Source organism: Ciconia boyciana, chromosome 6 (genome assembly GCF_034638445.1).
Source record: "Ciconia boyciana chromosome 6, ASM3463844v1, whole genome shotgun sequence".
Classification (NCBI taxonomy): domain Eukaryota; kingdom Metazoa; phylum Chordata; class Aves; order Ciconiiformes; family Ciconiidae; genus Ciconia; species Ciconia boyciana.
The window spans coordinates 25,362,572-25,506,750 of record NC_132939.1 but is presented as its reverse complement, the minus strand read 5'-3'; the positions used below and the strand labels follow the sequence as shown (position 1 = coordinate 25,506,750).

At 42.4% G+C, this 144,179-nt stretch overlaps 2 protein-coding genes across 4 annotated transcripts; both read right to left on the bottom strand.

Moving 5' to 3' along the window:
- Positions 1-30,233: 30,233 nt before the first annotated feature.
- On the bottom strand, positions 30,234-93,109 carry TTC17 (tetratricopeptide repeat domain 17). Of its 2 annotated transcripts, XM_072863770.1 has the most exons (25): positions 92,888-93,109; positions 76,615-76,704; positions 74,909-75,078; positions 73,784-73,895; positions 72,472-72,603; positions 71,682-71,791; positions 71,251-71,395; positions 70,730-70,869; positions 70,327-70,487; positions 69,899-70,011; positions 69,027-69,167; positions 68,473-68,588; positions 67,159-67,333; positions 66,523-66,600; positions 64,046-64,270; positions 61,687-61,873; positions 44,059-44,229; positions 43,144-43,394; positions 41,961-42,126; positions 39,417-39,537; positions 38,932-39,091; positions 38,391-38,474; positions 35,761-35,880; positions 33,377-33,520; positions 30,234-31,304 (listed from the first exon to the last, which is right to left on the bottom strand). In XM_072863770.1, the coding sequence occupies exons 1-25, from the start codon at positions 93,101-93,103 to the stop codon at positions 31,173-31,175; spliced, it is 3,660 nt and encodes a 1,219-aa protein (XP_072719871.1). In that variant the 5' UTR covers positions 93,104-93,109; the 3' UTR covers positions 30,234-31,172. The 2 variants fall into 2 exon arrangements, with proteins under 2 accessions (XP_072719871.1, XP_072719870.1); XM_072863769.1 differs by lacking the exon at positions 72,472-72,603 and having other exon boundaries at positions 92,888-93,076.
- Positions 93,110-94,471: 1,362 nt separating this feature from the next.
- On the bottom strand, positions 94,472-110,924 carry API5 (apoptosis inhibitor 5). 2 transcript variants are annotated; one of them, XM_072864507.1, is made up of 14 exons: positions 110,724-110,924; positions 106,978-107,139; positions 105,936-106,029; positions 104,856-104,921; positions 104,338-104,489; positions 102,784-102,990; positions 102,140-102,244; positions 101,356-101,445; positions 100,655-100,836; positions 100,346-100,439; positions 99,775-99,831; positions 98,756-98,832; positions 98,263-98,399; positions 94,472-96,626 (listed from the first exon to the last, which is right to left on the bottom strand). In XM_072864507.1, exons 1-14 carry the CDS (start codon positions 110,790-110,792, stop codon positions 96,547-96,549), a joined length of 1,572 nt encoding a protein of 523 aa, XP_072720608.1. In that variant the 5' UTR covers positions 110,793-110,924; the 3' UTR covers positions 94,472-96,546. The 2 variants fall into 2 exon arrangements, with proteins under 2 accessions (XP_072720608.1, XP_072720607.1); XM_072864506.1 differs by lacking the exon at positions 94,472-96,626 and adding an exon at positions 97,281-97,981.
- Between the last annotated feature and the right edge of the window lie 33,255 nt (positions 110,925-144,179).

The following is a 144,179-nucleotide window of genomic DNA, read 5'->3' as shown; positions in this document are numbered from 1 at the left end:
AAGAGATCAGAAGCACAAGATATTGATCTATCGATACCCTCTGGGGCCAAGAATTAATTTTAAATGAAAGAGCTGCACCTTGATTTTGGCAGAGGGTGGGTGGGTGGGCAGATGACAGGGGTTATTTTAGGATACCATTCACATTCTATGAAGCCGCAGCTTCCACTTTCTCCCTCTAGATTCATTTTAAAAATATCCTTCCTTCCTCACCCCACCTCTCTCACGTGGACCTGTGGGCAAGCACATGTCACCCCCATTCATACAAACACAATGCAATGGAGCAGCGGTAATTTGCAGAGATGGTACATTCACAAACAGCAACCCAGTCCCTTTAATGCAGGTTGATTTCACAGAAAGGACACCGCAGCCCAGAGGAATTTGATTAGACTGGTGATTTAAATTTGCAAGCTGCTTATTGGGTTCCTTATTGTCTTCACCCTAACTTAGCAAAACTGATTTAATCTCTCTTTCTTTCTTTAAAAAGACATGGGAGAAAAATTCCATTTACACTGTAGATGGAAGACCTAAATCTTAGAACCAGTGGCAAAGGACAATAAAAAACATCGACGGCGATCGGCTTCCGAGTGCTTTGCATCAGAGCCTTAAGCAGGCACACACCCATGGCAAGATACAGCTGTATCTACCCATGACCTACGCTATGCAGAGCTGTGCGTACGTACCATACAGCAGATCTAATCCTGCAACATTCACAATTCAGGGGAGTGTTGGAGGCTTTTTTTTTTTTGCATCGGTGGAACTATTCAGGAACAGAGGCACTGTACTAGACAGTAATAATTTGCAAGATCAGGCCATAAATAGGGCTCTCACCCTGCAAACACTTATTCACGTGCCAAGTGTTAAGACTGTGACTAATCTAATTTGAAATCAAGGGGATTACTCATAGTAGTAACATTAAACTCATGCATGTTTGCAGGATCAGGGCCTAAATGATTAATCACCACTGCAGCTAGGCACTATTGGGTACACCATTTATTACTTACAATACTTCAGCACTGTATACACTCAGATCCGTCCTGGAGAGTGTGCATTGCTCTGCTGTAGTGAAGAATAAGCATCATATGCTGCTTAACGAGGAAGTATGCAACACACCTCGATATTCATATGCTCGATCTGATTTTTGCGATGCTGATGAGCCTCCCAGAGGCCCTGGCTAATACCACTTGGGGCAAATCTGGAGTCATTTGAGCTAGAAGTTCTGGATGGGCAGCCTGCCTCGGATGGGCATCTCAGGTGTCACTTTTTTTTCATGTAATGGCCACATGAGTACTGTGGCTGCAGACTGATTACTCCAAGTTTAGCATCGGTGTGCACAGAGGCTCCACCCTTAGTTCTGAGGGGAAAATCGGGGAAGAATGAAAGCATGGCCATTATATGAATCATTCATTCATGCATTCATTCATCTTGGTATTACCGTTGATATTATTATTTTGCAAAAGAAGGTTTGGTCCTGTTCAGACTGGTCCATTCATTTCTGCTGGTGCTCAGCACCCAGTGATGACACTCTGCTGCAAAAGCGACTGACTTTTGATCTCAAGTCCCCACATCAGCTTGCAGCCCGCTGTCGAGTCAAAGAAGGTGAAGTGCACATGGGTAGTAAGACATGTGCTGAGGCAAGAAGTTTCCAGGCAGCTTGCTGGTAAAATAACTGGGTGATTCCAGGTGACATGGGGCATTGACTGAACCTGAGCTGCACCCGTGCACTGTGCAGGTGACTTCTTCTCTTGACAGCTTTTGGGAATGGAGTGATGTATGCGCTTCTTGCATTTAACAAGGGCGCCTTTTGTCCAAACCCTGCTATCTCTGGTTTAAAAACAACATTTGCGAGTTTTCTAAAATAAACAGTCCAATGTTGTTTTAGAAACATAGGTAGTCAGGAAAAATCAGTAATGACTAACTGAGGGAAGATAGAAGACAGATAAAGAAACAGGATTAAGTTACCTGGAGCACGGAAAGTGAATGCAGTCAAAGAAAAACAAGCAACTTGGTCATCTGCTCCAATAAGTCACTGATACAAAATCCCTTCAGCACAAATTGTTCCAGAGTTTCTAAAATTTTTACATTTTGGGGGTGGGGGTGGTGAACAGAGGGAAGGATTTGGGGCATGTGCGCTGACTGAACAGGGGCAGGGTTGGTTGGTTGGATGCAGAGAGAGGAAGGGTCTGGAGGAGAGGCTAGGACTCTGGAGAGGTGAAAGGAATTAGAGGGAGGGGGTTAAAAGGTGGCAGGAAATAAAGGCAAGGGAGTAGAGCTAGGGGCCCTGGCCCAGCAGTGTGATGGGAGGCTTGCTGGAGAATGAAGGCCAGGTAGGCAGTGAAGAGAGTGAGTTAGAAACTCTCTCCCTTCCCACTGTTTAAGCAGAATATGTTAGTCAGGGGGGAATCTGCATCCATCTCACTGACCTTCTGCTGGGCACCAAGCCCATCTCCAGCCGGAGCCGCTCGGAGCTGTGCAGACAGTGTTTTCCTTCATGTGGCATTTTTGTTTGACCAAGAATGAATCTCTGAATTTCCAGGGCTGTCAACCCCTTCCCAACGCACCAGGAGCAGCCTGGGGCTGGACCTTGGCTTTCGTTCCCTGTTCTGCCACCCTGCACCTGGTACAATCACGCCTCGCAGTGCTGCCACGCTCCTACGTGCCCACAGGTCTCTCAAATTACCTCCGACTGTGGGGTGGGAAGGAGAAGGGTAAAGCTGAGATGGACACGTGGGAGGAAAAGAGGGAGGAGAGCTGCAAACAGTGCATGCATGGAGAGGAAGAGGAGGGTGTCAGAAGACATGGAGGTACAAAGTATGGGTGTAATGGTGGGGATTTCAGAGGAGCTGGAGCACCACAGGGGAGTAAAAAGAGCCAGAAGGAATAGAGTGGATGAAAGGAGTGAAAAGGAATGGGAGAAGCTGAGCAGCTGGGCTTCACAAACTTCACAACCAACATCCATACCTCGCAGGGCTTTGGAGTGCTTTATTTCAGGTCTCCTACTTGTTGTACACGCTCCCTTCATGTTTGTCCTCTCCACCTTTCGAAGCGTGCTCAGTGGCTCCAAGCTACTCCGCAGTTTTTCCCCAGCTTCTCTCCGGGGCTGCATGCTGGTACCTGCAAACACAGGAGGATAAAGGAGAGGGAAGCAATGTAGTGAACCAAATGCAGTGTGGGAAGCTGGGGTCTGGACATGGAAAAAGTTGCCTTTTTGGGGGGGAGAGGACATGACGACTGAAGAAGATTGAATGTTCCAAAACTTTGCTTACAGGGAGTTAAATTTCCTTAATTTCCTTTCAGGAAGTACAGAAACAGAGAGTGGCTGAAAGCAAGCATGGAAACCCTGGAGATACAGAATTGCGTTGCACATGCTGTTTGCAATGCGACTTCAACTCTGCCCTCTGGGCGCTGTGCCACAGCAGGGCCCTCACCCGCACACCAGCACCCTCCCTCACCCGCCATTGCAGTCGCACTGGAAACGAGCATGGAGGACTCCTGGACAGACTGTAACGTCTCCCTTGCTGTGGCAAAATGCATGGGAAGGTCACACACAGCAAACAGGTGCAAGCTAGGCTTGGCCTATGTTCAAGTGCTGAGCCTACACATGTCACACTAGAAGTTATCTTGACTTTTCCCTTTCTATACAGATTCCTTCTGCGAGATGGCCTTGCTCACCTCTCCCAATGACCAGAAGATCACACTGATGTACACCACCAGGCTGTGGACGATTCCTGCAGCAAGAGATTACTACAGGCACATCGGCCAAACCTCTGTCGGCAAACCAAATAACCTACATCTCTCAACATAGACCTTGCACTGTATCACGATATCAGCTTTTCCAAGCTGCTCCAATGGATAATCAATACAGCTACAGTCAACACAGTTAATACACTCAGAATAGATGCAGACAAATGCTGGATTTCCAATGTGTTGTCTGTGATTCTAATAATAGCATATCCAAAGAGAGTGTCTCAGGTCTATTTATTAGGCTCCTCACTTTTTGCCGTGCCATTCCCAGGAGCTAATGACAGCAGGACACAGTTAAGATTGTGTTGGGGAGAGATATTTCTTTTAGTGTTTCATTGCTGACTTCTCAGACATTACAGTCCTGTGAAAGTCGCAGTTTTCTAGAAAGGCAGGGAGACACCACATTAACTGTGCAGCAACAAATGTTCCGAGCACTGAATAATGGTGAAAGAAGGCAGTTCAGTGCACACAGTGCTTTATGGTCAAGTATAGGAGTGCATCCTGTTCACAAGGAGATTACAGTCTAAATGAGGAACTATACAAAGAAGAACAATTAGAAAAGGGGAGGGAGGATGGACAAGGTAAGTTACCAAATTTAACTGTAGGTGGGACAGACACATCTTGCTATTTTCAGCTTTTTAATCAAATTGGCATCCTGTGTTTAAAGACTACTAGGAATTACTGCAGAAGGTTCAGTCCCGGAAGAAGGACCAGGAGATTTTCTGTCTGGATAGGCTGCGTGGCACATGGGTTTAGGGGTATCAGAGGCCATAGGCTATGCAGGCATCAGAGCACACAAGCAAGTGGCTGTCTCTAGCCCCAGGTCAAAGGAAGATGTCCTTTTTCCCATGCGAGGGAGGGCTACCCTCGCAACTTGAAGTCCAAAAAAAAATTTCTGGTCTGCACAGAGTGCAAGGATTCCAAGGGATGGGGGATTTCTCTGGAATTTAGCAAAAGCAAAATCATGATCAGCTATGGCACTACCAAAGTGCTGGCAAACTGGTAACACAGTGAAAGGCGTCCGTCCTGCATCCTACCTAACCAAACATGTTCCAAGGGTGAATTGGACTTCCCAAAACTTTGCCCATGCCACACATAAAACGTTGAATGGCGTGGTGTTGCTGTCAGCGTCATGAAACAGTCACACAGTTTCTGACAGGAGACTCCTATGCAGCAGCCTTGGGTATGATGTTCCAATACTTCAGGCTGGGTTTGTTTCTGCTGATCTCCCCAACAATTATATCATACACGCACATCATCACTCTTGCGTCAGAGTATCATTCAGGATAGAAAGCCCTTTGCAGGTTTATTTCTACCTCTGCTGCACTGTCGCTCAAAGTCTCAGAGAGGCCATTTTGGCCAAACTCATTCAAGAGCTAAATCTATTTCATACCACGGGTAAATCCAGCCTGCTTCCCCTCTTTCTTTTTGTATAAAACCTTGCAGCACCTGTGTCCAGCTCATACCTGTGCAGGGGGAGAGGCAGAGAGAGAGGGCAAGGCTACCTTCTGACCCGCGTGACAGGGCTTTCTGCCTTTTATAAGTGAGATGAAGGGGCTTGAAGGCTGAATGGTTGAAGCTGAATAACGGTGGCTGTAGGCCTGGTCCTCCCCTGCATGATTACTGGAGGAGGTGCTCCCTGTGACCCACTGGCTTGTCACTATGGAGCAATCCAGTATCTCCCCTCTGCGCTGTGGGGACAGCACTGGTACTTTTTCTTTCTGGCTGGCTTTTTCCCTCCCCTGTCACCATCAAAGAGAGGAAAGAGAGGCAGGAAATAATTCAGGGAGCGGGGTCAGACTGACTCTCCGCAACCCTGCCCCTTATTGCAGTGCAGTCTGTAATGACTGGTGGAAGAGCCCTCAACTCCATACGCTGGCTGGTCCCAGCCCACGGTGGGTGAAGGTCTGACTGCGTTGCCCTGACACTTGGAGGGGAAGGGTTGCAGCAGATGAGCACGGGCTTGCAGGGCAGGCAGAAGTGAGGGTTGCTTACCCATACCTGCTATCGCTTAGGACCATCCTGACCAATCGGCTTTGCCAAATCTGTCCTTGGCTGAACTCCACTGCAGTCACTGGAGTTACAGGCGGTGAGCTGCACATTTTGACTATTATCCTGTGAAGTTATAAACTGACTCCCAGCACATCTGGCTCCATTTTGGATCGAGAAGCTATCTTCTTGATCTCTAAAAAGCCAATAAAACAACTATTTACTGTGAGATGCCCAGCCAGAAAAGCTTCTGCTCATCTCATTTTCTTTTATCCATTGCATTGGGAAATCTGTTTGAAAGCAAGACTTTGCAGTGGTCATTAGCAGTTCGTAGTCCTTTAATTCATCAGAGCACTCACAGGCACCTGATGAGACCATAGCAGAGCTGGGCTAAAGCATCCCCAGGGGTCCAGGCTCGTTGTTCAGTGCTCAGCCCTGCTCTCTTCCCTCTGCTCTGGTTGCCCTTTGGTGCAACCCCCCAAACCCCGACCCAGTGCTGCAGGGCAGGAAGAGACAACAGAAGCTGGGGAACTTACCACGGAGAGGACAGGTTCAGTCACACCAGGCTAGGAGGTGGAGGCGGATGTTGAGTTTGCTTAGAAGTCGATATTCTGTGTGTAAATATTCTTCTTAGCCAGTAGTCTCCCCTCCCATCTTGCCTAGCGGAGGAATTAAAAACGTTTGGCAGCTGAGCACGTTTGCTACAAAACCTTAAAGAACCAAAAAAGCATCCCCAGAGCCAGCTAAGGCTCGAGCCTGTGACTATCACGAACACCCTTCTGGCTTTGTCCTTACTGCTGTCGTTACTTTCAGCGGAGTCTGGGAGCAGAATTAGGCTCCCTGACTCTCCCCCCACCAGGGCTCCCTGCTTCAGCTGGAGCGAGCCGCAGAGAGGCCACAGGTGCATTTTAGGCCCCCACCGCTCCTCCACGTCTCTCTGTTACCCTGTGGACAAGCCCCACGGCCAAGCTCCCCAGTCACTCCCCGTGTATTCTCCAGCAGCATTAACTTATGCACACACCATTCACCAATTGTTCAGCATTTTTGTCAATGAAGGCACGGTTTGTGAATTGGAAGAGCACATGCCCCCTTGTGGCTTGACTTCGCTCCCTGCTCCGCGCCGCCAGCCCCCTCCGCGCCCCGGCGGGGGCACCCCGGCAAGGAGAGGCTTCGCTGAAACCTGCGCGGGGGTTAAAAATAGCCCACGGCACCCGGGGAGATGGCCGGAGCATGTCAATGATGAGCTGAAAGGACAGCATGCGAGAAAAAAAAGCAGTTGCTTGAGGAGTAAAGGGATATTTATTTCCACAGGGTTTTAAGAAGGGTTTAGCTAATTGAATTGAACTGAAAAGCAAGGCGGCTGACACATATGCAGAATGCAGTCCCCAGTTCATCCATGGAGCAGGTACAGCGCAGCAAATGGCTTCTGCCTGACCTATATGGCTCAGACACTCGTCAGAGAGCACAAGTGGAGCTGATTCTTCACAGCCTTTTCTCTCCTCACCCCTTCCAGTCCCTAACACGGGATTTTCTGGGGTTGGCTATGGTAGCAGTTTAATTATGAGAACCAGTTTTTACTGAGAACCGAAATGAACCCCATGACCTAATCCACAGAGGGACTCCTGAGAGGACCCGGGTACTACACTTTGGTTTGGGGAATACATGACCAAAGTGCACCCACCAGAGGAGAAGAGGCAAGACCGTCAGTGCAGAGCCCACCCATGGACCTCATTTACAATTAGGGTCACATCCTGCAGCCATTATTCACTGCAAAACCCAAGGAGACAGAAACCAGAACAAACGTCCCAAAGCCAGTGAGAGTGCTGGCGTCACAGGTTGCGAGATTGCTGTCCCCAGGATTGTGGCTGTGGTTAGGAACCGGGAATGCCGGGGCTCCGATCCCAGCTATCACATCACTCCTTTCTTAGGCAAGACTCTGTAAAATGAGTAGTTGGTTCTCCACCTCCTGGGGGCTATGTGGCTGAATTATTGATGGTGGAAGGTGAAAAGCAATAAACAAGAAATCAGCCAAATTGCTAGCATGAGGGAAGAACAGGTATTAATATAATTATGAAAAAATAAAATCTTTGTTCCTGCAAATGTGGGAAGGAGTGCAGTCTCATGGTTACCGGAGACAGGGAGAGGCAGGACTCCTGGTCTGCGACGCTGGCATGTGCATGGCAGCTTGTTAGGTTTGGACTAAACACTCAGATCGGTTTGGTCTTTACTTGTGGTTGCATGTTCTTTGGTCAGGGATTTCCTTGTTACTTTTGGGGAAGCATCTAGCACTGTGGGGCCCATGGGCAATATTATGAAGAGATAGGATGCAAGACATAGAATACACACACACACTTGTGCATGTACATATTTGCGACCCCTTCTTGCGTAACGACGTGTATACATCATTAAAAGCATTTTGGTGTGGGCACCTTACCTTTATGTCTGTACACACAAGGACCTTGATCATGATTAGAGCCTCTGAGAATGGACATAATAAGAGTTTAAAAATACATATGGTAGTGGGTGTTATGAGTGACCTTTGTTTCTTCTGCCTTAGACAGCAAGCCTTGGTTTTCAGTAAGCCTTACACAGTCTTATATAGCTTGTGGGATTTTTTTACTTCATGTGGCTGTCAGTTTAAAATACTCGGGTGGAATATGTAACTTGAATGCTTTCCACCTTCTCCTCTCGCTCTTTGCATGAACCGGCACAGGTTTCTTCTTCTGAGTGAGCAGAGTGTCTTTAATAAAAACTATGGCAGCTAAATCTGGGATTGCCATGTATTCTCTTTCACAGCTCTTGGTTCAAAATATTCAGTCTTGCAGAGAAAGCCCCTTCACACACAGGGAGATCTAGAGCAGCCAGTAAACTAGATCATCTCTCTTTCCTCCTCAGGAGTGCAGAAGAAGAAAGCAGCTTGCTAAGATGTCTTTCTTGGGACCAGCTCCCCTGGCTCCCAAAAAGAGAAGGGGAGTCAGCACTTGGAGAAAAAATGGTAACTGCCACCTGTTCACAGGAGAAAATTACCAGGACTGCAACCCAAATTTCTCCTTGATGCTTTCCAAAGGTACAACACACAAGATGCTATCCAGGAGAAGGCAAAGATGCTTTTGCCCTGCTGGATTTGGAGCTCCTCTTAGAGATGTCTGGAGGGTTATTCTAGTTAGCAAAAGCATCCTGAGGATCCAATATAGCCCAAGATATCTTTGGTGCTCCATGCTACAGAGAGATCAACTCCGTTAAGTCCCTTGTCTCATGCCCACTAAATTAATGAGGAAATTAATACAACGATGCTTCTGCTGAGATGCAATTCTTCCCTGATGTTGCTGGTACCTCTCCCTGCCTTGTTTTCCAACAGAAGTGGGGGTGTAGGAGAGAGGTTGAGGGATTTTTCCCTCTGTTGCCCAGAGTGCAATAACCTGCCCCTTTGAAGGGGGGGATGGGTTTCACCTGGATTTCCTCCTGTCCAGGCCTGAGCCCCATCAGACTGACCTGCTGCAACGTGAGCTGGGGGGGCTCAAGGCTAAACTTGAAGGGTGCTGGAAGCCCCCATTAGTGCTGGTTGTTTTCTGGGGAGAGGTCTAGCCCTGCTGCTGCTGGCCACTGCCACTCCCAAGCGCAGTTCAAAGGGTCGCTCGTTCTTGCTCACCATGTTCGCTCTGGTGTGGACATCGTGCACCAGGGACCTGGTCCCCTCTTTGTGCCATTCACCTGCGATGGCCAAGATAAGAGTCCTTGCCCGCCCATGTTGGGGCAAAGGTGCTCTTCAAGAGGAAATTTGCCCTCCCCTGCCCGTATCCCTAGCACACCTGGTAGCACCCAAGGGGTGACGCTCCCCAGGTCTTTGCATCGATGCAGCCTTAAACAGGGGGTGGGAGGAAGCTGGCTGGCGATGGGCTGCAGAGCTCTTTGTAGTGACATTATTTCTGCATGATAGAAATGATGAATCGAGATGGTTCATTCGTTTTGGACCCAGCATTAGAAGACTGGATGTTAGAAAGCGTCGCATAAACTGGGCAAAGGTACAAGTATGGAGGATAAAACTGCACTATCCATTACCCTGGTGTAAACCCCAGTGGGGTCAGAGCAGTCATATTGCCACAGCTACACCAGCCTGCTGACAGCCGAAGCTGTATTTCGGATTTTTCCTCCCCTCCTTTTCAGCTCCTTGTCACAGTGGGGATGTGACTGTCGGAGTCAGGTAGGGCAGGCAGCCTGTCGTGGCTTGGGAATGGAGACAGGCAGGGGCACCAAGCGGCGGGGCCGGCGGTGGGGAGGTGGGCTGCAGCGAGGTGGGGCTGCGGCGGGGAGCATTTCCTACCCTGCTGCCAGATAACATTTACCTTGGGGATCTCTGGGGTTTGTAATGTGGTTCTTTGGAGCTTCTTCACCCCCCAGCATGTAGGGCTTATGTGCCTGTGTTTAAACATAGACTCAGGCTTGCCAAGTCCCCAGTTTTAGGGAGGAGGGCAGAGGCTGTGGCTCGGCAGAGCACAGCTCGCTCAGCCCCAGCCTGCGTGGTGCCGCAGGGACGCGGAGGGGAGCACGCCACTGATGTAACCCTGTGTCCTGGGGAAGGGTGGGATGTGTGCTGGCACCGTGCTGGTTTTGCGTGGGGGGGTCACGTGGAACGGCTCCCACAAGGTGGTGGTGCGTGGGTGTGTGGGGGCGTCAGGAGGCAGGGGGGCTGCGGCGAGGCCTCCCCCTGGCCCCCCGGGCTCCGGCTGCTGGGAGGGAGCATGGAGCGGGGGTATGGCTAAGCTGTGCTGAATCCCCCTTAAAAATCTGCAGTTTGGTGTCTTACTGGGTTTTATTTCTCTCTCCTGTTCTTCTCTCGCCCTGGAGTTCTGTAGTAGCCCTGAATTAGCATGTCACGTGTATGGCATGTGGAAATGAATCAGGGGCATGTGAGGAGGAGGAGGATGCCTGTGTCTGTGTTTGCATCCAAGGATCTCCTCTCACTCTGTGTTTGCGTAGGTGTCTAGCTCCCTTCTCCCCCCTCCCATCTCTGCCTGCCTCTCTCTCATCCCTCCATCTGGCCAGCCCAGCTCTCCCTGCCAGCTCAAGCAATACCTCAAGCAGAAACGGCAGCTTTGTCCCTGCACCCCGTTAGGAAAATAGGGCGGCCCTAGACTCCAGACATGTACTCAGGGGACAGCATACACACGCATCCCAAATGCAGGCTCCCTTTCCCGCTCCCCCCCTTCCCCAGATTTTTGCTCCTTAGTCAGGACCTCAAGCCCTGCAGACTGCACCAAGGGCAAGCTTATTAACGCTAACAACAACAAAATGCAGTCGCCAGCCCAGCCCCAGAACCTGCCTCTGTTATCTGGTAGGTCGCCCTCACCCCCTTCTAGGGAACTGCCATAGCACACGTCTGCACATAAAGCCAGGCACGAATCAAACCCACCCACGGGCAGAAAGTGGAAACGTCCCCGGTGGGGCGCAGGAGGCAGGCAGGACCCCCAGGGAAAGGGGCCAGGCACAGCGGGGCGAGTGAAGGCTCAGTTCAGTGAGAGCTGAGGGGGCTGGGGAGGAGGCGCCGAGACCCTTTCGGGGGGTCTCACCACACGTGCTGTGGCTCTGCCCTTCGCTGGGCAGTTTTGCCAGCCAAGGTCAGAGCCTGGCACCCCAAAACAGGAATGATGCCGGGGAAGGGATGGGGAGCACACCCTGCACCCAGTCCCCTGTGGCAACTGGCCACACAAGCCCAGAGTCCCCCAGACGCAGTTATGACTCTCACTGGACCAGTTGCGCCCTCCCCACGGGACAAACTCCAGAACTGCTCTTTTTTAAACTCTCCCTCTGTACTGGGTGAGCTGGGATGTTTCTGCATCCCTCAAATCCACTTCCCAAGAGGCAGGTCTCACTCTGACCAGCTCCCAAGCACTCCCAGATCCCAGGCAAGGGTTGCCCCAAGACACTTTCATTCAAAACCCCCTTCCTAACCTGGGAATAGCCACCTCCCTCCTTGAATCGCTCCCAAAACACTTTTTGATGCTTTCAGCTTCCATCCTCTGCCAAGCACCTGAGACGGCTCCCCTTGTCCACCTGCCCTCTGCTCCTCTCCACCTTGCATGCCTTGCCCCCCGCTTTGCCTACCTCCTCTGCTCCGCTCCCTGCCCCTCCTTGCCTTCCAGGCTTTCCCCTGCCCTCCTCTCCTTGCCCGGGGGCCCTGCGCCCTGCTCTGCCCCATGGCCTGCCCTGTCCTGTCCCCCCCGGGGATGGCTGCTGCTGCTGCTGCTGCTACTGGCAAGGTGCAGCCTAGTGTGGCAAGAGGCTATAAATAGCTCTGTAAGCTCCGCTCTCATTGACACCGTTTGGACAGAGGATGGAAAAATAAACAAAGGAAACTCCGTTCGAGCTGAGCTCCAAGCGGCAGCCACATTCCTCATGCTAAATAATAACAGATTTTCCACCAAGGTGTGTGGGTAATATACAGATTGGCATAGGGGGAGAGAGAGAGCAGGAATCAAAACAAATTATACACACCCAGTGCATGTCAATATTTTGGTCCTTCTCATTCTGCCCTGTAGTAGTTAAGCACACAAAGATTGCCTATATTTAGAAAAGGGTATATTTTTAAATACTCCGAGATAGAGATTGTTTCCATTAATAATGGTGGAGCACATTGGAGGAGGCAGACCTGGTGAGGAGCTGTTGAATGTTGCTTTAGTGACATATAGAGGCCTGAGAGATAAAGGACAGGGCAGGAGCAGAACAAATATTTTGAAATCAAGCAGTGATTACCCTGAATTTTGCAGTTGTGTTGCTATTTTTACACAGGGGGCTGTTTGCACTGGGAGATTATTCACAGTTCCCTGGTGCAGAGACTCAGGCAGTGGGAGAAGAACTATATTACCAAGGGTTTATTTTATTTTGTGTTTCTCCTTTTTTTAATTAAGGACAGAATATATTCTGCAGCAGAAAGTTTCAGCTCAGAATGGCTGAAAGCAGGGATGGACACACAAAAAAGTAGCATTTATTACCCAATTATGGGATGCTAACTCAGCCTGGCTTTGGAAGGGCAGTGTCTGCATTTTAACAAAATCCTTTTTTTTCCCCTCCATCCTGTCCTTCCCAAAATAACCTCTCCCAATCTCAGTATTCCTACAGGGATTTTAGTAGTGAATTTTCATTTATATTATGGGAGGAGGTAAACAACCAAATAAGATCTGCACCATAATACGCTAGGAGCTATACATGCCTGGTATTAAGAGACTGCCCAAGAAGCTTAATATGTGAAAAGAGGAGAAAGAGAAGAAATAGAAATGAATAAAGACAAAAGAAAAAAACCAACCTTTACGCTTACTTTATAGCTGGGTAAATGAAAGTTGGGTGACTCACCCAAGGCTATAGAGGCAGTCTGTGGCATTGCTGGGACGCAAAACCAGTTTTTCAGTCTTAGCACAACACCCTTCACGTGATCAAGAAGATGCTTCAATTTTTTTTCTCCTAGATGTTTCTGCTTAGCTATTGCACAGGCAGACTGGTTTCCAGAAGCAGAACTTCCAGCAATTTTCCTATTACGCTCTCATGGAGGGACATGTACCAGTTGGAGTCGCCCTCCCCAGCCGAAGCCCAGCATGGTGCAGGGGGAAACCCCAAGCAGATTTCAGGGCCCTCTCCAAGGTAGAGTGACTCCCATGCTCAGCCTGGCCATGTGGCTCTTGCAGGCAGCCCCTGCCTTGTCCCTGGTGAGCAGGCAGGGGCACCCGGGGCTCAGGGCAGCAGATGCCTGTGATCACGATGGTACTGCCTGGTGCTGGTGGGGCTGCCCAGTCGGGTGTCCCCCCTCCTGGCCCCTGCCAAGCTGAGCCCAAATGTCTCTTGCACCTGTCATCTTCCTCTGTGGCCTCCTAGGAGGGAGTCAGCCTTCACCAGCTATGGCAGTCACTTAATTATCAGATCTGCATGTGCAAATACACCCCTACCTCCTGGCAAAACCCATTCAGGCACCAAGTTTTCCTCACATTTGCATGCACAGAGAACAGACATGGCCTCACAGATAGGAAAGTGCTGGGAGCAGATGCTCCTCAGGCTTTCTCTTGCTTCTGCCACAGTCTAACCTGGGTAAGTAGTGCTACCTTACCCAGGATAGAGCAGGAGTAGCTGGGGAAGCCATGCGATGAGATTAATCAATGTCTTGTAAATGCTTCTGAACTCTGGGTAAATGAGAGTTAGGTGATGGAAGATGCTGCAGAGTTTGGGAACGTGGAGGAGCACCCAACTAGAGGCTTTCTTAACCTGCCCTGCACCACATACGTGCCACGCCTCTGGGAAAGGACAAAGCCCTTCCCCTTCCTCAACTGGCCTTCACCAACACTGGGGTGAACCTCAATCTGTCAGTTCACTTGTGAGGATCTTGGTGGTTTTTTGGTTTTGTTATTTTTTTTATCTTGGAGTGCTCAGCCCACATATTTGAGCTTTTCCCTCACAACTTTCTTACAAACAGATATAGTGAGAGGCAACAGAACCGAGCTGCCTCCTTTCCCCGGAGGGAGAGGGGTGGATAGATCTGGGCATTTCAGGCTAAGCCTACTACACTCGCTGAAAAAACTTCCTTTAAATATACGTGTGGAGTTCAAATCTATGTTCAGCTAAACCTTTGAACAAAAAATAAGTCGACAGCCTCATCCCGCCCGTCTGATGCACGGGCGGCACACCCCACACGCGCGAGCTAGGGATTTTGGGGGAGAAGCAGCGGAGGGATTCCCATTAAGGAAACCCCACTCACTGTCTGCTTGGGTAAGATGCGGGGGAGGGCTCCTCTCCTTCCCAGCGCTACGAACATGAGATCAGTTGCCTCATGGTTGCATAATTCCCTCACTCATCTGGGAATTCATGTGTTACTCCCATTTAGGGCCACTAAGAAAAGCCCCCACCTTTTGGGGATTAGGGGCTGAGGAGTGTGGCTTGAGCGATGTAAATGGGCTTGTGCTCCCACCGTCCATCTGGCACCTCGTGCAAACTCTTCCCTCTTCCAGGCTTTCCTCCCCAAGGGAATCGGCTGCTTCACCTGGGGCTGGAGGTGGGGGTGAGTTAGCACGTGCTCTGCAAGCCCCCCAGGGACTGGAGCCACAACATGGGAACTGAATGGATTTGACCTTTTAGCACAACACGGCTGCGATGTCAGCATGCTGGTAAAGAACAGTGTAGAGGAGAAGACCAGCTATTTCTGGAAAACTAATCTTGCCCTTGCAACCTCCCTCTAGCCTGCTCCTTGGCAACAGAGGGTGGGATGAGATGGACCCTGGTCTCAATTATGTCAGGGTACCAGCTTTTGCATTTGTGATATATCTCTATCTACACAATCAGAGGTTTAGAAGTACACTGATTTACGACAAGCTCTCTTCCCAAACCAAAAAAGGCTCTTGTCTCCTTTTACATTTTGGTTGTGATGGCTCATCAAGCTAATGGCGGTGGAAACAGCTCTAAGGGGGTTGTCACAGAGCAGCAGAACTGAAGGGCACCTGTATTGCTTATCTAATCTATCCCGCTAGCTGGAGCAGAGTCAACTGTAGCCAACGTCATCCGTGACAGATGTCAGTTCAACCTTTTTAAAGGCTTCACCAATATCCACTACACCACAACCTCCATTTCATAGAGGACCTCTCTGCACTGCAGAGAGCAAGCGCAATGGTTCAGCACTGGCCACACTGATGTCCCCAAATGGAGAACCTGGATGGGCCTGGCCAAGGTCTGTGGTCACACCATGTTAAAGGGACTTCATGGCCATGCATTGGATTGTTAATCCTGGCCGGCAGCAACCAGCTTCCCCATTAGCCCAGAAACAAGAAGGCAAGTGTAGACTGAACCCACACTGCAGAGCTGTTAGTGTTGTGGCCAATGTAACTATGAGAGGAAGGGACTCAGGTACCTACTATGACTTCTTTTGAAAACTCTCTTTGGATCATGAAAATCAAATGGGGGTGTAAAGGCAATGAAGAGAAATACAGCTATGGAAGACGGCTCTGAGGAAGACTTGCAATAGGAGGCTGGGGTGTAGGATGACTCTTACCCCAGCACCAGGACTAAGATTTCTACAGGCCTTGATGACAATAAGCCTCTAGCTGACAACGCAGGCTGCTGTTATGCTCTGATATATCTACAGGGACAGTGGCACCATGCCAGCTGGGCGTTTTATTCATATTTTGCTACTCTTATAAAGATAGGCGCAAGTGACTCATATGTCACTGGCCACACACCATACATTTAAACTCATTGTCATGGATTTGATTTCTGGGGGTTAGGTTGTTGTTTTCTTTCTTTCTTTTTTTTTTTTTTTTAAATATTAATTCCTTTCCCTCAGCTCTCCTTAATTTAATTATGGCTGTGTAATCTGGAGATCTGTAAGGCTCTAGCAAGAGGTCTCTGGCTATCAAGTTTCCATGTTCACAATTAGCAAATGGAGACAACAAGAAGAGCAGCACTGGAAGAAAGGGGTTTTAACTTAAGATCCTTAAGAGGATCTGTGATGCTCTGGTCTCATCGCTAACAGGAGGGCCATAGATGAGGAAAGTTTTAGGCTTCAAGCACAAGTTTCGAGGCACTTACACCAATACGGAAACCAGTCTTTGCTGGACTTCCTAAAGCTAGATAAATGTTAAGCAATTAGGAGCACTAAAGGGATTTTAAGCCTTCCTCTGTACTGTTCAAGAAACACCGAGCCACAACAATGTCTGCTTGATCTTAGCTGAGAAGTTCTCATTTCTCATCAAATGCCACTAACCAGTGGCTTTTGAGCAACACAACCCTGAAATTAGTGTTTTTTTCACATTCTGATTGTCAGCTGTTGCTTTCCCCCTCTTTTCTCCCCCGTCTAATGCCACAATACCCTGAGACACTTCTCTCTCAAACTTTGCACTTGCTCCTAGACAGATCCTCATGGAGGGCAAGGACCTTAGGCACAGTCAAGAGGAAGACAAGAGGCTCGGAAAAGTCCAGGATGCCACCTCTGGCGCTTCCCCCAGCACTTCAACACTATACTGATATGTGGAGAGCACAAACACATTAAACACAAGGCAACCTGATTAGCAAGATCAGCCAGAAACTCGCTGGCATGATTTTGAATTCAGTATCGGTCCACTATACTTTTCATACCATGTAACACCTGGATGTCTCATACCACATTCCTGCAATGCTAACTAGGCATCTTCAACCTAGTGTTATCTTATTTTAGGATGAACTCAAAGTATAGATTCAGGATGGTACCATCCCAGAATTAAGAAAAGTAGAGGTGATGTTTTGGGAAAAGATTTCAATCAAGTGATTGGATACAGCTCGTGAACATTTTCCATTTCTAGAACAGATGTGCAGACATGAGGAATTCCCTACCATAAATGTCTTCTCCCCAAGAAGACATTTCCCCCCTTTTCTTTTGAGGGAGAAATTTAAATTTCTTTTTTTGTAATTTTCTTTAAGTGCAGTAGAGTGAAAACTAGTAAATATTTCACACTTGGCTTTCTCAAGGAAAATGCCATACCTGTTATGACCAACCTGTCTCCAAGGATCTACCCTCTGTCACGGGAGTTTCACTGCCATCTCAGATGCCATGGAGCTTCTTGCTCAGGTCCTGTGCTGTACCGCAGTAACTGGTTATCAGGGAAAGAGAGGCTATGTCTACACATGCCCCATGCAGATACCAGTCAGGCACCCCAAGACGCTAGTTGTGTCCCGTCAGACCTGAAAGTAAAAAAAAAAAGAGAACTCAAAATTTGCTGATTATGGTGAGAAGGACAAGCTCGTTAGGCTATGCTATGCCTTAATTGTCATGGCAATGGAAAAATTTTGCTACACTGTTCCCAATTTTTCTTGCTGCAGCCACTGTTGAGACGTGCTTTGGACTGTATCCCTGTGCAGGTGGCCCCATGGTGAGACTTTGAATTGCCCACAGATGCAGAAAAAAAAAAAAGGGAACAGGAGTACATGGTACATTGGGAAAAGCATCAGTCCTTCTCACTGTGCTTAAACGTGGGACAAATGCAGTGACACAGTACCCGAAGCAAGTAATTTCTGTGTAATTCCCTCCTCAGTGATGATGATCCATTATAGAAATAAAGGATAATGCAGATAGCCAAATATGTGAATCTCCTAGTCCAGCTTTCTAAACAGCAGTCTCCTAGAAAGGCAAGTGAGGGTCTGGAGGCTTGCAGGCTACATGTCCCTCCACCCTGACATGGTACCAAAGATGGCAAGAAGATGGAGGATGCTGTTGCACATTTGATACTGCAGTGGTCTGGCACTGCAGGTTTGGGAAAAGGAGGAAACCTGACTTGAAGGTTAAAGTCAAAACTGAGAATCCCACCTCCTAATTTCTGTTCCAGGTACTGCCTGTAAGGTAGCTTTATACAAGTCCCCCCTGTGGCTCACTGCCCCTCTTTGTATAAGGGGGGTTAATAACCCCAGCTATCTCCTAGATGGGGGTACCTGAGACTGAATGAAGCAGTAGCTGCAAAGGGCTTTAGGAACCTCAGTTAAGGAGCGAGGGTAGCAAAATATTAACTGGTTGGTAGTAGACATGCAATAGCCTCACTTCTGCATATTTACTACAGGAAAGCAAAGGGAAAAATGACTCCAAGAGCTTCTCCTTTTTGTTTTGCTTTAGACTTCTGCTGCCTATTTCTTGTGTCTGCTTCACAAGGGAAATTTCTTTGGATCTGTCATATAGGCAGAAAAATCCTGGACCAGGGTTGTGGGGGTTTTTTTGGATGGAGGCAATTGCAGATAGGTTCTAAGCCTGTACCTTTTAATCTCCCTATCTGGGTAGATTAAATACATTTATAGCACACAAAATGTGCTGCAAATTAGAAGCTAGAAGGCTGGCTTTGTTGGGCAGGAGAGAGTTAATCCCTATGGGGTGCTCATGTACGTCAGAGCAGGTTTCTGTCTGTGCAGTGCTCAGCTAGGATTGAGAGCTTTTGTTCCTTGTTGTTTTTCATAATTTCTTTGCATTTAATAGTGTCTGAATTTTTTTTTTTAAATACATTTTAAAGAGCATTTCAAGCTGGCAAATGGGGGGCAGACTGAGAACCCTGTAGACTGCAGTTCCCTACCTATCTTAAGATATTAAAGAACATCATAGACACGGGCAGGACAAGTCCCCACCATGGCCGTGGCTTGTGTATTTCAGCCTTTTCGTGCCTGTGCCGCACCCTGCAGGGGTGAAATCCCACTTGATCTGCCATCACCTTCTATGGGTCTGAGCAGGGACTAATAAATGGTGGTGGGACTTGAGGTGGGGATGCTTGCACCACCTCTCCATCTCTGTCCCTCTAGGTCTCCAAACGGGCAGCTGTTACGTGTCTCAGTGGGACTGGAGACCAAGAGATGAGAAGCCCCGGTGTTTCACTCCCAGGTCCTGATCCAAGCCCAGCCCTGAGCGTGACTCTTCTGTTTGATTTTTGACTGAATTTAAATCAGTTTGGAAGAAAGTGGTGTCATTGTGCTCCGAGTGTGAATCCAGCCTGAAAGGTTTGAAGCTGGCGGAGCCTGAGGTAGCTTCTGGTCTGAATTACAGACATTTCAGCACAGATACAGTGCTGGATAATGCCTCTGCCTCCTCCAAAGGCAGGAAAGGTGAGCAGGGAACTCCCTGCAAATAGGCTGTCCCCTGAGCGCTGGGGAGGTAGGCTGGTGTGAGAAGCTGGAGGGCACGCAGAGGTGAGGGACTGATCTGGAAAAGGAGCTGGAGAGGGTCAACTTGAAAGAAAAGATCGTGAAATTCATGAAATATATATAGATTAGCCCAGCTGTGACTAAGGTTTGGGCCAAAATAACAACCCACAGTCAAAGGCGAGGGAATGGCGCAACGCAGCCCGAAGGGCGATCGGCGTCAGGCTGCACAAAGGAGCATTTCGGTGGGCTGTGAGGATCGCCAGGAGAAACCCCCTGATGAGCAGACCTTTCCCTTGCAGAATCTAGCGCTGAAGTGGGTAAACCCCTCAGAAATACAATGCTGGACACCACCTGCCTGGGGGGGGATCGCCGGTAACACCGCCCCGCCTCCGCGTTTCCACCCCCGGTCCCGCACCCCCCACCTTAAAAACCCCCGGATTTCAGACGGTGCGGGCGAGGGGGAAGGTGCCCCTCAGCTCCCCGGGCCCCTGCAGCGCCCGCGGGGCAGCCACGGCCGCCCCCGGGGCCGTTCGCCGGGCGGGGAGGCGGGGGCGCGGCAGGAGGCTTCCCCCCGGCCAGAGCTGGCACCGGAGCCGGGGGTTTCCAGCCTGGCTGCCGGGACCACCGCCCGCCCCCCCCACTCCTCGTCCGTCCCGTCCCGGCGGCGGGGAGCGCCCGGCAGCCCCGTTGCGCTGCCGGAGGGGAGCGGCGCGCCCCAGCCAGTGGGGCCGCTGGGTTTTGCACCCCGAGTGGCTCACACGGGGACCCCCGGGTCTGACGGAGCAGGTCATGCTGCTCAGCCTGAACACGCAGCTACTCCTGGAGAGGGGCGAAATGAAGGCGGCGTGCAGCCCCACGCAGGGTGGGTCTCAGAAACACCACAGCAAAGCCTGGTTTTCCCGCAGCGGTGCCACGGGGCCTTCCGTCGCCAAAAGAGCCGACAACGCACCAGACCCACCCCCGACCCCGAAATGCAAGGGGGCGACCCTGGGCCGAAGTGGGCAGCCCACGGGCGGCCGCACCTCGGTCACGGAGGGCAGCGGGGGGCGGCCCTCCCCGCTGCCGCTCTCCGAGGGCAGCCCTCTCTCGGCTCCGTTTTGGGCCGAGGGGGCAGCCGGCTGGCCGCAGCGGTGAGCGCCACCGGGCCGGTGGGGCGACGTGCCGGTGGGGCCCGTACTTCCGTGCCCCACGCGTGGCGCGGACGGCAGCTGTGGTGACCTAGCCTGCCACCGACCGCGGAGGCTGCTGAGATTTCGGACCCTGTAAGGACCCCCGAGCCAGATGCCGGGGATCTCGGGGGCCGAGCACGGCAGAGGGGCAAACCGACGAGAGCCGGGGTCCAGCAGCGGCGGCGGCGCGGAGGCGGGCACCTCTCCCCGGCACCCCGGAGGGATGGGGGTCCCGCCGCCCGCGGGGGCGCGGCCGGGCCCGGCAGCGGGGGAGCGAGGGGCGCCCGGGCCGGGCCGTGCCCGGCTGCGAGGCGCTGCCCCGCCCGGCCCGGCCCGGCTTCCCCGCCGCCGCCGCAAGCTGGGCTCCGGCTGCCACCTGCAGGCCGCGCGGGGGGAAGGCGCCTCCCCGCCGCCCCCGACCCTGCCCCGGGCTCCCCCCGCCGCCGGGGCCGGGGCCGCCGAGCTGCGGCAGGAGCAGCCTTTGTCTGCCGGCGAGAGGTGCCGGTTACTCCCCCCCCGGCCGTGCCGCCGGCTCTGCCCCTCCGGACGGGGGCCAGAGCGGGGCATCTGCGCCATGACGGCCCCCACCCCCCCATCACGGAAGGCTCCCGCCCAGGGTGTGAGTTTACCCCGAAGCTGGGGGTACTGTAGTACTGGAGTCATCGTGACCGTCGCCGCGTTGCCCCGGTGGCAAACGCCCCACTGGCAAAGCCCGGCCAGGAAAGAAGTACAGGGGAAAGACAGAGAGCTGCCATGAACCAGCAGTGAGGGGCTCAACCCGGGGACCCCCTGGATGGGCAGGGAGGGGATGGTGTGGGTATCTAGGAGGCTCTGGCGCTGCAGGTGTGCAGGCACAAAACTGCAGTACCGGGGAGTCACAGGGCCAAAGCTGGCACAGGAAGACAGGCAGTGCGAAAACTGGGACCTGAGAAACAGAAGTCAGTGGAGACCAAGACTGTGGTGGCAGAGGAGAAGGAGAGGTAGCGGGACTGCAGGCTGGAAAGGCAGCTCAGGAAACCTGATGCTCCCAGACCGGCACAGAGCTGGGAGGCCCTCGCATTGCACGGATTCCCCAGGGAAGATACTGGGACAGTCTGTTGGATAGGACAGGTGTACTGGGATGGGACAATTCTTACCTGCTCCTAGTAGGGCGGACCATCAATCCAAGTCCAAATATGTCCAGAGAGGAGGCAATAATAATTTTGTCCTTGGGCACGTCTCATCTTTCCTTCAGCTGCCCATTCATTAACTTAGAGGTACAGGGAATAAAGCAATGACAGTGCTGGAGTGGTTCAGTATCAGTAATGGCTCTTTTCCTGGCATGAAGAAAGGCAGAAACACAGCAAGGGTGAGGGATTTGGGGGGGATTGCCCCACAAAGCCACTGCTCACACCACTACCTGCTTCTCAGCCCCTTCAGCTACTAGGTGGGTGACAAGGGCACACCTGGAGGGGGCTGTGAAAGGGAGCAGACAGTGAGGCTGGCTTTCAGCCCCCAGGTGCTCTTCCCTCTTCTTCCTCCCACTCCTCCCACCTTCCTCCAGCTGCTGGTGCTGCTCTTTCCTCCCACACAGCAGCTCTAAGAGACTGGAAGAGACGGTAAGGAACAGGGGAAGCACTTAGAGGCTGACAGCTGCCACTGCCTGGTTTCTTTCCAGAGTCCCATCTTCCTTTGACCTTCACTGTCTCCTCCATTTGCTCAGAGCTGGCAGCAGTGCTCGCAGAGGTGGCCGAGCTGTGCGACGTGGATGAAGTGGGGTGCAGAGAAACGTGGGTGCCTGGGTCACCACAGCCCTGAGAAGAAGCAGCTTTGCTGTAAGGGAGGATCCTAGGAGGATTTAAAAGAAAAAAAAGAATAAAACTCATTGGTAGTCCCCCCAAAACCAAGGTGTGCCAGCCAGGATCCATTTTGCTGGAGACTTTGGGAGTAGTGTACAAGCAAGGGTACGAGATGGTAATCAAGGGTTGCTGGTGGCACTTCGAAGTGAAAGAGTCACAGGGGTGACTTAATTTCCATCTTACCCATTGTGCCCTTGTTGTTCATTCTACTAAATATCAACTTTTAAACTAATATCGTGAATTCACCTACACTTCTCATTCCCCTCTCAAACTTCGTAGTGCCGCGCTGACAATATTAGAAAGTCTTATTCTTCTTTTTCACTAACCACTCACTGCTGAACAGACAAATCACAGTAACCTGATATGCTAGGACATGCTATCCAGACTGAAAGAACTGCCACAACTGCCACTCAGTCACTCAAAAAAAAAAAAAAAAAGACAAAAAAACCCTCAGGGCTAAGCCAATAAATAAAAAGTTGGAAAGAAAATAAAAGCCCTGTCCCTGGATTCATGTAGCTAATGGGCAGGCTCTACTCCTCCGCCTAGCACTAAGGAAGGTTGAAACTACAGTCAGCACAGAAGGGGTTTGTCTTGGCTTCTCTCCTGAAGAGTTTCTAAGGAAACTCCCACCCAGTTGTGTTTTTTATTTTTTTTTCTTTGCTTCCTTTTTTTTTCCCCCCCTCTTGCAGGTCCTCCAGTTGAAGAAAAAAAGCCTTGCCTACACTAAAATACGCCCAATTGTTTGTTCCTCTGGTCAAAATGTCTTTGAAACATTTTAGGCGAAAGTGGTTCATAAGAAACACTCTGGGTTTCTAAAAGCACAAAATGCCCTGTTTATGAAAGCGGACACAGGGCTCTTTGTCAGGATATCAGCATCAGTGCTGCACTGATCAGATCTGCTCCTGAGGAAATGCTACCCTTCCTGCCTCAGCTGGAGAAGCCGGAGAGGACTTCAGTCAGGTTGTAGCCACCCAGTCTTTTAAGAGATTTTAGTGATGCTCCTGCTAAGGATGGCTATTGTATACGGGTGCAAGGGGGGTGTCGCTATAGAAATTTAAAGGAAGGCCCATGTAAACCTATGGTGAACAGGATTAGAACCCTTACAGAGCTCTTGCAACCTGATGTGCTGACCAAACTGCTCCAAATAATTAAAATTGCCCTATGATGACAGTCAGGAATTAATTAATTAGGGTTTGGAAGATCATTCAAATCACCTCTCTCAGTTCACTGAAAAAGACCATAAGGCACTACTGTAATCAACAGATAACACACAGATTACAAAGCTTTTAGTCCCAATTTTCATTATGGCAGTCTAATAGTTAATAGAACCAGCTCAGTGAATGAATCGGTGATTTATTTTTTACCCCATGGTCACAATTAACCACAGGGTTGTTTCTCATAGTGGTACACCCATGCATTTGTATGCTGGTATGCAAAGACATCGGTGTGGTAGCGCAGACAATGCCATCTAGTACAGTGTCTTTCAAAAAGCATTTGTTGTGACCCTGCTGAGCTTGTACAGCCAGATGCATGATCATCAAATGATCAGCAAACAGGTGTCCTATTTCTGTAACCTGATAAGTTAGGGCACGTGTCATGTGCTTTTTGTTATGCAAATGTGCACATCCATCCGTGCTTAGGGACATACGCACATGCCATCATGCCATCCGCTTGCATAGAAAACTCTTCCTCAGATGATGCCACAGGCAGGCACGTTCCTGTGCCACACAAGACACAGACCTCACTGCACCTGCAGGGACCCCAGAAAGAGGGCAAGAGCGGGTGGGCCAGAAGATGCATCTGGTGTGTGGGCTGTAGATTGGCCACCCCGGTGTTAACACCTCAGTTACCTGAATCATGTCCTGACCTTTCTTTTCCAGCAGTATTTGCAATCCAGGTGGAGAAGTTGGAAAGAAAGCAGATTGCAGATGCTGTACAGTCTGCTTATAAAAAAAATAATTGCTTTTGAGCAAGTGTTCTACCTTCCCAAACAAGTCAGTAGGCTAAAAGCTAAACCAAGTCTAGTCAGGCCTCAGTTTAGTCAAAAAAGCATGTCTTAGATAAGCATGTAACAGAAAAGGTGAGGGAGAACAACTGTTCATGGTCTCTTCTAATACAAGAAGTAGGAAGCATTACACAAAACTAGCAGGTTCAAAACAAACAGATACTTCTTCACCGGAAACTAGACTGAACTCTGGAACTCCCAGCCATAGGTGACTATGGACGCTAAAATGTCTACAATTTAGAAAATGGACTGACAAACTTACGGGAGAAAACTCCACAGTATTCCGTGGCTGCGTTCAAAGGGAGGGATGGCAGCGCAGCAAGCGTGGGTGCAGTAGGGCCGAGCAGAGCGCTCCCAGGCACGCTGCCCCAGGCCCCAGGACCTCCCTCTGCACTGGGAGCTGGGAGGGTGCTCTGGGAGCTTTTGTCCAGGGGATGTGTCTGTGCTTATGCTCGTCCCTCGGCACCCACGCCTGTGCTGTCTGGGGAGACTGCACAGCTCTCGTCCTCTAAAGACTACGAGGACAGAGGGCACATCCGAACACAGAGAGGGCTATGTGTCAATGGCAGGTGACCCACTGTTCTGCAGCGGTTTTGCAGCATTGACTCATGGCTTCTCAGATGTCCTTCTCCTCCTTCTCTGACTTCTCCCAACAACCAGAAGAAACCATCCACTCAGGCCACCTCTTTGTCCTTGCTACCTTGTCCAGTCCTGCAGACAGAAACAGTCTCTCATGCTAGAAAAACAGGACCTTCAGCTTCCTTGCTCTTACCTGAAGCTTTCTCTCCCTCCTCTGAGAGTCTCACCACTAAAGCCTGGTTTCTTTTCCCTGTTCCTGGAGAACATGGTTTCCTACCTTAGCTCCTAGCATGGCAGTTGGATAAAACTGGCTTCCTCCATCTGTTTATTTTGTTTGGATTGCATCTGCCCACAAATTGGTGTTTCTTAATGACTTTTAAATATTACTTCTTTGCTCCTCAGCATATGGATCACAAGACAGGGTACAGCAAAAGGCACTCATAAGACATACTGGTAACTCATGCTGTCATACTGTAATCTGCAGCTCTAGGAAATAATTCCTTTTTTTAAAAAACAACAGTAGAATTAGATAAATATATAGAGAATATAAAATGGGATTTTGATCAAAAGGCAGAACAGTAAAAAATTCAGGTTGAAAGTTTTCCATTAAATTGTACTAGAATGATGACCACTTGATTTGGCAGAGTACTGTCTTCTCCTCAGAGAAACGTGGATTGCTTGGATTTTAAAACCAGCAGTGGTGTTACCGTGGAAGGACTGCAGCCAGAAGGTTTACTGAACAGCTGTCTGATCCCTGGCCATGGAATGAGCTCCACAGACAAAGTCTGTAACCACTGAATATCTACTGTGGGCCAATGTCTGGGGCTGTACACCCTTCAGAGCAGAGCCTGGCTCTTCTGTGAAACACCCAGCATGCCGCGGACACAAATAAATATAAATAGCAAAACTGTTAGACTAGTAATAACCCAATTCTGAAGGACTGAACATGGAAGGAGCAGCCTGAAACTAGATTAAAGAAAAACACTTAACAAATCAAAACACCTGCCTTAAGACAGTCCCCCTAGATTATAAATACCACAAAGCTAACTCACACTCGCCTGTATTTAAAACTGTTCCTTCTGTGGCACTGTTATTGCACCTCCTCTGGGACTACTGAACTCTGTTACTATTATGTTTGCTCTGGAACCCAGAAGCAGATCATTAGATTTAAAAGGTTAAAAAAATCAACTACTTGCAAAAGTTTGAGGGGCTGCTTTTTTAAGCAGTCAGCCTTATCAAAACACTGTTCCTAATCAATCCTGAGCTTTTCAATACTTAAAAATGAGAAAAGCTTAAAGTACGAGAACAGTCTCACCTTATTCAGACTTTCACTTTCTTAACATTATATGTATGGAATATAGGTTGTATCACTCTTGTGCAGATTCCCTAAAAATAATAATAAAAATAAATTGCCTTTAAACTCACTGCCTGTCATTTCCTGATAGTCATTTGCAGGACAACCCTCTGTTGGCTCTCACAGATGACCAACCATCAGACTTCAGCAAGAAGACCACAAATTTATAGGAAAGCTTCATCAGCCTCAGTGTTCATAGACCCATTTGCTTTGTTTGAATCAATACTGGCACACTTGAGTACATTCAGCAAATTAAGAGAAAAAAAAAATCAACAAAAGCAAACCTTACTCTCTGGGGACATTTCTTTCAAGATAGTCTCGTTGACCCAAACATGGCCAGCTGGTCCTCTAAAAAATCAAGGCAACCTGCAGCACTCCAGAAGGACACCTCTAAGTGATGCTTGAGATGGGAGGACCACCCTGAACCTGCCACACAACATCCAGTAGCTCCGGAGAAGAGAAGGAGCTTGCATTTTTCTGAACGCCAAGGGAAGTTCTTCTAAAGCATTTTCATTCTTTCAGTGCTGATACAGAGACTATTAAACTCTTCTTATTCCCTGCTTCATAGGTCTCCACACAGTTGTTTTAATTTGTGTTGCTACTATTTGTATTCTCTGGCACTACAACTGTTTCTCATACAAAGACATAAACAGCAATGATTCCAGCTCCAAAAAACCCCATATGTTCTAAAAAGACATCAGACAATGTGTGGGAGGAAGAGAGGTACAGTGAGGAGGGGAAATGCCTTGCCTAAAGTCATACAGGAGGACAGTGACAAGGATAGGAACGTTTCTATTCATGAAGCAGGTCTAAACCCAGGAGGTCCTAAATTGCTATCCAGGCAAGTTCATGGCAGCTGACGAAAATCTCAGGAAGCAAAAGCATCACAATACTGCAACAGAGCTAATATAGCATCTTTGGCTATATAATACAATTGTTAGGGAGAAGTTATGGGTTTTTTGTTTGTTTTTAATCTTTTTCCTGTAAGACAGAAGGAGGGAGGGTTAGAGAGTGGGAAAGAAGGTTGCAAGCTCTATCAGAAAACTTTTCTGATTAATATTTTCAGTCTGTTATGAAAATTTGCCATCATAGGTGATGCAAGGTGTTCACAGGTGATGGAAATAAAGATCCCAGCCTCCATTGCATTGTAAAATCTGTTGTTTGAATGTGATGCTATGGTCACATTGGGTGCCAACATGGTATTTTGTGGTTTTCTTTTTTGTATGGCATCAGTGCAGCCCTGACCAGTACAAGTATGCCATCAAAGGTGAATCAAACCCACCACTCCATAGATAGAAGTATCTCATTCTCTTCCTGTAGCTTTTGCCCTCAAAAGCCCCTTGGATGTCAGGAGCATGATGCTATCTGCAAACAAATGGAGACTTTTTCCCCCCATCTATACTTCATTCTGGGTACGCTCTGAAAACAATTGAGAAGAAAATTTTTTTTGGAGAAGAGAGGATTTTGCCACTTACCTATGGTTATGTCATCCCTAAATTAGACTGCTTTGGTGATACGTTTAGCAGAGCCAGTCAATATGAAATGAGTTACCAAGTCTCATTATTAGAAATCATATTGAAGTTCAGTTGGTCAAAGGTACCTCAACAGTCAATGGAAAGGAACAGGCAGTTTGAACAGGCAATTTGTCACGCTCTACAAGAGGGAGGGTGGATCACCCTCTAAAGATAATAATCTTTTCCATTTACTGAAGATAGATCCTAGACAACTACCTTAGCTTATTTTAAAATAGCTTAAATGGAAGGAGATGAATGTCATCCTTAAATAGCTAGCTCATCCTGCAGAGTTGCACCTTTGCTCCGTAAAATTCACTGGCTTCCCTTTCAACATGCTGCCCAACTTGTCTTCTGTTTATAAGATCAGCATAATTAGTTTTTCTTTGACTAATATTTGAACATAGCCAAACCACTCAAAAGCACCCTTCTTTGCATTTATACAGGAGGGTCAAAGACAGGGAGATGAGAAAGGAGTCTTCCATTCGCCTTCTCCAGGGTGGGAGCCAGTGTACCCCAGTAGATTCATCAATGGGTGAAATCTTGAAGACACACACTCTATTGCTGGCATTAGGTCAAGTTTATGCTCTTCAGTAGATCTTTGTGCTTCCCTGCTTCAGTTTTATGTACGGCTTATGCAGTACACTTAGAGGAATTACCTAACATTTCTGAAAATACAGTTAAGAGGGAAGCATGGGCTATTTTAAAATTAGTTGTATGGCAGATACAGCATACAGTAGCCAAGTAGGAAATGAACAGCTGTACATATAAATTTTATGAGAGTAAGGCAGTATGCATTCCCTTAAAGTACTTAACTAAGATTCAGAAAAAAATTACATGAAGTTGGACTACTGCAGTTTTCAAGAACCATTTATAAGGTACAAGTTCTCTGGAAATGCAAACAGAGCAAGAAGAGCAAAAGCCTGCTACCTCCTTGGTGGTAATACCGATTTACAGTATGGTCATACACACAGAACTTAGTGTTCCTGCCTTTTGTATGATGTCGGTATACAGTGCACCTTGCTGCATTTCTTAATAAAAAATAAATAAATACTGCAGTAAGCAAGATGTAAACTGACATGAGTATTAATGGCTAATTTTAAGTGCCCATCAGTGCTGTCTATGAGCATAATCCTTGGTGATCAAGAAAAGGTCTATTTTAATTCCATCTTTTGTCAAAGCCAAGGATGACCATCTGTGCTCCACATATTGTTGCTTTAGGTTCTTATGGACCAGCCTTCCTCTTCACTTAAATCCCAGCATCTCTCATCATTAGACAGACAGATGCAGCAGAAAAGAGTTCAGCATGTGGCAATCACTTGATTTGACCATATGACACATTAGGAAACCAAGTAGTAAGGTGGGTCCTCTGTACCAAGAGAAGTTTTTGCATATTACATTTCAAAACTAGCACATGAAATGGAAGATTTACTACATACATTTAAGTGACTCCCAAGTATTTATCAACCACTATAAAAGTAAAGCAAATCAGTTAATGAAACTGAATAAAAGCAGCCTCTCTGCGCATTGCTTTAGTTCAAGGAAAAGCCTTTGCTCTAACTTTTTTCTAGCTCAAATGGAACTTCTTTCCATTTACTTGTACCTGCCTTACTGGTTTCCCCTCCCACACCTCTGTGTGAGAAATCTCTGTAATTCATTATCCCAGTCCATGATCCTAGTGGTGGTGTATCAGATCTTCCAGAAGGTGATCTTCCTCTTGTATTTTATACAGATATAGCTATGCCCATCTCCAGTCAACAACATCCAGCCTTCAAGTAGCCTTGGGAAGGGAAGGCTTTGACATGCTGTTGTCTCTGTTGACAAAAATTTAACACATTCACCCATTTTTAATAAAACTCTACCCAACAGTAGCACTTGCTCATACCACTGTCAGACCTTCCAGATGAACAAAAATTACTTGCAGTAAAACAGAGGTAAAATTTGCATTAGAACTGCTCATCTTCAATTATATATAAAAATATTCAGGGATTCTTTTATGAAGTAAAAAGTTACAGTATTAAAAAAATTACGTCGATGTCAGTTTCCACCACTGCCATACTTGCTCTTAATTTGCATCACTGAAAGACGAAAAAGATTGGAAAAAAAAAAAGAGTAAGTTCATAAACTTTGTTAGTTCTTTAAAAAGAATCACTAAGCAGTATGTTTAATACTAAAAGCTGGAAAGTAGCTTACATGGCACACAGCTGATTCACTTAACTTTCCCTTATTCCCTTCTGCCACGGTAAAGGCACAGAAGTGCAGGGAATTTTCCATGGATACGCACAAAATCATTGTCTAATCAGGAGTGTTAAGAGGTTTTCCTGCCTCCCAGCTCTCTCTGCTCCTGAGGCAAGGCTGTAGGCTCCCCAAGCCTAGACTCCTGCAAATGGCGCATGACACAAAGATTAGAGGAGAAGCTGTGTTTTGTTCATAAACAATTTATTTTATTTCAAATATGTGCCCTTGTTGATTCAACAATGATGTCTGGAGAATCATGTCCTCCACCAACCAAAGAGAGAACTGATTTGGAAATCTTCCACCTGACTTAGTTGCTGATGATACCTTGACACTGCCTCCCCCCTCCTCCTTGGCAGCTGAAAGTATGGCTCAGAGCAAGCATAAACTTGCACCTTATTCTGAAATGGCTAAAAATACAGTGAACAAAGAATTAGTAAATCAACCATTCAGGGAGGCAGAGGCCTATGAATATACAGACAAATATAAAACACCTTATTGGGATTTTTAGCAATATTTTTTTCTGCAAGTAAGATTAAAAACCACTTTAACTTTAGTGTCCTGCTGTTCCCTCCTCCTCATTTCCTCCTCATCCCCCAACAGAAATAAACAATTCCAAAGTGCTTGCTGTTCCTAATGTTTTTTATAAACATTTAAAATCCTGTCCCTCTCCTTCCAAAAAAGCAGGTAATGTGGTATGGAGTGAACAAGACTGGACAAAGCATGAGTTTCACATGGGTGAATTGCTGATTATCTCTTCTTACTATTTGGTATGGGTGTGTGCTTTGCATTTCCATTGACTTAGATCGTAAGACATGAAGCAAGTTATTTTGGATGCTGATGCCAATCTGAGCATTAAGGAAAAACTAACAGTGCCTGGGTCCTGGTACAGGTGGACTCATGGAAGTTTCTTGGTTTAATATTTACATGGATGTTTTAAAATTATGGTCTGTGAAATATATTTTTCCAAAGATGCTCCTATATTTGAGAAAAAAAATAAAAGAACCCTTGATCCAAATCCCATCTCTTTTTAAAAGTCTTGTTAAAAATTTTGATTCATCACTTTATCTTAGCACACTTAAAAGCAGAATAGAGAATAATGACATTTTTAAAAAAAGAGAAAGATGCTGATCTCTAAGGAGACCGTCGCTCTTTTTTCATAAGTAAATGACACTGAATGGTGCGGATTCGATTCTTTGCTGGGGCAAACTCCGGCTGAAGTTTTAGTGTTGACTCATACCATTTCATCGCCTTTTCAAACTCTTCCTGCAAAGAAAGAAAGAAAATTGCAAAGAGTCAGATTCTAAAAACCAGTAAACACATTTTCTATGTCTTTCCTGTCCTAAGTAGTTGAGTGGTATGGTATGCACAAAAGAAACTGAACCAATCCTTGTGGTTTAGGATTTTTTTTCCCCCCTCCCCCAAATAACTGATATTTTCTTGGGCTAATGATCCAATTCTGCATGCTTCATGGAAGGGAGTCAAATCACTGCTGAGCATTATTGACCAATGTTCTCGTCTTTTCCTTTTAATAGTGGATCTTGGCATTCTTGCTGTAGAAGTAACTTTTAAAAACAGGTTTCAGTCAGAATTGACATAGGTCAAAGCTTTAAAATCTTGGACAATGCAAAAACATCAACTCTGCTGAAAAGCCAACACCTTTAGAAACAACTTGAAATCACTTTTAAAAGATTACTCAAAGTGAAAAAAAAAACAACCACGAAACAAAACTTTAAGAGCACACAGTAGCTAGACAATTTCAATTGATAAGCTGGACTTCAGAATGGTAGTAAGAAGCATTCATGCTGAAATAACACCTGTTTTTATACAGCTGAAATCTAATTACCTGTGCCACTCTGCTTTTTCATTAACTAGGAAAGCACGCCAACATCCAGTAGTGTATTAGAAGAAAAACAAGAGGGGAAAAGACCCAAAACATTCTGGGTTTTTCAGTCACTTAACACTGCCAAAGTTCTTACTCCTTAACATGGCCAACTGTTTCCCTTTTGTAAGGCAACTTACTGAAAAGTTTTGCAAATAAAGGAACCTTGGCCTCTATAATGCTACACTATTAATTAGCATGACATCTTCTACAACCCATTGGTCAGAGTCAGCTCTCAAATACAGCAGGTTAAATATGATGTAAATAAACTAATTTGTCTTTATGTTAGTATAATTTAATCCAGAAGATGCATTTTGTCCTGTTGCTACGGTCGTTTCATATAATGAATATAGGGTTTCATTGAGATATCTCTCAGATCCAGGGAGAATGAAGTTATCTTTAGGCACTGTGCTTACTTTAAAAAGACATTGGCAACTCAAGCATCAAAATTCTACTTCATTTCTTTCAAACAACTGTCAGAAGTACTACCTTAATAGAACAAAGTCATGCCTTTCTTCAGTTTGTTTCCATTGTGTGTTTGACAGTACTGTGCATTTCAACTCTTCTCAACCCTGATAGCCATAATACATGATTACCTGCTCAACTTGCCCTGTTATCTCAGTGATCCCCTCAACCGCAGGAGCAAAACATTAAGGACAAATCTATGACAAGTGCTGAAAACTGGCAGGGATACATAAGAACATGTGTAACTGAAAATACTTTTGACACAGACATATATATCAACTACGTCTCAGTTTAATGGTGCCTCTTTTACCCTTCAAATATACTGGCCCTGTTAAAGATAAGGATGAAACACACAGGAACCAATACAGCATTAGTAAGATAAAAGGAATGAACATTTTGTGTTCAGAGTAAGCAGTGAAAGCTGAATTGCAGATTAGAATATATAGATTAGAACAGATTGCAGTTTAGAATATATAGTAAGAAGAAATTTGAGTTCAATCTGTGAATTATTTTGGGTGTTGATAATCCAGATATTGAAATTCAACTTCCCTTGTGTTTGTTCATCACAACTGTGAACTGGGTTTTACTAAGCTCAGCTCTTCAGGATAGAGACCCAATTTATCATTCATTTTGCAGTATTATAAAAATATTCTGTGTTTAGATGGGCAGCCAACCAAAATTGTCAATTGTTTGCTACTGTCTTAACAAAGCTTTGCAGACAGCATTCTGAAGCCAGCTTATAAAAATGTTGGCCTTCACGTACTAAATGAGTAATGAGAGTAAAATGAGTAATAAGAGTTTTGGCATTCAAAAAGTATTCTTTCTTGTTGATCCTACCCCAAATTTCTTGAATGCTGCTCCTCCAAAATTATTTGTAGGAATAAGATTTTATATATATATATACATATATATATATATATATATATATATGTATACACACACACACACTCTGTACCAAAGACAACACATAACTGGGTGCCAGCACACTCACCATTGCTACGTAGACATTTGCCAGCGTGAAATGATTAACCACAAAGTGCGGCGCTATTTCCACTGCCATGGTAGCCACAATGATGGCATCATTCCAGAGTTTTGCGTTGTGGAAGATGTTTGCTAGGCTTATTAGTGGTACATCCTGGAAGAGAAGAGCAAGCGATAAACAGTGAGGTTCTTCCCACTGAAACTGTCTCAGGATCAGCAAGACAAACAGAAGACTCCACCACCTGGCCACTCTCACTTGGTTACGGCCCACTCCACTATCCGGTGACTTTCAAAGTGATGAGTCAGACCTATTTTACTATAAAAGGACATTTGGACCTGAGTTATAAACAAAAAACCGTCACATACACACATCTGCTCACAGTAGTAACAAACACTACTGTTGCATAGAGAAACAACTAAAAAATTAACTCACTTAAGTGTCCTAGTATGTACCTTTATTTTTCTGATGCTCTTACACTAGTTTTCTCCCCAAAGATGAGATGCGTTCTCAGAGACAAGAAAAGCTGTTTGTTTGACCACCCTCCTTCAGCTCTTGCATAAAAGGGGAAGGAATATGAATAAAAAGGGACAGCAGGAAAGGTGAAAAAAGGGTCTCACCATTAGTGCAACTGATGCACTGTTTTTTATCCTGTCTCTGCCACAGAATTCCTGTATGATGCTGGATAACAGCTATAAATAAAATTTTCTCAGCTAGTCACTGATGGTATGTTTTATATTTCCTGGATTTCCAGACTGTGACCTTGTCTGACTGACAAAACTGTTGAGCCCTGACAGCCATAACAGACTCTCTGGGAGCTGGGCTTCACACCTTCAAAGGACAAAATACTGCTTAGTAGCAAGTCTTAGGTGCCCTCGACAGGACAATAAAAAATTTTGGATGTATTTGATCCCTGCCTCCTTGACCTCTACAAAGCAAGGAGTATCTTTGGTGGATAAGTCATTCATGTTTGCGAAGCAGATATTATGGAAGTCAGAATCACAGAAGAAGCCCACAGGAAAATGAATTACCTTTTATTTACATGAGAAAAAGCAAGAGAAAGTAGTGAGAGTGCATAAAACCAAAGAGAAGGATAAAAAAAAATATTAAATAGCTGTTCATTCAGTGCTAACTGTCACTGAGTTCAAGCATCAGCTGTATCTTTACAAACAAGACCCACAGTTTTCTCTGAAGGCTGCTTCAGTATGGAGGATAAAAACAAGGCACAAATTCGGAGAGTCAGCCAGTCCCAAGCAACATTATATCACGTTTCTAGAAAACAGCTCTACTACACCATAATCTTGCCAAATTATAGTTTCCAATCTATACTCTGACCCTTACAAGTCACACAGTTAAGGACACCATTTCTGAGGAACCATTCTCAGTTACATAGAAAGACAGGAAAATCAGCAAGAACTTGTTGCGTTAGATCTTGGTTCCAACCTTGTTTTAAAAGGACAAGTGCAAAGAGACAGAATTATAGGGGACAGATACACAGGATGTGCATTTCTGAGTTGAGGCATTTCTACTGTTAATGGCTAAATCCTGCTAATAATATCCTGAGAGTGTAAACTACTTTGTCTCTCGATTTTCAGAGAAGGATTTTAAGACCAAGATTCAAATAGGAGTATACATTTTGCAGTGCTGGACAGTTTGTTGCTCAGAGTGTTGCCCAAAGTGAAATCTGCAATGTTGAGTGAGGAGACTATATTGCTTTTATCAGTTTGCAAGGCGGATCTTGGTGTATAAGAAAAGACATTATAATGCTCAGCATACCATGTGGCAAGGTGAAGGGTACAAAGCACTTTAGTAAACTGAAACACTAAACAGAAGATTATGTCCAAAGTACTGCCTTTTCTGGAGTAAAGCACAGAACTGCTGCACAAAGTCAGGCACTAGTGTCCAGCTGAGATTCATAGCCCAAACACTTAAAATGTAAGCATTTAAGTTCTTCATTTAGATATCCACCTCCTTCCCTCTTTAAAAGCACAACCAGAAGATCCACTCCCCTTTTTAAAAATACAACCAGAAAATATACGCCCCACATCTTAGGTTAGAAGACTTGTCCAGACAAAGGCTGATGAAGATTTAAAGTTCTACATAACAGGGGGAAGTTCAAGCCTGCATTGCCCAGAGAGGTGTCAAACCCACTGCAGGAAAATTCCACTGAACCTCTTTCGCAGTTGTCATTTTTTTATTATTATTTTTTAAAAAGAGACAGTCCATGCTAAACAGGTGGTGAAAATCTTGAGGTTTCAGCACAACTAGCTAATATCTAAGACATTACAGACACTTGATACACAGTGTTGGCCTTAACAATAAATAGTCTGTGTTAAAGCTCTATTGTGACAAGCTAAACTTTATTTCATCTGATTAGTGGGCACATATGTACACACCTTCATGTGATGGGGTGCGTAGTGCAATGCATGTCGTAAGCAATCAATTGCCTTCTTTCCTTGGCCTTTCACCCTCCAGTAAAGAGCTGCCATGCTAGAGAGGACCCATGAAGTCTGATTCTGGCAAAAGAACAACACAAAAACCAGTCATGTAAACACTTGTAGTGAACAGTCTTACTGTCTTTCAGTCTTCCAATTTATTTGATATATTGAGTTAGAGGGTGTCACAGTTAAAAATAGCATTAAACTATTTCAAAGCAGCAAAAAGTTTCTTATCTAACAACATATATGCAATAGCCAGGTAAATGAGATTGCCAAATGAAACACAAATTCCAAATGCAACATCATTTTCTTAAGAAAGCAATAGCAGCTAAATAGCTTTAAAACAGCAACAACAGTTTCAGCAGCCACAACAGCTTCTAACCAGCTGTCTGATGCTGAGCATCTAGATGTGTATAAACATTACCCAACTGTTATGGTTTAATCCCAGCCGGCAACTAAGCCCCACACAGCCCCTCGCTCACTGCCCCCCTCAGTGGGATGGGGGAGAGAATCAGAAGAGTAAGAAGTGAGAAAACTCATGGGTTGAGATAAAGACAGTTTAATAGGGAAAGCAAAAGCCACGCACGCGAGGAAAGCAAAGCAAGGAATTCATTCACTACTTCCCATCAGCAGGCAGGTGTTCAGCCACCTCCAGGAAAGCAGGGCTCCATCATGCATAACAGTTACTTGGGAAGACAAATGCCATCGCTCCAAACATCCCCCCTTCCTTCTTCTTCCCCCACTTTATATACTAAGCATGATGTCACATGGTATGGGATATCCCTTTGGTCAGTTGGGGTCAGCTGTCCCAGCTGTGTCCCCTCCCAGCTTCTTGTGCACTCCCAGCCTCCTCGCTGGTGGGGTGGTGTGAGAGGCAGAAAAGGCCTTGACTCTGTGTAAGCACTGCTCAGCAGTAACTAAAACATCCCTGTGTTATCAACACTGTTTCCAGCACAAATCCAAAACATAGCCCCACACTAGCTACGAAAATTAGCTCTAGCTAAGAAAATTAACTCTACCCCAGCCAAAACCAGCACACCAACATAAAGCAAAAAATTTAGCTAAGGTAGCTGATTGGACTTGCAGGCTGTCTGTAGTCACTGGGAAGAGAAGGGATGCTCTGGGATGCAGCTCAGAGCAGAAGCCTGACAGGTCTAGCTGATCAAGTTTGGTGCCTCTAGCTGGCTGACTCCCATGTCACATGTTAGAAAGGAAAATAATGTGAGCTTGAATTCTGTGGACTCAGATACAGCAAATGAATGTTTATGCTCATATGCAATTAGATAAGTAGCCATCTTGATTTGTTTGATTAGCTCTTGTGAATACTGAATGAGACTGGTAGACAGAAGAACTGCATTTTATTTCCAACACAGCTAGCCTTACTGAGAATTCTGTTTCTGGTCTCAGCACTACATTTTCAGCTCATTTGGATAAAGCTTGCTGACTGCAGGGGGAACCGTAGCATGTAAGAGAAAAAGTTAGTATACATCTAAAGTGAAAAGAAACTAAGTCTGAGCATAAGAGTGACATCTTTACTTTCTGGGAATGACAAAGCTATATTGGCTTTTATTTCAAAGCATAGTTAAGTTCCTCAGATGGCTTTCAGTAGAATAGGCTAGGGGCATCAAACTGTTTTGGCTGAGCCCTCTTTTCTATAGCTGTTTGGGATATCCTCCCCACTAGCTGCAAACATGTAACAACAATCCCTGCATCCTTATCTACCTCGTAGATCCTGGGAAAATTACGTCTCTAATCATCTCCTCCTAAGGACCTCAGCTGAGGTCCTCAGCTTAGGTCCTTTGGGAAGAAAAATGCCATCACTCCGAACATCCCCCGCTTCCTTCTTCTTCCCCCAGTTTATATACTGAGCTTGACGTCATATGGTATGGAATATCCCTTTGGTCAGCTGGGGTCAGCTGTCTTGGCTGTGTCCCCTCCCAACTTCTTGTGCACCCTCAGCCTCCTCGCTGGTGGGGTGTTTATGCTCACTGGAGGTCCTCAGCAGCCTTAATCTAGCTAGGAAGCTTGGCTTTCTCTGGGGAGAACAGGAGGTGCAGCCTTGCACATGGTGCTATACCTCTGCCTAAATGCATCTGATACTTCAGCCCAGCACTGCATAAGGTACAAGGAAGTAGGCAGAGAAGAGAGGAAGCCCCTGCCTGTCAGCTGTCTGACTGTTGCATGCCAGGAACATGACTGGAGAGTTGAGCCATGGCTTAACTCAACTTTCCATAAGCTCCAAGTCAATGTAGCACAAAAAAAAAGAGGAGGGCTGAGAACTGTTGAAATAGTTTAATATATATATCAACAACCAGCAACACTGCTCACTACCAGGCTGGAAACAGTGTAAAATTTGACAAGCTTAGGTTTTAGTAAAGAGATATGAAAGACACTTGACAGTGTAAGCACAGGATACAGCTCAACAAAATACCTGTGAGGGCATCACAGATGCTGAATAGACACAAATCCGTAGTCCAAGTATTAATACTTTCCTTGACTGGGATGTCAAACGGTTCGAGACTGAATTGACCACTACGTCAGTCATGAGCAGGAAGCCCAGACTTCTCATTTTTCTCATTTACACATACCTTTTCCAAAGCTTTGGCTATTCGAGTACCAACTTGTTCTAATGCCTGTGGTGAGTACTGGTCTTTGCCAAGATTCTGTAGCACCTGTGGAAGAGGAAGAACAAGTGCTTAGATGCTGGAACCTGGCAAAAGACATCCCTCACTTGTTGGCTGCTTTTGTCCCCAGCCTTTTACAAATGCTGTAACCTGTTCCAACCTAAACATCACTGTCTATCTGGAGTTAAAACTATCTGTATCATCACACAGTGTTGTAACTCCATGGCACTGAATACTAAGAATGGTAGAAGTTTATGTATGCTCAGTTGGACTTTTCTTTCACTGATTCATCCATCAAGAGCTATAAATACGAAGACACTAATGGTGTTTTAGGATTTCCCTCAGGCCAGATCGTAGATGGCTGGGAAAACATTCTGGTAAAATACCACTTTCAGCTTGCATTGTTCTTACAGTTTTATCCAGGCATTCACTCACTAAGCTAAATGTGCCTTGAATCTGGCATGGTATGGCCATTTTTGTGTGACAGCCTTCAACTCTGGCATACCTCTTTCAGTTGACTTTCTCCAGTGTAATGCAAGCTGGCCCGACTAGAGACACCTTGCAGGTGGTCCAAAGTATGCATACTGGCTGGTAGATTTGGGTTACAAAGGGGCTCCATGGCTGGTTCTTGCAGCTGTGTGGCAAAATCAATGTGTTCTGTAATGCTACAAAGGTCATAAAACAAGTTGAATCAGTTAGGAGAAGAAAACAGAATAGTCATTACAAAGTTCTCTAGTGAGTGTAAACTGCCCAGAACCTGGCAGAATCTCATTTGAGTAACTCAAGAAGCAAGAGAAACTGGATTTTCTGTCTGCACTTGCACTTTTCTTTGCAAGTCTATTGATGAAATACCACATAATGTTTTCAAACTTCTTTGAAATCCTGGCAGTTCTTTCTTAAAGAATACTAAAATCTTCAGTTTATGCACACTGAAGGTCATGTAACTGTCTTGCTTTGTGTGAGTAACTTATTTAAGGTTCATATACTTACTCAATGTTTTTAGCAGAAACAGCAAGCCATGTGCTGGCTACAGTTGTAAGCTCTACCCTACGGAGTTTCAGGCATTCATCAGGACTTGGCCAGCCAAGGCTGCGATAGTCACGCCTTTTTCCTTGAGAAAGAAAAAAAAACCAAAAAACAAAAAACTGTCTGGAAGCAGAAAGACTTTCTACTTCAGTACAATGATTTACAAAACACTTTATACCAGTGGATACATTCCCTATGTTATAAAAGTCATGGTCCTGCAGCCAGATTTGTTTAAGAACATTCCTGAACCTAAATGGAATGAATGGAACTTGTGGGATCCAAAGACAGAACTGGATCCTACACAAGACAGATTAGGAGGTGGAGTTTTAAAACCTGTTTCATTACACTTTTTCAATAGCTACACATTAAGAACAATTGCCACTCTTGTTTACAGGTAATGTCTCTACTTAAATGTCCTTAAAGAAAGTTCATAAGTGAGTCATCATTTATGTTCTACAGCTACAGTAAAAACTAATAAAAGTTGATTGCTCCATCTTCTGACAATCCTAGGTGAAAAATACTGCCGTTTCTTTTAAATGAATATTAAGACAGACAGTGGCTTTTACTGCATTCTTACACTCAAGATAGCAACATTTCTGAAACTATTAAGCAATTACATTTCAGCCCTCCCATTTTGCAGAGAAGTTAACCGAGGAAGGGAAGGGTTAAATAACTTGCTTTATGTTAACAAACAGATCACTGGGAGAAACAAGAACCTGATCTTCACATTTGAACCAAAGCCTACTGAAATCTTTCCCTTACATTTGGTGGATACTGTACCAAGTCCTAGGAATCCAGCTCGTGTTAACTGTTAGGAAACATTTTCCTCTCATATCAGAAACATCCAAACTGTTTGGAACATAACAAGAATTCATTGTAGCCATAAATTTGCACAGTGGAAATCCAAGTTTAACAATGTGCCAGTCTATCGCACCAGCTACGTAGGCAGTATTTCAGTATTTATTTCTAGTTACCTGAAATTTTGCCCATTTGGATGCAAATCCTATTTCCCATCGAAGATATAGTAAAATACTTCACCACAATTTTGCAAAATAATGAAGTCTGTAATACCATGTCTTTTGTAAAGTATTCTGATTAAAGGAAAATTAACTTCAAGAAACACTGAGAAACTTCAGAGGGGAGTGATCAGTTCTCATCACCACCACTGTGAACTATCTGACTAAGTTCTTACTTGCATGAATGGTAAAAGATAGCAAGGTCAGTAGTCTGAGAGGCAGTCAAACACAGGACAGCTAGCATCATTTCCCTCCCCAGGTGACCTCCAATATGTTACTTAAACTTTTGATGATTTAGTTCTTGTAAAGAGGATGTCAGCGGACCCTGCCTCACAGGAGTGTTAGAAAGGTAACTACTTTACAACTGAGGGATGCTATGTAATAAAACCACAAAAGTAGCTCGGGGGAGAGAAAATACATGAAGGAAAGGACAGGTGTGTGCTCATAAATGATAGCCTGTTTTCATGTAATCCCTCCCCCCATTTAAATATTTAATTCAGTAACTTACATTTGTCAGTTGCTAAAAAAGGAGCTTGTTAAAGATTTAATGTAAAAGCCTTGAAAGTGTGAAATCACTTTCTAGGTCATCAAATTGTCAAGGACTAAAATGTATTGGAGAACCCATCTTTGCTTACACATCAGCCCTGTGACGTAAAGATTTTACCTCCACTGAAATCAAGGTAAGACAAAAAGTATGGGGGCCAATTACTTTGGTTCTCTTCTTTGACATCATTAGGTGCCAGCAGCTCTAAACTTCATCCCAAGCAATCATGTGCTGATGGTTTCTGTCCATCTGAACGCACCGGTGGAACTAGCTTGCACCATAATAATAGACCACTCTCCAATTCCTGTTACTCAACTAGCAAAAACTCCACCTCCCTCTCCAACTGCCTCATCTATGTTGGTGCAAAACTTTACTCTTCTGTAACTCCAGTCTTCTGGAAGACAGTCTCTTTTTCTCTTATAATATCACCAAACCAATTACAGCAGAATACTTTTTAAAAATTATTTTTTTTTTATTAGACCAAGTTTTCTGCCTTTTGTTTTTGAGTTGTGTGTCTTATGCTTAGTCAGTAACCAGTTCAAGCTCTCATCCTGCATTTGTCCCCGAAAAGGGTATCTCTCATCTGATTAAAACTGAATGGGCAGAGAAGTTAGTTTAAGAAAAAGATCATTAAACTCCCCTCTCTCTTTTACTACTTCTACTCACAATATCTACCTCTTTCATTCTCCACTCTTACCACCTCATCCCCAGAAGTTCTGGGAATTAACTAGAAAGTTTTCATTCAGCAGTTAAAGTTATGCTGCACTTCATGATGAAGGTGCAGATGGCAGAGATTTCGTACTCATCTAGAAGGCATATGTCATTATGTAGTCTTTGTGACACATATTTATGATAATAAACCAGTGTAATATAAAAGCTGCAAAGAAATAAACCAGAGCAATACAAAAGCTGCAGATGACTTGCTTTCTCTGAGAAGCAGCAGGTTACCTATTGGTCCAGGAGAAGGTATCTTTGGTCCACTGATCTCTAGGGCAGTTTGGTAAAAGTTTGCATTTTCTCCATTAGTCCCTTCTTCCCTGTTTCTCCCAACTGGCTCCTGGAGATCCAAGCTTTCAGCTTTTGGTTTTTTTAAACGTTTGACCTGAAAAGTGATCTACGAAAAGAACAGTATTGGCAAGGTTAACAGTAAGAAACACCACGAACGTTATCAGCTCCAATACACTACTTCTTTTAGCCCAAAGGCTCAATTTCAAAGATGATACAGATGAGAACTTTCTCTCTCTCTCCCTCCCTTCCCATCTCAACCCATTCTCTAAGCCTGCTCACTTTCACTGCATCACACTATGCAAACAAAGTACACAACTTCAATCTCCAACATAAGAGAAAACCAATTTAACTGCTAGAGAACTAAAAGGCATTTTTCATTATATATTTTGTTTGTAACATGATGACAACAGATATTTCATTGTTTTCATGCCAACTGGAACTTTTGGTTAGAAACTTTTCTCCTTTGTAACTGTGAGCAAGAAGTTTGAAGGCACCCAGCATCATTCAACACTTCATTCAACACTATTCAGCTCTTGCTGCTGATAATCAAGACTTATGATCATAGAATCATTTAGCTTGGAAAAGACCTTTAAGATCATTGAATCCAACCGTAAACCTAACACTGCCAACTCCACCACTAAACCATGTCCTTAAGTGCCACATCTACCTCCAGGGATGGTGACTCAATCGCTTCCCTGGACAGCCTGTTCCAATGCTTGATAACCCTTTCAGTGAAGAAATTTTTCCTAATATCCAATCTAAACCTCCCCTGGTGCAACTTGAGGCCATTTCCTCTCATCTGATCACTTGTTACTTGGGAGAAGAGACCGACACCCACCTTGCTACAACCTCCTTTCAGGTAGTTCTAGAGAGCAATAAGGTCTTCCCTCAGCTTCCTTTTCTCCAGACTAAATGATGTCAGTTTTAGTGATGTGGAAGCCTTTCCTTTAGAAGATGGATTGAAACTACTTGTCCATTACACATAAGCCATGAACCAGCTCTTTTAGACCCAAAGGGGAAGTTCCTATACATATTCCAGTTCAGACCCCTGAACTGTCCTCATCTTTCCCTCCTCCACAATAGTAAGTTGGTACAAGACTTAAACAAACTCGTCCAAACTTACCCATTCAGCTTCATCATCATCACCACAGTCCCCAAAACAGGAGCTAGCCAGTCCATCCTGAGATCCCTTCTTTAGGACCCGGATTCCCTGCAAGTCCATCCGATGACCTTTTACCTCGAGTGCCCCTTCAAAAGCTTCCTGAGGCCAAGAGTTTTCAAACTCATCCACCAAAGCCAGCATTTCTTCAGACATCTGATCATCTTCTAACCCCTCCATTCCTTCTGAACCGTTGCTTTCTGCAGTGACTGTGTCTAAGAGGGAATACCATAAAAACTTCAAAAATTATCTTCCTGCTGCTTCCACAAATTGTACAAAAAGGATCTTTTTTCTGTAACCTGACTTTTCCACTTGCACAAACCAATATCACTGACTACTCACTGCATGCTGCAAATGGAGTGGGGGACTGGAGAATGCAGACTTCCCCACTGCAAAGAAGCATCAACTGTTGCTTCAAAAGTCAACACCTCTAGACCACTTTCATCAGTCTCCTTTCCAAACCGGAATTCTGCCTGTTTGAGGGAGTAAACAGGTGGTGTCTTTTCTCTACATATGTGCATTAAACACTGAATAAAGTGCTCTGCACCTTAACCATAGACACTGTTTTTCTTCCCTTCTGTCTGGCACAGCTGATACAGAATTCACTGAGGTACAACCAACGTGTTTGTAGAGTCTTGCAAGAAACCACATCCTTTAGCTTGAAAAGCATCTAAACCTTGATCTCATTTTTTGATTTAATGCATTTTGACATTAGACTTGGAGAAGAAGAACAGCAAACAGAATGAAACTGGTTTTAAGGGTTACTTGTCACTTCACAGACAGAGGGGCGAAAGTGTAGCTTCTTGGAGGAAGACAGCTCTTCTGAAAAATCTAGAAACCGATTCATTTGCCAACACTGATTTTGTAAGGCTGACTTACTTTCCAGTCTCAAGAAGGAGGGATCCCTTGCTGAACTCTGAGTAAGGACTTCTGGATTTTCTGTACCTCCCTCAGAGTGTCCTTCTGCCACTGCTGTAACTGACTCATCGTGGTCATCAAAGTATTTCTCCTTGTCATGCCTGCCATCTGGATTTTTCTCATGACAGTGGCCTGAAAGAGAGAAGTTTACCGATACACCATGTAAGACTGCTGCTCCTGGATACAAGCACAGAAGCTGTACTTCAGAAGCTACAGCCTTCTCATTTTCTACATACAATTTAACAGAATAATTCTACAAGGTTTCAAAGACTTCATTCAGTAATTAAAAAGCTGATCTGCCTCTTGACAATCACCTAAAAGAGTTACAGGAAACAATGTTATTAGGTATACACTGTGAACTACTAATGAAAGAAAAATCAGGTCTCTTTCGAGGGAACGTTGCACAGCACGTAGAAAATTAGTGCGCAGGTAGCCACTCCAATGAGCATTCCCAAGACATATTTTTAGTGACACTGCACCCTACGTGGGAGCTGCCTGCCATATGAACTTCACTTAGACACCATAACGCTCACTGTGCTTACATGCAAGAGAAAAAGGGTCAAGGCAGACTGATATGGGATTGCCAGGCTCTGACCTTCTGTGCCAGAAATAGACAGTATGTAGGTAAAACTAGCTCACTAAATACAGACAAAAGCTACGAGTATTAATCTGTGCCAAAAAATCAAGTTTATTCAGTTGAAAATTTAACATCTATAATTCTGTGGTCAGGTTATAGGCTCAGATTCCACCAAATACAAAGATCTAGGAATAATATGGGAAAAATCCAACTGTAGAACCAGTAATGAGCAGATAAAAGAAGAGTGCAAACTTGGAACACCAGCCTTGGAGCATCCTTCAGCGAGACACTGTTAAGCTTTCGGAGAATTTAAAGGGTAGCCACCTGCAACTCTGTAGCAATGTTTTTGCTCTCAAATACATTTTAACTAAAGAGTTCAGATTTTCTCATAATAATTACTTGCCAGTCTTCCAGGGCAAGAAGTGTTTAGAGCCCTGCTCCCCCAGCCGACCCCCAGAGCCGCACAGGTAGGGACAGGATTCTTTACGCATGTGAGAGGCTGGGAGCTGCCCCGAACCCCATGGCACAGCTATGGGGCTGGGACACAGACCGGGGCACCCACCTATCGTCACACAGGAAGCCTGTCACCACAGAGAAAAACATATTCTGTGTACAAACCTGCTGCTCTCAAATCCCTCCTTCCTTTATTTCAATCACTTGTGAGTGAAAATAGCATACATATACAAATGAACTAAGAAGCACATAGTGAATCAAAGAAGGCTTAAATTAAATGCAAGACTCTCAAGTATGTTCCCCATTCTACCCTCATGAATGCAAATTGTATTGCTCCATGCATATGGAAAGCATTGTTTTTTTCAACCGGCAGCATAAAATACGAAGAATGTGAATAAAGTACATCAGTGACTCCTTTCTTCTCCACACAATGATCCCATGTTACAAAAGAATATTTTTAGGTCTCTCTCTTCCATCAGGGCAGCAGGATGAGAGGATGGTTGTAACTCTCGTATAAGGGTAACCTGTTCCACCACTTCTCAGCAAAGTGAAACTATAGCTTTTTGCTGTATGCTCTCTACTTCTGCATCTGTGAACACTCAGGTGGCATCTTTGGAGGAGAAACAGATCTGGGTGGGGTGTGGGTCCCCAAAATCAAACAAATAAAACTATATTCATAAATCCTCTGTGAAAACTATTTCTTGCCCTACCTTTTCTGCTGTATATAAAAGTCAAACAATATTCTTTTATGAGTAGATATATAAAACAGAAGCAGTTAGAAGAGTTTATGAGGTCAACATCTGCCATACAGTTATACTCTGCTTTTCCTACTCTATCAGTCATTGACTCATTCTTTAATCCCCTCCCCACCTCCCCCATGCTGTCAATAAAAAAATGGCTTAATTAAAAAAAGAAAAACAAGCACTTCAATATATGGAGATCCTCACAATTAATTCATGAGAAATGCTGTGCACAGAACCCTAAAGCTGAAACTAGCCCTCCTGCCCAACATGAAACCGGCCTGATTTTGATGCAAGTGAGGTGTTTCTCAGTAATGTGATGACCACAATTCCCTTTGCTGAAGGTCAACTCATCATTAGTAGAAAGAAAAAAGCAAAGGGGCTGAAAAACAGAGAACGATTTTTAATTGAAATAAAAATGCCAAAAAGAGAAAAAAAGCTGGAAATAGCAAGCAGAAGGAAAAAAACATGATGGCACTTAAAATTCTACTTAAGACCAACTCTGTTAATATGAATTTACAAACACTGACAGCTAAAACCAGACTAGATGAGAGTACTGCCTTTCTTGGGATTTGAGAGCTGCTATATATAGAAACCTGAGTGGCCTAATTTTTTCAAATTGCTGCTTTCAGTTGTCTGACGTCGCAGGAGAAAAAAAAAAGTGCTGGTTGAAAAACCAATGGAAGTGCAGGATCTCTGACGGGTGTACCATGAAGCTGGTGGTACTGAAACACTGCAAGACAGAATTTTAGTTTTTATCAGCTGGATGTCTGAAGACCTATGGGGCAGACCACCAGGTAAGAGTGTGAGACCACGAAGGGAACAACGTAGCCCCAAACTCCAGGTACATTCACTGGCTGTAGAACATTAGTTGTATCACTGCAATACTTACAGCACCTTAGCTGTGTGAAGGACAAAAGTGACTGCCACCCTACAAATGCTCAGTTATGTATTATTTAACATTTCACATATATTCTGGTTGTCTATGTATGCACATGTGAATTTTAGGTCTAAAGCCCTGACACAGTGATATTGCAGCAACAAAATGTGGAAGTCTAAAACTACTTCATAGTACTTGATCAATTCAGCTTACTCCATCCTGAAAACTTACTAGAGAATGATCACTTTCCTGCTCATTTATTTTCTGAGAGCAGCTGTTGCCACTTTTCCTATTGATTCTGCAGAGCTAAGAAAGCTCAGAGGAAAGTGGATCAGAGTCTGTCCTACCTTGTGTATTATGAGATCTGGTTACTAATGTTCCAGGTAGTGAAACAAAGATGCTATACAGACGACATAAAGTCAGTGTCTGGGCCTTTATTTAAGTGATGGAAGTAACACAAATAAGTAGTCTGACTGTGCCAGGTTAATGTAGAAACTGGGAGGAAAAAAAAAAGAGAATAGTTCCCAAATTATAAAGCAAATCCTATTGGATAGAAAAAGCAAATACAAAGACTAAAAGCAGAACACGGTATTATATATTAAAGGCCTCTATTTCTCATATTGTTCTAGTTTGTAATCTTTTGGGGCCACTGTGAATGCACTTGTACACCATTAGCACGACACACATTTTAAATACAGAAAAGATCTGCTAGATCATAGATCCCATCTAATATTAACCACCTGCTTGATTTTCAGGACCCCTCTCAAATGTCCACCAAAGCTGAGGTACCTACTGCAGTTGGTAGGGCTAAAAAACCACAAAACAAAAAGTCAGACTTAAGTTCTTGTTTAGGAATTGGATGATTCCAAACTCTTAGAAAGCCACTTTTAGTGTAAGGAAAGAAACACTCGGAGTGTTGACATCTGTAGCAAGAAAGGAGAAATAGTAGGAAGGAGAAGTGATGCAGTAAGTGACATTGAAAACTTGTTCCATCTATAAAAGGATAATTATTCTGAACCATACTTCATATTGCCACAGTTCTCAGAAAAGTCACACTTGGAAACAATTATGAACTTCCCTTATTATGTATATACTTTTTTGGTACTGTGTGGGGTTTTTTTGTTTGTTTGTTTAAGAGCAAACTTCTGTCAATTTAGGTGACTCCAGTCCCTCAGACTGAAAGCCACTTACCTAAAGCAAGGAAAGAAACATGCCAAGTATGGAAAAGAGGAAAGATGAACAAACAACACCCCCAGTGTATCACAGGGAAGTACTGCACCTTGAGGAAGGTCCTGAAAGTAAACAAACTTCACCATTAAAGAGGGCATTGATTGTTTTAAAAATCTAAATTATCTGCCACTGTAGGTGTTTGTGTCTTGTGGTACATCTGGCAGAGAGAACGAGGCCTCACTAAGTATTTTCATTGTTTGATTCCTATATATCAACTTAAGATAGATGATTTGGTGTCATCAACAGCACTGGAAATAAAAAGCAAAATTATCTCCAAGTGTCTTTGGGCAGCACGGAGTTTTTACTGACTTTTTATTCTTTGTTTGTCAGTGCACAGCTTGCAAAATAGGTGTTCCTAACTCCACCATCTATGTTCCAACATACTAGGTTTAAGAAAATTACTGGCTCCTAACTTCTTACGATTAGACAAACTAATTCCCTTAAATTTTTTGGTACATGTTTAGAAATTATGATGGCAGAATAATGCTTCAAAACTAAAAGTGAATTCATTTAAAATTTACGTACTGATTTTTTTCCTACCACTTGGAATAAGCAGAGCTGGATTACCTCTTGAATGATTATGAGAGTCAAGTGACTACTGTTGGGGTCAGTGACTTGCGTTAGGTTAGGCAAAATGCAAGTTATCTGGAGGTAAGAGTCACTTAAATCATGTGCCCCTTTACGGTTAAACAATGCAAAGAGAGAACTCTACTTAGATGTAGAGTTAGTCAGATATGTCAGCCTAATACCCAAATTGTCAGAGTACAGAACAAACTGAAATCAAGCTGCTAACAGGAGTTAACAACTTGATACTTGTTTTTTGATGCACGCTCAAAACTAGTATTCCCCACAGTGAAATTCAGTAAAGGTAGTTCTCTTTTTTTATAGCAGGAATGACATATCACTGAGCTTAATGGAAATAAGTTTTAATCCCTGCACGCAGATGAATAGTCTCATCTACAGACATTTCAGGAGCAGTGCCTCAATAGCAGTCTTTTTTTTACTTTTGCTAGTCACTGCTTACACAGATGCAGACAGACACCAGTCAAAGGGCATGGTATATCACCACTTTACACATCAAAATGCGTTAACAATTAATGCTGCTCTCAGGTCCTGTGAAAACTTTAGGGGTGCTTACTGCTTGGGTGACACTGCAGATTTAGAATTAGGCTAAAATATAACCATTATAGAAATTAAACTGAAAACCAGTATATTGTCACCCATCACTTTTATAGAACAAGTCTTGTTCAGTGCTTCATGTCACAGGCAATATAATTTACCAGGGTTTACAAAAATAATCTGGAATGAATGAACTCACTTACCAGAACCCTTCTGTGCATCTAAAACTACTGGGATCTCAGTCATCAAAATTTGGGCCAAACTAGCATCTGAAGAACTGTCTTACTTTCTGCACCATGGTGACTTTACTGCAATATGACATTAACAAGCCAGGGTAGTGTTATGGGGAAGTGCTGTTTGAGAGACCATCCTCCAGACAAATATAAAACATGAGCTTTGACTTTCACGGTAATGTTAACACTCATGATTAACACACTGCATTCCAAGGTGAACTTGATAATTTCCTAAAGATCTTGTGAGCCATTAACAGCAACCATGTTATTCCAATCACATATGAACAGATATTTGATTGCAAAACATTTGTTAAGGGAAAGAAATCCATGCCAGTTATTTTGAGATGAGTTTTAAAAACAATAGGATGAGCAGTAACTAGAGAAGAGACCTATCTTTAGCAGCTATTGTTGCTCTGCTCACCTTAATTATAAATTAACATGGTTCTATTAAGATTTTAATCTAACATTCATGCATTCCTTTTCTTACTGTTTTCCTGAAAAAATAATCATGTTTAGACTTCAAAATTAATCCCATGGCTGAGCTTTGAAAGCAGAAACTGCAAACCACTGATGACTGAACAGCACTGTCATCAAAAACATTACAGAAAGGTCACAAGCCATAACTGCTGAACTGTAAGACAGCACTGTGCACCAGAGTCAATACCAAACAAAATTTGGCGTTTTCCACACACACAAGCGTAAAAAAAAAAAACCAACCACAACCCAAAAAATCCACAGTTTATTTTTAGTGAAAAATTATCAACGAAGTGAGAAACAGAGCAGGGAAGCAAAGGAAGGAGAAAAGTAGAAGTTCTTAATTACATTACCTGGCTATGCAATACTGACCTGTGAACATTTGATGGGTCTATATTTAACTAAACAGAAATACACAAGTCCTACTACACATTCACTGTGCACTACAGGACCCAGGAAAGATACAAAGCAGACGGGCAACCTACAGCTGCAGAAGCATAAAATTGTTTGAAGCCTTGTTGCAGACTCAGACTCTAAAAGCCGAACAGCCCACCCAGGGGTCAGTCGTCTTCTCTCCGAACCCAACAGTATCACTGCTAGTTTCAACAAGGCCTGACTAGGCTCCGTAACAGTAACACAAATGTACCTCCAGTACCTTTTACAGTTATAACATACTGGATAAATCACTAAAAAAAAAAAAAGTATCTACTACCTACATATCATCATAGCTACTATTCTGGATTAACAAAGGGCGTTTGTAGTAAGTTCCCTCTCTGGTCAAGAATTTCAAGTTAGGTATCAATATGGGTACTGGCAGAGAATGACGAGTGTAGCGCCCAAAATTTAGACTAAGCTTTTGGTGTTTTATCCCCACACAGAACCACTGTTCATTTTCAGCTTTTTCCTTTAATATAAACCCTCTTTTGCAAAACTAGAAGTTACAGGACAAAAATAAACATTTTCAAAGGACAGGACATACTGCTAACTGAAAAATAAAAGCTAAGTATAGAGAACAAACAATGAAAAGCAATACGAAGTATTTTAAAAGTTGATTTTCATAAATTCCTACCTCTTCTCTAAATTCCTCCCCTAGATGAGCGGTCAGTGGCCCTTCTTCAAAGATGATGAGAGGCACGCTCAAAATCGAGTAGTCAGAAGAGTGCGCTACGTAGCAAGCTTTGGTTTGATGCATAGCAAACAACAGGAGGATGATTTATGTGGTCAAAACTTAGACTCAAGCACACAAAATGAAGCATACAAAAGTTCTTTCTTTTTTATTATTTATTCCAACAACAGTTTTTCATTTAGAAGGATTATATAGTAAAACAACTGTTCTCACTCGTAGGGAAATAGTTTTTAAATCTGATTTGTAGCCAAAAGATGCCTCTGAATTGGCTTAGCTATAGATTTAAAGATTATCTGTCTCATTACAGCAGTTCTGATTAAACCTTTCAAAACATACAAATGGCAACAATACATAACTAGATTTCTTGTTCATATTGAGAGAAATACCTCACCATCGTGTAACAGACCAGTCCCTGATGAACAGACACACAAATTCTCCTTATGAAATATAAAGAAGTGATAAACCATGGAAAAAAATTTAAAGAGGAAGTCAAATATATTTAAATTAGAACATAGTGCAGTTTAATAAGGGACATGCATGCAAAACATCTTGAGGAATTCAGTAGGCTACTTTATAACAGAGTAGAAGACGTCAACCCTCCCCCCCAACACCTCTTCCATAGTCAAAAACAGGGAGAGGAAAATCAAAGAGGTTGACTACCTAAAGCCTTCACTCCCTTCCTCACCACCCACTAAAACAGGAGCTTGCTTTTTTTATGACGCACATCTAGAAGCAGTAACTTGCTCTATGATGCCTGGGAATAGGGCCCAAAACATAGAAACATCTAAACATCTAAATTTAAACTCTCCAATCCTGTTAGTGGATAAGAGACTAGAAAACGTCTCTTTCAGGGGACCCTGGTCCTACATATAGAGCAGGAAAGTAAGTAGCACTGCAGTCTGAATTTCAGCCTGTGCCTCAATAATAGCTTAATTTTTTTTTCTGTTTGTTTTGGAGAAAGAGGGAAAGAAAGCAAGAGAAAGAAACACATGTAAGTTCTGAAGACAAAGGCTTGTCCTTGGTGACTTCTCCTATGTGCCAGATTTTTTTTTTTTTAACTGTCAGATAAGAAAATAGTTACTTATTAATTCCTTAACAATAAACACTCACCCACAGTAGGTCACAGTATAATGTAGGCTATGAATATCGAATGACTAATATTTAGTTCCCTGCACACAACACACTCCTGAAATCTGTTTCTGATTAAGCCATGGAAATTCCTAGTTTAAGGATCACTAGCATTACCAAAGGCAACAGTGGCCTGCATTTGTTTTCCTCTCTTTCTAATCTTTCCTCCATCATAAGCCACATACCTCTTCTTATGCTAAACGTTAAATATTTTGTTAGATCCTCTTAGATCCTACAGTACCTCTGAACTCAAGTTTAAAAGGGACTTTAAGTACAAGAGTAACCCACTCATAAGAAATGGCATCATGTAGTTGAACTCTACAACAGTTAACTAACCCCATTATGAGTTAGTTAGCTGGTAGCTTTCCACTTCTCTCAACATACGGGGTTGACACTATAAAGCCAAGTAATGGCCTTACGTGCGTGTCTTTTGACTACCACTCTGTCTGTTAGGTTTGCACCATATATTGGAATTTAAACAGTATTCCACAGGGACCTGATTTCATATTTTTTATTTTAAGAAAATATTTTTGATAGGCTGTATCTGTGTATCTCTTCACTAGGTTATACTGCTCAACAAGAGCAGACTAATAGTCAGACTTGCTCCGTGACAATTTATAGATCTGTTTGGGACAGATATCCATGCAGTCTTCCTCCTAACTGGAGACCAAAGCTAGAGACACTGACACACTCAAATAGCAAAACAATGTGTTAACTGGTCAGGTAGGTATGCCCTTATTAATTTAGGATAGCTTTTAAGTGCTTAGCAGTTTGTCTGACAGGCCACATTTTACACAATTCCATGAAGAAGCAGAGTTGTTGCTGTAAGTAAGGTAAACAAAAAAATCAATCCTGGTTTTGAGGGAGTGACGAACAAGAATCGGATTAGCCTTTTCTTGAGTCCGGGTAAGGAATACCTGCGGAAGGTTAAGTTTGACAAGAATATTGCCAACCACCCTAGTTTAGGATTCAACAAGAAAATACTCTCCTCACACTGCCAAAATAGTACAAAGCTATAGAACAGTGCCTGCAGAAAGACTAGGAATTTTTGGAAGAATGTGCCTTCTCCCCAAAACTGCTGCATTCAAGAAGCATCAATCTCTTCCTCTAGGGAAACTTTGAATTGTCCTAGTTTCAGTCACTAGTAGCCAGAAGAGATGGTAGATTTAAAGCTTTGAGGACAGTCAGACCACAACACAAACTCACATGAACCAGGCAACCAACCTCAACAGGAAAAAACAAATCAATAAAGTAGACAGATCAGGGGTAGTTAAGTGCCTGGCACTCCATGGCTCAGCATGCAGTGCTCATTTTAATCTGAGCACATGGCATCGCATGCTGCTTTGAGACAATCTCAACATGACTCATTACAGGCTGAGACTACACATCACCACTTTACAAGTTTTCAGATTTAAGCCAAGTGAATACAGCCTTCAGGGTCTTGGCAAGTTGTTAATGACACTAAACTACGCATTGTCAGTTCTCCCATACGTGGGGACCACACGTCCTTTCTCTTCCAAACATGCTTTAACCAACTCACTAATTCAGTCTGTAGAGCTTTACTATGAAGTAGTTTGTGCAACTACATCTTCCTGTAGCTGGGGAATTACTATTCCTCCTGAAAAGGCTGTTGAACATATGCATTTGTTGGACCTTTTTAAAAAGGTCCAGCTTTAGGCAGTGCACACTATTCAGGTTCAGTAAGAATTTTTAGCAGCTACGTGCAAGAAACCGCCACTGGCAAAAGCAGCCTCCTAGAAAGAGATGAAGACACAGACAGTAGCAAAGATATCTCATTTTCTCTACATTCCTATCACAAAAAAAGCACCAAAAACATTGCAGAGAAATGTTAATACATCTGATAACTGAAGGTATCAGGTTTTGAAAAATTTAGTTCGAAAGAGAACCTTTTCCCTTCCTCTCTAACCCCTGACGATCCTCCTCCTACTATGTGAGCATGCAGTTACACTGAAGTAACTGAAGGATCCAGATAACATATAATGAAGAATCATTTGCACTATAAAGGCAGCTAAAAATGGGAAATGTCATATTATAATTAGTTTAGAACTGTACTGCTTTTCCTTCATATATTAATAGTTTTGCATCAGTAAACTCTCACTGAACTCTCCTACAATTCTAAATTCCCTTCCACTCAATTCCCCACCATTTCCTCAGTTACTCCTGCAGCTGAGGCCATCCATTACTTTCTTCTCCCTCCTCTGCTAGCCTATGGCCTTCTGATCCTGGGAAAAGACAGAATTAATACAGAACGCTAAATATTGAAGGCATACCATTCTTAACAGAGCATGATGCAAAGTGAGATTGATGACTGTTGGGAGAAGTTGTTAGGTACACTGTCATGCTGTAAATAAGGAGAGTAAGTACGTAAGCTAACAAGACAGACTTTGCATGATGTAAAGAAACCACCTAATGTTAGCATAGAAAGAAACTGCAGACCAAATTCACCCATTAGCATGCTTAACAAATGCAAAAGAGAATGACATTTGAGCAACAGAGATATACTTAAGACAGCATGCTTTGTTTGCTGGTTACAGAAACCTTTAAGAAGCATAATGGCTTTCCAGCAAGCAGTAGCTTGGAAGCAATGTGCATGAGCAGTGGGTATACAGCCTTTTAATACTGGTGTAGCTAAAAATGCCATGTTTAACATAGTACCACCTTATTTGATTTTTAAATTTAAGAATCTCAATCTATACATCTCTGCATAGTTTTGAGAAGAAAAATACGTCACGCTTGGAAAGGAAACACAGGTTTCAAAGTAAGCTTGGCGTGGCACTATTAGGGTGAGGTCCTTCACTTCCAACTTTCTTCAGCCACTCAAGAGACCGCTAGACAAAGACGTTTCAGGGAAAGATCTGATTTATACAGCAGGCACCAAATCAAATAGTAAAAAGTATCAAAAAGCCTGCGTCTGGTCAACTATCTTCCAGATCCCAGCACTAAAATTCCAGGAATGCCATAATTATTGCAGCAAAGGTGGATGGTAGGAACTGCTTCTTCCCTCACTGGGCTACTGGTGCAGAAATGGTAGCACGAAACTGAAAGAATAATTGGGTCATGTTATTCCCACGGAGCACATTCTCACATAAGATTTCTCCAGTATCTCCCAGTCAGAAGCACATCTGACATTTCCTGACACCCCTACCCCCTAGGGATGTCTGCCTCCCAACAGGACAAAAAGCAGTCCTCATTCTCTGTATCTACCATCTGCCTGCATTCAGTAAGATGTTTTCATTCTACACAAGTACAATTTAACCTCCTCTTACTCCTTTAGCACTCCAGAGCCCAAATACGGTGACCTAGATTCCACTTGTGCAGCACCAACAGATCTTTGAGATGGACTGACACTGTATGATCTCTGTTGCCAGAGATGTTCGAGGGAGAAAGAATCCAGCTTGATTTTCAGATCCCAGGTGGAACTTGCAGGGTGAACAACAGGCATGCGGGTGCACACATGTGCGCGTAGGGGGTAGAAATAAGCAACTGAGTATTTAACTTCAAATGGTAACATTGTTTTTAGAACTGCTACTGTTTAAGACAGAACCCACTTTCTTTATGCTACTATTAAATGACAATGCAAACATTTACCATGATGTGTTTCTGAGAGGTCTGACAAGCTGTTCGCGTGCTTCATAGAATTCTGCTTGTTTAAAAACCCTGCCAGGGTTGACTATTCTGTTTATACAGATGAACTTTCCCATAAGGCAATGGAGAGTGAGTAAAAGCAACAGAGAAATGAATGGTCACAGATCCCATCCCTTTCATTAATACAGTCAGGTAAGAGTACTAACATTTGTGGTAGTCCAAATAAGGCTTGCGAGCACTCAGGAATTCTGCCTTTACATGATATGCAAGTCAAAGAAAAAAAAAGCTGAATTTTAAACATACATTAGTGTTCAGTTCAGAATCCCATACAATTGGTATAGATTCTGGCCTTTTGCTTCAACTAAAACAAGATTAAATTCTGAGCTAAGCTCAACACCCTTTGCCCCAAGAGTAAACATCCCCTCTTTCCACCTATTAACACTGTAAGTGATGAGCATTCCTTGGAGGAACAAGATACAGCAGCTTGAGAAGGAGGAAACTAAAATGCTATTATGTCTAGAAGGACCTCATGATATAGCAAATGGAAACAAAATTTAGCAGCCCCTTGCTGAGACTACCAAGTCAGTCATACCTTGTAGGGGATCACTGAGTAAGTGAAAGGTGTATTTAAAAAGGCAAAGTATTTCACATCTCTATGTTTTAACACACTACTGTAAGGAAAATGTATGTGATGCTTTTGCTTAGTGTTTGTGTATCTGAAACTGCTATAGAGAACTTGGAAGTGATTGCAGCTGTCAAGTTAAGAGTCAAAGGCTTAAACTGTATTGTTGATTTAAGCAAGTTATTTAATCTGTCCATAAGCTTACTATTAAGAGTTTCAAGCAGAGATTCTCCTTTCAGGTCAACCTCTCCTCTTCAGGTGAATTTGCTTAAAGGTCTAAGCTTATTAACTTTGTAAGATCTTAAGTGCTGGGGGACAAAGGAAAATCCATGCACTTAAAAGATCAAATACCTTTTCCCCATGTTTTATTTTAAGAGGAAGTAGATGAAATAAAACATTTCATGTGGTATAGGGTATTTGTACCACAAGAGGGCACTAAAACCATACTTGAAGCGTATCATTAAGCTATTCCTGTATACATTACAGAACCAAGTCATAAAGTAAGGAAGTATGCATTGCTTTCACAAACATACACGCTCACTACATAACAGCATTCAGATGTCTTGATGGCATGCACATACATTCATAATGTACGCACACTGCCTCTGCTTCCAAGAGCAGCACAAAGTTTTTTGTAAAAGCACCACCCTGCCAAGCAATCAAAAGGCAGTGAGACTAAAGAAACTTGAAGCTTGAAACAAGTTGTGCTTCATGTTTTGAATACCATCAGTCTATTAATAAAGTTTAAGATTTTGAATTTTGATCTTGTCTAAAAGAATGTGAAGTGCATGAGCTCATAATGAATTGGAACTGTCAGTCAGAGGTAGATGCTTACAGTCAGATAAAAATATTTTGAGTACAAATGACTTCTGCTTGTCCAAGCAGCAATTCTGTTTACACACACACAAGGAAAAGTCCTATGCAACAGCAATTAACAAATCAGAATGTTTCAATGGCCAGCTGACCATCACACTAAAAATATGCTTCTAGTATATTGTAACCTTTTTAATAAGGCTTGATAACATCTGAATGTTCACATCAGCCAATGAAGTGCCACAGGAACAATCCCTTAGGCGTTAGTTGGATATTCGTCTACTGACCTTATCACATGATAAAGCTACTCGCAATTTTTTAAGCCATAAAGGTGTGCAAAACAAATCCTGGCAATGCACCGTTTCAATATCAGACAAAAATAATGCTGGCTTTCTCTACTAGCTTAATGAGCAGTACAAAGCCAAAGTATCTCATTTCTGCAGCTCAGAGTGGTCCACGTTTTTCACATTAAGTTTTTTACACTTGTTACGCAAGTCCTGTTATTTATGTGTATTGGTCAGAGATGGCTGCTTAGGTATCTGTCAAGCAACATAAAGTTTCTGCTACTTAACATACTTCAGGAACTGACTTGCCAGTAACGTAACAGTTGATCATTCAGTAGCAACACCCTTAACACTGCCAAGTTGCCTCTAGAAGGACCACCACAGGATAATCCCATAACAATTAAGTCTTCTGACCATTTTCTCAGTTATTTGGGAATAAGGCAGTATGTGGGCTGTTGGTCCAAGTAATGGAGGCATATATAGCACTGCAGCACTGTTGCTGTATAGTATCCATATTAGTTGCAGCTGACTGAACTCCTGCAGCTGCCTAAAATACATGTCATAGGTGATATAGCTGTACTAAATTTTGGACACTTCACACACCTCCTCCATAAGAAAAAAAAAAAAACGACCAAAAACATTTGCAGATTTAGAAATCCTTTTACAATGAAAACAAACATTTATATAAACTGCAATATAGGAGGCAGAACTTAAATAGAAAAGTGTTGGTTTGAGCTTTTTAATTCCTCTTCTCACATGCATGAAGTAACCTGGGCTGGGTTTGAAATAGAAATTTCTATCTAGAACGGAGGTAAGTTAGGAAAAAAAAGAAAAAGTACCAGGCAGCAGTACAGACAGGAGCATATAAGCAACAAGTCAGCATTAGTGTATCACACTTCCAAAGTCCTGTGCTAACAGCATATGTCCCAACATGCTTGAGAAAATTCCTATTTCACCTATTTGAAATACACACCAGGCACATACTGTAATAAAAAAATCAGACTATAAATTCAGATTTTTGATCCCGTATTCCATCCCATGCTAGCATATAACTCCCACTGACCATTTGTTGGATTCTGCCAATGGCTCACGGCAGCAGAGCAAGGAACTCCGTGTCTCACTAGTTAGTTCAGTTCTTGTGAATAGAGGCTTTTGACAGGCGAAGCAAAAACACAGCTATCACATGGGCCTACAACCCAAAGCACAGGCAGCCCTACTGCTGTTACTTTCAGAAATACTGAATGAATGCTTATCAAAACAAGATATTAAACAAGAGACAACATTTGACATTCCAATTTCTTGGTAAATTTTTCAGCATAACATATCCATCTCAAAGGATATAAAGTTACGACATGCCATCACGTGCATAATAACAAGAGGACAAACTAAATTCAGTATCAGATGTCCCCTGAAAGCAGCAACACATGATCTGAAAGGCTGTGAAAATCTCCTGAAGCAACAATCCAGTGATACTGGGATTGTCAAGCATACATTTGATCCATGTATTTACAAATGTGCTGCATTAGCTCTATACCTAAAGTCCCATTCAGAAAGGTGTGTGAAAGCAGTGTTCAGTTTGCATCTTGTCATCAAAATGTGCCTTCCAGTCTGTCATGGAGACAAACAACAGCAGATTATGTTGCTTTATGAATCTTTTAAGTCTACATGATATTAACATTTTAACAAATGCTGTAAGTGCAACAGGTAATGTTAAATATTAGCATCGAAATACAGTTTGCATTTTTTAGGTTCCACGTAGTGGTTGAATAATTGTATATACTATTGCATTACGTATGTAAGGTCAAAATTCAAACTTACAATCTCTTTTCAATTGTTTTCTTTGGACTGAAGGATGAACAGAAGACTCCCAAAATTCCAGGATACTTGTAAGTGCGAAGTGTGATTTCTGGGTACGCATTCTTGAAATAATTCTGGAGGCTTAACCTTACTTTCATACAGACTGTCAAGGTTCCTCTCAAGTCACTTGGAGTTTACAGTGGGGAAAAAAATATTTCCTCAAACCTTATGAAAATAAGATAGGCAAATCTACCTTTCCGTTTTTGAATTCTGAGTTTTGACTTAAACCACAAATCATCATCAAGGTTGAATTAACCAGCATGTTTATTTTACACTCTGCACAAGAATGTACAAAGAACATTTATACTATTTGTCAGGTTCAAACTTTCAGGTTTCTTGCACTCAGACAAAAGATGACCTAAAGGATATTATAAATAGAAATGAAAAAGAAAGAAATATTAAGACAGGAAGAGTCCCAGAAAAAGGCAAAAATATAAATATAGAGTAAAATACTTAAATACTGGAATACTGAAATTTAATGAGCAAATTAACATGTTAAGGCATATTCAGCTCTCTCTTGATTTATCAGCTTCACAGATTCCTTAACAAACAAAAACAACCCCAATGTACCAGATGAATATATTCACAATCACTTTGTTAACCTGTGGCCAAGCTAGCAAAAAAGGAAAGATAATGCTTTTCTTATAAGCACTTTTTATATGGGTTTCTCCTCACATTCAAGAAACACAAACTTCCTAAACAGCATATGCAGTAATAGTTGACCTCAAAATTAATATCCTGGATCAGGAATCAATGCAAACAGCAGCCAAGAATAAGCCAAACTAGAGGAGTATATTTTTAAGTATTAAGACAAGTTTAAGGAAGAAAAACGTACAAAAGAAAAGAAAGATGTAAAAGATCACTTTGGGGTTCAAATACAGCCACTGGTCGTTACGATCCCAGTTCTGTGAATATACTTTTAAATTACTTTCTGTTTAACTTCAAAGTAGAGTGGCTGTCATTAAGGTTTGACTGGAACAACTTTAAAAATGGCTGTAACTCACAAGGTTAAAGATGATCTTAATAAAAAGTAAACAAACATTGGATTTTTTTTCCAGAACAGTGAAAGTGTCTCTTGTGATGAAATGTGCAAGTTTCACTACTGCTTACGGTATCTGTTGGGATTTTTAAAAGAAGGGCAATCTGATGTTAAGAGATTCAATGAAAGGTACCAGTGTAAGAGTTGACATTATGAAAGTCAATAAGAGACCCATCGGTTGGGCCATAGTACCACTTACTACACTACATTTAGCTGAACAGCATTCATTTCTCTGCACAACTGATGTGCTGTCAATCAGAGCAAAAATGCGTAAGGCCATAAAAGATAGTATTATTCTAATCATATAGTCCTGGAATTTCACCTACAATGGCATCATCCACATTGTACCAGGAGATATGATGGCCTCCAATCTATGTTTAGACAGCGTAATTCTAGATGCTAAATCAGGAAGTTTCTCCATGTCTTTCCATGGGAGAGGGAATTAAAAAAAATAATTCAGAGGAAGTCCTAGCAAAACTAAAAATCAAAAGCTTTTCTCTCATGTTAGGTTTCATTTAAAAACAAAGGAAAGATTAGCTGGAAAGATACCTTAGTAACAATTTGAGAGAGAAGGGATTACAAAATATATTCATAAATGTTCTTCAAGATTGCTCATAAGCAGCATGTTAGCCATATGCAAGTACAGACAAAATACTTGAAACATTCAGTGGGATTCACTGAAATGAAAGAATCCATCTCCAAAAGCTATTATTGGAGTTTTTTATACAAGTAGCCACTAAGGACAATAAAACATTCTATCTCAAATATTTTAAAATATTTTGGGGGGAGAGAGAGATTGGGTTCAAAGTCATTCTTCTTACAGATTGTTGGAGGGTTAAGAGTAGTGACCACAGACGCCATATAAACAAAATAATGATGACACAATAGAGTCTATTCTGTAAAGACTGAACACTAGAAAATAACATCCAAAGTACTGAACACATTGAAAGGATATGAATTAAAACTAAACTGCTCTTCACCAAATTCCTCAGCTTTAAGAAAAAAATATCCATCTGACTGTAAAATTTGAAAGGATGTACAAAGGGGCTGTTGAGTAGCCTAGCAGTAGTAGCTGTGCACTTCCATAAATACTGAATCCAGCATTCCTCATTTACCAGTAAGAAATATCGGTGAGGCTGTTAAGGTATTACTGACACACTCATGAAGTAATTTGCACTCAGTGGCAGTCCTCTAGAGATTTAAGAAGTCATCCTCAAGCACTTCTTAATGGACTGTAACTTTTCCATTAAAAGCAGTGCCTCAACCTTGGTCCTTATAGGGAGAAAGCACTATAAAGCAAAAGGGAGGATCCTTGGAAAACAAGTAGAGTAATCATTAATTTCAGGTGCAACACCCAAGGCAAATAGACACTATTTCACTTGTGGTCCATCTTTCAGCAGTTGCTTACCACTGCACACAGAAGAGGTGATGTTGTACAGAAAAGGATAAAACTGCAAACAGCGGATCATCTTCAGGCTGCTTTCACACTCCAAGCACTTGGTTGTCAAATCTAGTGCATGTCTGAAGGCCTGCAGGGCTCCACTAATGTTGTTCAGAGCCAGATACGCATTTCCTAGGCTCAAAAAAGTCAGGGGCTGCAAAGAGAAAAGCAACATACCCCAGCATAAGTACGCTCACTGTTTAAAACTGAAGCCAACTAGGAAAAACCCCTGTCAATCCACACCCTCCCAAATTTGGCTGGAAAGAATTTAGAAAACTTCTTAAAATAGGGACTGCCTATTCTTAGAATGGAGAACTAACAGCTTGATGCATTGGTGCTAGACAAAAGCTGTTTTGACATAAGGTTGTGTTCAGGATTCCATCTTCCTACGATGAAAAAACAGCTGTTAAATACACACAGGCTGAAATGAAGCATTAAACACTTACTTATAACCCATCATAAACATAACGCTTACTGCACAGAGTAGCAAAGAACTAAATTGAAATGCTTGAAGACATTTTAGAATGATTAAAAGTCAGCAAAACCACAAAAATATTACTAATGTTCTAGCAGGACAGATGCATTTCATTTGTCAAGAGTGTTCAGGATTTACTTGAGCAAAACTAGGTTACTGAAAACACCAATGTCACACTAGCTTAGGGATATACATTTATGTTTACTTTCAATTCTTCATAAAACTTAATATTTTTGTCCACTGCTTTTGGCTAGTGTCCCTAAAATATGTATTTTTTTTAAAGCACAAATTATAGACACCTTTTTCACTGGGTAGAATTTAATTAGCACTTTAACACAGGCACATAGTAAAGCATTACATTTTGTTTGTTGACTGAAAATCTTTCACTTACACAAAGTAATTTGGTGCAATTAACAGTATAAAGCTAGAATAATGACTATAATATTGTAATTTAGCAGTCATTTTTTCCACTGAAATAATTTTACATTCATTATCTGAAAATGTGGAGACTGATCAGTAGCTTAAGATTTTTCAAACTCATCTTAGCTTGTATTATTAAACACCATTCAGAAAAAGGTGCAAGCTGAGCAACAGGAATTTTTTTTTTTTTTTTAAAAACTTTTGCTAATATATCACATCTTTCACTCTCCATAGCTGCAATGAATTTTAATTTCTATTTACTTTCAACTGTATTCCAGGAAATACTATTCAAGTACAAATTCTCCTTCCAGATGATACAATAGGTATTACAGGACTGAGAGTGCCTGAAAAAAATAGGAGGCGGCATTATTGTAACAAGGTAGGACTTGCCAATATTTTGGAAGAAAAGCCCTACTCACACAGCATGGTCCTAAGGATCCCTCCCCTCCAAGGCTGTGCTTTCAAGTGTTCTCCTTAAGGCACATGATTCAAGCATATAGTTCCTTTTTGCACTCTTACCTGCTGCCCAAATGGGCTAGATTCCTTTCCACAATTGCAAAATTGTTCCTGAATGCTATATTGAAAAAGCTTATTCTGTTATTAGCTTTTTTATGTACTAGATGACTGGTGGCCTGGCAGGTTTAAGCTCTCTAAGCTCTCTGTTTATCTAACTACAGACATAGAAGCACAGGAAAAAGTCACTTGAACTTCTTACTGAAGCATCTCAAATGTAAGACCAAAACTACTTGCTAGAGAAAAAGTGTCCCCTGCCACGTGTCGTCCGTCCATCCCCCCCCCGCTTCCTTTTCACAATTGTTCTGGCCAGTCCAGTAGTTTAAACAGTTTATACAGAAACTTTCTATGTGACATAGGTGACAACCTACAAAATGTTTATAACGTTACCATTCAGAAATACAAAAACCTGTTTTCAATCTATGGTTGGAAGTAAAGTCACCAAAAAACTAGAACACAGCCTTTCCTCTAGGAATATAGATGAAATCAAGGGACAAATAAAACAGTACACATAAGTCAAGTGGCACAGCAAGATGTCTATACAGCCAAAGATCTTGGTGACAGACGTTCTACTTTAAGGGGTTTAAAAATCAAGATACGATGCTGACAGCATTACGGATCTCTGTTTTAGATGAAAATGTTGCCTTGGAGCCGCTGCTGATAATACAGGCTTTGGGAGGCAAGAAGTCCGTCATCCATTTTAGAAGAACTTCTGCTCTGGATGTTTATATTCTCAGCAACCAGCATCACCCCCACTGCGATCAAGAATTTAAATGAAAATTAACATCTGTTGCAAATCACAAGCTGGAAGTTGAACTGCATGCACAAGTAAGTAAGCAGAAGTAAGTAACATGTATTTAGAAAATAATGAAGGAAAGGACATTCACCACTGAACGAACACAAACAACATCATCTTACCTCAGAGGCATTGATGGCCAAAGCCTTCAGCAGGAGCCTGCTGGCATCCAAATGAAGACCATAATGAATCAAGAGGTTAGCAAGATTGACCAGAGGGATGTCCTGATACTCATGTGGAGCCAAATTAAATGCTTTTTGCAAACAGGTGATAGCAAAGGTGCTATTTCCAACTGCACGCCAGTACAATCCAGCTTCATTAAGCACAAGCCATAGAGGATCTTCCGGCTATAGGAGAGTCAGGGAAAAGGATGAAAACACCCACAAAGAGGTGTCTCAGGAAGACAGAATCGCCTGTTCTTTGGTAAGAAACAACAAACAAAACTCACCCTTGCATACTACCTTATTAACTAGATACAAAATACACTTTGCTGTGACTGCTAGCAGATTATTCAATCTGCTCTACTCCAATTGACAAGATTTACAGTCTGAACTGTAATTTAGTAGCAGCTGTTGCTCACACTCTACTCATACGACTGCCTTATATCATGACCACAAAATCCCTTAAAATATAAAAGTAGTAATGGTAAGCTCACTTCAGGAAGCAACATTTGTGAGCCACTTCAGAGTCTTAAAATTACATTAATACTGATCTATGTAGAAATGTTACAATTTGAAGGTCAGGCAGCTGTTAAATTGTAGTTAGATGTGCTTCCAGGTCCTACATCCAACATCAAGATTTCCTGTCAATTTAAGGTTTTAGATTTAGTTATCTATTAACTAGATTTAGTTATCTATTTGTCATATGAAAGTTGACAAGTGACACGCATTAGATACTGTTTAAAGATTATAAAATAGCAAGCAACAAGTGACGGCAGGTGGAAGAATGGAGGAAGCATCAAATACACCTTGAATGTTCCTTCCTCCTCTTTCACCTACAACAGAAAAAACCAAACACTCATCCTAGAGGAGAAATAGCAAAACTTTAAAAAACTGACAGGTGGACAGAGCTATGTAAAACGTCCACTTTGAGATGGAGCAGTTTGAAATGTTTTAGAAACACTTACGTTCTACTTTTTAATATTTTCAGCACGCTGTGTTACCCAATTCTACAAAGAGTTTAAAGTATAAAAGCAACAACTGAAATTAATGTCCAATCCAACCTACACATCTGAAGCCCAAATGCATGCATGATTAGGAAACAGCTAGGATTAAAGAAGCAAAACAGATAAGGATCTTTACAGTAGTATTGTGTTAATGCAATACAGCTGGCATTACAGTAATACTGTGTTGAAAAAGTTAATCAGTACAAAGACTTTCTTCCAGATTTTAAAAACAACCTCACACAGGACGGTTCTACCTATGGTTCAAGATGAAATGGAAGATATCAATAGGATATATTACCTCTTTGTTCAGAGTACCTTACATAATCTATAATTGTAAGAGTATTTATCACACCTATGTTGCAATGCACATATATAACATTACTTGCATGTTATTCATGCCAAACTCCTCACTGAATTACACTCCATACACAGGTCTCAATGACCTTTCTTTAACTAAATTCTCAGCAAGTTATTACCACTGTCTTTCCCAACACAAAGATACCAACTGTGGCACTCCTGCTCTAGAAAGTTTATCATTAGCAGAACAGGCATGACACATCAGTGTTCTTACATCAGCATCTAAATGACCGAGAAGTTCAGACTTTTAGCATGAAGGCAACAGAATACTACAGTTAAAACCAAAATACCTGTGCACTGCAAAAGTAAGACATTAGACGTATAGGATTGTTATGAACAGCATAATAATAGGAATCAACTCCTACTGTTAATTTTTCTTCTGGGTAAGAGAGATGCATGTAGTAAATGGTACTGATTTTAGACTAAAACCAATATATACGTACACTGCCTTGACAAAACTTGTACAAGAGAGTTAATTTGAGAAATATCAGCTTGACACATCAAAAAGAGTCAACCTCTATCTCAATGTTTCCTGTCATTTGACTTGTGATGACTCTCAAAGGCCCCACGCAAGATGGAGGTGGCATTCCACAGGGTGTTACACAGATGTAAATTTTTTGCCCTAGAGTGCTAATTATCCTGACAGAAGATTGACAGAGGGTTGGTTTCTTTGGAGGGGGGGTGGGGTGGAATGCAGGGTAGTGGGGAGGAGGAGGAAGAGCAAAAGGCAGGCATGTAGGGAGGGGTAAAAGATGGAGGAGTAGTTCCAAGCTATTTCTCTCAGTTAAGCAAATGGCTGCCAGGATTAGCTAAAATAGCGCTGCTCCATGTCCTGCAGTCACAACAAGATCAAGTAACTACAGGGCTGTTTGGTCCACACTAAGCGAAATTAAATGGATACTTTTCTATATGTTTGTGCTTTACTTGTAAACATGGATTTTTAAGTTAGTTTCATCTCACTGACAGGCAGCAAATAAGCTTATTCCTTGCACATTACTGACTGACTTCTAAAGAAGTATAGAAACAAGCCTCAAACAAGAATTTTGAATTTATCTCATGCTACAGTTTTTGACATACCTTTTTCATGGCATGATCTAGAAACGCTCCTATCTTCGCCTGTGTAACAGTTTGATTGTTGATACGAGAATGCAAAACCTGGACAACGAAGATTTTAAATTTTTTTTTTAGACAACTGAACAAAGTTTACAGTATATATCTACATGGGTCATCCAAGTCTCACTTCCCTAAGTCTTTACGGGGGAGGGGAAGGGGAGAAAAATACTAAACAGATGATGTGAACATGTAACGATTAAAGCAGCCAATCTCCAGAAAGCAATATGAAGGACTAATCTCAGCCTAAAGTTACCAGCTTGGTAGAATACAGTAGTTATTGTAAACCCCAAGAAGATGAATCATGTCAAGTGACTGTTAGAAGTTTTAAAAGAAAGCAGTAATTTTAAATAGTAAATCAAGTTTCCTATTCTGTGTGCTTTTGGTCAGCATTTGAAAGAAGTCAGACAACAAGTATTATGCTGAGTGACCTTTCTCCAGCCCTATTAGAAAGCACTTGCTCCCCTTTTTTGGAAGTATCGATTGGCTTGTGATATCAAGTAATCTTTTAACTATCAGAATCTTTCATGTTCTGAGTAAGATTTTTAAGGCAATAAAGAGAACTTTAAAACAGAAGAGAACCAATGAGAAAATGTCTCTTACTTGTCTTGCTTGATCATCCGGCATCTTGAATTTCAAATCTAGATTACCATCTAGTTCCTTGACCAGTACGTTCAGAGATTCGTTGTTACAAGCATCAGTAATGGAAGAACAGTCTGGTGCCTGGGTTTCTCCATGCCCAACAGTATCTCTTGGGATACTCAGGATTGGCTGGACTCTAGCAATAAGGAGAACCAAGACAAATTAATAGCATGTGCTGCATGTCACTGATTATAAACATAAGAATCAGCTATATATGAACTGATAAGCCTCCTACTGTAGACTGCCACGAGACATGAGCTGCAAACCAGAAGAGTTCAAGGACCACCCTTCCCCTGAAAAGTCATTAATAAATAAGGTCTTTACTTTCCATTTTTAAGCACAGAATACCTGTAAATAATGGACAATGCAGTAGCGATAAGACACAGAAGGTTCTCATATTATGCTAATAAGGACTGGATGAAGGATTGGACTAAACAGAGAAGTGAAAAAGAAAATGCTGAAGTTTTTTAAACTGAAGTTTGATTTCAAAAACATCAGGAGGTAGCCAAATTATTTGGAAAGAACATTGTAAGTTGAACACTGTTTTTTTCAAAGGAAGCTTCAGAACATTTGTGGATGGGAACCTTTGCTTTAACACATGCTCAATACTAGAATTATACCAACGAGAAGAAAGCTTTCTTACTATCACTATTATAATGTTAAGTGAGTAGGATATTACGAAATTGCATTGATCCATGTAAGGTAGCTATTGCAACATAGACACCTTTATTTTATCCTATGTAATAAGAAATATTACTGACTATTCCAGAACTACGCTGGTTTTCTACCTCTGTCCCAAAGGAACGAGCCAGGGCTTTCCACTCCTAATCCTTTTTTAGTATGGTCTGGTCTTCACAATTTTCTGTTATCATAACTAAAGTTAAGAGGACGTATGCAAAGTATAACAGTTAATTGTAGTTATCAAATAGATACTCACTTCATTCTCTCTCTTTTTTTTTTTTAAATATACTCTACAAGACATTCAGACTTGTGCTTAAATCCTCATTCTTTTAGTAATACTGTAGGTATTTCACGTATTCACCTTGTACTAACAGTCAGGGAAGAATCATCATGAAATTGGATCTGACTGTTACAGTTACAGCAAAGACAACAATAAAGGAAAACACCCTCCTCCTGTGGAATGGCCTGAGAAAGAGGTCTGAACACATCTGTGCTGTTGATTACTAATTGCATCCATCCTCTCCAGAAAGAAAACACTCATTAAGGCATTAGTGTGAAAATTTACAAATATAATTTTTAAAAATCAACACTTGCCTGAATCCCCTGTTTTCTGGAGGCAGGAAATAAGTTGGCAGTTCTTCTGGATCAGGAATTTTGGGGAAAGATTTCATGCACTCTGATCGCTGGGGCCAAAGAATATGCTGTTTGTCCTAAGGGGGAAAGGAATTATTTTTTATTATTTTCTCAACATTTTTAATATTCTAATTAACAAGCTAATAAGAACATAAGGAATAGTCTGGAAGAAAAAAAGAGTGGAGATCTTTATTATTTTTCCATCTTTTTTGGAGTATCAGCAGTTCAGTTTTCTATCTTTACTCAACTGTACTGCTTTATTTGCAGCAGATGTTTACAAAGGTGGCTAAGAACAACACCCTCTGTGCTGTAGTAGAGTTTCAAATGATGGGAAACTGGTACAGAGAAACTACAGAAATGCTTATATGCAGAAGAAATTCAGAACGCTACATTCTCCAGTGCTGACACACATCAAAACTGTAGCTCAAATGCTAAGAAGTTTCACATAAACAAGGACAAGATTCATTCTTTCACAACTCCTCTTTGAAACGGCAAAGCTTATCCTCTTCACTCACTCTAGTGGATTCTACACTCCACACTGAAACGATAGAATGAGCAATAGGGGAAGACTGCAAGTACTGGCTGTGGTCACTTTGGTTTCCATGAAGATCCAAACTCACAGATGTCATACTAGAAGTTGAAGAGTCTTCACCAAACTAGAAACAAAAGAAAAACAGTATTTAATAAAGAGATAATTTTAAGGCTGTAGAGATAAGAGATTATTTTAAGCACACTTTTAAGCTGTTATGTTGGAATATTCTTTCTACTAAAGAATATTTCTTGTTCCATATACCACACATACATTAGAAAAGAAAACTAACTCCTTGGAAAACCTTTGCCTCTTCATTAACACTAGGTGCCTAATGCTTTTTCCTGTCCTCCCTGAAGGAAACTAAATTGGAAAATTAAACATGTGATGCTCCTGCTAGCATGCCTGAAATGTAGTACATTTATGTAAGAGAAAGCTGTAATTCCTCAAGTGATGATTCTTGTACTTCCTAGAAAGCAATACTTGGCTGTTCTATGCAGGTTGAAAAAGCGAAGGAGTCAATATAGAAGTGGCTGGTAACTCATAGGAAACTAAGACTTTGGACTAAAATAAAGTTTTTCAATTCAAATAATTCTAATAATTCTCTTCGCTAAGTAAAACAAAGTCTTATACAATAAACCCTCTAAACTTCTATAATTCACAGTTGATCTCAGCTTGTATTACTAGCAAAAGAAACTAGCATTAAATACTTTACACTCTGGAAAAGAGACTAAATGATTTGTCATTACCACACCCATAACGTACCCACTTTGTCAAACCTCAAGAAAAAATGAACTATTTTGCTAATAAGGCAAATGGGATGCAACTTAAAGCAGTGGTATCAATTCACAGACAAACCTGAACATATTCCACGTTTTCAAAAATGTCTCCACGGTGATAACGAACAGGCTGGTCCCACTGGCAGTGCAAGCTATGCTGCTGGTTGCCCAGTCTACAAATCTGATGGTTCCCTGCAGAGCATAAAACATTTTTTTCTACTATATAAGTGAGGTTTCCAAGGAGACAAAGACAGCACACAGTCAACCCCTCCACCCCCAATTCGGTCAATCCTTTTTATTTATTTAATCAGCACAGGGGAAACTCCATCTTCGAAAGACTCAGAAAAAACCCTGTTCAAGAACATACTGCAATCCCTTGTTTTAATAAGCAAAACACAACAGCCACTCAGGGCCATCTTAATATACAAAGAAGTTATGTCCTGACATTAATCTGAATATGTGTAATTCTTCATTGCTATAATGAGCAGGAACTCTAAAAATTTGTACCTAATTGAGCTTCTTTTGCCATCTGTGTCTCATGAATGATGTTCCTCAAGATTTGTTCCTCCTGGATGAGCTTGTACTTGTCTAAAACATCTTGTTGCCTAAGGTAATGGTCATGCTGCTTCTGATATTCCTTCAATTCATTTAATGTTCGCTGAAGTGATCTTGAAAATTCAACAGTAGAAAAGATTTACTTTGAATGCTTTTTAAAATAATGCTTTTCCTACAGTGTCACACATTTTCAACTTTGGGTTTCTTAAAGTATTCTTATTAATAATTTTATTGCATAGTCAAAGAAACATAGGAAGTTGAAAAGCATGATTCCATTTGAAATGTAAATAATTGCTGCAACAGAACAATAAGAGTGAGATTGTACGAATTACCACTAGGATGCTTATTTAGTTACCTGTGCTGGGCTTCCAATTTTTGCTCAAGTTTTTGCTGACATAGGACAGCATGCTTCCTTTTTACAGCTTGCTCAAACCCTGGTTTGGCCTGTAGAGCATGATCATAACACAGGACTGAGTGGTTGTACTCTCCAAGCATCTGAGGAATGATCGAGAGAGAGAATTAGCTGTTGTTCGGTAATATTTAACAAAAAAGATTCCATTTTTAAAGAAGTCATTAACTCAAATTTTAATTTGTGGTAACAAGCAGCCTGTCATTTCTGAAACTCAGGCCACTATATCTGCTAAAGAAACGCTGCAGGAGAATTTCCCTGGAATTTATTTCCAAGTGCAGATAAACACCTTTGCTGAAAGACAGACTTTTGGATGAAAATTTCTTGACAGAATCTTAAACATTAAGCGTGAAATGCATGTGGAACACAGGACACACTGTAAAAGAGTAAAGCATTACAAGTCAAGCCATAAAGTTTAAATAATATTTGGTTTTCTACAAGTCTTGGAAAATAAAGATAGTATTTACTGCGTATATATTTCCCAAAGTGTAATAGCTGGTAAAGAAGTCACTGTAATCCAGAGCTGCATGGACCACAATAGCTGCATCTGCAGAGAAGTGAGCCCGGTGCAGAATATTTGCCAAATTTACCAGTGCAATATCTTTATTTTGCCTAAAAGAAGAAAATTAAAAGAAAAAAAGAATAAACAGATATTAAAAGAAGGTCAGACTGTGTAAGAATCATGCATAAGGATACATTCGTTCGTCAGTCACCTATTAAATATGTAATTTGATAGAAAAATGTCTAAATTATATATATGCCTAGTATAGCACATAAAGACTAAGAACAAGTAACATGGATTATTCCTTAGGATACAGTCTTAGAAACTAAAACCTGTTTACTAATTAGGATAACTAGAAAAGCAATCTGGAAATAAATCTTTATTACAAATTCTTACCTTGAAGAAAAATGAAGGGCACGCATGGCACATTCTACTACTTGGTATGGCTCATTCTTTATTCGCCAGTAAAAAGAAGCCATATTATAGAGTACCCAGGAAGAAGAGTTCTGCAGTAAAGAGAAACACATGAACTGTACTAACTACTAAGACATGAACTAAAAGGTTAATCAGGGCTTTAATTACTATGGGGTGGAAAGCTGAGCACCAAACCTGCTCTAAGTTATCCTCTTCCTCTGGAAAGCTGCCATTTGGCAATAGTTGTGAATGTTCAGGAAGAATGAACTAGCATATAAACGTATTAAAGAAACAGAACTTCTGCCTTTCAGAGAGGTAAAAATTCAAAATGAGACGAAATGAGAAGTGACCGTAGTTTAAGCATCAGCAGCTTAGTTGGGAGTTCAATGAGAGTTCCTGTATTTTGCAGGAGGGCATTTAATAAAAACATACACATTTCAGTACTACTGTTTCTTATTTGTTCTTTAAGTACCTGCATTTTTGTTTAAAAGCTATTACCTTGACTTGTGGTATGTGGTTTGCCAGACCACACAAATACATGAGTCATTAAACATGACAGTAAGTATCTATTTACTGGCTTTGCTGATGGCTTCTCCTACCTTTGCTTGCCTAGCAGAGTATGTTTTTACTCTGTCTTTTGTAACTGAAATGTAAGCCAAAAATATATGTGCAAAACTAGTACTGGATCTGATTGCATGTACCAGGCACATCTAATCTTGTAAGACCTTTCTAGCACTCTTTTTATGCGTACTGCAAGATTACAGTTTCATACCTTCATTAGCCCGTCATAAATACGATGACCTATTTCCTCTATACTTCTTCCCAGCCTCCGTGATAAGTATGTGAAGATTGGATCTTCTTTAGGTAACAAGGGTGCGGAAAGATTAACTCTTTCTTGGACACCCTAAAATAAAAATTGAATATAGGTATTTGCTGACACTTTAACTAAAAGTAGAGAAATATATACAAGAGCATGACTCCCAGGAAAATTTATAGCTTGGTTATTTTACATTCCTGTCATCCTTTCATATCAAGATCTTAGGGACTTGACAGGATAATGTCACCTTTGACAGATGAATAATATACATTATTATAGATAGACAAACGCTAGAAGCAGCCAAAAGCAGCCTCTGCTTGTGAACGCTACAGGAGAAATATTCATTTCTGGTAGCACTGTGTATCTGGCAGCTATTGATTTCACTAATGACCACTGAAGCACTTAACTTTGTCAGGTTAACTTTGTCAGGTTTGTCAGTGCTTTGTCAGCACTTTGTTTGTCAGGTTACATGCACACTATGAAAGTATCCTTACATCTCTTATCTTTCTTCCTTCCCCAACAACAAACGTACTCCTTTCAAAAGTACATCCAGACTCAAGAACAGAGCTAAAAAAATTCAGTTCCTGTTTTGTCTGCAAGAAAATCCTTATTTGTAGAAGAAAAGTTATTTTAAAGACTTGTAATAGAATAAATATCAAGATATAAGCACTAAAGCTGCATCTGCATTAGAAAATTTGCTCATAAAATACTGTTGACAAAAACAATTTTTCACCACACTTCCACTGTAACATTTCTAAAGCAGATGAACTTTGTACTAGTGAAGAACAATTATCTCATCCTCCGGGTTAGGGCTTGGCATTCAGATACCAAAGAGACAGTCAAGTGTGTTAGGAGCTACCGACAAGCCTGCAAACAATTTTCTGACCCTGAATCTTCATACAGTTTAATGACCCTGTTCAGCACTCTCCAATTCTCAACTGAAGAAATTCACAAGTTAGAAACATTTCCAATGAAAGCTACCATTTTACTAATGAAATGTGTGTTATGAAAAAGTACTCTTTTTTCCTAAAAATGCCCTCTAAAAAAAGGCAAACAAAACCAAAAGAGAAGCAGGATCTGTGTATCTGATGGAACTGTCCTCCTATAAGCAGGTACTTTAATCGGGGCACAACTGTGGTTCAAAAAAAGTCTGAAACAGTCTTGAAAGATTACAATACATTTCAACCTTGACTGAAAACTGCCAGTAAGAGTTTTCTATTCCTCTTACTGATGGGGAAAAAACCTGTACTTGCATTTGCTCGCTTACCCGTAAGTGCTGAAAAGCATGAATACTGTATGGAAGATCTAGAACTTTTGTACAGTCTGGCTGCTGCAGGTCTGGAGGCACTGGTGACTTTGTGTCTATGTAGTCTTCAGGGCTGAGGACAAAACAACATAACACAGCAGACCCCAGATTAAAATACTGCTAAAGTTCATAAGAGACAGCATTGTAGTTGACAGACAATATATTCTGATTTGACCGTTACAAAAATCCTGTGTTTGAGCACATTAGACCATTTCTGATGTCTTCCCAGGTTTCAGTTGTATCAGGATATCATCACTATAGGATAAAGTAAATAATTTCTGTCTGCTTTAGAGAAAATATCAACATTTCAATAGCCTCCAAAATGTATCAACGTCAACCTAGTGTATCACTACTATGATTAATGATCTATCTGCCAGGCAAACGGCAACACATGCAGATTAGAAGATTCTTCAACTAAAACAAACAAACCCCAAATATTAATGAGAAGCCCAAATGAAGGAATCTGAGGATAAAATTAATCTTTTCCCACTTCAAGTACTCATCTGATTACGTTAAAAAAATAAAACTACAAAACCAAAACAGTCAGCCCTGAAAATGAATTACCAATGAAGCTGAATGTCAAGGAGACTGTCCACGCATCCTTCATTTGCTAAACACAAGGGATGAAATATGACCTGGAGGTTCAACAGCTTGGTAAGCAAGAGAATTTCATTCAAATTTAAGTCAAGACAGTTCCCACTACAAGAAGCGTATCTAGCTCAAAACACCCAAAGCACACTCAAGCAAATTCAACCCCGTTCTACAGGATGCACTTCAGTTTAATTCACATGTCTGGTCATATTAGTACAGAGTTATGGTGGTAGAACTGACTGGGAGCCTGGGAATAGAATGGAGAAGTTTCAGACTAGGGCTAACATGGACAGTTTGGGGGAGACAGCATTTCTGTGTCGTACCCTTTCATAATTAGTTGCAGAGGTTGTTTCTATTTTATCCCACACTAACACAAAATAAAAAACCTGTCATCTAAAGAACAGTCAGTGATAGTAGTTTTCTTTTTACTTGCATTTAGAGGTTTTGTTGATTTTTTATTCAGTAAAAATCTTAAAATACAAAACATCATATTACCGGATATCTTTGCTCTCTAAGGTGATGTACGTGCCATCGTATAGATCTAGGTCCCCCAAGGGCACCTTTGCTTTAATGCAGTCCGGATCCTCTTTATTATGCCTTTGTTCCAGCCCTGTGTCTCTGTCCTCATTTTCCTCTATATGAATCTTTTGAGCAACTAACTGTTTCTGTAGGAATAAAAAAAAGGAAACAGAAGAATGTATACTGATGAAAGCAAACTCCACAGTTGCTAGAAGCTGAACCGTCCAACTTTTTCCTTGAAGTCCATTCGAAGAAAATCTAAAACACTTTCCTCAAATTTTGGGAATATTTCCCTGTATTTTATAACATCTGTAGGAAATTTTTTGCTTTAGATGGAATATAAATACTTTCATTAGAGATAATACGACTTGAACAGGCCCTTATTTCTCCCGTTGTACCTAAAAAGAGGGCTAATAGCATTCCAAATCCACAGTAGGCCATTCAGAAAAAGAAGAAATAGTTGTTAACAATACGTCAACTTTTCCGTATTTGGACCCTTTTCCTCCACTGTAAGACCTCATGGAAATAATATTAGAGACTGCAAACAAAATCAACTTCTTAACCATTCAGCATGCTAAGTACAACTGAGGTGGCAGGCTAATGCAAGAATTGAGACTAATTCCTACAGATCAGCTTATGATGTGCCTTAGGACCTACCTTTCATGCCATAAAGCTCATAGGTATTGATTACTATGAGCAGTGAATGGACTAACAATCTGTCCCAGCACAATAAGCTGTATTTAATTCTCACCTAGATCTGCAAATTGAAACCCCATTAAATATCATAAGGATTTGTATATGTGAAATGAGAAGAAAATTTCCATTTTTAATTAAAGCCATACATATTTGATTACAAACTACTATGCAATACTAGAGATACACAGTAGTAGCAACTTGTGCAAGATCTTACAATAGATAACTTCTGCTGAAAGTCATTTGTATGCCACAAATTGTACATTAGTAATTTCCAAACCCATAACCCATGTCCTGAAAAGCTTACAACTATTGTTGCATCCATAGCTAAAATGTCCATTACCACAAAAATGAGTATACCTCCATGAGAAAGACTGGCTGAATACAGCCACATAAAGGGCAGTCCTGCTTTTTTAGCTCCCTTCCACTTCTCCCATTCACCTAAAGCTACCTCTGGTGCTCATCTAACTTCACAGTTAGCTAGTTATGCTAATCTGACAAAACCAAAGCTGGCACAAGAAAAAGGAGTGCATAGCAAGAAGAAAGGCTGTGAGCTGTTAGCTTGCCCAGCCCATATTATATTTAAACTTCAGTTTAAGTTATCAGTTTGAAGTCCACTAAAGCCCTTTTCAGAAGGGTGTTCTCAGACCCTTTTTCAACAAATGGGCTTGAAGAAAAACAGAGGTGACCTGCTCTGTATTCTTCTGGAATAGCAGTCAGCAACAGAATCCAGTACCTAAGTGACTTTACTTAAAAATGTTGGGTTTTATGGATAACAACAGGGAATGATACAACTAGGGACAATGATAATCAGTTGAGTAAACTTGAGGCGCAAAATTCTTGAGATCTGAAGAATTCTTCATTCTTTCACTGAAGCAGAATTATGCCAAATAATGACTTCTGTTCCCTATCTAAATCTATCACTAAAAAGCCTGTGAAAAAAATTCTGTATTTTCAGAAATTAGTTAGTACTTAACATTATGCTTTACCTCCAGTTCTTTGAGGTAGTTAACTGTTGTTTCTTGTCTCATTAGTATTACCAAATCATGTGGGTTCCTCAAGTTCATTGGTGAATCCACCTGCAAGACATTTCAACAGTCCATCATGTAAGACATTCCCTAATTAGCACGATTTTAAAAGGTAAGAAGTTATGTTCATTCAAGACAGTTTGTCTGTTCAGAGGTCTTCTGTCCACTCAGCATTCATAATATGTCCATAATTTAAATCTGTACCCAAATAACATTGTTATTTGAGAATCCAATTCAAACCATGCTTTAATTTTAAACCTATTTTAGTTTATTCAGGCACACAAATTCTAAGCATAAGAGGCAAGTAAATTTCTCACAACAAAAATTACTAAAAGTATGTACTGCTGAAATACTAGATACCTTAAATTGCAATTGCAAAAACCTATTTTCTTTTATAGCTTTAAAATTCCTCCATCATGTCCCTCAATAGGCATAAAGTACTTCAGCTTCAAGTCAACTCCTCCATGCAACTGCTTTAACACACCAGCCTAGCATTAAGATCTATTGCCTTCAGGATTAAGATGTAAATTAACAAAATCAAGAGGTAAGCAAATGAAGACTGAAAACTCTGTTACAGAAGACTGTGCTACAGCTTCCATAGCTATGCACAGGAGTTGACAGCTCAATGAAGAGCAACACTACAGGTAAATCACAGACAAGAGTGGTTACTTGCCAAACCTTTAGTACTCCCTAACTGGGCTCAGTAAGCTATGGCACTTCACTCCACAGCTGAAATACCCCAGCCTTGTCCCCATGCCAAATCAATTCTGCTGCCTGACTGGGTGGGGGAAAGTCACTACAGTCAAGAAGGTGGTGTATGAGCAGCTAAGCTGATCCAAAGGCTCACCACACTGAAAGGCTCACCTCCAGGCTTCCAGCCCCGTTTCCTCCAATCTGTCAGTGTGATACCAGTTAGTCCTACATGTCAGCTCTGGTGCCCACCAGGCTCTCTTGTGAGCTAACCCAAACTCAGTAGTTGAACAGGACGTAATCCCCTATCGGTTGCTTTATCTGAACTAGTAAATTAAATTGGCTCACGGAGGATTCAATGAGTATGAGAACAGAAGCAAGGAAATGGACAGGAGTATGTGATGACAGGATGAAAGGATGGAGGGTGACAAGGACAGAAAGATCTTGCATTTTTAACATAATGACTGTTATGGTAGATGGTCTACACCAAGATGTTCCTGGATCTGCTCAGTTTCCATTCAAGCTTTCAGGATATGGAACTAGCTACTGCATAAGGAGGTAAGCACTACCTGTGTGTTAGCACTGATATCTCTAGATGGGCTGTCCACCCCCATGATATCTGTCCAAACTTGGTGACATTATAATTTAATGGAGAAGTTTGCCATATATACGTGTGCAGGAGAACTTCCTGAGCTCCAGCTCTCCATTTTTTGTCAACTTTCCGAACAACTTGGAGACATTACTGGGACTCTATCTTATTGCAGAGAACTGCAGCTCCAGCAGAACAGCAGCAAATTTCCTGGTCATTTTAATGTGTCCTGTCAACAGATTAAACCTTGGCCCATGTTCTCTTGGCTGTGAGTCAGATAAGAAGCTCAAATCTACTTCCTTTGGACTACTGACTGTGAAGTCTACATTCCTTGCAAGCCTCCCTACTGAGTGAGGATCCTATCCTCTAAGATGAAAACATGTGTTCCTTTTATCTGCCCCCCCCCAAAAAAAAAAAAAAAACAAAAACAAAAACCCTAAGGCCCTAAGGGTGATTTCCAAATCAAAAGCTGAACTGCTTCTTTTAGTATGGAGCAATTTTGGTGGGTGGCTACCTACAGAGTCCAGATACTTACATGTAACTCATTTTCTGCCTTAGCAAATTAATTCTCTTACATCACCAGATGAATAGAAAATAATAGGTGCTACTGACACCAGTTAATTTTTTACACAATGAATTTGGAGATTATGGATTTAACTGTTGCCAATAAAGGGTGACCAAATATCTGCAATGATCCAGAGAAGCACAGAAAATACCATATCAAAAAAACCTAATGATGTTGTTAGTTGAAGCATTAAAGTCTACAGCATTTTACTTACAGTCATATTTCATATTTCCTCCTATAGGCCCCACCTCACTCTGAACTGGTTGCACACAAAACCAGAGTTATGCACTGAATGTAGCACTTGTTCATGCCTCATTTGCTACAGAAACTACTGTGGTATGTGCAAGCGAATAAGAGATGAATTTGCAAAGAAAATAAGGGAAAGTTTTACTGTGTTTAAAGTGCTTACTCGCCCATTCCAAAATAGCACTGTTTCTCTGACACCCAAAGGCTGCTTGCATGATACTACACAGTCACTGAGAGCAAAGTCAACTATCAGCTCCATTTTCAGTGACAAACTGCATCTGGGGAGTGATTTTTTGCAGGAAGTTATGCAGGCATCACCATTTAGAAAGCCTTATTCTGAAAGATGAAGGATTTTGGCTTATCATTCACTTAGAAACAGAATGATATTCAGGGATAGCTTCTGGTTTTAACTTTCGATAAAACAGGGTCATGAGAGTTAGGCCTGAATTTAGCATTTGGGAATTTGGAGGGGTATGTTACCAATCCAGCGTGCACAGGTGGACAGAAAAGCAACACAAGTACCAAATTCCTATCAACTATTACCTGGCAGCAAAAATCAAAGTGACAACAACAATCAAACAGCAATGTTGCTGAATTCACTCATTAAGTTATATCAATCCACCAGGAAATCATCTCAAGTTAAGCAGCATGCATGATACTTTTCTTTAGCCTTCAGATTTTCACTTCCACATCTGACCCCAGTTTGTCACCAGCAAACAAGCACTTTCTAATAATAGCAAAACCCTTCAACCTAGTAGAAAGTCAATATTATTAAATAACCTTAGCAGTCATTATCTTTTTAAGACCAATGCAGTGCATAAACAAAAAGCTCTAAAACCAAAACTTAGTAGTAAATCCAACCTTACATTTATTTACATTTGATCATTTCTGACTCTGAAAGTTCAAGACTTCCACTGCAAGAAATTATCAGAGTAAAGACCATTATTAGCTCCTAAAAATAAAAATCCATTTTAGGTGCAATAATATCAGAAAAAGAATATGAATGGAAAAATTAAGCAGCTACACTGGACAATCATGCAAGGTTCGCAGAGGAAACTTCAGCCAGCATATCCAGTGCGTTCAGAGCACTTTTGGCAGCTTGTAAGTGAGCTGAATATACTGTATCAGTTCTTATACTCTTCAGTTTATACATTTACAGTATGAAGGCATTACAAAATGATAACTGAGGAAATAAAAAGCATTCAGATCTACAAAACATGCTATATGACACAAAGGAAAATGGATTCTTAATTGAAAACCACCGGAGATCTTATGATATCATGCTTGCAAATGAGGAAAATAATGCCAACTTGGCCTTCAAGAGGCAACAGTTTGGAGGATGATGGTGCTCAAACTTAAGAATTTAATAGAATTTAAAGTGCAATTTCCTGTTCTGCTTAGATTGATCAAAAAAAATCACCCTGCTGCCAAGTAGGGAAATTCTCCCTTTTCTTACTACCTGTAATTTTATAGTTCCACTGAGAAACAGGCCAGCCAACTCAGCTGAAAAATAACTTAAAAGATAAAACAATTAGTTTTCACAGCCAGATCAGCAGGCTAGTCTGAATTGGCCTCAGGTGAGCACTTCATCATCCCCCTCTCCGTAGCCACAGCCATGTGGCTCTCAAACTGCAACCTGTTCCTCTCAGATCCAGCCAGCAATACTGTCAAGACTTCTAGTTCATTATCCACCTTTTTACAACATCCCTCCCCAGATCAAACATGTTTTCTTTTACAGTGCCAGCCGTTTCTACAGCTGGAAAAAGACAAAGCTGACCTACTCAGCTATGAAGAGCACAAATACTGCATTTGCCGTTGAGGGCAGTAATGCCATCTCATGAAGAATTTAGCACAGCAAGTAGGTAGCGAAGTGTCCTGGTTTCGGCTGGGATAGAGTTAATTTTCTTCCTAGTTTTAAGTTTCTTCCTAGAGTTAAGTTTCTTCCTAGCTGATATAGTGCTGTGTTTTGAATTTTAGTATGAGAATAATATTGATAACACGCTGATGTTTTGGCTGTTGCTAAGCAGTGTTTAAACTGGTCAAGGACTTTTCAGCTTCCCATGCTCTGCCAGGTGCACAAGAAATGGGAGGGGGCACAGCCAGGATAGTTGATCCAAACTGGCCAAAGGTCTATTCCATACCACATGATGTCATGCCCAGTATATAAACTGGGGCGAGTTGGCCAGGGGGTAGCGGCCGCTGCTCGGGGACAGGCTAGGCGTTGGTTGGCGGGTGGTGAGCGGTTGTATCATTCCCTGCCCCCCGGGTTTTGTTCCTCTCTCTCTCTTGTTTTCCTTCTCATTACAATTAATTATTATTATTACTATTATTTTGTTCCAATTATTAAACTGTTCTTATCTCAACCCACGAGTTTTCTTACTTTTGCTCTTCTGATTCTCTCCCCCATCCCACCGGGGGGAGTGAGCGAGCGGCTGCGTGGTGCTTAGCTGCCGGCTGGGGCTAAACCGCGACACAAAGAAAGATAAAATATCTGCATAACCTCCACAGCAGGGGTAACAGTAGCAGCAGTGGTAAAGATAAGTGGGCAGCAGCACATGCTGAAATAGAGAATGCACACTCAGAGCCCTGCAGGGCTCGCCACCTGGATGCTCACGCTTTGCCCCGTCCTTGCTGACGGTGCTGCTCGTGCTCGAGTGCCACCTAGCATCTTCTTGCTTTCCAGTGCAGCCACATCCCAAAACCCAGAAAATTATACCCTGAATAAAAACATAAGACATGCCAGAAATTTCATGTGGGCTGCTGCTTAGAAAAATTCAGAGATGACAACACCCCCGAAGATTTGGAAAAGCCCTCAGAGCTTCACTCACCTGTCAAATAATTCTTTAGTCAGAAATACAACGGTCCAAATAAAATGTATTTGATGGATACCTGGAGACTGTTCTGGATTACACGCTTTTCTTCCCACAAGAAAAATACTCTAAAGACTCTAGGTAGATTTTAGAAGACACTGGTTTTATTCAGTCTCACATCATGCTTGTGCTCTTACAGACACTCACTGCCTCTATTTAATAGTCACCCAGAGACCGATCTGGTTGTGGAAATGCCTCCAGTTTCAAGAAAGTATCTAAAACAAAACAAGAAGAGGCTGGTTCCACCAGAGAAGTTCTGCATAAAATATCAACTTGTTTTTCTTTTATGTCTGTTGCCTTTGCACAGCTGAACTACATCTTCATGGCATCCATCAGAGAAAACATTTCTTTGGATAGAAAACAGTAAGCAACGTGAATGGTACTGGATCAGTTTGAGGAAAGAGCACATTATAGCCACAATTGCATATGATCTTACGGTACAAACGGTACGTATTTACTAGATCATAACCATAGCTCCCCTCTTCTACAACCGCTCAGGTATTTGCAAATAATTGTGTACTGAAAGCCTCCTGCTGTGAAATAAAGGGCGTCTGTCTTACTAAGCTTCACCGGACTTGCTGACGATACAGTCCTGGGACCGCTGGAATGAAGAAAAGTTTGTCTTTGTTCCAAGCACTGATGAAGATGTGTGTGGTACAGCATTTGCATTTAATGTCAGTTTTTAAACAATTAACTAGTAAGGAAAACAGAACAAAACTTTGCTCTGGAAACTAGCATAGGCTTGACTTCAACAGTTAAAAGCTTATTAGAGGGCAGGTGTTATTTCAAAAGCTGTCATATTTTATTTCAACACTGTAACAGCTGCAATCAAATACCCAGGTGTTCTCAGATGCTTCTTTTTACCTTAGGATTGAATCCACTGCTAGGCAGGACTTGGTCTCACTTTAGTGTGTTACACTTTCTTCCCTGCCACACAGAAAGTTGCAGGTACACAGACATGCCCCCAGTGTTAAAAACCACTTCACATTTGATGCTTCCTGTCATGTTTAAGGCAGGAGCTGAGGATGTCACCGTAAGTTCAAATTGCATTAGAATGGTAGCTTCGCTTTTATGCGATATAGGACAGTGGTCTGCTAATACCACAGATCCTTTACACCTTCATGCAAAGTCTGTTGTGACTCATCATCTGATTAGGGGACTCAGACAAGTGAAAAACAGACGGATATTGCGATTTAGCTCATCTTTTGCAAAATGTAAGCAACTCCCCACAAGACTCTGCTGGGATGAAATGGAACAGACATCAACCTGCAGAGCACTTACAGCCTCGTGGTGAGAAGAGTGGTGGAGACTCCTGCACCAGAACAGATGCTTGTTCCAACTTACTCATTTTTAACTCAAAGTGTTAGGCTGATGGCAAAGCACCACATTCATTTACTCTTTTACTCCATTTACTCTTCATTTACTCCAAAGTGCTGAAACTGTGACATTCAAGATGAAGTACCTGAAATGCAAGAATCTGACTTAAATTCAAACACAGTAAACAGGAAACAAATAGTGCTGAAAAGCTTTCCTTGAACCTCTGATGGCTACTATAGCTACACTGCAGAAAGCCTGCCAGTAAACCACTTTTAGAATGTGTTCTCTGTTCAACTTTGCCCAAAGGTGAAAGTTTCTTTATAAAGCACAGTTCAAATTTATTCACTGTCACAAAGTACACCAAGAACCTGATTCAGCAAGAAACACACAGAATTTGTGTAACAAAAAAAAAAGACATTGGATTTAAATCAAACCCTGAAGTTTTAGAGTGTCTCCTGTGTTACCTGCATATATCAAAGTCTCTGAATAATTAGACTTGTAAGTTTTGCCAAACCTTCCGGTATATTTTTCCCCATGATCCAGTTACACTGCACCAGGAAGTACATTTTAAAAATGAGGATCAATGAATGTCTCAGTTAACTATTTTTAGGTAAGGCTTTTTTTAAAGTACTGTGGAAATCCCACTATTAACTGAGGCACAGGAACACCAAAATCTGAACAGCTGTTAGTGCCTCTGCACATCCTAAAAGCGTTCTACTACATGCAGGAGGCAGATTATGACAGAAAGAAGCTGGAAAAGATACTACATCAAATGATGGCGTACAGCAAAATGGGCTCCTCGTACTTGTTTTATAGGCTTGTTTTATAGATAGTGGATCTTTTGTCACTGTACTTGCAAAATGAAGGCAATTCCCACACAAACAGGCTGGAACTCCTTGCAGTCCCAAGTGGGAGCGAAGGATCTAAAAACTGATGTTTGCCTTTTGGTATATTCTTTCTGTCTTGAGATACGCTACATTCCAACACAATGCTACCGCAGCATTTCTGAAAAAGCTGCAAAAAATTCTGTATAGGTTTCAGTGCAAGACAAGCTACAAAACTGGAAAATATATGCTTTGGCTTATCCAAATGATAAGCAGGGAGTGTCAGAAGATACTTGTTCCAAGGGATGACACTGAAAAATTCACACAGAAAAATGATGTTGAATTGAGTTTTTATAGTAAGTATTGAGCCCTTTAAAAGCTTACAGCTGCAGAATCCGTTAAGAAACATCATCAGGTGTTTGGATATTATTAAGAGTAGCTGCACTACAGGGAAAACAGAAATTTTAAACACTTGTAGCACTTCAAACGTAAGAACTAACAAAGTTGCAGTATTATTGAATAGGTCTGCTCAAATGAGATCACTTCCAGAGAGCACACCAGCTATGAATATCATAGATAACAGATTTAAATACAAAGGGAAACAAGACTTTATTTCTAACATCACTTGTCTGCAATGTGTTGTTGGTCATACTTAAGGGTACAAAACAAATTTCCAGTGTGTATATTCTAGCTAAGGTTTATATTCTACAGGAGCGAAACAGATGCCAGCCATACACTCAGTTGAATCAAAACAAGAGATGGAGAGATCACTTATATATATCTGTAATGAACAAGTACTTGTTTTCATAAAGGCAGACTGGTTCCTGCTGGTGCCTGCTTACTGCCAAATCCTAAAAATATTAAGTGTTCTAGTGTTGAAAGTACAGAAAAAGAAAAATACTAATTAGACTTACAAGATACCTAAAAAAGGTTAACCCTGAGCAGTAATGTCCTGGTTTCGGCTGGGACAGAGTTAGTTTTCTTCCTAGTAGCTGATGTAGTGCTGCGTTTTGGATTTAATATGAGAATAATGTTGATAACACACTCGTGTTTCAGTTGCAGCTAAGTAATGTTTACACTAGTCAAGGACTCTTTGGCTTCCCATGCTCTGCCAGGTGCACAAGAAGCTGGGAGGGGGCACAGCCAAACTGGCCAAAGGGCTATTCCATACCATAGGACATCATGCCCCGTATGTAAACTGGGGGAGTTGGCTGAGGGGCAGTGATCGCTGCTGGGGGACTGGCTGGGCGTCAGTTGGCAGGTGGTGAGCGGTTGCATAATTTGTTTTTTTTTCTTGGGTTTTGTTCCTCTGTCTCTCTTGTTTTCCTTTTCATTACAATTTATTATTATTTTATTTCAATTATTAAACTGTTCTTATCTCAACTGACAAGTTTTCTTACTTTTGCTCTTCAGATTCCCTCCCCCATCCCACCACAGGGGGAGGGCGAGCGAGCAGCTGTGTGGTGCTTAGTTGCCGACTGGGGTTAAACCATGACATGTAATTTCTTCAGCAAACGAACAGCAGACAACCCATTAGTTTTTTCTGGTTAAACTTTAAGGGAAATGACTTTATCCAGTGATGTATTTTTAAGGCAGGCATTTTATACCATGGTTCTCATTTCCTAACCAGTTAGTAACAGTTAGGGATTCAGCTTTAAATGTAAGAGAGTTCAGCTACATGGAATAACAGTGGATTTCACAGTCCTGCTGACTTTGCTCTTTTGGGCTTTGATGGGGCCTTCATGCAAACATGTGCTTGGGCCACTTCCAGGCTATCCTTTTGCTGTGAAGCTCACAATATGGGGAAGGCATGCCAGGCACCAAGCACAGCTTTCACGAGAGAATAATCAGTTTTGAACAGTTGATTTGTATAATCTTGTCAGTTTGTCCTACCCTTATTTTAGAAGTGACGGAAAACAGGAAGAGAGGCCAGGAAATCGAAGTGTAAGGATGCTAAGAGAAATGGGACCTGGCAGCCACTCTGTGCCCAGAGGACAAAGTGGATGAGCAGGCAGGACAAAGTGCCTACACATGGTGAGAGCCACCGCTGGGGCTTTCTGGACTTACAAACTGAACTATCTCGGTGTATATTCCTATGCTGGGCTAAATCCAGACATTTTTGCATTGAGGCTTTGCTGTCAGCAGTCAAAACCTGGCATAAGGTTACCTGCTAGACGGTGGCAGGTGCGAGGGGCATGGGCACTGACAGCTGTATTTCAGCAGCTCTTCGGATCTGCCTCTTAGCTCCTGCACGTCAGATGCAAATCTTTCACTGCGGAGTTGAGAACGGTGAAAGCTACTTTTCCTCCACCACTTCCCCAAAGAACAAAAAATTTGCATTTCTGACTGTACTCCACATACAGGCTACCACAAGGCCTGTTTTTATCAAATTTGGATCTAGCCATGACCTTCACATTGCTACAGAAAGATGGAGGCTGCGCTCCCCGGTGAGCAGGCAGCACTGGTGAAGTACAGTTCTAGGCCAGCAGCATCCCACTGGGGACAAGGACGTTAAGCATCTCAGCCATTCACTACATAAAATGTTCAGGTTCAAACTTTTCAAATATACTTATGAAAAGGCAGAACATTTAAAGTGAAGGGTTTTTTAAAAATTATTATTTTTCACACTAGAGGAAGGCCTAAATCCCAGTCTTTTGGTGATCAAGAGAAAAGTTTTAAAACAGATTAAACTTTAAAAAGTTTCCCTTTTCCTGAAGATAAGCTGACCTATGCTTCAAAACCATCATGCTTCAGCTTGTCACCCTGGGGTTGGATGACATCTAATGAACTGCAGTAGACTTACACCAACCTCCAGCCTAGGTCTCTTTGCACACACTCATAAAGAGGCACTGGCCACTGTTTTGGGGAAGGCATGGTCTGTTGCACACTTCAACAAGAATGAACAATTTATTATTTTGTTTGTTTAGCACACAACAGACTTGGAAGGATAAGAAATTCAGTCAAGAAAGAGGTCATACGGCCAAGCAAACTAACCTTTAGAGAAAGAGCAAAGCAAACATCCACCTGTCATTTTCAAGATAGGACTGAGTGACAGCTTAATATATTGCAGAAGATGCTTTTGTAAGCAGCAGATAGCTTTTTATTTGGCTGCACTAGATTTTCAGCTTTCCTTGGTTTTGGATGGCTGCTTTTCCTCTAGTCTTGAGCGTATGGACCACTGTTCTTATCTCAACCTGTTAGCATACGCATGCAGTCAGATGACAGACATCAGTAATGCATTAACCAACTCTAAAAGCCCTCCATGAATCATCTTACCTTGCTGCAACTTGAGGCACACTCACATTCAAATCCACAACCAAACGAACAACTGTTAGGTAATGTGTCCCCTCTTTACTTGTACTAAGCCAGAATTAAGCGCACTACTGCACTGCATGAAATTCAGACGTCACGTTTATTGAGCAGCTAGTCTTCTTACGCCCTAACAGGCTAACCAGCATTGCTCGTTCACTCTCTTCTCCAGATCTTCTCTAACAAACTTCAAAACACACGATGGTGCATTAAAAACAAAACAACTTTTTGCCAACTCAGATTCCTTGCCAGAGGCTCTCTGCTCCTGGCAACACTTTCCTAGTCCTGCTTTAGACCATCTGCCTGGGAGGTTTCTTTGCTTCTTTTAGTTTAGTTACTCAGAACTAACTTTTTCAGTGTTTATAGTAGTCCATATAAAGGCAGTCCTTTGAGTCCCCGCCAGCTTGTTTGGCTTTAATCGCCTCCATCAAGGGATCTTTAGAAAGACCCTACCTCAGCTCTGATATGTCAGGTCTCAGAGATGATAGCAGCTGGTCCCCACCAGTAAAGCTATAAATGACTACTGAAACTGCTTCCTGCATTGCATTTAATCTGTCATTTGTTTGTCCTCTCTTTACGCCAAGTTTCTCTCTTCTCTTGAAGTACACTAGTTTTTCTGTAGAGTGGCTAGTTTCCCTACTGGCAGACAAGCACTGTCTAAAATCAGTTACATATTAGCCTGAACTTTATACTGCGAGTTGTGAAATGAGAAGGCTTATAAACACGTGCACTGAGCAGATATAATCTCATTAGAGAGACAATTACTCAGTCCCTGGCTTTGAAGGAACACACATTCGAAGCTGGACTCAGACCAAAAGAAGAATATGAACTGATCCACACAATGATGTATTTGACCTGAAAACAGGCTACTAGAGCAACAGATACAGCTTGATGGCTTTTCTCTTGATGGCTTACTGAGACAACGAAATGCTACATGCACTGCTGGGAATTAATTTGTTTCATCATTCAGAAATGCTCACTAGAAACTGGAACAGCAGGGCCTACTTAGCAAGCACTCCCATTTACTAGATGACACCTTGCTGATACACGGAAAATTGTTTGGTTTGCCTTAATTTTGCCACCCCTGCCAGCTTGTTATACTACTAAGAACTCCAGTTGAAGTCTCAGTCAGGGTACTGCTAGCTGTATTACGTGACAGAAAAATCAATCTCACTTGAATGGAGTCTGATGTTAAAGGCTTACACCCTTGCTGCACTATAAGGAGAAACAGCTAGTGGAGATTTTAGGGCAATAATACAAAATATTCTCACCCTTCTTCCCTCAAACAGATTCTGGCTATTATATTTTGTATATGGGCCAGGATCTGTAACTTCTGCTTTCAGCTCCTCATCCATAGTGCACTTTGGTAACAAGGAAGACAATGTTCACAGTAGCAAACTAAAAGCTGCAGGGAAGTCACTTGTCACTGGTGCTTATCCAGACATCCACAGCTAGTGGCTCATTTAGCAGGGTAAATGTCTGGGTCTTACTACCACTTAAGTTTTGCCCACATCTTAATCAATTATATGGGCTTCATTCAGATAAACTGAGGTAGTCCAAGTGAAGATTAAGCCTGTCCCTCTGTAAAAAGGTGACAATCTTTAAAAATGTGTTTCAGACTGAGAATGCTAATATTTCTAAAATTAAATAATATAAATGCTAATTAATACCACCACTCTTAGCCACCAGACAGTATTAGCCACTTCCAGTCAGAGACTGCTGTGCTGGAAGGGTTGCGATCAGCAGTGCAAAGTCCAACAGTGGCTGGTCACCAGCAGCATCCCTTGGGGATCAATACTAGGGCCAACACTGTTTAATGTCTTTACTAACAACAGGGGAAAAAAGAACCTCAGCAAGCTTAGTGTCCAATGCAAACGCGGGGTGGGGGTGGCCACAGTGGAGGGCAGGCTAGAGAGACAGCTGGAGAAATGGGCTGACAGGGACCTCGTGAAGTCAACAATGGCAAGAGCAAACCCAGCGCCTGGGATGCAATAGCCCTGTGCAGCAGGAAAGGCTGGGGCTGACCAGAAAACAGCTTTGCAGAAAAGGATGGTTGGGCCCCGGTGGGGAAGAAGTTGGAGACAAGCCAGCAGCGTGCCCTTGCAGCTGAGGCAGTCAACTGCATCCTGGGCTGCAGCAGCAAGGCCGGAGCCAGCAGGGCAAGGGGAATGATCATCTCCCTCCACCAGGCATTTGTGAGAGTGCACCTGCTTCAGCTCTCTGTCCCTGGTTTCAAGGCCAGCAAAGCCTATTCGAGGTGGTGAGGGGCCTGGAGCACATAACACACAGAGCAGCTGAGAGAACCAGGCTGGCTCAGCTGCAGGGGGATATTGCTGCTGTTTTCAGCTTCCTAAAGGCAGGGTACAGAGAAGATGGAGCCAAACTGTTCTTGAGATGTGACAGTGAAAGACATGTACATCTGTTGCTACATGGGAAATTCTGATTAGAAAAGATGAAAAAAATTTCACACTGAAGGCAGTCGACCACTGGACCAGGTGCCCAGCAAGGTCATCAAATCCTCACCCCTGGATGCAAAATTTAGCCAGGCAGGGCCCTCAGCAACCAGATCTAGTTGGCCCTGCTTTGAGCTGTAGGGCAGGCAGCGTTATTCTGTGACCCTACGTAGGTTATCGTGTCCGAAACAGCAGCAGCTGAAGCTTATTCCAAACACAAGTCTTGACTTACACTGCTGTCTTCTAGTAGGTAAGGTGCTTCAAAATTCAAACTTGGGCAGCTGTGCAAGCAGCAAGAACTAGCACACTGGATCGATACTTGGACATTCAAAGGAGTCTAGAGTACTATGGAAAAACGTGATGCCACAATATTTTTCTACAAAACAAGAGTAGATTAATTAGAACTAGTAGAGAAGCTGATGACAGGCAATGCCCTACATACACTGAGAAGCTGAAACGCCAGATGCTGCAGAGAAACACAAGAAGCTGCACATCCAAAGAGTTTGAGCCGAATGTGGACAAAAGCCATACTGAAAATGCACGAAGTAGAAATAGCTGGAGAAAAGGATTGAATGGCTAAGTGTACTGGTAAAAATACAAGTTCTCATGATAAATACCAACTTAAAAAAGAATATTCTGAAAAATTAAAGCAAAGAGATGCTCTGCAGGGAAATTTTAGGCTTACGTCCTGTTAAAAACTACTTAGGTCTTCATATTAGGAGAAGGATAGCTCAAATATTTTGGAATTTTGGGGTTCTACCAGTGAATTGATAAATCAATTATGAAGCATCCCATTGCCAATGAATCACAGAATATCTCAAGTTGGAAGGGACCCATGAGGATCATCAAGTCCAACTCCCTGCTCCTCACAGGACTACCTGACACTAAACCATATGACTAAGACCATCATCCAGACACTCCTTGAACTCTGACAGGCTTGGTGCCCTGGCCACTTCCCTGGGGAGCCTGTTCCAGCGACCGACTACCCTCTCAGTGAAGAACCTTTTCCTAATGTCCAATCTGAACTTCCCGTGATGCAGACTCATTCCATTTCCTCGTGTCCTATCGCTGGTCACCAGAGAGAGGAGATCAGCACTTCCCCCTCCACTGCTCCCCTTGAGGAAGCTGTAGGCTGTGATGAGGTCACCCCTCAGCCTTCTCTTCTCCAGGCTGAACAAACCAAGTGAGCTTAGCCGCTCCTCACAAGTCTTACCCTCGAGACCTGTCACCATCTTGGCCACCCTCCTCTGGACACACTCTAATAGTCTGATGTCCTTCTTACATTGAGGTGCCCAAAACTGCACACAGTACTCAAAGTGGGGCCACACCAGTGCAGTGTAGAGTAGGACAATAATAATTCCTTCCTATTGCTGGACAATGGAGATTATCTGCTGGTTTTGCTGCTAACTATTGAACCACAATAACATTTCAGCATTTAAAATAACATTCAAGTTCACTTTAGAAAATGCCCACTCTTGTCATTCCCCAAAATACAAATAAGTGGAAAAAATGAAATTCAGAGGTGCTCTGCAGGGATGGCAATGGCAATAACGACAAATTTAAGTATCATTTTCACAAGAGCCAGGGAGATGACAATAACAGATGCTGAAATACACCTTACTACAAAAAACTCACTGGGCAATTAGCAGCACTACATCCCAGCTACTGACGAATCTGGCTCCTCATATTCCAAGTAATACCATATTTCTAATTTGGGTTTCCTTACTGGAAATGAATGGATTAATTTTGACTGTGCAGGTAAAAGAAGTTATTCCACAGATACTATTTTATTACCTCTGCTATAGACTTTGAGTACTTTATATGTGGAACATGGCAATGCGCCTGCTTAGAAAGCTTTGGTAACCATAACAGAATAGCTTACTGCATAGCAGTGGTACAGTGAAAGCTTCTACCTATACCATCAGTTAACTGACATAATAAAAAACATTTCTTAAAATCAGTGCTGAATTTAGCTAATCAGATTTTCCAGTCATTTTAGCTAATTAGATTTTTTCAAGTCACAGCTGCTTTTCATGCAATAATCAAAATCAACACTTCACCCAAATTTGACAATTAATATATACACACAGATGCTTTCAGACCATTATCATATGCTCTCACCACCTCCCCACTACATAAAGTGGGAAAAGGAGGCGAGGATAGCACTGGAAGTGTTGTCATTCATTAATGTATGATTAACTAGGGTGAGAGAGTGCCTGCATCCACGCAGACAGCCGAAGTGCCTGAGAGCCATAAAGACAGCAGGGGCTTCCTGCAGAGAAAGCCAGTTCCACCCGTCTGAGGAACCTCAGCTTTCTGACGGGAGACTCCACCACAAATTCTCACAAAAGGAAGGTGATGTTAACAGATAGTCTTTTTTATGGGGGGGAGGCCACGCTGCTTGCTACAGCGATTAACTCTTCCACTCCAGAGGGAAACCGATCTAGCAGTTCTGCTTAAGAGCAAAGCAGATCTGACATGAAAGTGGATTTCCGCTGTTGTTCCCCTCGCAACAAAGGAGCAAAGCAAGTAAGAAAAAGCCACTTCGCGAACGTGACGCACAGTCCGGTATCAAAATAAGACGCTTTGACTAAACCCACAAAATCGCCGCAGAACGGGGTACGCATGTGCTTCTGCACCAAGCAGACACCGCACCGCTTCTCCTTCTTACTTCCAGAAGCAACGAGAAGCAGCCGGGGCGGGGGCGGCGGGGATGTGAAAAATCGCAAACTCATTCGCAACCCGGGCTGCGCCAGCCACGGCGAGGGAGCCCGCGGGGCGCTCCGGGGACGGCACCAGCTGCGCGGCGAGGGCAGCGCAGCCACCGCCGGCGCTGGGAGGGCTCCCAACTCCACGGGACGGTCGCAGCGCGCGTTGCGGGCGAGGGTCGAGGTCCTGCTGCCTTCGCGACCCAAGCAGGACCCCAGCTTCGTGCTTACTCAGCAGCACGGCCTAGAGAGCGGGAGGCTTTCAGGGAGGCTGCAGGTAAGCACGAACCACCGCCGCTCGAACCACGGTTCCAGTTAAAATATACCCTCGGCTCGCTCAGACCCACCGACCGTTCCTCCCCGCCGCCTCACCCCGGGGCTCCGGCGACTTCGAGCCACGTTTCGCGAGCCACGCCAGCTCGCACGGGAGACCCTGGTGCCGGGGCCGCCGGGAGCGCCCGCCACCGCCGCCCGGCTGGCTGCAGCGGCTCTCAGACCGGGGGGGCTTCGCACCGGGCCAACAGGCCCCGTCCTCCCGCCGCACAGCTCGGGGCAGGCCGGGGCTGCAGGTGAACGGCGACGCGGGCAGGGGCTCTCCCTGCCGCCGCAGCGGGCCGTGACCGCCGGGGCAGGCGGCGGTGGGCACCTCCCCGCGCCCCTCACCTGCTGCTGGATCTTCCCATCCTCGGTGACCACCCAGTGGGTGGTGGCAGCGGCGGGCCGCGTCCCTGAGGCCAGCAGCGAGCACAGGCCCAGGGCCCAGCCGGAGAAGACCCACGCTCGACCCAGCCCGCCCCGCCCGGACACTCCTGCCGCCGCCATCTTCCCCAATCCCGGCCTGCCCGCTCCACCCGGAACCGGAACCGCCCTCGCCGCCATTTTGGGAGGGGGAGGGCCGGCCAGGCGGTGCCTCCGGCTGTGGGGGGAGCCGCCTCTCCGGAGGGGCAGGGGCAGGCCCTGGGGCGGCCCCGGTTTCCTCGCCAGCAAACCGGGTGGCCCCGGGTCGCTACCTCAGGCGGCGCCGGGAGCCTAACGGCCGGAGCTGCGCGTCCGCCCCACCCCACGGCAGCAGCCGGGGCAGCCACAAGGCGAAGGGGGCCGGATGGTGGCGGCACCACCCGCGCCAGGAGCCGAGGCACGGGAGGGGGCTCCGTGTTGCAGCACCGCGTACCGACTGCTCCACGCACACCGAACCCAGTCGGGGAAGCCGAGTCCGGTTAACTGAGCCTTTTTGCACTTCAAGCAGCCACCGGTAACGGCAGAGCCGCTGTCTGGAGCTCAAGGCTGACTTTAAATGCCAACAAGCAGCGCAGCGAACGCTTTCATTAAAAAAAATTCTATCTAGTGCATGCTGAAACGTTTGCCACTACAGCTCGAGGAAACAGCCTTCTGCCCCAATCAAACCAAACTACCTGCAGCTATCCACAGGTAATGCCAGTTCACTGAAGAGCTGGTTGACTCATCACTCCTTTTTCCTTGTAATGCTTTTCAGTTACAAATAAAAATCTAAACTTTTCCTTTCCTATTCCAGTTAATGGTAAATACCAACCCGGCAATGGCAGCCTCTTTCCCCAGTCCTGAGTGAGATCTAAAAGCTTCCAAATTCAAACTTTGGTCTATTCGACCTTTCTCAGTTTGCAAGCAAGCTGCAAACTGTTCTGCTTCTTGGGGACGCTGGACTTCCCAGAGCCTGTTAAACAGTAGAATTTGCATGTAACTCAAACCCATTAAGTAGAAACAAGAAAAAAAGTTTAAGTGGTTCATAGTGGTTAAACTAAAGCAAGGGATTCCGTTTCTCTCAGCATAGAGAACATACTCCTACGATAATGATAGTTCCTTACTGCTGCCAGAGTTTTCACATCAGGCCTATTACAGATTTCACCAAAAAAACCAAGCTGCTACTCCAAGTCACTCTTGCTCTATAATAAGATACTAACAAATTTTATTGCACTGTCAACATCTAGGAGGTTGAATAAGACAATGAATGACTCCTTTTCACATAAGTCCCAAATAAGATGTATGACATGCAGCTTTTGCTGAATATTTCATTTTGCATTTAAAAGTTGAATTACTTAAAAGTTGAAACAGCTAATGCAGTCTTGCTAAAATCTATTCTTTAGTGGCAAACAGCTTGATACATCCATAGCAATCTAAGGAGTAAGTCACTAAAACAAAAGGGTACTACAGTACCCTTTTACTAAGCCAACACAAAATGTTGCAGAGTAACGGTGAAACAATGAGCCGAACAAAATTACAAAATGAATTTATTCCAAAAGTGTAAGGGAACATTTACAATTCAACAAGATGGTAAACAGGTGTCTCCACAAGAACTCACTGCATTAAAATTAAGTATGAAACTGGGGAAAAAAAAATTAACTACTACTGAGGCCACAAGAACTTTGCACATCACCTCTGAAAAACAGGAGTCCCATAAAGAAAACTCACTCGAAATTCACTGAGAAAATAAGCTGCTAGTACCTAGTTATTAGTCTAAATACAAGCTATGTTTAGGCTTTGAGATTACATTTTTAAATCCCCTCAAAACACAAGTTATAGCCACAAGTGCAAAATACCTATTTTTTTTTTCCTCAATGGCAGCTTATTACCCATCTAGTGCCTATTTTGAGTGACATCTTGATCTTGCAAATTTGTCCTTGAAAGCTCTTTGCCAAGTTTGTTGGTTTTAGTGACAAGTCTGAGTTTAGCAGCTGGCATGTAATCAGAAATACAAAGTCAGCTCACATGCCCTGGAATGTCCAAAGTTTGCTGCCTACTGCTCCAGAGTTAAGCAAAAATAGGCTTCTAATTTAGCATCAACAATGTCTCTAACTTTTACATAGTTTCGGTATCCTGGCCTCCCGCTTGTACTGAAAAATATCAAAGAGTGTTAATGAAGACACCTGAGTTAGATTCACAAGCAAATACAAATGGAACTAGGTAGGGAAACATCACTTTCAGGCATTTGTCTGTGTCTGTGGATATCAAATGGCTGGACAAAAAGGAGGATAAGAAATAATATTCAGTCTTCTAAAGCCTAAGCTATTTTATATCAACACGCCCTGGAACACTTATTAAAATTCTTTCCCTCTGTCCCAACTTCTTTTTACTATCTGCTAATTCCTTTACAATGTTGAATGACCTGAGAAGTAAAAATTTTGAGTGGTGAGAATAAAAAAAACACCACACTGTGTTCTTTCATTGTATTTTCTGGGTGTATACCGGTAAATAAGAATCCCAAGTTGCTATGGAAAAAAATAGCATGGAATTGTTAACTTTTCCACCTGAACTGAACTACATAGCTGGAATTTTTCAATGTTACCCAAAATACAATTTTATTTATATATTTTTAAATGCAACTGTATTGGTAAAAAAAACCCAAAACCAAAAAACCACAAAACAAAACAAACCCCCCCCTCAACCCTCAAGTGCCAACTAATCCAGAAATCTGCAAAACACAGAAAAGAGCCAGGTCCTGCTATGGTCTAGCTCCAGCCTATGAAGCTTAATCACTGCATCAGTCTTTACCCGTTCCTGGAATAATTCTAGTCATTTATTGTTTTGTTTTTCCTGTTCCTTTACTGAAATTTCACGGCATAACTATATGCACATATTCATATTAAACATTAAAAATTCATTTGCAAAACATCACTTTTGCAGTACAATGCACGGAGAAGAGTAAGATGTGCAAACCAAAAAACACCACATTCTCCACATCTCTAAGTAAAAGGACTACTTCATGCTACAAGCAAAATAAATTTCCATCCATGTTGCAAACTTTAAAAAACCAGCATGTATCTCATTCAATTCCATTTAAAAAAGTAAATCAAAGCAAATTTAACAATGGTACTCTTCTCCACATATTGCAAAATATGGTTACAGATAAGGAAAGGATTACTTCGGCTGCTAAGCTTATCTGACATGTATCTCTGTTGCCATGCCTTTCCTGTCCATTACTTAATACATAAACTCAATTATATAGTTTCAGTTATGCAGTAGCTGATTTTTAGGTTAATATACAAACTGTCAAGATGAGCTTTTGATAAAACATCTACGCTCTTTTCCAATTTTGAATAAATCCTGAAGACACTTCAAAAATAAGAACCCAAAACTGCTGACTGTAAGCATCCAAAAATACAGTTGTAGTTTCACTATGGACAAGTTGTAGTCCGTTAGAAAAGTAGATCATACATACAAAGGTATAAAGAACATTTAAGTCAGTCTTAGTGGAAGGCAGTCCTTGAAGGAAACAATACTCCAAGCAAATTTGCTGAGTAGCACTTTCACTTTAGCCCTTCAGGGGCATGGAAGATTTAGCAGTCTACTCAGTAGATTCTTCCTCGGCTACGATTGCCACGTCCTCCCCAGCCTCTTCCTCGTCCACCCCGGAAACCACCTCTTTGCTCTGAAATAAAAGTCAAAACTCTTCATACAGGTTTTTATGCTGTACACAGATTAAAATTAAATAGCAATAACGAGATATTGAAGGCTGACTTAAGTCTCTGAAGCTATTCCTGCTTATATACCATGAGATCTCCAAGTTATGCCTTGATGGACAACAGACCCCACTAACTGTAAAAGGAGGTCAGGAGAACTAGCCTCTCTAAACTAAATGTAGTCTTTCTGCATACTAATACTATGATACATAACTGTGCCATTGTTTTAGAACTATATTTGGGCCAATCCATTATCACAGAATTGAAAACTGGTCTGTAAAGAACTTCATTAGGCTACCTAGCTCATCCTTCTGTCCAATAACACCATGTCGATCTTGAGGTGTTTGTCTGACTTGCTCCTAGTGATTTTATAAAATTATGGAAAACCACAACTTTGTCAGTCTGTCTGTCCTTTTCTATCCTTAAGTTATCACCAGCATACTTAAGTTTTTGGTGGGCTGGTATCTTAACTATATACAGTTAAAAATCTTAGACATAGATGGATACCACACAAACTATTTGTATACCGTAGAAAAATTTTCCTTTCCCTTTAAGAACAAATCCGATCACAGCAAAAAAATCCCACAAAATATTTTATTAAACTTTCTTCAGATTTGTTTGAGAATATATCAAACTCTCATTCCCCTTCCATGCTTTCTCTTCATGTACAGTCTTAAAATACAGGTCATACTAATCTACAAAAAGAACTGTGTGCTTATTTTAAAGAGTACAGAAATGAAAGGCTGATCAGAGGCCTAAGTATCTCACTAACAAGAAACAGTAGCAAGCAGTAAAACATTTTTGGTTGAAAACGTCCTAATTTTTAGAACCATAGGGACTACAAGCTTATCTTAAAATACACAGGTGCATCACCTGAAATCTGCAGTTAAGAAATTTACAAATGATTTTATTTTTTCTTTGTTTTATATATACGACAGTGCTTCATATCAGTTTTTCAACCTATGGGCATGGGTGATAATTTGTCATAGCAGACTGTTTACTTGACAGAGGTAGGACCAATGGGCCTACAGGGAAGACAGCAAGAACAGGTTGCTGCCATTGCTGGGCCTATTCATCCAGTCTGCAACTGCTCTCACGTTTTGCCCACAAATATGACTTGCAGAGAGACAGAATCACTGACTAGGACATAACTGTGTGTATGCACAGTGAACCTGGCAATTCCCAGAAGTTCTGGATCAGGTCTGCAACATCAGCAGTGGCTGTAATAGGAATTCAGCACAGGTCCAGTTGTATGACAGGAGGTGGCCCAGCTCTGCCACTTGCAGAAACTGGTCCGTCCAATGGGAAATTTGGGGTGTGAGTGCTGTGTGTCATAATAGAGAACACAATAGTTCAATTACTAACTTTATGTATTAAAACACTACTAAAACTAACTTGCAAATGACATACGGTTTATAGGCTGGTAACACTCAAACACTGTAATAGATCAATAGCTACAAAGAGACCATTACACACAAAAATTGGTAACAGTACGATTTGATCTTCTGAGAATGTGATAGTAAGATAGATAGATAGCTTAATTTGTTTGTTCCCCCCAAGGCACAACTGTCACTAGACAAAGTTTTTCCAAGCTGCCTAACTTACCGTAAGAAAAACTCCCCAGGTTACTGCTGTATTTTCCACTGGGAGGATTATATATTTGCCTGGCATCCCTTTTTGGTCCTGCTGAAGCTTTCTTTGGGGGTGAACTTGAGGTTGTATCTTCACTTGCTCTTTTTTGACTGACAGAAGAAAACAAAACCAGAACATTACAGTCCTGTGGTGACAAGTACAGGAATAGCAGTTCAGCCTCAAAGATTAACCACTGGAAGCTAGCAGGAGCTAATGAAGATGCCCTGAATAATACTTCAAAAGAGGAAGTAAGCTCATATCCAGTTGATTTGGTTTATCATATCCCTAAAGCAAGACTAAGATTATCACTCCACAGCCTTAATTCCTTCCAGGGTGGGTGTTATTTTTGATTGTGAAACTTTTAGCTCATGTGCTGTGTCTATTATATATACACAGCTTGGGATTTTATTTTGTAAACAGTAAAAAGTTATCACCACTGTTTTCTTTTTTTATGAAAAGCTCTTACCTTGCATCTGCCTTCTGTACTGGTTTCCAGGACAGTGTAACTGTACTTTTATAAGAAGGAGGAATGTGGAAGAGATCCTGTGGAGGCAAAATTGGACAGTCTAGTCTACAGTTGAATTCATGTCGATTGCACTTCAAAATTTTAGCTACTACTGAGATTCCAGAGTAACAGTTACTTTCCAACAATTTTAAATCCTTTTTAAAGTCCCATGGCAGAGGGAGAAGGCAGCAGTAGCTAACTGTCTTACCTGGCTGCCTTAGCCCATACACTTTACTAGGAAATTCAAACGAGATTTATATTAACAGAATAGTGTCTTATACTGACATAAGTATGCTTCCCCCCTCTCCCTATGCACATCAAGCATCTTATAATGAACCACAATGGCTCCTGCTCCCACAGGGAGACATCTGATATCCCTATGATGGTAAAAGATAGGCTTCTCAATACTTTGGGCAAACTTTTTGGTTTATCATGGTGATTGAGGGTGAGAGATGGGAAGTGAAGGAAGAGAGGAAAAGGTGATTAGAAGAAATCAAAATAGTTTCAAGGGCTCTGGATGGAAGTCTCTTTCTGCAGCCCATCTCTCCTAGACTCTTTGGAGAAAAAGGTTCTGTATAGCAGCTTGCTTTGCCTCCTCCCTCCTTTACCATCTCCTTGCACCTCTTCAAGCTATTCCTTACTCCTCCCTGCCACTGCAGGAAAGGGAAATGACAAAGACAAAGGCTCGGCCAGAATCTAGAGATCCCTAAAGTAAGGTCTTCTGTTACTGTGGGCAACTAGTGCTGCAAAAAAGGGCCTCAACACCCTATCCCAACAGCAGCAGCAGCAGCTGCTGCTAACCAGCTTGCATAAACAGCAGATCCACGTCTCTTCAGAAACGGTAAAGTGGGCAGCAACCCTGAACTGGCTAACACCGACTTAACTTAGTAACACAATAAAACTTAGTTCAAATCTATTCCTTTTTTCTGCGTAGGTTACTCTACTGTGTGAATTTACTCCTGCATAATGTGAGGACTTACCTTGATTAAAACATTAATGTTATTGGTTATTTTCAAGGCAACCACTTTAATCTTGTTCTGTAAAAAAAGAAACACCACTGAACACCTATTCTAGTAGCTTTAAATTATGCCAACTGCATTTGATGAAGTCGTAACATTAAACTGACTGCTCTTCCTACTGAATTGCTATCCAATAATAATACTGAAAGGTGTGTACACTTCTGAGTTTTCATTACAACTATATTTAGGCTGCTTGCAGTTTTACACTAACTAGTTACTTTTAATGTTCCAGTGTACTTCCCACTAAAATTTTTTTCCCCCCAATATATGAAAATTTTCCCTTCAAAACAAAACGCAGAGCACAGTTAAGCCAAATACATGTGGATGCAGAGAACAGCCAACAGTAAAAACTAAAAGATCATCTTAGCTTGCAAAATGCAGCATCAGGTAAGATGCAGCTGCAATAGATGTTAGCAATATTATTCCCTTAATCTATTTGTATGTTTACAACAGGCTGCAGCCCATTAATGTGTGCCAATGGTTATTTCTGTAGGCTCAATTAGAAAAATCAGAATTCCTGAACAATACTTACCTCTTCTGTTTTCAACGCTTCTCCTGTTTTTCCTTGAAGTGCTAGTCGAAGCTGTCGGATATACACCTGCAACCCTCGAGCAAAATACTGTAGCCTGAAAAATTAAAAAGCAATCTGTTAATACATTTTACATATTCCCATAAAAATAAAAGCATAAGCAAAGGGAAGCTGTAATGTCCTTTTCTTTCCCCTTTAGGAAAAATGCTCAAAATAAGTCTTCTATCAACCCAATTTGTGCTTCTTTAGCATCCAGACGATAATAATTCACACTTCCTAACAGAACTCTAACACTTGCATCTAAACGATTACCTGATTTTAAAGTCTTTCAATTTCTCTGCATTCAGCTTGGCTGTGAGGAAGTCTGGAAGTTTACGTCCCAGCTGATGGAAGCTATACAATAAACACTCCACATAACTGAATTGCAACTTGGGCTCTTCGTTGCCAGCATTTTCCCCATTCTCTGCTTCCTCTGGAGGAAGGGGCATATACTCCTAATGAACAGAAAGGAAAAACAAGTGCATGAGACACAATTACGCAGACTGACTGTTCTTTTGCCGTGTTTGAACTAGAGGGTTTATTTATGCTGACAATTTAAGAAGTATGCCCCATCCCTATACTAACGTGATGAACCGCTGCATGAAGTCCTAGTGCAGGTGGTTGGCCTACACTTATGTGACTTGACACCTCTGACGCAGAGGAAATATTATGGTAGCACTGCTACCACAGGAAGCAACAATGTACTGCACAATGCTTCTGAAACAGCACTGAATTTACTTAAAATTGTCAGTGCAGACATAGCCTTTAATGAGATCAACATGAGTCTCTCATGACTATAAAATTTAAAAAGAACAAAGCCACATGAGTTTACTTGATTAAAAACATTATGCAGATAACAGCTCTCTATATCTACAAAGGCTTTGAATTGCAAAATGATGTTTGACCTTATATCATGGACAGACCTATCTTTGAAATAGCCACTTTAGAAAAAGGATAAATAGAATTAGTCTTACCAGTAATTTATCAAACAGCTTCTTCAAATTTGATTCAAGCTTTTCCATATCACCACAAAATGAACTCATTTCAGCAAGAAGCTTCAAAACCTACACATGAGGATAGCCGGGTTTTTGTGTGTTAACTGAAAAGTACAAAAGCTTAACTTTCAACCTAAAAGCGATTATCACATCATTACGGCTGGCACAGTAGAGGTCAGCTATTACAATTAAACCCCTCCCAGACATAAGGAAAGAATACAAGGAGGAACATGCCTAGTCTGTTCTTCATGTCCTCAAACAGAAACACAGGTTTGTGTGTCTAATCCCAACAAGCATCATTAGTCAACAAGTAAACAAAACTTCATCTCCCCTGTCTGCAGCACAACTCACCTTCAAAGTGAGATTCACAGAGATCTAACTGAAGCTACAGCACTGATTAACGTAAACAAAATTACAGACATTAAGCCACTCCCTTAGGAGGCTAAATTAGCACAAGCCATGCAACAATCATTTCAGTAAATGCTATGTGCTTAAAAAAATTGACAGTAATATACAAATGATTACACAGATCTCCTTATTCTAGCCTTGCCTCAAAAGCTTAGGATAAATGACACAAGCTTTAAAAGGCAATGATCCGTCATGCCTCAATAAAGCAAACTTTTTTTTTTCTAGTGTAGCTAGTTTTCTTCCAAGCCAAGAACTGAAAACCACTTAAGAAAGGAGTTAGCAATTTTTAAAATAGCTGTCTTCATCTAAGATGCTTATTTTTTACAATTTGAAAGACATTTTAGCTTTGGCTTACCTCTAACTGGATATCAAGACCCTCCACTGGAGTAGTCAAAGAACTGAGGTTTGGCAGAACATGCTCACAGAAGTAAGTAACAAATTTTGTGGAATGAACATTTTTCTGCAAAAAACACCGCATGTTATTCAGGCTACTCTTTGAGTTTGAAGGAATTAAATGTTTTCCCCCCATCACTCTGCCACCCTTATAAATGCCTACCACACAGCTATACCTTAAAGCTTTATTAAACTTCCCTCTAACTCCTAAAATGCAGAGACCCATCCAGGTAGCTTAAACTCAGAGGCTGTCTGCAACAGGGGCTGAAAAGATTGACTATAACTCAAGAACAGGCCTTTAAGTGCTGCAATTGCCTGGCACTAGACTTGAAATAATCAAACTCATATGTATGAGCCTAATGTGAGAATCTTGTCATAATTCACTGTAACATCTTAAATTTGAAAGAAAACATCAAAGAGCAGAGAATAACACAAAAGCTCTTTGTATTCGGAGGCTTTAAGGATGTTTTACAACATTTTAATTCATTAGAAGCTGAAGAAGTACTGATATGCTGTCATTCTAACGTAATCATTGAGAATGCTGAAGAGAAGCTACAGCCATTAACCTTCCACAATATGCCTCATGCAAAGCAACTAAATACATACTGAGAAGAGTGGCACTGCCTGCCGAGTACACTGTAGAAGTCTGTCCACACAATCCGGATCAGATGGATTGAACGTTTGTTCCAGGTCGGCTTGTTCAGCTACCAGCTCCACTAGTTGTTGCCTCCCACTTACTGTCTGTAAGCTTTTTAATCCAGACAATATTTTCATGAACAGAACAAATTCCTCGCCCGTCACATCTTCCAGCACCTTAACAGAACACCAGAAAATATATTTCTACGGTGGTAATTTGCAAACCTCCAAGTCAAACCTACTCGATTTGAAAAGGTAAAGTATGCAAATATTTATCATTTAAATTTAGCTTCTAGTTATTTAAAAACACAAGTTTAAAGAACACATGAAAACATGCAGTGTAATTGTATGCACCTCCAAATTAAAGTAACTGCCATCAAGTTGTGCACAGGAAACATTATTTTTCTTGAACTCTAACCTTAAGAACAAATTTCTTATCTAACAAAACTGTATGCTTCAGGCAGAATAAACATTCAATGAGTATCTACTCATTATTGATTGTTTTAATACTTTCTATATCTTTCTCAGCATGGGAAATGCACAGGAGTCTCATGAAATTCAAAGACAAATGCAAAGTTCTGCACCTGGGATGAACTAACTTCCCTGTATCAGCACATGCTGGGGACTGACTGGGGAACTGCTCTGCTGAAAAGACCCTGAGGGTTCTGGGGGACAGCAGGCTAAACGTAAGTGTCAGCAGCATTCCTTGGGTGATGAACAGTGTCCTGAGCTGTGACAAGAGCATAGCCAGTAGACAGAGGGAAGCAAAGGTATTGAGGATTCTCCTTTGCTACGCCCTCAAATCTAGAATACTGCACTTAGTGTCGGGCCCTCCTGTATGAGGAAGTTGCTGATAAGCTTTAGAAAGCCCAGCCAACAAGGTGATCAATGTCTAGAGCACATGACCTGTGAGGAGAACCTAAGGAAACTGGGCTTTTTCAGCCTAAAGGAAAAAAGTCATAAGGGGGTGAGGTGACCTAACACTAATATTCCAATACTTAAGAGCAAGTCACCAAGAGTAGGAGCCAGGTTCTTCACTGAGGTGGACAGGGCGAGAATGAGAGAATGATACAAAACTGAAATGGGAGGTTCCAACTGGATAAAGAAAACAAAAAAAATCACATGGAGGACAACTAAACATTGGAGCTGGTTGCCCAGACAGTATGGGAAATCTTCACCCTTAGAGGTTTTCAAAACCCAACTGGACAACGAGAAATCTGACGTGAATTCAGCTGAGCATGATTTACTGAGGTGATCAATCTCCCAAAGTCCCTTTCCAATGTGAATGATTCTATGATTCTAATACAAGTCACTCTACAAAATGAGGAGAGCCTACCATTATTTTAACATTCCCACAAAAAAATACTGTAAAGTTTGGATTATAGCAGAACAGGATAACTAGGAGACCGCATTTGTAGAATGCTTAACTCTACATCTGGTTTAAACCAACAGACCTCCAAAGCAATGCCAGTGATAAGGGATGGTTTAATAATAGTTAAGTTTGTACTGAAATAAGACACTCACCTTCTTTGATTCAGTCAATATGAACTCTTCTACCTCCTTTGTCATCACCTCCTCAGGCAGGGTTTTCAGTTTTGTAGAGAGGAACTTGATGGCTCGCTCTCTCACAATGTCCTCTCCCTGAAGAATTTGACTGAATAAGCCTCCCAAAGTTCCTGAATGGAGCATAAATCAGGTAATGAAAATTATTTTAGAGGTTAAGAGCTGAACCTTCTATGCAGAAGAAAGAAGTTTTCTCCTGTAAGACTCCATGAGATATTTTAAAATAACTGCTATACTAACTTTTAAGAAAAAACACAATTTTCATGTAGCTTGACATAAGAATCCACATTCTTTTATTGGTCTGTATAATTCAGATCCACAGTTATTGAAAATTTCAGTATTGTTTGTAAAACCAAACAATGAGTGTGTGTCTAACTTTTGCGTTGTACTAAGAAGATACAAAATTGAGTCCTGTTCTTGTCCTACTAGAGACTGGGAAGTATTAATAAAAGATATTTATAGAAAAATGTGTCCTTTACCTTTAGCATCCATCTTAAATATACTGAGCAAAGCATTGTTCACCAAATTGAATTCTGCAGAATCATCTAAAGAGAGAAAAAAAACCTGATATGCATATCCTTGAAATGCAAACATAACAGCAGAAAACCAAATATTTCTGATATCACACAAATAGTATTCTATCCTCAGCATTTAATTATAAGCAACAGAAGTTGTATTTTTAACAAATACTAGACTGAGGAAGTAGAAAACCATGATTATGAAAGCTGAAAGCAAAACAAAAAGCTATTTGCCACTTCAGCCTCCCTGCCAAAAAACTTGAACATTACAAACTTGATAGGACTGAAAACTAGAAGGGAAGTTATTAATCAATATATTTAGTAATTTTAAGGAACAGCTGAATAAACAAGCTAACTTTTACTAAATTAAGATAAAATGAATAGTTATTTCTTTTTAAACTCTTAAGTAATCTACAGTATTTCTAGGTGGGAGAAACATTTTTCCTCTTGAACTAAATGGAGAAATATGTAAGTGTCAAAGTCTTCTGAGAAGCCTAGAGACTTGCATTTTTAATACAAATTTGGACATCTAATATTTAGCACTCTAACTTACTGAGATTAACAAAAAAATACATATTGTATATTAAATTCTGAATTAAATATTTTGTACCAAAAATGCATTGTATGGAAGAAAATGCCTTCAGGATTTTTAAAGTTCCTGACTACCTGGTTTAGAAATCCAGTAACTCTTTTGCAGAAGGCAATTTGCTGCAGTCCATAACTGGAGGGTTTTCCCCCCCCCCCCCTCTCCCCTTTTTCTAGAGATGTTTTCAGAGAACTTGAATGAAAAAAATTGTTATATTTAAAAGAAAGATTTTCAGTTTAGATTAGGATAATTAGCGACCTTTCAGCAGAAGTAGCATAACTGTACAGCAAATATAAAGGCGGGGGGGAAAAGGAAAGGCAGGACATGAATGGCACTGGGACAGACTGCTTTGTAACAAATTATGAATCAACAGAAAATGTTTTACAGAACAAAACTGCAGACATTTTTAGGTGTGCCACAAGGAGATCAGCCAGGAAACTACCAATGTCTCCTACCTGACTGCAGAAGCTGGGTCAGTATGTCTGCTACCCGAGGAAGATTATCTCCAGTGGCAAACTGAGGCAATTCCTTGATTGCTTGTCGCCGGATCTGTTAAAATTGTCAGTATCGTGGAAATGAAAAAATGTTAAAATTTAAAGTAATTAAAAAAAAAAAGTCAATCAGGCAATTCAACTACCAAAGTTTGGCAGAAAAAAAATCAGTCAAATTTGAGAAGATGGCTGCATTCTTTTAACGTATCATATTCAGAAAACAATGTTCAATTTTCAGACTTTAATGGCAGTCCAAACTTCATATTTGCTATGAAACTATTATGACGTGTTTATGAAGAAAATACATTTTTCTTAGATCTAAGCAGCACTGGAGAAAAACCAAATTCAAACAGCACCTCCGTTCACAAAATCATTCATTTGATCAACAAAATAAAGGGCTGGAATCTGCGTTATTACGCAGTCTTACTTGCTAACAGGAAGGATAGTTTTACAGTTGTGCATATGGCAGAGATAAACACTAGGTTTTGTTCCCAGCACTGACAAAAATCCTTGAATGGTCTCCCCAAATCATTTAAGATTTAATAACCAAAGTTGCTTCAAAGATACACCTTCTATCAACACCACAGAAGGAGAATGAAGCATCTCAAGACTTCTGCAGGAATAATACATTCAGAATCACATCCCCATAGGTCTTAAGTGCAAAAAAATTTTCTTGCCTACCAGCAGGATTTATTAGAATCAATTACCACAAAGTGCTTTTTGAAAAGACAAACTGTAACAGATATTCAAATAAACTGTATCTAAGTTTCTTTCTACAGAACTATTCCTTTGAGCAATGATGGGACTGAAAAAGACAAATTAAAACTGATGTATCTAACCATACCATCACATAGTAGATTCTTCTATTGCAGGAATACAATTAAGCATTCTTAAGTTTTCCAAAGACCAACCCTCCCCTCCCAAAAGACATAGCCTATAAAAAAAAGAAAATAATAACAAAATATAAATTCAACATATCAACTTGCTACAAGGTTCTTATTCTTACAGAAACATCTTCATCCTCACAGAGGTCCAACTGGGCATTGATAGCCGAGTCAGCTAGCTCAGGAAAATGCTTGAAGAACTTAGGAATAAACTGGGCTGCAAGCCTCTTCTCCTTCGCACCTCCTTTTACACCATCCAAGATCACCTGGTATGCATCCTTATGCTGAAAGAGGAAAACCAGAACACATAAATAGAAAAATCTTGGGGTAGTCTCAAGACAAGGAAAAGATGTTTTCTCTCCCATCCACTTCAGCTATTTAAGTGAACTATATTGTACAAACGTCATACAAAGAAATAAATTTATCTCTTAGACCAATATAATTGTGACAATTTAGTAAAATTTGCCTCTATTGACTGGTTTTTACTGTTATTCTGGTTCCTCTGTCTGTTCAAGTGCTTACCATTCAAACTGCCAGCCCTAAGGCTAACAGCTCTTGCACACCACTTGTGATTAGATTAGTGCAGACTCAAAGAATTACATAATGACCTTCACTGAACTTGGGCAGTTCTTCAAAGAGTTTCTGCCTTCTGTCTGCTTGTTTATTGCCTCTCAAGTAGAGGTTACCTCTCCCAACAACTTTGCCACTGGAATGGATCACAAATGATTCTAATGTATATTGCGCTAAAGCATCTTTGTCATATATTCAAGCAGCTAACTTAATCTGAGATAAAACATAGTTCTTAAAAAGATCTGTTAACAGAGACTAGATTAAAAAAAAAAAGAAATCGCCAGTTGAAATATAGAAATAAACACCTCAGCAGAGTAGAATATTCTCTAGCTGCTCCAACTAGAATCACACAGGCGTTTCCGATTTTGTGCCTGCAGGACTGAAACTTTAGAATAAACGGAAGTCTTTGTTGTGGTTAGCTATGTCTTTGCGAAATAAAAGTCAGCATTATTAGGATGCTAGCAGAAATCAGAACCTTCTATCATTAATTTTCCTCATGGTTGTGAAAATAATGCTTTAGATAACTTATCCTACTTCAAACAGCAACATCAACAGCACAGGACACTTTGCTTATTTACATTAAATTTCTCAGAGCTACATAACAGCACAGGACACTTTGCTTATTTACATTAAATTTCCCAGAGCTACATATATCATCACCCCTACTCCACATAAAAGTTCACCCATAGCAAATACAGATACTAATTTACAAAGCAGTACACTACATTAAATCCCTCTAAAGAAAGCTTTATTTTGACATTCAGTACCAATGCTCCTTAAAAACTCCCTACACCTTGTTGATAGCTCTTCATGTTGCCAGATTCTGAACTGGATTGGGACACTGATCTGGAAGAAAAATAACCAAGGAAAGAAATGGTTGCTTTTCAGCTGATCCATATCCCCATCCAGTTTGCTCTGTAGCTGTGCTAACACAGCGCTCTCAACAGCAAAGGCAGGAATGAGCCAGCACAAACTAACAATGAAATACACATTATTACAGTCACAGGTTCTCAGACTGCACCTTAAGAACAACTTTTTTGTGGAACAAATTACTTAAACTGAATACGTATTAAAAAAGCATACATACAGCAATGAAATAGAGTAGCTTGTCTTCCATGAATTTGTATTACTGCACACTAATTACTCCTATCATGTCGGCAAAATACAGTTCAGTCAGGAGTTTGTTTTGCCCTGTACCTGGCAGCACCAAATGCTCAAGAAAAAAGTAGGCAACTGCAGAAGCAGCATGATCCTTCAGTTCTGCACATTTCCTCCCAGTCTGTAATACAGGAATGTCCTAAGCCAGAGACAGTGTCCAGTCCTTTATTTTTAATAACTATCAATTCACCAATCATCCACTAATTTCTCTAGATTAGTTCTTGAACCAATTCATATATAATGTCCTGTGACAAGTTTCACAATGTGTTATGGAGAAAAGTTCATCTTCCTCTTTATTTTAAGCCTGCTTCCTAACAGTTTTTCAAGTTCTCACCTTCACTCCACTCATGAGGTAGACTCATCATACCTGAGACTCTTTCTCAACTGAAACACTCTTTTACAAGCTCAATACTTCTGGTCTTTTAAATTACTCCTCTTAATGTCATACTTCTGGTTGTCCCCTTGTTCTTCTCCTCATGTTCAAAGTTTCTTTTTTGAGATAGGGTGACTATGACTTTTTGTAAGGAAAGATCATGTTCATAAGGTTGTTAAGAGATAATAAAGTAATAAGTGGGATAAAACTGATGAATAAGGAACAATTACTCATGGCTTCTCAGAATGCAAAAATTGGAGACATCAAATAAGATTATGAAATTACAAGTTCAAAGGACATAACTCCTTCAGAAAGGTTAATGAAGCAATGGAACATTTTGCTACAGAATGTCTGTATGCCACAAATATAATTAGTTAAAAAAAGCATCAGAAAAGTTTGCTGAAGAACAATCTAGCAAGATATACTAATTACAAAGACACTACCTCTGTCTCTGGAAGCCCACAAGCTGTAGTGCGGCAAAGCTGGAATCATTTTATACTTACCCTTGGAGGTTTGTACACATGTGCTATTGATCCCTGTCACAGGCTGCATTTCTTAACTATGCTGGAGTTTGTTCTAAGATGGCCATTCCTATCTTACAAAAGCTACCCACAATAGTCAAAATGATGATGGATTACCTATTTGTAAAACGGCATAGTAACAGCATCTGTTTTATTCTGCATCTCTCCCCATAGTTCCCAACATTTTAGTTGCATTTTTTGGTTGGCTCTGAGATTATGTTTTTGTTGAACTGTCTGCAAGGATGCTTTGTTTCACTAGGGCATAATTACACAAGCAAAGTAAACAGACTTGAATTTAAAAGAAAAAACCTTTTTTAAAAAAAAAACAAACCCAAACAACCACCATATTATTTGTTCTCTTAAAGAACTTGCCAAATGACCTTGCATAGTAGTATGTAGTTTAAAATCCTCTGCTATGTACGTGCAAATCTACTTTCCTACTTAGGTACATTATAACAAAACAACAAAAAAGTACCTGCTGCTTTTTCAGGTAGCCATTCAGTAAAGTGAGAGCCTAATGCAGTTCAAAAACCAGTTTTAATTAACCACAATATTTTGTGTTGGTAATATACTAAGTCATCCTCTTTTTAAAATAATTCAGTAATGGTATAAACAAACAGCAGATCTTGCCAGGATTTTACAGGCAAAAATCTTCTTTAGCTGTGAGGATAGACCTTCCATTGTTGCCTTAAGGGGGGAAAAAAAAAAGGGGCTATAGACTTCACCTTCCTCCAACAAGCCTTTTAGCAAGAGAGCCTGCCAGAAGCTCTCTGGAACTGCAAGAGCACTGGATCACATTTGGATGCCTACCGGTGTCTTCTTTAAGGCCTGAATTCGCCAGGCGAAACTCCTCGCCCCCATGCAAAAAGCAGTCTGACTCTAGCTAGTAACTAGTTAATACCCGCGACGCCACATTTAAAAGGAGAGCTGCCGACAGGCCGGGAGAAGGAGGAGGATGCTGCAAAAGCGAGGAGAACTGCTACCGTCCTTGCAGAACCGCAGGCGCGAAGCTCATCTCTACCCGCCCCCTCTCTCCCCCGCCCCGAGTCGTGAGGAAACCTACAGCGAGAACAGTCCCGGGGGCTAGTCGGTTGTCCAGCGGGGCGAGCAGCCCCTCTAGCGGCATCCCGTCCCGCTCGCCCACCGCCCGCCCTGTCTCAGCCCGGAACTCCCCGCGGCGACGCCGCCGCCGCGCTACTCAAGCCCGAGGCCTAGCGAGGCCTTGCAGGCCGCAGCCACGCCGCACCTGGCCCGCCGTCTCGGTGGCGTCCGCTAGGATCCCGTAGTTGCGGTAGAGCTCCTCCACTGTGGGCATGGTACGGCGGGGAAAGGGCAGAAGCCGCCGCTGCAACCGAGGCCGCCACTACCGAAGCTGCCACTGACGCCGCCGCCGCTCAGGCCGCTGCTACCGCTCAGGCCGCCGCCGTCAGCACCAACGAGGCGGAAGTCCCAGAGCGGCCGTGTGCCAGCGCTTGCGCAGCGTCCCCAGGCGGTTGGCGGTGGAGCTGCCGGGCCGGGTTAACGGCGGGGGCGGGGGCGGGGGCGGGGGTGCGCGGATCCCCCCCACGCTCCCCCCCGATGTATTGTATATCAGTGGAGCTTAGGGGATATTAAACGGCTATGCAATGTAAACAGGAGCGCCCCGGCTTCTGCGTGGCCCCTCGTGTCTGGGTTTTCGTAATCGGAGCGCAAAACATAACACACGCTCACAACTGCCTGATGTTGTTCAAATATTTGAAAAATATTTCAAAATTAGATGGTTTTAATCCGCCTGGCCCTCAATCTCGAGCCACGGCACCCAGCAGCTTTTCCTGCTGTCAGGGGAGTGGTACAGGATGTGTGTGTTTGCTCAGGGATGTGCCATGTCCTTTACCTTTTGCAGCCTTGCTTTTTTTTCTGGGCTTTTCTTCGCACTCCTCCTCCTTTCCCTGATTGCTGTCTTCCCCCAGCTACTCGTTTCTGTATCCTTTTTTGTCTCTCATACACAAATACTATGAAAGCTGTATGGGAAGTGCCTGTCGTACACTGAGCTCCTGGTGCAAGAAAGAGAGTGGTTTCCCGTGATTTGGTGACTTTAATCTTTTCCTGCAGAGGAAAATACCCCCTAATGCCAGCCTATAGAAACCGAAGTATCTGCAACTAATGCCAATGGAGGCAGCATGCACGCAGGAGGCTCAAATGACCTAAATATAAATTGTGGCAAAAGTTAAAAGGCTGTAGCAGTGCCTTCCCCTCATCTCAAGATGCTTTAGCATCCTTCTGGTTTCACGGGCACTTAAAATGAAAGAGAATTCCCCTCAGTCAGCCTGAGGCTGAGCTAAGCAAAACGCTGGACCTTTCTTTCATATCCTTCCCAGCAGGATGAAGGGCACTTTTGGAGGCATTTGAAGCCCCGGTCTCTCTCCAGAGCCCGTGCAGGCAGACCACATGCAACAGGGATTTACAGCGGCATCAATCATTTACCTTCCTTTCATTGTTCCTCTGCTCTTGCACTGTTTCAGCAAGTGGCAGCAGTGACCGCATCGGTCACCTTTCTCTGCCTCTTTGAATTGAGGCCCGGTGCCCTTACCTGTCCACAGGTGGATTCATGTGGCTCTTGCATGCTCTGATGGGGTCTGAGGGTGCAGAAGCTTGTGGCTGCTGTCAGATCCAGGAGAGCACTAAGCACAGCCTGACCCTTGGTGTGCTTGTGACCATCGCATTTACTCAGAGTAACCTTCTTAAAAGAATATGCTGGTTAATCTTAGTAGTGGGAACAAAATATAACACGAGAGAAAAAATATTTTTCATGCATCAAAAGAGCTATGTGCATGACTAGCTTACCTGAACCTTTCATTTTCTAGGAAGGGACAGCTTCCTCAGGCAGCCTGGTGGATATTAAGAGATGTCAATCTCTTGCCCTCCAGCGTCTTTCAGGCAGCATTGCATCTGAATGCAGATTTTAAAACTGTCTATAACCAGCTTTATCAGCACTGCCATGGCAAGCTTTTACAACTCGACCAGAAAGGAGGAAAGATGAACCTCCCATTTAATTGCTTTTTAACCCCCCTGAAATCTTTACATAGATGAAGGTGCCTCGTTATCTCCTTTTCTTGCTTGTTTCCTCAACAGCACGCTATTAAACTGTGATTACATTCTATAGCAAACATTGATAATCAGATAAATATGTAGCATTCATGCATTTCTGTATGTACAAGAGCTGTGGAGAAAAAAAGAGAAGAAGTAGGCATGAATGAAAATGGGTGTGAGAGGGGTTGTGTGCCTTCCGGAAAAGACTGGCACTTCGTGGTGGAGCAGAAATGGGCGCTTGAGATACCAGTGATGGGAAAGTAAGGTGAACTGAACAGTTGGACTTTGGCTGCACTACAGGGAGATTAATGGGTGGGGTGGGATCGTAAGCAATTTCAAAATACTATAATAACATTATATATTTTGTTATATCTAGGTATATATGTATTATTTTAATAATGTTTATATATGTTGTATCATAACATATATTATATGCCTTGGATTTATACGTTTTTACCTTCTCTGGCAATGATACATTCAGCTGTGCTCATCATCTTTCTAACAAGAGAACACACAAAATGAAAAGGGGTATTCAGAGCCACATTAAGAAAATGTTTTCTCTGAGGTTCGTTCTATTTCCATCCTTTGATCTTCCATGCATCGTCTTTTGGTTTTTTTTCCTCACCTACTTCCTTGTTGCTTTACATCATTCTTCTCTTTGTTTTTTCTCTCCTTACAACAACTTCCATTTTCCAGTCTCTAGTTTTCACTTATATATGAAATATGTATGAAAAATATATGAAATATTTTTATAATGAACCTGTTCAAAATTAATCACCATTAGTCTTTAGCATTAATACGGAAGGCACATGAATGAAGAGCTGATGGTGTTGTAAGTTTAGGAGACATTGTTGAAAATTCTTTTTCAAAGTTAGTCAGGGATCTCTTGGTTTGTTAAAGTTGGGATATTTTTGGAAATGTATCTTTAGAAACTCAAAACCTTGAAATGCACATTTGAGAATGACACATAGCTTTTTCAGACTCTGCAGTGCAAGCCTCCTAGTTTCATGAAATATGATTAATCTGGCCATCAGTCAGGATTTTCCTCTCTTCCTTCTTCAATCATCTCCTCACGCCTATGCATGTGGAGGTAACCCCATGGTAAGTTACAGTCTCATTTGATAACGAAGTGTTACCATTATACATTTGACTTCCATTCCTGCACACTGCCCATTAATCCATGCACACTGGAATCCTTGCAGATCTCCACACAATTTTCATCAGTTTCTCCAGAGGAAAAATAATTTACTTGTGAAATCAATGAAATTTGCTTTCTTCCTCAGAGGAAAAAAAAATTACTATTCTTATCCAACAGCTGCCTTGGTCTTTGGTGGAGGACAGACTTCAGACAAAGTCATAGACAGGGGCAATAATAGGCTTCTATTATGACCATGACAGAAGGAGAAGACACGTTTAATGGAAATTTCACACTGGAACAGTGGTTTAATCATATGAATCCTCAGGACCAAACCTGTAAGGTTTCTGTGGGCCAGATACCCAGTGGATAATAAAGTGTCTGAAACTGTGTCCTTTTTGTTGGTTTATGCTGGACGAGCAATTGACCCTGAATTCTTCTAATTGTCTGTTTCTCACTCTGTAGACTTGGGCTTCAGTCACTAATAGAGCTTAGTTGTACAAATGAATGGATTATCCCCCATCCATCTTAAAAATTCCTTAGAGTTTTTCAGAAAAAGGTGTCCAGATATCATGGGGGGAATACAGTGAATGCATAAAAATGTTCAGAGATGTAAAGCCTTTTATTAGCACACGTTAAAGGTATCTTGCATGTTTATAAGCATCTAACTGCTGTCTTCAGCCATGCACAGATTTCCCCAGATTTCTTCTAGTGTAATTTGATTTTCTTGCAAAATTTCTCCCTGGCAAGGCTGTCCGCTTCTTTTTCCCAGACGAACAGTAGCCCCTGCGTGTGGTGCGTGGACAAGCAGCCCTGGCCTCACAGCCCAGGCCCTGCAGTGCAGATCTGCAGCCCAGGCCCCGCAGTGCAGATCTGCAGCCCAGGCTCTGCAGCACACACCCCGCACCCCAGGCCCCGCAGTGCAGACCCCACAGCCCAGGCCCCGCAGCCCAGACCCCTCAGCCCAGGCCCCGCAGCCCAGGCCCCGCAGCCCAGGCCCTGCAGCCCAGGCCCCTGCAGCCCAGGCCCCTGCAGCCCAGACCCCTCAGCGCAGGCCCCTCAGCGCAGACCCCGCAGCCCAGACCCCGCAGCCCAGGTGCCGCAGCCCAGAACCCTCAGCCCAGACCCCGCAGCCCAGGCCCCACAGCGCAGCGCAGACCCGTCAGCCCAGACCCGTCAGCCCAGGCCCTGCAGCCCAGGCCCCGCAGCCCAGACCCTGCAGCCCAGAACCCTCAGCCCAGACCCCACAGCCCAGGCCCTGCAGCGCAGACCCTGCAGCCCAGACTCCGCAGCCCAGGCCCCACAGCACAGCGCAGACCCCGCAGCGCAGACCCTGCAGCCCAGACCCCGCAGCCCAGGCCCCGCAGTGCAGACCCCACAGCCCAGACCCCTCAGCTCAGAACCCTCAGCCCAGGCCCTGCAGCGCAGACCCTGCAGCCCAGACTCCGCAGCCCAGGCCCCACAGCGCAGACCCCGCAGCCCAGACCCCGCAGCGCAGCGCAGACCCCTCAGTCCAGACCCCTCAGCCCAGGCCCCTCAGCCCAGGCCCCGCAGCCCAGACCCCTCAGCCCAGGCCCTGCAGCGCAGGCCCTGCAGCGCAGACCCCGCAGCCCAGACCCCGCAGCCCAGACCCCGCAGCACAGACCCCGCAGCCCAGGCCCTGCAGCCCAGACCCGCAGCCCAGGCCCTGCAGCGCAGACCCTGCAGCCCAGACCCGTCAGCCCAGGCCCTGCAGCGCAGACCCCGCAGCCCAGACCCCGCAGCCCAGAACCCTCAGCTCAGACCCTGCAGCGCAGACCCTGCAGCCCAGACCCCGAAGCCCAGGCCCCACAGCGCAGCGCAGACCCCGCAGCTCAGACCCCGCAGCCCAGGCCCTGCAGCGCAGACCCTGCAGCCCAGACCCGTCAGCCCAGACCCCGCAGCCCAGACCCCGCAGCCCAGACCCCTCAGCTCAGACCCTGCAGCCCAGACCCCGCAGCCCAGGCCCCGCAGCCCAGACCCCTCAGCCCAGACCCCGCAGCCCAGGCCCCGCAGCCCAGACCCCTCAGCTCAGACCCGTCAGCCCAGGCACTGCAGCGCAGACCCCGCAGCCCAGGCCCCACAGCCCAGGCCCTGCAGCGCAGACCCCGCAGCGCAGACCCCTCAGCCCAGACCCCGCAGCCCAGACCCCGCAGCGCAGACCCCTCAGCCCAGACCCCGCAGCCCAGACCCCGCAGCGCAGAACCCTCAGCCCAGACCCCTCAGCCCAGGCCCCGCAGCCCCGGCCCCGCAGCCCAGACCCCTCCGCCCAGACCCCGCCGCCCAGGCCCCGCAGCCCAGACCCCTCAGCTCAGACCCGTCAGCCCAGGCACTGCAGCGCAGACCCCGCAGCCCAGGCCCCACAGCCCAGGCCCTGCAGCGCAGACCCCGCAGCGCAGACCCCTCAGCCCAGACCCCGCAGCCCAGACCCCGCAGCCCAGGCCCCGCAGCGCAGACCCCGCAGCGCAGACCCCGCAGCCCAGAACCCTCAGCCCAGACCCCTCAGCCCAGGCCCCACAGCCCAGGCCCTGCAGCGCAGACCCCGCAGCGCAGACCCCGCAGCCCAGACCCCTCAGCCCAGACCCCGCAGCCCAGGCCCCACAGCCCAGACCCCGCAGCCCAGGCCCCGCAGCGCAGACCCTGCAGCCCAGGCGCGGCCGCCCCGCGCCAGCAGGCGGCGCTCTGCCCCCGCAGATGCAGGCGGCCCCCCCCCCACCGCGGCCGCGGCGCTGCCAGATTCCCGCTCTGGAGAGAGGAGCGGGTGTCTGATCAAGTGATATCTGCGCCCATAAACAGAACAACGCCGAGCCTTTATTAAATGATTTCCATGCAGCATTGAGAACCGTGTTGCATTGCCGTCTGAAAAAAACGTTACACCTAGGCTGTTCCAAGTCACATCTCCAAATTCAGCCTGAAAATGAGATTAGAGAAATAAAGTTGGGGTTATTTTTCCTATTTTTTTTCAGGTTGCTGCCTTTGTACGTGTAATAGCAGTCTGACTGTACCCATCTTACTGCTTACCCTGCTACGGTGTGTAGGAAATTTAGAGTATCCTTGTGCATGATTTGTGAACCTGTTAGTAATGCTCACTCTGTTCTATAGTTCAGAAGCTACCATAGCCCTGACAAAGCATTTGTGCCTTGCATGTTAACTATAGTTAATTGGCACTATTATTTGGAGCCCAGAATGCTGTGTGCCTTTCCACACAGGCAAGGTTGTGTAAAGATTGAAAACTCAGCCCTTGCCAGAGTCAATTTGATTCTCTTGTTTGTGTGGAACATTCACGCAGCAATAATAGAGAGGAAATATCTCAAAGGGTAGAAAAATGTGACTGTGAAATATAATATTTGGCAAGAAAACTTAAAAATGGACGTAGCATCTACAAATTGTTCAGCTCAAAAAACATCTATGGAAGGGGGACAGATGACTGATTTATACTGAGTTTATCCTACTTTTGTTAAAAAGTTCCACGTGTATACAATGTAATGCAATACAATACTTTAGGGCAAATTAATGGGACAGATAATGAGTGCTCTATCCTCCTTTTGAAAAGATATAAAATGATTGGGATGTTAATTTTCTACAGGCTGAAGTTCGGATGCATTGTGCCTCTCTGCTATCATGGTCCTGGGACATTTAAACATGAGCCTGCTGCTTCTCTGGGCTCACTCAGGTCAGGTTTCATCTCTGAATTCTGACTCCAAGCATTTGCATTTCCATGATGCTGGTTCAGGGTCAGTGTATTGGAGCAGTAGCCCAGCTGCACCCACTGTTTACTTTTGGCCAGTTTCTAGACTCTTGGCAAGGAGGAGGTTCAGAGGCCCTTGGAAAGGCAGACTGGGAAGAGGATGTTTAGAAAGTTGTAATGAAATGGGCAAGGGGAGGTTGAAGAGTAAGGGTATGGAAATTGCAACAGTTTATAGGAAACTTTCTGGAAAGGCAATGAAATACCAGCAGCTCTAGGACTGACTGTCATACCGACAAAGAAGAGGTCTTGGTCATCCAGGTACAAGAGCTAGACATGAAGTGGTAGTGTGCTTGCAATGCTGAAGTACTCCCTTATGAGTGCCAGGGAGGGAACCCCTTTCTGTACTTGTCTTTCTTTTAATCGTTGCTATTCATGTGATTATACATCAGTGCCATTAACTACTGTGATTCACTATGGGATTTTCTGTCCTGTCATTCTAGCCTGTATGTCACTAAAGGAATGGCTGGGTTTGCTTTTCATACTTGTCGAAAAACCCTTTCACTTCTACACAATCATTAAAAAAGAAAGTTACTGTTTTCAAAAATGTTTTGAATTAAACATGACCATAATTGAAAAGTTTTAGTAATATTTTTAGGAAACTTTCAAAAGGAAAGTTCCATAAAACATACTTTCCAAACACTGGAGTGTGGCTAGACATGAAACTTTTAATGCAATTTCTTATGAGTATTCATGGCATATTTCATGAAATATTCCCTGCCATTCTGATTAAGTATTTCCACAACTTGAATAAGATATAACTCTGGAATCACACAAACCATACAAAATACCCATCTAATGTTTTGTGAAATATTTCAAATAACTACATAAAATATTTGTACTACTATCCATGAAGTATTTGCTTTCAATACCTTGTTAAAGTCTTGAAATTCATAGCAATATTCATGGAATGTTACACAAAGAAAGCAAGACAGCCACAAGTTTAATCAAACGTAAGTATAAAATCACCAAAAGCAGGAACATGAGAAACCCTTGGGTACCTGTCCCAAGCAACTGTCACTTCGGAGAAGGAATTGTGCACTGCTACCTCCCAGCACTCACAGAATATTTCCACCTTGTTCTCACAAGCATTGGGCAAAACTCGGCACGTCGAGCAATGGCAGGTAGTGCTCCACGGCATTTCCACTTACTATGAGACAGCAACATTTCCCCTTTTGACAATCAGATGTTTTCTAATGTTACCCTTTAGCTACGAATAATTAAACAACTTTTTCTAGTATGCATGTTATCAAGTAAAAGATTTAATCACACATAAAGGATGAGCAGTCTCTCCAGAATTACAGGGACAATACCAACAACATTAATGTCTGTAATGGTGACAGGAACAAATCAGCAGTTTTGTTGAATATGAGTTTGAGAGTCCCTGGCATTATCAGAGTCAGGACTGTTTCTAGACCATCTGCATTCATATTAGTAAGTCTGCCGTTGTGCTTATCCAGGTATTGCAGCCCTAGGCAATGGTACCCATCTCTGCTAACAGCCTCTGACACCTTGTGCAGGAGAAAGAATAGACATCCAACATTCATTTTTTCAAACTCCCTACCATGTGTGTACAAAGCCCTCAACAAGCTCTGAAGATTGGCCGACCTTGTAACATCTGCTGATACTACCCTTTTAATGCCACTGCCCACCTCCAGCACAGAAGTCTGATCTGTCTGCACCACACTGAGCCGGGGCAAACAAGGATGGCATGCTTACCTGCAGCAACTCTGTGCTTGGGCAGGTGGCAATGAGTTTGAGTTGGACCCTGCACAGACATCCAAAAATTTGGTCTGCCTTACCCGGAAACTCAGTAGGTGCTGACATTTGTCCCAGGACCTTCCCCACTACCTGCCTCTTGCTTGATAAATTCAGAACCAGCATTTCAGCTATGGATGCTGACCCAGCTCCCATGCTGAGCAGCCTGATGTCCTGTGCCTTCCAGTGCTCCTGAGGCTGCTGGTGAGACAGCTGTTGCCACCACTTCCAAAACTGTGCGAGAGCTGCTCCGCAGCACAGTGGCAGATTGGCAGTGCTAAAGCCACATGGCATCAAGCTGTGAAAACTTCTCCACAGCTTCTGTGTATTTGCAGTGGCATCTGCAATGGCATGGAGCACTGTTTTAATCTATGCTGGCTGATAAGAGTGTGAAAATGACACTGGCTGTGCAGAAGGAGCTAGATGGTGACAAAAGAGAGAGAAAAATCATGAGGATCTGAGGTTTGTTTTTACCTGTTTTGGCAATGTTCTCCAGAGGTACTTCAGAAAAATCCCAGCAGTGGGGGTGGAATACCTGGAATACTTGGAATGTATGTTCAAAGTAGCACTTAATAATAAAAGGGCCCTGCCACCTTGATGAAATACTGTGGGCTGTAGCAGGCTGTGTAAACATGGCTATGGAAACCACAGTCTGCAGCACTTACTGTGTCCCAAATCATAGTTTGAAATAGGATCTCTGAGTAGCTGATCTCTTTCTGCTTGGAACTTGACTAGATTTGAATTAAATAGTATCCCTCGAAGACTCTGAGCCACTCTAATGAGAAAAATCATCCTAAGTAGACTCAAGCCTTTATTACATTGGAAAAAGTTTGATGGTATTTTCTATCTCTGATTATCCTAAAAAAGCAGCAAAATCTCCCATTTCTTGAATTAGAGAAATTAGACTGCCAAAGAGTTTTTTTCTGGCATAGGTCTAAGACTTTTGTTGTCATGGGGATGTCAATTAATGGGGTAGTTTGTTATGTTCTTAACCTAGCTGTGCCAGCTAAACTTTTGCATGTAGACCAGGTCTTACACTAATTTGAAAACTCATAAAAATAGGAACTGGGCTTTCTGTTTAATAAATTGCCTTCTGAAGACTTCGCTGTACTCCTTAATGTTTTTCTCCTCAGTACCATACTGTATTAAGTAAATGAATGTACAGGCATATATTGCATACATACAGATTGGAAGATGTAGTAAACCACACAGGTTTTGTTAATGCACACAGGTATAAGCAATCTGAACTGTATTGGCATAGCTGGCTGCGTGCAGATCCTGCAGGTGCATGTTGTAAGGTGCAGGCTGTTCCTGTGCCTTGTACGATCTGCAAAGACACTCATGTATAATGTAATGCACACATATGTGCATGTACAAAATGTCTGGCATCACGCACATGCCAAATATATAGGCATGCGTGTAATGCAGGCCTGAGTGCATGATTACATATTTTGTTGGGTAAATACAAAATGTTTTGTACTTTATATACTCATTTGTCAAATATATAGAATGCCATGAAAAGATTTTAGAGTATGCAATGTGATGTGTACATGTGACTTAAAGCCCGGAAAGCATTTTTGTGAGCATGTCTAACTATACTGCATAGGCAATTCTACCTTTCCCATTAAAAACATTTTTAAATTATTTAAATACTCAATAGAGTTCTCCCGTGCCTACCAGGGAAGTTAGGATTACTAAAGGACTACAAAAAACCCTGGAGAGGAACAAATATTACAGCATTTTCCTAGATGTTTTGCAATGGAGCTCTGCAGCTTTCTCCTCTACCCCAAGAATCTGTGCTCCTTGGAGCACATGAATATTCTGTGCTGAGTAGAAACCCTTGCTGTCTGCCAGCAAAATGTTGACAGTGCCCTTTGTTGGCTTCCCCAGGGAGTTCATGCAAATCGCTTTGAAATACAACAAACCATAGGATCCGTAAATGCTTCTAAACAAGACCAAATTAGAAAAAGGCTTCACATTGAAAACATAATTTTCAATTAGTGTCTATTCAGTGGGAATGGGAATAGGGTGGGGGAGAGCTGGCATGTGAGATAAGCTGGATTTGTTAACATGCTTTGAAAATGGTTGCTGGCTAGCATGCCTTTTTTCCCTTGCAAATGCTCACCTTGCTGTAATTTGGTGACATTTCCACAGTTGCAATATGCTCTGCTCTTGTACTTCAGATAGAAATGAACTCTGCCCAGCAGGAGGTAGACTTGAGACAACCACCAGCAGACTGCATTTATGTGTCATGTACACAGCTGAGCATTGCTGCACAGGCTGAAAGCTGGGAAAGAAACAAGTAATTTCTCTCCTCAGTCCATCCCTATTAGTATCAACCAGTGCATTTATGAGAGCACTGAACAGGGAAGCTAATGACTGAATGGCCAGAGACCAAAGAGACATCTCATTCCCTCCAGAACAGCACAGTGCATCTTTGGTATAACTAATGTGGGAAGTGGTTTTCCCATGGATAGGCAGTGCTAGTCTGCAGGAAAGGCACTAGGGACCCTTCACTACCTGGGTGCATTTTGCTAGTATTCCTCTCTCCTAACAGAGGAAGAGGAGCAAGTTAGTTGCTGCTGCAGCTATAAGTACTAGAAAGCGAGGCATGAAGTACATCATAATTAGCTACTGTTTCTTTTACCCCTTATTCTTTTTATTCTTCCTACTCTCCAACATGTGGCAGCATTGAGCGTTTTTCCTAGTTTTATGAATAAGGGTGAACGTACCTGGTCCTTTTCTCCCGGCTTTGGTTTGCTTCCTGGTGTTACTTTGGCTTGGACCTCCTTTAGAAGACCTCCTTTCCTTATCTCATTTTCGCTTTCCCTTCACACCTTGTTTTGCTTTCTAATTGTTGTTGCTCTTGTTAGAAATTATCCCTTCCCTGCCTTTAATCTCAGGAAATATCAGTCTTGCCACCTCTTGGCATGGCTGTGCCATGATACTTGCCCAGTGTATGGAGTGGCCCACCCCTGCGTCCATTTGGATGTGCTGTGTAGGTTATCTGCCTTCTCTCTTGCATTTCAAGGCACTGTGCTTGAGATGCTCTTTCACATCTGTCTGTGTATCCCTGGGACCACAGGAACTCATTGGACCAGTGCCTCTCAGCTCATCGCCTGGCCAGCTGCTCAGTCCCTGCTCATCTCACCACAGCCTGCCCCTGAGATGAGGAGTGCTGCCTCAGGTCCGTAGCACTTATTTCCTGACCTTCATTTTCTGTTCTGGCATCAGTGTGCGAGACATTGATGGTATTTGTAATGATCAGGAGAATCAGCACATCACTTACTGGAATAAGCAATCTAAAAATTCCTTTATCAAAGTGAAGGCTAGCTAGCATCTGGTATTCCCAGGGTTTTTCTGTCAAGACATGGAAGTTATAGGACACTCACTTCCTAGTTACACCCACTGTGGTGAAAGTGTGAAGATTTTGTGACGCTGTTATGAACACTGTACACGGTTGAGTTTCCCTGCTTTTTCAAAGGGAAAGAACTAATTAAAATATGGACCTATGCAAGTGACAGGGAAATGTAGGGAATATACATATAATGTTTATCACGGAGTGAAAGGACTTTGTGAGATATGTGATGAATACACTCCAGTGAAGACAAGGGGATGCCTTACTTTTTAATAGTGGAAGTGAGAACAAAAGAACCTTACAATGAAAAGTTCTTAAGAAAGTACTCGTAACTTTTTAAAACTTTTAAAAACTTTTGAAGAAGGACATAAAGATATATTTTAAGGATTTCTTAAAGAAATGTGAGCATTTAATAGGCTTGGCTGCTGACAAAGCCTTTCCTAAGTTTGCCATGTGCATTTGAACTCAGGTATTCTTTCTGCAGTCAGTTTGACAAAAACCAGGCTATTTTGCTTTAGATATACTTGCCTATGTGCTTTTCACCTCTAAATTTCTTGACCTCCCTTAAAAGCATATGCTCTCTGTGCATGACTGGTTTGGGTCAATTTTGTGTGGGCCATGGAAACATGCTAGAGAACTGTTACCTATCTGTCCAGTTCATTCCTGTTAGAAAACACACTAAAATTTAACTTTCAGAAGTAGACAGGAATGTTGCAGAAAGATTAGTCTACTGAATATAAATACCAAGAAATTATTGTCATACACATACACAGAAATATCAACATTGTATTTTGACCAAAGTAAGTATAAGAGGAATTTCCTGGTAAGTCAGGCCATTACTGGAACACTCCAGATAAACTTAGCACTAAACTTCACTTTTCTTACTTCTTTTATTCCCCTAGATCTTCAGTTCCATCATCTTCCTTGGCATATCTGCCCTGTAAAAGCTGCTGAAACCAGGCTAGAAGTTGTTTAGTTATAATTTTCTGCCAATGCTTTAACCTTAATTTACTTCTCACATTCCTTCTTTGTTTCTCTCATCTCTTTTCCAAAGCTCAGAGGCCAGAGGAGCTCATTATTATGTACATCCTCTTGTTATCTTTAACATCTCTGACAGAATGGTACCTCAACTCTATAAACTGGTCATTTTCCTCTCTCCCCCAACATCTCACCTGTAACATATTCCAAATGAGCACCAGCTCCTTGACGTAGTGCCTCTTTCATCTCTGCATCCTTTAGAGAATCCCAAGCAACTGGTTCTCTAGTATAATTATATCCTTTCATAATGGAAATCTACAATTACAATACAATGTTACACGTACTATGGAAAACTGAGTATAATACACAGTAAAAGTGCAATATTCACTTTTGAACAATGTTACAGGCATTGTGTTATCTCACAACAGTTTGGGAGAGGCACACTGGGTTGGCCAAAATTCCCACTTTGTCTTTTTCAAAAGGTGTGAACCAGTGACTAGTGAAGATACCTGAGGGTGAGCAAAGTTTGTGGCAAAGTTTGTGGACTGGCTAAACTTTTTCTCTTACTAACTCACTCCTCTTTCCACTCCGAGTTTGTGACAACAGGGAGCCACTGAAACACCTTCTCAGCTTTTACCTAGTGCCCACCAAAACAACCATTTCTCAGTCCAGACTGAACAAGCTTGATGAGAAAATCCTCTGTAGCTGTGGATCTCTTCCTCATTTGTTCGGTGCGGCACTGCGAATCGCCTCCTGTAGGGAACAAGCAGGGAGCAGCCCACTTTAGCTTAGGAAACAGTCTGGGCTTCTGCTTCTGGCATGGGTTCAAATGTCTTGATTATTTACTGCTTATAGTTTGGCTAATAATACAGTCTGGAGCATGAAGAGCTCTGAAAGAGAGATCTATGCTTCCCCTATTAAGATACAGACAGAAATATCAGCCACTGGCAAGGAAACAGCAAAAGGTTAAACTGCCTGACATGCTCTCTATAGAAGTTTACAATACGGAGTGTTTCCTCATTAGTCTTATCAGTCCCAGTGAGCTATTCCAGCTAATCCCTTTCTCTTGCCATTGAATTTGGCCCTTCCGGCAGCCAACTCAACTAGCAATGGGTTATTTATGTGTAACTTGCAAAGGAGCAAGGCAAAATTAAATGTCTGAATCACAAATTGAACAGAGACTTCCGAGTTTCTGAGAAACACCTGTGGTTTTCTCAGAACTCTCCATGTAATAGATGGATGCCTCCGATATCCTGTGCAAAACAGGAATTAAGCTGGTCTGTTCTCTCTTCTGGATTAATTTAGCTTTTCCTGGAGCCAACAGGCAACCTAGTCAAATGTCATCTTGAATATACCTCAAGTGATACATAAAGGGGAATTTTCAACCAGTCTTGATTATTCAAGATCCATGGGCACTTTTTGACCATGCTGGTGCACAAATCAAATCTCAGTTCTCATAGTCCCTCTTTATATGTGAAAGAGGAATGTGAATCTCTCGCATCAGATATTCACATGTAACCCTTTCCCACCTGGATGCCAGAAAAGTTTGGAGTCAGAGGTGAACTAAACCAAACTTTTTGGTTCATCCCTATTAAAAGTCTGTATCACTTCAATTGGATTTTTAATTGTAAACAGGCTGTGGGGTTTTCTGTGCTCTTCTGAACAGCTGCAGTGTTCTCCCCTGTGTTCACTGCATTTCATTGGCAAGTCAAAGGATTTATGAAAGGGATTATATGACATTGTTGCCTGCGATAGCAGAGGACTGGATTCAATGACCTAGGCAGTCCCTGCCAATCCTATGTCCCTATTTTCCTGTGATTCCTGTAGAGTATGTAAATTGTATTAGGATTCTGGCATGAAAGCCATAATGCTAATCTTTTTTATTATTGCTTTATCCATTTTGAGCTGGCATATCCATATCACAGTGCTTGATTTTCTGTTGTCTTGCTGCTTATGCTGTCATTTAAACTAACCCATAAAGGGTGTCAGAACTCAACTGAATCAGAATGGAAAAGCTTTAAGTTCATTTTGCACAGATGTAAAATGATTACCTAGGCAGGGGGAGATCAGTCCCCCATGCATATTTTGATACACCAAAGCTCCAAAGCCATTTTTGGGCTGTTGGTCTGTGAAGTGTCCTCTTTTAATGATTTAACGCTTCAAAGTATAGACACCCCTATGCAAACAGAGGATTAGGATGTTCCAGGCAGAGGATTATGAATGCAGGAGAACTTTCACGCAAAGAAGAGCTTCTTTACAAGAGAATTACCATCGTAAATAAACACGTAGTTCTGAGAGCAAATGAACTAATGAAGTCTGGTTTCCTATGGTTTTGTGTGTTGTGGTTGGATTTTCTAGTACCTGGTAACACACAAACTGCAGATGAGGCATTTCAGACAGATTTCTTCATATGGCCTGTCTAATGTTGAGTGACGGTGATCATATCTCAAAAATACTCATTTTCTCAGATAGGAAAAATACCAGGTAAGAGCAAAATTTAGTTCCCAGCATTGCCACTGGGGCATACTAACCATGAGAAAGAAGCTGTAGCCTTTCCTCCCATCCGTCCGTTTATATGGCCTGGTACAGTGCACTACCATTTAATTCAGGAAGAAATGTGCTGCTATGTAGCCCATCTGTATCATGGGCCAGAACCAGTTCTGCAGCAATTTATCTGGGAGAAGCTAATAATTTAGAGACAGGACTGTACATACTTTCTACGAGATGTTGGCTGCTCTTAGAAGTGCTTTTATAAAGCATGCTCTGCCTGCTTTCTGTCACCCTGGAACTCATCACAGAATAAGCATTTTTTTGTAATGATGAGGGTGTAATAAAGCACTTGTGACCTACTCAAACACCTGAATCTTCAGCGTGGCTCTAAATAACTCTTCAGCTCTTTCATTATATTAAGGCCCCGAAGTGGGCATTTTGTTGGCCTCTGTGGAGTAGGGAATATTAAATTGCTTTACACTGCATGGCTATTTTATTATAATAAATGCATTGAAGATTGAGCTCTTTAATTAATATCTGGAAAAGAAAGGGAAGGATCTACTACTGAAGCCCTTGGGCCATTTCAAGGAGAGGGTGAGAGTTAGAATGAGTTGGAGAAAAAGAAATAAAGCAGCTTCCTGAAATACTTCCTCCTTAATACTCCTTTTATGTCCAAACCCCATGGGAAGCAGGATGTTTTTCAGTGGAGGACACATCCCAGGACCATCACAGAAAGAAAATGATGGTGTTGTTGGAGTCAGCATCACTTTTTGTCTTTCCTGAGTCACTTTCTCTGAAGGTTCCCAAAGCAACTGAACAATGACAGTTTGGCCTTCTGCCCTCTGGAAATCTATGTGCAAATGTTGTGGCATCCTTTTTCTACCTGGCAAAGTGAAGCACTGCAAGGTGACAGAGCAAGGTGACAGCAAGTAGTTCAACAGCCTCTGAAAACAATGTTCCTGCACCCTCTCTGCTTCCATCTGTGGTGTGAATGCAGCTTGCCAGTTATTTGTATTTGCAAATTTAGAAAAAATCTACCCTGTTTTTCCTGGAGAACCAGAAAGGTGGACTGGCAACTTTCAGTTTCAAACACAGAGGCTGGGAGGTGTTACACTTCCATATAACCTTTCTCCCAGGCTGGGTAGCCAGTACCAGTGTAGGCCTCTTACAGATGTAACACACACAGCTCAAACACACAGAAAATTGGGAAGATTAAATACCTCCCAATGGAAACTTTGACAGGCAATACTTCCCTCATAAACATTGAATTTGCATATAAAATAAAAGCGCAAAGGAAGAAAGGACGCAGCTAGTCTTTGGTAAAATACAACTAATCAAGTCAAGAACACGTGAATGATAGGTACAACACAAACTCTTCAGTCTCTTTGGCAGCTGTTGTTCATTCAGCCTCCCAACTTGCCAGCATAAACGCTCAACATTCAAGAGGCTCTTTTATACCACTTTTCCCTTCCTGCTGCTGTGCCCACTTACAGCTTGATGTCAGATATTATAGCGTAAGGTCCAGGGATGCACCTGGGCTAGTTCACCTTGAGCTCAGATGAAGAATGCTGCCTGACTTTTATAAGGAGATATTTTGGCGTCACCAAGGTGTAGTCTGTTGTTGATCTCACCACTGGGGCCCTAAAGCCACCCATCATTTCTTTATTACCTCTAGTCATGGAGCTGTTACCATGTATGCCATCTCTACCCACTGTTTGTCTTGCTGTGCTGTGTGTCAGTAGCACTAGCATCTAGCCAGCTTTTGCACACTGCAGTCCTAAGATGGTGGTGGGTTATATCCCCCTGTTGCTGCTACTGCTGCCTCAGTACTAATGAATTCAGCTATTATTGATTCACTGGATCAGAAGAATCTACCTCCTCATCACCGACCCTAGAAGTGTCTCCACACCAGTTCAAGAGATATTTCACTTACCCCCATTCACAGTGGTTTCAGCTCCAGTGACTTTTGGATGGTACTGTGAAAAGTGGTGGTGGGGACGAGGTTCTTACAGGCTTTTCATTTTTTTATATGTTTCATGTTTAACTTTTGCCAATTAGACAGAACAGCTATAGTGCTTCTGGTTTTGGTGCCAGCTGGGCGAGCATTAGTGGGGGTCAATGCACGAAACAGCATTGGGCAGTGCAGACAGAGTACAGTCATTCTCACTCCTAACATCCATGGACTCTGAAGGAGCTGTTTCAGCTTGGCTACATTCAATGTAGAATCAACCAAAAATGTTCACGCTACCAGGCTGTGTGAAGTTTAAAAGGGCTATGGTCCAGACCCACAAACTTAATTCAGATGAGCTATTCCAAGGAATCACTAACCCTTGGGAAAGTAGGCTTGCAGTTCCATCAGGGACAGTGCAGTAAAATGGCACAACAGCTCCTACTTGTGTTTTTTCCAAACATGTGCCAGAGAGGCATGAGGAGAGGCAGGATACTCAGGGCTGACTTGAAGTAGCATCCTTTGGTAATTAAGATCTGACTAGCTGAATGACTCTGACGAATTTCTGAAGCACTGAACTGAAGGACCAGGAGCGGATTCTCTATTGGCATGCTAATACAAACCTGCGCTGTGAGCAGCTCCAAAGAACCATGTAAATGCAAATGAAGCCAGAAGTTGAGTTTATGGAACAAATACCAAGTTTGTCTCTCATTCTTTTTGCTTTGATCTCTGCTACCAATTAAAAGATAAAAAACTTTTACAGCACATACAAGTCCAATTAGATCTTGTAATTAAATCCTCAAGTGCTACCGAGGTGGAACTTGCAATAATTAGTTTTGATACATAAATAAAATTTCCAGATGCAATTTGTTCTTTTAAGCACATGTTCCTCTTTCAGTTCATAGTGTTTTATTATTTCACTGATGTGTGAGAAGTAGCTTCCAATGTTTCTGTTCCCTTGGTTCTTACAGCCTCTATGCTAATGCATTAAAAAGAACTAGAATTAATGACAAATCTAATAAGTAATTATTCTAGTGGCAATACTATAAGCTGGAATTCTAACTTTAAGAACAGGTGAAAAACATTCATAGCCCCTTAGTTTCACACCTTCATCCATCCAGGGAAGGGCAAAGAAACTACTGATCATCAAGACACTGAAGACATGACATAGATTTTGCAAGTGAACAGTCAGAAGCCATGGCTGGCTAAGATGCTGTGCTTGGAGTTCTGATGAGTGTTATGAGCAGCTAATGATTTCACAGGCTGCAGTAAGGGCCCTCCGCTTGGTGAGGTTATTTGTGTAAAAACCCCAATATCTGTCCCACATCCCCTTTTTTTGAAAAAATTTAATGAAATTATGCAGGTCGAGCTCAAACCATACATATTAAGTAGAACTTTTTCACTTGCTACTTCACTACACTCTTTTAAGACTTATTTCCTTTTAAACAAAGTAAGATACAGTCTCATAGTTTATGCTGGAACTATACATAGAAAGGATGGACTTCTGGCTAAGAAATGGCACAAGAAGTTAAGATCATGCAAGCCCCCTTCTCCATACTGGACATGTTTCTGAGTTGATGTAGACCATCATTTAGGGTGAGATTTTGGGGCCTGTCCCTTCAGAGGACTAATACTTTGTGCTGGCAGTTTAGGTCATTCAGGTGCTTAAATCCCTGCTTTGAAGGAGCAGTAAGGGTGTTGTGAAACTAAATACATGAATATTTATAAGAAACATATGGAAATCCAGATAAAAGTTGATTTAGTCATTCTTAAACAGTAATGTTTTAGGGTGTATGCACCATGGTACTGGGAACTGAGTGACTGCATACAAAAGATAGGGAGATGCTAATTACCATTGCTCATGTCCTGCTTATCTTCAACAGCCATAGACATTCAAAGGGCAGGGGCTCTCAGAGTCTTGCAGAATTCAAAGCATAGTATTGCAGATGCTACCAGGTCTGCCTCTTCTAAAAAGCTCTATGCCCAGGCTGCTGCATTTCCACCTCAAAAGACGCTTCTCTGGACTCCAGCCCTGGCTGCCTTATCAGTGTACTTCTCGTGCTGTCTTCTTGCTTTCTCCTGACTGACACTCTGGGCAAGTAATCTTAGCTCTGTCAAAGTAATTTAATGCTACATCCTTGCTGCATGGCTTAGGTTTTATCTTTGCTGCCATAAAGGTAAACTCAGGTAAGGCTTGGGCATGTACATTTCAGACCTAAGTCAGTGCAGACAACAGAAGAGGGAAAGGCCAGGCTTGTCACCCCACAACACAGCCTATGGCCACAAGAAACCTTTCTGAGAAGCAATTCATCAACCTGCAAGGGGCTGGGAGTGGTGGAGATGATACAACAATGTGGCCCATACTCCACCATAGCCTCTGTTGATTAAAACACCTTCCTGCCCCAAATACCACAGAAGTCCATACAAAGGACTGCTCACCTGATTTGTTCTCTAAATATGTTTAAAGTTAACACAGGAGGGCCAAGCCACCTCTGACCCAGTGATAATGTTTGTTCCAATGGTTTGGAATGTTCCAATGGAATATTTTCAGCATCCCAAATTGTGGATCCAGCCCGATGTATGCTGCCTGCTTTAGCAATCTTGCTAAAAATTACACAGTCTTAATCTCTCTGACCACATCAGGATTGCCTCAGTTTCCACGGATCTCAGTGGGGATGCACACAACTGGCTTCATTCCATCTAGTCTGAGATGTTTAAGTCAAGTACTTCCACTGGGGATCAAGATATACCAAGATATCTATAATCAAGAGAAAGAAAGAGAGGCACCTTCAGAGGTAATTCAGATTTAGCTACTGAGAGGCAGTTTTGTAGGAACATCCCTTAGATTAACAGAACATGACAGCTAACTGAAGTACCACCTGTAGTCTGGAAGCCATATAGATGCATTAACATGGCTCTGTATCCCAAATTTACAACAAAAGCACATCTCTGAAATGTGGTGGGTTTGAATGATATACACTGTTTATGCACTCCTTCTAAAGTACAGCTGGAGCCAAGCCAATTTACAATGTTGTTTCAGTACCTTGCAAATAACTGTCAGTGAACTCCCAGCTCAGAATACAGCTAATAGCAACGTGGCTACAAAAGTCTGCTTTTCTCACAGCCAGCAGACACCAGGCATTTTTCACCCCAGGACTGTTTAGGCAGTGAAGGTATTGGCCACCCAGTGGGATGCTCCTTAGTGTAATTTGCAATAAATTAGTGAAAGCAAAAGAAACAACTTGCTTATGATCACTCTCAGCAATCATGACCATAATAAAAAGCCATTTATAAAATGAATCAATCAAAATCTCATTTCTTAGAGGGCAAAAAAAAAATCCAAGTACCAAAGATACTGAATCCCATAAAAAACATGTGCTAAGGACATGTTACAGGCTACCATTTATAGGATAAGCAAGTTTAGTTATCTTAAGAATTGCAGGGAATCTGAATATTTACTGCATGTCATCCTCAATGAGTCATTTTTGTTCAGCAAAAAAAGGTGAAATGTCCTTTTCAAAACCACTGTCAGGAGCCAGGCTCTCTTTAGCAGCAAAGCAATCCAAGGTGTCTGGTCTCAGGGCTTATTAGAAAGTCTGTAAAAACAAAACAGCATGTGTGTGAAGCCCCCCGCGCTCAGAAGCAGCCTGGCAGCATCCGCTTAGCCCACGTCTGCAGCCCTGGCAGCCAGCAGGGACACAGGGGGTGGGTTGTGACCCCAGATCTGCCAAACCAAAGCAGGTCATTACTCAGCTGGGAAAAGCAGGTACACCAGCAGTGGGCATTTCCAGTGTTCTCAAGGAGAAAAAGGGAGCTGGATGATAATGTCCCAGAGCAGAAATAATCTTTTTCTTTTTTTCACTTTTTTAAAATGCTCAGACCCATAGTGACACACAGCTTCCCTGAGTTTATCCCTCCCTAGCCAGGCCCTTAGAGGACGATAAGATGGGTGACAGAAGGCATCAAGAACAACAGCGCGTTCAGTCCTTGTGTGATGACGGCACCCAGCCTCAATCAGCAATGGCAAAACTCCCAGCTCACACTCGAGTTCCCCATGTCCTTGGCAGGGTGGTGCGGACACTGCGCTGGAGAGGAGCCAGGTGTTACACTTCCAGTGAACAGCAGTGTGCTGTGGTGCCTTATCCCCTGGGTCAAATAATGACAGAATTAAAACAGGAGCGGAGGTGCTAATAGACACACAAAATAAGACTTTCTTCTTCACACACACAGAGCTCTCCCTTCTCCCTCATCACAGAGATTTCCTCAAACCTGCAAACATGCTTTTAATTGAAGAGTCTAAGCCATCAATCATATAAAAGAGCTTGCCATATTCTGCACTGCCTACCACCTGCTTATGAGGAAAAAATAGAAAGTACCAAAGGAGCATATGAATTGAATTGTATTGAAAATTTACTCAGTCAATCTTTCGGGACCAATTCTTGTCTCTCAGAACTGATTTCACTGCACTATTTGTCTTGGTAATATAACCAGAAGTGCTTTCTTCCTTCTGGGAATTGAAATGCCTCTTGCTGTAACCTCGCCTGCACAGCAGCTGAAAACACAGGGGCTGTATTACCTACTAGGCAAATTCTCAGCCATTAAAACCTTTCTGTTCTCCATCATGGCCCACATTAAGGTACCCTCTGTTCTTAACAGAAAAGACAACTGTTAGGCCCATTAAACCATTCCTTCAGAGATGCTTAATCCAGTGTATGCCAGAACTAGTGTGTCCTACTGTCCAGCAGTGGAAAGAGATAAGATTGTGATGGGCCATGAAATAGCAGCCTTTGCACAGAGTTTGGTCACCACAGCCAGTTAAATGTTGCTGATGTTTTACTTTGTTCCTGAAGAAAAACTGATTTACTTGTAGCTAAAAGCCTCTAGTAAGAAATGTAGTTCTGAAACTGCAGATTTTTGGTTGCTGTTAACAAAGAACTAGGAGCAGGATGGGAACTTCTGGCTTGCAGTCAAATTTCAGTGTGATGCCTCAGCCAGCCAGAACTCAGCTCTGTGGACTCAGACAGCAGTAATCTGAAGATTACATTCCTATATCTAAGCAGTATGGGCCTTGCGCATCTTGGGGCCGCTCTCATGGGCTGTTGTAAATTATACTTGTAGCAACTTCTTTGCCAGTTCAAGAGTGCAGAAGGGAGGCTGGATCAGCTTATAGCACTCAGGAATTTTCCTATATAAAAAGAATAACTTCTTGCTGATGAATACAGCCCTGGTGTGGCAAAGAGAGATTTGGTGGAGAGAGGAGAAAGGGGCAAGAGTGAGGCAGTCAGATCAAAGAAGCAGTATAGAGAAATACGGCCTGTGTGGACTGGAGGATGCAGGTGTTTGAGACACTAGCGAGAATGAGGCATTAAGACAGGGAGGGCTTGGTGTGCAGGCAGCTGACACTTTTCAGTTAGCTCTCAGCTACCACTATTTTTGCAAAGACATATCTTCTAACATATTTGTATTGATCTTTGAAGTACAAGAAAACTCTTATGACGAGAACCAGACTTTCTTCTTGTCTTAAATATTCCCCCCAAAGGGTCTGTTCCCAAACATCCTTGGTATAATCTCTTGCCTTTTCCTGATACTTCTTTCAAGTCTTATTCTAGAAGATTGATTTGTCTGTATTTCTGCATGGGAAATCCTCACATGTCTACTCTACGCAAGACTCCCGTCCAAGCAATTTCTCACCTGCCGCTACTGTGATCTATGGGAACAATATATATTGATTAGTGTCTGGACATGAAACTGTGCAAGGCTGAAGGACGCTTCTTTTATTGAGAAGCAATTCCCTGCTTGCTCTGTTTTCCTGTTATGAGCTCCAGAAGCAAAGATTAATGACAGCCGTTCCACTTGTTTAAACAGCTGATGTCTCAGGCCTAGATCCCACCTGGGGCTCCCTTCTGGACAATAACAACAGACCATTACTGAGCTAAGCAAAAAACCACCATAAAAAATAGCAAAGTTTTAGCTTCCCAGTTGGCAAAGAAAATAATTTCTTCAGGAGCAGAAAACCCGTTGAAGGACACAAAATGAGAACCACTATGGGTAGCAACAGAATTTTTACTATAGTCCATTACTATTGTATTTTCATAGATGCAGATTGCAAAATGCAGACATTGCTGGGGTGAGATGCAGCTGTTGGGTATGAAGTGACACAATTGCCATAACTATATGATGGATGTGCTCACAGTGAATGAAATGTAGAAAATGACAGGGTTAATGATAATAGATGTGTAGATACAGAGGAAGAAGCTGGAAGACTAACAACCAAGAATACTAGGAAAAAAGGCATATGGAGCTATTTCGGGCACCTACAGCAAGTGTTTTTGACACAGAGAATAAAGAAGATATAGACAACAGGCCAGCAGAGCTGGACCATGGATTAAAACCAGTGCATTAAAGAGAGGTAACCTAGGAGCAAGCCTGGCATTTCTTGCTCCACACCCAAAGACCTGGCTGAAGATATATATGGCCCAAAGAAAGGACACAGGTTGCTTTGCTCCTTCTTTGGCACCAAGAGAAAGAGGATGGCAGTAATAATGAAAGATGGAGAGATTGTGTTGCTGCTGCATGTGCTACAGTTATTCTTTGGTTAGAGGACTTCAGGTTCCAAGATTATTTTTTACCAGTACAAAATTAATTTATTGGAAAAAGTGGTCAAGAATAACAGCTAATTAAAAGGACTACTTGAAATACTCCTACAAGTGAGTACTAAGAATTCATTGCTTTCTGCTTCTTTAAAAGCTCCACAGTCAGGTTTATTGGGTTGTTACTATAACATAACATTTTTTTAATGCAAAATTTCACACTTAACTCTCAGGTACAATCAGAGAAATAAGAAATAGGCATCATGCAGCCACCAAGCCTTCCAATTATATTTTCTTGCCTAATTCCACATGAAAAATACCAGCTGAGCCTTGAGTTACATTGCAAATCATTGAGCTAATGAATGTTACATCTTGTAGCTGCCATTAACTTGCAGAGATGGGGGAGTTTGGAGGGTGTTATTTGACTGCCATTTGTTTGACTAAGGAACAAAAAAGGAAAGGAAATACTGCACCCTCCACCCCTGCCATCACCACTTTGTCTCTCTCCATCTGTCATCCACATAGGCTCTGAGTGATGAAATTTATAAACACTTTCAGGCACATTGAGTGGGTACTGCTGAATCAGGAGAATCACAGTCTGGTCTCAGCAATGAGTTAATCTTTTAAGCCTCATGTTAGTTAAAAGGACTTTTACAGGTCCTTCATAAAAACCCAGCTGTTACTTTCAGAGAACTTGCAAGCACCAGAGCAGAGGACCTGGGTCTTAGATCCCAGTTTCTGCACTCTGAGGCTTTGGGGAGGATGGATGAAAAAAATGTTATTTATCAGCGGTGACCTTGTTTGTCTCCTTGTTTTGGGCTAAGGAAAGCTGCTGAGACTCACCGATGAGGTGAGGAGGCTGGGCTGGTTTGGCATGGCCCCTCTGACGTGTTCAAAAGGACCAACAGAAGAGTCTGGAGGGGGCTTATTCTGCGAGACGCTTGGACCTCAGTGAGCTGCAGAGCAGCCTGGCAGAGCTGCTGCTGCTGCCATGACTGAACCAGGTGCTCTTGTCTGCTGACCTGATTGCACTACTCTCCAGTGATGGTCCAAAATGACAGAGTGTTATCCCCAGTATTGGTGATTTGATAAAGGCTGCCATTGCCTGGACTGCTTGGGAGACAAATAAAGATGGGAACTTCTCCCTGGAAATTTTGCAGCTTTTATTTATATGTCAAAGAAAAGCCTGGCTTTTGTGCTTACTTAATACTGTTGCTTTGGGCCTTTTTGCAACTATCAGGCTTCAGTGTGTACCCTGATGCCTCAAAGAGGTCTTCTTGTAAAAGCCAAAAAATGCATCCTCAAAGGCTGAAATTTTGAGACATTAGCTAAAGGGTTTTAAGGAGAGAAGATGGTGGCGTTGCATAAAACGCACATGTATTCTGCTCAGAAACAGCTCGAGAGCAATTTCAGGTAAAGCAATCGTGCTCCTCAAGTTGGGACTATATGAAATAAAGCTCCATTGATCCCCCCTGAACCACCTTGCTAAATCTAGTCTGACTCTTCAAATAGCACCCTTCAAATAGCTTCTGTTAAAACAGAGACTCAGCCTCCAATGTAAGTCTTTTACCCACCCCTTTCCTTCTGCAAACAACACATAAATGTCAGAGTGGTTTTACTGACCTCAATAAATGCTTGCGGGCAGGCAAGGATGATCCCAGGTACTGTCAATAGGAGGCCATTAAGATTCATGTTATGTTTCCACAGCCCCTGCCAGCTGGGAGGACCTCTAAGACTTTACAGTCTATGGGTAAGTTTCAGTCTGGTGGTGTTGAGGCAAGTGACTGGGGCTGGGGGAAGCATGGGGAGGAAGGACAGGAGATTGCTTTCCTTTTTTCCGTGTCTGGGAATGGCTAGGCAGCACTCAGCAGGCAGCTCTCATACAGTCAGGTGGGACAGTGATTGCAAAAAAACAAGGTGAGAGGGAGAAGACACAGAGATATTGTTCTGCTTCCTGCTCTGTGCCAGCTAGCAGAGCTTGCTAGTTGCGTGGGTGAGAATATGCTGCTCTACCCTAGGAAGGATTTTAGGAGCGGGTGAGATTCCTTGCATGCCAGAATGCTTTGACTGCTTACTTTTGAGTCCTGAGGGGCAAATTTATCTCTAACAGGAGTCAATGGATTTTCACGAGAGCTGAATAAGCTCCACTCTCTTTTGTAAGAGGAATAAGAATGTTTTCAGCAGCTAGGCAAACCCCCCCCCCAGACTTATGCTAGCTCTGAAATCAAGCAAGCATCTGGTAAATTGTTTCTGAGTGGCAGATACAAGCGTCTTTTCCCTGCTCTCTCCAACAGCTTCCTACTCAGAGGACTCTCCAGGTATGCAGCTCCCAGATGTTACAGAAATCCTCTTGTGGTAGACAAAGCGGTAGCAGAGCAGCGTGTACACAGTGACAGGGCGAGGGCTGTGCTATGGGACATCTGGCTGGGGAGCAACATGGCTGCTTTGCAACTCCAGATTCTCTCAGGCATTTTAGAAGGAATCAGGCTCTGGAGTGAGGTATCCAGTGCATCCTGGCCATGTTCCTTCCCTTGCTGGAGGCAGAACCTTGTAGCATTTATTATTTGCCCAGTTTCCTGGTGCTTGCTTTCAAAGCCTCCACAGAAGAACTTTGCTTTGTTAGTCTGTTTCTAGCATTGCCCTCTCATTTTGGATTTCCTACTGTACTTTACACAGATCAGCAGAAGAAAGGTTGAGCAGAAGGTGAGAAAACAGGTTGCTGGCTCACATTTATTTGTGAAAGAGGAAATCTAACCTCAGCTGGAGAGCAATGACTCCTGTAGAGGGATAGCGTATGAACACTGATGCTTCAGAAACCTCAGATTATTTTTAGCTTTCTGTCCCAAGAACAGGGAATCCCATGGTGCAGGTAGAGACTCTCTCTGAAGATGCTGGACCACCCAGAACTGGCACACACTTTTATGATGAAGAAGTTTTGATCAGTGCTAAATAAAGCTGGATTCTGCTCTCAGTTACAGCAGCAAAAACTGGAACATGCATTCTGATGTCAATGGCATAATTGTGGATTTGTTTGTGAACACTGAGCCAGTCTCTGGCCCTCAGTCCTCCCTCCTTTATATTCACAGGAACCTTCTACTGAGCATATGCATTAGTTTGTATCTCTCTTTTCATCTTCCTTTCAGCATGTAAAATACCAATTTTGAAGTAGAACTTCGATGTAGCAGTCAAGAAGCAGATGGATCCAAAGGAGATACACTCAAAGGCTGATTTTATCTATACAGATCTCAGCATACAAATGCTACCAAACTTGGTGAATGTCCTTTCCAAGTCTATTTTAAAGGCTTCCAGTACTCTGCAGAAAGCTGGCTTTGGCCATCCCTTCGTTCTTACATTGTCTTCCCCTGCTATCCTTTGAAATCCTTCACTGTTTCACAGGAGCTTTTCTCAGTCTAAGGCACTGTCTTTGCATTTTTGAACAGAGCATGGACAAGGTAGAAACAATTGCCACTTCTGCTTTTAGAATCAGAGTGAAACTTACTTTCCAAGCAACTGCACTTTGCTAGCCAGGCTGTGGGTTTGACAGTCCCGAGGAGCGGAGTTTCCTGGGGAGTGGAGTTCTGTGGAGCGGAGTTCTGTGTTAAAAAGCAGTGACTCTTCAGAAACCTGGAAAGAAAGCTTTCCCAGAGAGGCTTTCTCTTGCTGCATCTCATCTTTCAGGGAACTCCAGCTATTTTATGTTTTATCCTTTCTCTTTTTTTTTTTTTTTTTTTTTTTATTATTTCAGAGAATAACTGCTTTGGAGGAAGCATCTACTTCTTCGTGTTTTAATCTAGTTTAAGTCAAATCCCTGATCACAACACACTAATGATACCATGTTTGGCGTGTGCTCTTTTCAGATTGTTTTTGAAGACTTCCAATACTTTGAGAAACTTCTGTTTTAGCCATATCTTTTTTCCTATTCTTTTCCTTTATACTTTATTTCCATTGTTTCTCTACCATCCCAAAAATGCCATATTTGAACCTCCTTTGCATTGTCCCTTTCTGTAATAGTGCCCTGAAGACTGCTGTTGTCAAATCCCATATTCACCTTGGTTTTATTTTCAACCTCTCTGGAGATTTTGAACCTCAGCATCTCTGGCCCTATTTAAATGACTTTAATAAAGCCATTCGTATATGAAAATGTGCTAAATGATTTATCTCAGTAGCATTATGCAGCTGCAGCAGTTCCTCCCTTCCCCCAGACAGAGTCCTCAGCCAACAATCCCAAGAGGGCTACAGACAGCCAAAAAAATAAACCCAGATCCTGGGGAATATGAATGGATGGAATTTTATGAGCATGTTCCTCATGAGGAATGTTGTTGAGACTTTGGGATCTGTCTGTATTTTAATTAATATGGTTGTCCTACATTCTGTTCAGGGAGAAGGGCAAAAGAAAGCAATTTTAATTAGATCCCACAGGGTTTTGCCAGGTAAGTGATAATATCCAAAGACAAAATTCAATGAATTAAGTCAAGGGAATCATAAGAAAATGTCTGGTTAATGGACCTCATTTTGTGTAACAGGGAGCACAGTTATAGCTGATGTATTTGGAGAAACTGTGGTAGAGCCTTAAAGCTAGAACATTGCTTTTAGTCTGGATTGAAGGGCACTCTGGCAGTAGCGGGAAACAGGGAAGATGTATCAATATGAGATTAGGAGATGCATGTGAATGGAAAAATAAGAGTTTTCAATGATGAGACCAAGAAGACAGGAAGTCATGGAAAGAGAGTGGTGATGTGTCTTAACAAACTTGAACTAAGCTCTGAAGATGAGGAAAACAGGACTGAAGTTGATGTAAAGAAGAAGAATTAAGGTTGATGAAAAGCACCATCTGTTTTTTCACATATTGGTTTATTTGAAACACATATTTTCACACAGTTTTTGGTTTATGTTTTCCTCTGATTTTCTAAGGTAAAATATTTTTCAACAGAAATTGGAACAGAATGATATTCTTTAAAAAATATACTCATTTTTATCTGAAAAAAAGAACTTTTTGGTAAACATTGTCACTGAAAACTATATGGACATAATTTCCCAAAGGAGAAAAAAGGTTTTAAATCCAGAAATAATTAAACCTTCTCAGAGTGAAGAAGAGTGCCTTAGCTATACAAGGGAAGAGAGGAATTGGAGCACTAGGAATGGGACTTTGGACTGGATATTGGGCATATGTATTTGGTCCCCTTGCTGACTGGAATCAGGCATTCAAAAGTCCTTGTTCTTCAGTGGCAGGAGGACAGAGGTGACTTTGTTGCAGTGCTAATAAATGGTGACTTATTCGGTAGTTCACTTTGGAGAAACTTTTGAGTTTGAACCAAATGTCTGTCTGTGCATGCATTAGTTACCAAAGGGGTTAACCTGCCTGACCACAGGATCGGTACACCTAAAGACAGACTACAGCACTTGCAGTTTGCAATGTCAAGTTCAAAACTGGCATGCATGAAGTATTATTATCAAGCAGATGCTTGCTAATTGTTTGACTTATTGAGTTCTTGTAGTCTAACAGCAAAACACAGACATCAGAAGTAGGAGATGGGAGGATCCCTGTGGCAAATGAATAAACTATCCAAATCAGTCAGTTAGGTCTACCTGAAGAATCAAGATCATAATTCATGTATAATTTGTTTGGTCTCTTTCAAAAACTGTCCTATTTTAATATACAAGTTTCTGTATAAATTATGTGACAGATTTTGAAGTCAGCTTTGCTTTACTTTTTATTGCTGTTTATTACACCTGAACAAAGCCAAAAATGTCCATGAATTATTCTAGCTCAGCGAAAATCTTAGGTGTGTTAGTCTAAACAAAGAAAATTAGCTTAAACACAAGAGTGAGACTTGACAAAGTTGTGGCTGGAAAACGAAGTATTAACATTTTTCACCTGCTGACAAGCTCTTGCAATAGGTGAAAAATAGGTTTTCCCTTAGTCCTCTCAGTTTTGGATAACCTTACTGTATCTGGAGTGTCTCTATTCCCTTTAAAAATGGAAAGGCAATGGCTGCAAAAGGCAAGGTGTTCAGAGCCTTGGGAATGAACATGAGGGTCTGTTGTTCCAGAGACCAACCAAGGAACATGGAGGTCTCCATCAGCATCTTCTTCCCTTCCTCTTTACCTCCCTTCCTAATGTTTGACCAAAATTTCAGGATTTTACAAAAATTAAATGGTCGGGCACGATGTTTCTGAATCAAACTGTGGTTGACTGGAAGATTCACAGTGCCACCAATTCAAGCTCATAACATATGATTTGGATTCTCATGAAGCTTTTTCCACAAATGACATAAAGCATTTGAAAGGTCAAAATCTTCAGAACTTAAATGTTGTTGCTCATTCCTTGCTTTGCTTCTGAATAGACTGATTTTTTATTTCCCCTTTCTGACCTTCATTCCTCCATCTGCTTCTATAATTTCTACAGCTGTTGTGATTTGTTTTATAAACTGCCTCTGTCTGGGCTGCTTCTGTCCTGAGTGCATTTTGTTTGGGGCCGATGTGTTGCCTAAACCATTCCCTGTTCTTTGATGATATTAACAAATCGAGTTGCCTCACTGGATTGACTTTTCCCCTCATTTATTTCAGAGAGCCTTTTGGATTGAAATCTCCAAACCCATCACAACTGCCATTGTAAATCAAGCTGACAGTCAATTACAAGATGGACTACGTATTTGAACAAGCCCAGCTTTGAAAGCCCAGCCATTTCTAATATACTTACAGACCTGCAAATGCTCTTTGTTTGCAGGACACAGGGGTGCCCACTGCATCTGAACAGCTGGTGCTGGGGTGTGGTATAAAAAATTAGCAGAACTGTAAAAGAACTCAGAGTTTAGTCAAAATGATAAGAAAAGTGTTATCTACCTCCCAAGGAATAAGCCTTAGTTGGTGCAGGTGCTATTTTTTGTGAAGCTTTATTGTATCTCATGCATTAACACTTTCACTGCTGACAGATAGCAGCCATGTTCTGACGTACCAACATGCATTTCAAAAACAGCAGGGCACATATTACCAATACAAAGGTGTTGGAGTACATAGGAAGCTTGTAATCCATGAAGAAATGCACAGTAATGCATCTTGCACCATTTTTAGTTTTAGTGGAAAAATATTGCAGCGAGACAGTTTGTGATATGGGCGTATGTGTCTGTGAGTAAACTCCAGATAGCACTTGGCACAGTTTAGTTCCTCTCCATTTGGCAAATCATCTGGTGTTCTCCCTTCTGTTGCATATCCTGGAATAAAATAGGAGAAGCTGTCTTCAAGTGTACAAAAAGAGTGAGCTTAGGCTGCACAATGACCGTGTTTCTAATGCATCAGAAACGAAGTTCTGTTTGTCTGCCACAGTTCTGTTTGATTTACCATTCTGTTAGTGTCATCAAAAATCTGCAGAGATGTGGAAACAGCACCAGCTGGGTAATTGCTGCAGAAAGCAAGCCTTGGTATTCAGTATGGGCTTTCCTCATGAGAGCTGCTCCAACAGGGTGGTGTGTATAACTTTGTATAACCTTGCACTGAAAAAGTTCTGACAAAACCAAGAAAAACAGCTCTTACTTCTGGGAGGACGCAGTCAGTCCAGCCCAGGCATGGTAGAACATATGAAATGCGTACTCTGTGCAAGCCTCTCTGTCAGTCTTCCAGTTTATGATGCCAGTAAATCTGCTGCCTTGATTTGAACAATAATAAGAATAATACAGAAATCTAAAGAGATACTGAAGTTGTGAGCTGCTGGAAGAAACAGAAGATTTATTTTTTAAAAATGTGCCTGTTGAAGCAGTTGAGGAATATATTCTTGCTTTGAGAATTAACACATATTCTCTGACTCAGGGACCTGGACTAGAAATAAAGACAAAAGTCACAGCTCACATGCTGTACTTGTGTTACAAGCCATCCTCTCTCCCTTGCCTGCAGGAATTTTAACAGCACAAGGCAAAGCACAGGAAATGATGTTGTGAAGAGCATATCAGGACTAGCGAGGAACAGGCCTGTCCCCATCTGCTTCTTTGGCCCCTGCTGCTTTGCAGGAAAATCCTGTCTCTGTACTGGTTTAGTCTGGGGTGGAACAAAAAGGAAAGAAAACCTCAACATTGAAACTTGATTAACTGCAGTAGCTGCAGATAGTGAAATAGCCAAGTTACCTCTCTTGTTTCTGCATTAGCATTGTCAATCCATCAGTTTGAGTATGTTAAGTTATGTGGCAGTGGACTTAAGAGAGCTCAGTTGTACTTTCTAATTCTATTTAATCTCTCCTGCTTTTTCCTTCATGGTCCATCTTGCTCCTAACCCATTGCTTTCCTCCTGTTCTTTTGTTAAGCTGGTAAGTGGCCTCCTTCACGGGACAGAATAACGTGACATTTCATGGGGTAAGTAGTTTCTTTCCTACATGAATCTTGTCTCATGTGGCAGCCAAACCCAGTCTGTCTTCAATTACATCTGTAAGAAAAACTTAGAGAATGTATTCTGTTACTTGATTGTTTTAAGGGGACCTAATTCTTTAACTGCACCAGTGCTGGACAGAGACAGCAAAAGAATGGGCTGAGAATTGCCCGTGTGCAATGTGTACACATTTGTTCCTGCATGCTTCAACTGTTTCTTCTCCCAGCAAGCATGAGGCTGGGAAACAGAGTGCTGCTTCTGCCTCCACCTTCTTGGTGCTGGCTGCTAGTCTGTTGATGAGATCAGACTGAAGTGAGAAGGACCTATTTGCTGCTACTGGAGTCACAAAAGGCACGATAACAAACTGTCCCTGCCAGCTAGTCAGCATAACCCACCTATCGTGTGTAGTTCTTCCTCTTTCACTCAGCTGTAACTTGGATTTAGGACATATGCACTGCCGTGTGAATGAAAGGAAGACTCAGTCTTCTTGGACCAACAGTAGTTATTCCAAACTTGCCACAGGTAGAAGTTGTACATCACACATTTTATTCTGACAAGGCTGAGCTGGGCGTTACTGCAGGCAGTGCTGCCTGCCTATCAGAGTCTATCCTTAGGACAGGTGTCTGCTCTGTGCTTGGATTGTGTCAGCAGCTCACCTAAAACCTCACAGTGAGTTGTGGCAGGGCTAGGGAGAGCACCCATAAATCCTCCCATAGCAGGAGCCAAAGTCTCCTGCTACTGCTACTGGAGCAAATGCTGCAAAGAGCAGTAGCGGTCCTAGGTCTGTCTCTGGTGTTGAAATATTTGTAGTGAAGAAATGCCCGTCACCCCAGAGGCTATGCAACATGCTTTAAGCAGCTGCTAGGACCTATTGACTCTTCTTTTAACACCTTTTTAAAAAAGAAACATCAGACCTGCAAACAAAGCCCTCTGCCCTATGTGCTGCAAACTGCTTATGTACTTGTTATGGGACTCGCAAAACAAACAGCAACTATCCAAGTAGATCAGAAAGCACAGTTTTTGAAGAGGGTGTGCACAGAAGGAACTCTGGAAACATTTCTTTCACTGTTTGACCTCCCAGAAAGAGAGGATGCTGATAAACTAGAATGAGACCAGACAATAAAGGGATGGAGAAAATGACTTCTTTATGAAGAAGGAAGTAAATATATACAGACTCATTCTGAAATTTTTCTGCAGTGGTATGTTATTGTAGTTAAAAATGAGAAATGTAAGAAATACACATGCCTTTATGTGGAGTTCA

Coding starts and splice junctions, on each gene's coding strand:
- TTC17 (XM_072863770.1), bottom strand. CDS start 93,103: ATGGCGGCGAGGGCGGTTCCGGTTCCGGGTGGAGCGGGCAGGCCGGGA. Junction 42,127..43,143: donor ATGATGATGAAGCTGAATGG/GTAAGTTTGGAC, acceptor TTCTTTTCGTAG/ATCACTTTTCAGGTCAAACG. Junction 39,092..39,416: donor GTTTCTGCTAAAAACATTGA/GTAAGTATATGA, acceptor TGACCTTTGTAG/CATTACAGAACACATTGATT.
- API5 (XM_072864506.1), bottom strand. CDS start 110,792: ATGCCCACAGTGGAGGAGCTCTACCGCAACTACGGGATCCTAGCGGAC. Junction 102,991..104,337: donor TATTGACTGAATCAAAGAAG/GTGAGTGTCTTA, acceptor TGTTCTGTTAAG/GTGCTGGAAGATGTGACGGG. Junction 100,837..101,355: donor AGCTGTTTGATAAATTACTG/GTAAGACTAATT, acceptor TCTGTTCATTAG/GAGTATATGCCCCTTCCTCC.